The sequence below is a fragment of the Vanellus vanellus genome (assembly GCF_965231255.1).
Source record: "Vanellus vanellus genome assembly, chromosome: 3".
Taxonomy (NCBI): domain Eukaryota; kingdom Metazoa; phylum Chordata; class Aves; order Charadriiformes; family Charadriidae; genus Vanellus; species Vanellus vanellus.
This window is the reverse complement of record NC_138907.1, coordinates 128,317,066-128,442,424: the sequence shown is the minus strand read 5'-3', so window position 1 is coordinate 128,442,424 and position 125,359 is coordinate 128,317,066. Positions and strand designations below refer to the sequence as shown.

Sequence of the window (125,359 nt, the reverse complement as noted above, 5' to 3'; positions counted from 1 at the left end):
TTTACAGGTGGTTCTTTGAAAAGGGAGATCAGCCCCATAAAGAGCAAGAGTGGGAGAGGAAAACAGGGCAGGGCTGTGGAAACGGTGATGGAAGGGATGGAGAAAAACAAAAGGGAAAGAGGACCTGGGGGAGCCCAGGCTGGAGAGTCAGAGGTGGGATGGAGATACCTCTCTGGAGAACAGAAGACAATGGCCATAGGGAGCTCCTGGGGATGGTGATGGCACATCCTGGTGACAACAAGGCAGTTTGGGACCTCACCAACAACTCATCCCATGCTGTGACCATCCCAGAAGGTGCTTTGTGGGAGCTGCTGTGGCATCCCCTGGGTGATCTTTGCCTCCAGGGAGGGTGAGCGAAGCAGAAAGGTTGTAGTGAGACCCTTCCCGGTGGGAGAAGGTGGAAATTCTGCTTTCTACCAGGGGTCTGGGGATGTCCCATCCTCTGCCAGTTACCAGCAGGCAGTGGTCCCAGTGCCACGGTGCCCCGGCATCTCAGCAGCCTCCAACCCTGATGCTAACAGAGGGTTTGATCTCCACTATGGCAGGACGAGGCTTTCCAAGCGCTGATTTGGGTCTGGAGGGAATCGTGTCTCTTCTTGTGCCGTGAGATGCTCGCCTGGACCCCAGAGGCCCTGGGGGGGACCACCCTGGGGAGGGGAGCAGGGAAGAGGGTGGTGGGCGGCGGAGACGGAGGGGGCTGTTCTAGCTGTGGCACGAGCTGTCCTTTTTTTGTATACAACGGTTGTAAATAAACTGCCTTGGCATTTCTTTTGTTTTCTCATGATCTGTGCAGTGTCTTGTGTGTGGCTTTTTTTTGGGGGGGTGGGTGGGCGCATCCCAGTGTTGCTTACACTGGCAAGAGGAAAGGGGCTGGGGGGGAAATTAGGGTGGGAGGCAGCACGCGCATCCAGGGGATGGGTCTGTTTTATCCCCATGCCCCAAATAACCCCAGCCTGGTTGGGACAGCAGCAGATTTGGGCTCCTTTGGTCCTCCAGCACTGTCGGCCCCTTGCACCATGGGCTCACCCTGTTCACCCCTGGGGCGCGCAGAGGTGATGTTCTCCCACCCCAGACTCCGAGCAGGGAGCTGGAGCCAAATTTCAGCCATGTGCTGGGAAATGAGGAGTTGGCCGGCATGGTGAGGAAGCACGGAGGTAGCTGGACACGCACCAAGGTCTACACTGGGGCTGAATGACCCATTGGTCTATTCATGGAGTAGACAAACACAAAACGTCATGTTCTCAGTGCCAGGAGAGGAGCCGAGGGTGTGTGTTCTCCAACCCTAAGGAGAAAGTGGTACCAATTCCTTTGCTCACCCTGAGAGAGGTGATGGCACCAAAATTTAGGACCACCATCCCAGAGAGGGCAAACATCCATTCCTTCTGGACCATGGAGGTGCCTCCAACCTGATCCTCTCCGATCTGGGCCAAGGAGGTCCCCCCTGACCTGATCCTCTCTGATAGGGGCTAACGAGGTCCTCCCTGACCCTGAGAAGCCTTGAAAGATGGGTGTCCAACCAAGGAGCTAAGGTCCCCATGGGTGCGGGGTTCGGCGACAACATTAAGACAAATTCTGGGAGGGGATTCAGACCTCCCTGTGAACACAGCAGCCATGTTCCCATCACGCTCAGGTGCAACAGTGAAGGAGCCATATCAAAAGCGACCACGCAAAAAAGGACATGGAATCAGTGCTGAGGTGGCAGAGTCCACCACGGTCATACGAACTGGTGGGACGTGAGTTAGCAACCCCTAGAAGCCATGTGGGAGAGGACCTGGGGAGACCAGAGGAGCTTGTTACACCCAAGAAGGGAGGAGAAGCCATAGGCTCAAGAAGGCAAGATGCGTACATCTAGTATAGATGATGGCAAAAAGAGTCTTCAGGCTGACCAGCAGCAGATTTGTAGGAGCTGAGTAAACCTGCAGCAAATAAAATACTGGTCTGTCAGGTATACTGTATTTGAATAAACAAAGAATAATGAAATATGTTGTTCTGCATTAGGACTCTATGTCATTGCCCACAACAGTGTGTGCGTTGATGGGCACGAAGGGTTGCAGGAACCATGACACAATGGAAAGCCATCCAGAGGGACCTGGACAGGCTGGAGAGGTGGGCCCAAGCCAACCTCAGGCAGTTCAACAAGGCCAAGTGCAGCGTCCTACATCTGGGTCGGGGCAATCCCAAGCCCAGCTCCAGGCTGGGCGGGGAATGGCTGGAGAGCAGCCCTGAGGAGAAGGCCCCGGGGGTGCTGATTGACGAGAAGCTCCACATGAGCCAGAGTGTGCGATTGCAGCCCAGAAGGCCAACCGTACCCTGGGCTGCATCAGAAGTGTGGCCAGCAGGTCACAGGATGTGATTCTGGCCCTCTACTCCACTCTCGTGAGACCCCACCTGGAGTACTGCCTCCAGCTCGGGAGGCCCCAACAGAAGAAGGACATGGACCTGCTGGAGCGTGTCCAGAGGAGAGCCACGAGGATGATCCGAGGGCTGGAGCACCTCTCCTATGAGGAGAGGCTGAAGGAGTTGGGGCTGTTCAGCCTGGAGAAGAGAAGGCTCCGGGGATACCTTATTCCAGTCCCTAAAGGGGCCTACAGGAGAGCCGGGGAAGGACTTTTTACTGGGGCATGTAGCGATAGGAGGAGGGGGAATGGCTTTAAACTGGAAGAGGGCAGGTTCAGGCTGAACATTAGGAAGAAGTTTTTCCCTGTGAGGGTGGTGAGGCACTGGCACAGGTTGCCCAGAGAGGCTGTTGAGGCCCCATCCCTGGAGGTGTTCAAGGCCAGGCTGGACGTGGCTGTTGGCAACCTGGGCTGGGGCGAGGTGTCCCTGCCCATGGCAGGGGGGTTGGAACTCGCTGATCTTCGAAGTCCTTTCCAACCTAAACCACTCTATGATTCTATGATTCTATGAAACTGTGATGCAGATGGTGTCAGGATGCACATCCTAAAACCTTTCGACTCTCTCCAGGCACCTGGAGCAGAAACCCACTCCCCCTGTAACCACCTGCATCTCAGATCATCCTGCTCCATGGCCCGAATCCTAATGAGCAGGGTCAATGCTCCAGCAAGGCTTCAGAGGCTCATTTTTCTCCCCTTGCTGTCAAGGGGGACAGATGGTGATGGCTAAAGCAAGAGGTGAGCTGGATCTTCTTCTTGCATCCAGCTTTTTGCCCATCACAGAGGTCTACCTCGGATAATCCCCTCCCTAAACCGATCAAGTTTTAATCTCTTTTCCAGCGTTTCCAGCATTGTGATTTAGAAGAGCTAATGTTTAACTTGCCTGTTCTTCTCCCTCCCTGGCTCTTTCTCTCCGTCCCCAGGGTGTTTGATGATCCAGTCCTCTGGCCATGGGCATCTCACCAAGGGTTATTTGCTGACCATCACTCCAGGAACCCTTCCCTGCATTTCCTCCAGTCTTAGTTCAGTTGCCTTTCCCAGCCGTGGGACTGGAGACCCGTGGATCACAGGCTGGTGACCCTCATAAACCTTTTCCATCTCCAGTAGATACAGAGTCCTGATTATCACATAGACAGAAAGACTTGCATTGACCTAACATGTCAGACGGAAACTGTCCTCGGACCTCCCTCTTTCTTTGGTAGCTGTGAACCAAAAGAACACCAGGTCACGTAGCTGCTGCCCCAGCAGGATACACTGAGCCAGCCGCTGCTCCGTGGCAGGAATGTTGCCCGTCCATGTGCGCCGGGGTCTGCAGGGCTGTTTGGTGAGGACAGCAGTGCACGGGACCCGGCGGGGTGTCTGCCTCGTGGCTGCACTCAATGAGGCTCTGTCAATACAATTTCCTGCCCCATATCACTTCAGACAGCACCATAATGGGGTCAGCCAAGCTAACGAGGCAGGGGTTAGTTTGAGTGTGAAGGGGAAGGGTGGAAGAAGGGGTCAGGCTCACGGTTGGGAGCCCCATCCTGGGCAGAGCCAGACACACATTCCTCCCCCAGCGCAGGACTAAGTGTACGGGGTCATTTGATGGGGCGCACTTAGTTTCTTGCTTACCCACACTGCTGCAGCTCGCCCAAAGCCTGGTACCCAACAGACGTCTGGATGAGGACCATCACCTTCACCAGGGGAAGCCAGCAGGGTTGTCAGCCCCGTACAGGGGGAGAGGCAGAGGTGGTATCCCCGTGTCCCACCTGCTCTAAGCTATGGGACATGGGCACCCAGGAGTCCAGGCTTAACCTTCTCTTTCTGCAGCAGAGCTGCTTTTGCAGACACTGGTCCCACTTCCCTCCTCGCTGGGAGGAACTCAGGCACCTTCTGGCTGGATTTGAGACTTGCAGTGATGAGAGTCATGCTGTTCTTAGCCTTGCTGGGGTACCAAATACCTTCATCTCACCACACAGAGACAATTGAGATGCTGCCAAGGTTTCCCACCTGGTTCCCAAGGGCCCTGTGTCCTGTGGGTCCCATGTCACCCCTGCCCACCCAATGTGCCAGCCTCAGATAGCCTGCAGGACTCAAATGGCAGGAGACACCCACACCTGTGTGAGGGATTGGAGCTCAGACCCTCACACCTGGGCATCCCGCACCAAACACCAGAGAGCAGATGATGGAGACCAGGTCCTTGCCTACATGGTGGAGTCCTCTCCTGAAGCACCATCTCTCAAGCACAGCCAGGACATAGAAACATAGAATGGTTTAGGTTGGAAAGGACCTTGAAGATCAGCGAGTTCCAACCCCCCTGCCATGGGCAGGGACATCTCCCACCAGCCCAGGTTGCCCAAGGCCACATCCAGCCTGGCCTTGAACACCTCCAGGGATGGGGCCTCAACAACTTCTCTGGGCAACCTGTTCCAGTGAATGGTTTAGATTGGAAGAGACCTTAAAGATCATCTAGTTCCAACCTCCCTGCCCTGAGCAGGGACACCTCCCACCAGCCCAGGTTGCTCCAAGCCCCGTCCAGCCTGGCCTTGAACACTTCCAGGGACATACAAGTGGAAAGCACAAAACAGAGGTTTGGTGCCTTCAAGGAACCTTCCAAGGAGACATTTCATGGCTGAGATCTGGACAGACCTTCTGCACCTGATCCCACCTCTCCTGTTTGAAAAGCCAGGTACAATCCCATCCCTAAATCCCAAGCCAAGCAAGACCAGCACTACAAGTTGCACCTCCTGAACGTCACAGTATGCCTGGGTGTCCTTCAGAGCAGACATGACGGGTGCTGCTTAGTTGCTGACCTGCAGGTTGGGAAACAAGTTCCCATCACTGCAAAGTGAAACATAACAGATCAAAGCACCTACAGAAACAGCATCTTGAAATTGCCTTCAGGACGCCAGGCAAAGAGGTGGATCTTCCTGCCACCAACCCACTGCTGGGCTCTGGGAACTTTTCCTGGCTTGTGTGTCATTGACATTGTGCAGGGACAGTTCTGCTGTTTGATGTCCATCCTCCAGTCTGTAGCCTCATGCTGGTTTCTCAGACACACAAAGATGCTGCGAGGGCTGGAGGCCCTCTGCTGGGAGGACAGGCTGAGAGAGTTGGACTGGAGTCTCTTCTCCAGTTCAACCTGGAGAAGAGAAGGCTCCGGGGAGACCTTAATGCGGCTTTCCAGTCCCTAAAGGGGCTCCAGGAGAGCTGGGGAGGGACTTTTTACAAGACCATATAGTGACAGGACGAGGGGGAATGGCTTCAAACTGGAAGAGGGGAGATTTAGATGAGATAATAGGAATAAATCCTTCCCTGTGCGGGCGGTGAGCCCCTGGCGCAGGTTGCCCCGAGAAGCTGTGGCTGCCCCATCCCTGGAGGTGTTCAAGGCCGGGTTGGATGGGGCTGGGAGCAACCTGGGCTGGGGGGAGGTGGCCCTGCCCAGGGCAGGGGGGGGGGACTAGATGGCCTTTAAAGGTCCCTTCCAACCTAAACCATTCTATGACTCTATGATTATGATTTGCCCATGAAAAAGGAGGTTCCAGGCAAAATGTAAGTCCAGAACAGTGTAAATGCCACAGAAACCATCAGGGAGCCAGCAGAGCGTCAAGCAGGAGACAAGTAGTTGAGAGGAACTCTGTCTCTAACGCATCTGCCTTTCCCCTTCGCTGAACCCTCTTTGAACTCATCTGTACACATGGAACAAGAAAAAGGTAATCTAATTAAATATTCATCACCAAACACAATCAGGATTGAGGCCAAGTCCCAGCCTCCATCTCTTGATCCTGACAGGAGGCAAAGTCAGGACAAAAGGAGGGTCTCTCACTGCACTACAAATGGGAAATTAAAAGACAGCAACGATGAATTTTCTTTATCCAGAGTAAGGCAGTAAAAAAAGACTTAAAATCATGTGTGATCATTCCTGCAGACCACTTTTAGGGTGGATAGAAAATTCATCCAAAGTTCTTTGCCAGAGAAAGGACAGAAAGGTGAAAATGGAAAAACTTCCGCATTTTTTATTTTTAAATCTTTTCATTTGGAGCGTTATTATTGCAGCTCGCTAATGTCCACGTGTGTAACACAATCCCTGCCAGAGAAGGCGAGGGGCACTGCAGACCTTCCTCCTCGCTTGCCCATGACACCGTCACTCAGCATTGCATGCTGCCTCTCCTGGTTTTCCTCAGGGCCATCTCAGCACCTTGGAGCCACCCTAGCCCATCCCTGGGGTGGTGGACCTGCAGACGTGGTGATATGAACAGAGAAACTCTGCCAAGATGGGAGAGGTGCTCATCTTACGGCACAAGACTGGTCCATCCCATCCCATGTGAAAAACTCTTACAGGATTGCTGGTTCTTTGCGTCCCTCTGAAATACCGCTGGGTTGGTAGGCAGACCACCCAACATCTTCATTCAACGTAAGGTCCAGCCTCAACGTGTGGCTGACCCCCATCACCCAGTCAACCGGATGAAGTCTCAAGCCTTGGGGATGCCCAAGACCACCAAGGACGGCTGCTACCCAGTGAACCAGCAAGCCACACGCTTGTCTTTGCAAAGCCCCTCTCAGCAATCACCTCCATGTTTTTAGGAGAGCTTTCACCACCCAAACACTTGTTGAAGGTCTTGATACCTCTGCTGTTGGTTCAACTGTTGCAAAAGCAAACAGGAAACAGGAGGCATGGTGGCTCGGTCCCTCTGGGATCTCCAGCATCAGTTTTGCTGAAAGCAAACAATTTCCAGCCCTCTGTTCCCAACGTTCAATGTGAGGTGAAACGAAGAACATCCCAGGTTCCTTCATGGGGAGAGGTGGGGCCGGAAAGTGCGTGGTCGAATCATCATGACCACCTTCTTCAGAGAGTAGTAGTCTGTGTCCTTCCACGAGTACCACACGATACCATCCGGCCCCAGGATCTTGCGGTTTTTAATGGAGTATCGGCCTCCCTGTGATGCAGAGAAAGAAGGATGGTCAGGCACGGGAAACGCACAGAAGCCTCATCCAGATGGGAATATCAGAAAACCGATTGCTCTGAAACACCGGAGCAAAGAGCTTAAAGATGATGGGGTGAAAAGACCACGTAAAGCCCAACAATTTTCAAATGGTCCCAATGGAGCTGGCATCCATCCGGCTCAGGTTGCGTGAGTCTCCTGTACCACAGCTGTCCACCACGCAGTCCCAAACCCCAGGGTGCAGAGGTGTCTCAATACTCACCTCTGGCCCACAGCACTGAAAAGGTTGGACTGCCTTGGTGCTCAGCACCCATTTCGTTCCCTCCCTGGAGAGCAGAGGCTGGTCAAGACAGCAAGGACTCCTATGACGTGAGGACCAGTAGCCTCCTCCCATCCCTGCACCTTATGTGCTAACATCCGTGTCCTCATTCCTCCACCTTTCCTTGTAGTACACCCCATTGGGGTTGGAGAAAAAGCACTGGTTGGAGAACAACCACCTTGCACCCTCATCCCTCCACCTTACCTTGTAGTACACCCCGTTGAGGTTGGAGAAAAAGCACTGGTGGTACCACCAGCCTCCGTGGGAAATCTCAGCACAGATGTTCCCCGAGTCAGGTGTGCTGAAGCTCCTCTTGTTGTGGTACCAGGCAAAGGAATCCTCCACCGTCCCGCTGAACCCGTCCACGTGCAGGCGGTAATAGTTTGCCTCGTCCTCAATGCTGCAAGAAACAAAGGTGGGACTATTTAACGGGGAGTGTTTGAGTCTCTTTTCCGACCTGGATACTGCCTTCCTGGTGTGGACACCTAGCAATTGTCAAGCTGCTCTGGCCAGCCTCCCTGCTATGATTCATCACCTTTAGAAGGCAAAGATGTTGTATTTTTCCCTTCTGTGGGATGTGCATGATTTTGTCATGACTCAGGGCACTTGTTATAGGGCTGAACTGGGAAGACCGTGACTCTAAAACCACAATAAAGGACTGTGGCAGCTTTGGCAAGACAATCCCTCTAATTACACAGCACTGCCTTCTCTCCACGTCACAAGCATCCTGCTCTTCTCCTAGACTGAGCTAATTAGTAATCTGCCCCTGGGCTAGCAAAGGCTGAAGGTCACTGCCATTGCACGTGACGCCTGATGAGAAAAGTTGGGGTGACCACCCAGAGCACACATTTGCTGGTGGAGGATGCTCCATGGCACATTCAGGCAATGGGAATTCTTTTTTTTTTTTTATTTTCCCCAGCAGTTTCAGCAGTTTTAGGGTCTACTCAAAGCCCTCATGCTTCAAGTGTCCATAAGGTGCCATGCTCCCTCGGACATCTTCCCATGGCGGATTACTCCACAGTCACCCACAAGCATTTCCAGGAGAGACAGGGAAGGAGCTCATCTGGGACAGTCTAGACAGACCTGGTCACCCCTGATTAAGGAAGGATGTGGCTGACGTGGTATGGACAAATAAAACACCAGAGGAGGGGGAGGGCTACAGACACTGAAGGACATTACATCATGCCCAGCAAGTAAAAGCCATGAGTCGAGAGGGTAAAAATGATTCTATGAAGTCAAAATATGACTCTAAACCAGGGAGATGCTGGAGGACCCACCCAGCAAAACCACAGGATTCAAAACCCTCTATTTGACACCAAGCTCAATAATTTTGGCAGAAAAAATACCCCTGAGCCGCGGGGGACTGTCCATTGGGTCCTACAGCTCCCTTACCCTGGGGCTGTGGATGATGGCCATGGCTGAACGACACTGCACATTTGCTAGCTCACACTCAGGCTTCAACACGGAGCAAAAATTGGTGGTCAAATCCAGGTGGGGAAGAAAGGATAGACAGCCTGGGCCCAGTCTGAAGAGCTCTCTAGACAGAGTCACCCTGACCTCAATGGTGTTCCCATGCCTGAAGGTCTCCCAGCATTGAACCAGCTACATCTATGAGAACCAGGGAAGGCCATCCCACTTTCTACCTGAAGGTCTGGTAGAAGGCGTGCTTGTGCTTGTTGTTCCAGTCCTCCAGGTCAATGCGCAGAGAGTAGTCCCCTTGGCTCGTCATCTTGTGGATGTTCTCATTGCCCAGCCAGAATTCACCATTGAGGTCCCCAAAGCCCTCCCTGTACTCGTTCCAGGTCCGGTTGAAGTCAACTGAGCCATCCTGACGCCTCTGGATGACTGTCCAGCCCCCACCTGCCAGGAGAGAGGTAACATAAAATGGGAGTCTCCAGGGAGCGTCCAAGGGTCCCAGACAGACCCCTTACTGGTGTCACCTCTGAGGATCTATCTGCAGCTCAGCAAGGGGTCTCCTTATCATGTGTCCTCCCTCCAACTGGCAAAACACAAGTGTTGGTTGCTGCACGGGGTTGCTACCCATCATAGCTCACGGGAAGAGGGTCCCACCTCTCTCATGTTGGTTCACGATGGTGTTACCCTGTTGTCTGTCAGAGGGTCATTCCAGATCTTAAGGTGGTTTTAAATGTGGGAGAGATGGTAGTTGTTGGGAGGCAAATGTTTTGGGACTGGAACAAACTGGAGATCCTGGAGTTTGGAGATTATTATGTACTGTTCCTGCAGCACCACAGAGGCACACGAGCTCTCCCAGTATTGTCTCACTGTCTCCATCTGCTCTTCCATCTGTCCAAATCCCTCTCTCCTCTCTCATTTTATTCCAATACTGTACACTTGGGGCAGGGAGGGGAACGACGGATGGGACTGGGGCCATCTTTTTATTTGCTATTTGTACAGCCTGTCACTCTACAGGGTCCAAGACTGTTGATGGTCATGCCAATAATAGTAATGACATAACAGAGACCACATTGTCTGGACAGCCTGTTTCTTAACGAGCACGTGCATCCCAAAGCTGCAATCACCTGTAGATCCTCCAGTAGGCAAGATGCCTACATGTGGGGAGCTGAACCCCTTCCTCCAACACGGGATGTGCAGGTGTGACACGTCCGTCTAGGCTGGAGAAGATCCATGGGACAAGGAACTGACAATCCACCACCCCATCTCCCTGATGATTGCCATTATTCTTGCAAACCTCAAGTGCTGCAAACTAATTTTGTTAGTAAGTTTATGCCTTAGGGTGACACTAGTGTGGTCCATACGGATATTTAGACAGCAAGGGTGTGGGAGGTCGCCTGCTCCCTCATTTACACTCCAAAATATTTGTGGGATAGGATCTACCTCCCCTCTCTTCAATTCAGCACAGCTACAATTAGCGGTTGCCCACACATAGTCCTCGACTACTCAGAGATGCTCCACATACACCCCGCTGACCAGCAGCTACTCCAGAAGGGCTTCTTTTTCCCAAAGCCCTGTGTCGTATCCACTGGTCTGTTGCAAATATCTTGGATGCATGAGAACATCTCAAAGAGCATTAAACATCTGCATACAAAGATGATGAGGGGACTGGAGCATCTTTCTGATGAGGAAAGGCTGAGGGATTTGGGGCTGTTCAGTCTGGAGAAGAGAAGGCTGAGATGGAATCTTATCAATGCTTATCAATCCCCAAAGGGAGGGTGCCGGGGGATGGGAACGGTGTTTTTTCAGTGGTGCCCAGTGACAGGACAAGGGGGAACGGGCACAAACTTGAGCATAGGAAGTTCCATCTCAACCTGAGGAGGACCTTCTCTCCTATGTGGGTGGCGGAGCACTGGCACAGCTGCCCAGAGAGGGGGGGAGTGTCCCCCTCTGGAGCCATTCCAAACCCACCTGGAGGTGTCCTGTGCCACTGCTGGAGGTGCCCCTGCTCTGGCGGGGGGTGGCACTGGGGGAGCTCCAGAGGGCCCTTCCAACCCTGACCAGTCTGGGATGCTGGGATTTAGGTAACTGAATCCCAGCCATAATGTCTGGTTTGAACTGTTCTTCCAAACCCCTGTCCCTGGAGAAGAGTCCTGGAGGTGCTGCTCTCACTGACTGTAAAGTAACTCAGAAATAGCTCAGATGAGACACAACCCTCAAGCTAGACAAAGCCCACCCAAAGCTCTGCTGGAAGCTGATGTAGATGCCTCCTTGCAGTACCTTCGGTGTCCATCTCACACAGCACTTCAATAGGCATCCCTCCGACCGAGGGCATGATGCTGTAGACCCCAGACCGCCGCAGCCCGTTGTAGTACACGGAAGCACAATCAATGGGGCAGTTCCTGGCATGCTTCACCTCTGAGCGAGAGAGCAGAGAGAGACGGAGTTTAGCACACAACATAGAGGAAGGGGCACGCAACCAAAGCCAGCATGGTTTTTGTGCAGTTGTAATGCAGAATTGGGCAAATAACCCTAGATTCAGAGCTGCTTCTGAAGCTGAAAACCTCTGCAGCATGCTGGCTTCACGCCGTAGTGCAGTGGCTTATTAGTGATAAGGTTCGTTAGCACAGATCTGCACTTAAAGATGCTGTGGCTGAGGAAAGGTCTTCAGTTCAACTGTGGTTTTGTTTGTTTTTTTTTTTTTTTAATGGCAACCCAGAAATGATATGCAACTTGCCAGGCTCATCTTAGATTATATCTGACACCAAAAACGTCCTATACGTTGATAAAGAGTAGGCTGGTTCTCCAGCAATGGGTGGTGTAGGTAATAGTAGAAGGCTTTTCTTCTCCCAAACTGCTGCTGTGGGTTTTGTCTTACAAGGAAAGGGCATCAAAATCATTCTGGAGAACCTAAAGATGTTTTTAACTGGGAGACGTCAGGTGGGATTTATTTTGCCTGGCACCAGCCATCAGGCAGGTGTCTCAGTTAGTCCTCAGAGACTTCTGCAGACGGCAGTTCATCCTAGTTTCACCTGGGAGAGGAGAGAAGAGCCACTCTCCCCATCTCCCTCCATCACCTACCAAAGGGGGTCAGGAGAGTTGTCTGCATGGAGTTCCACATCTGAAGGCACCCTGGCTGGCTTTCAGGTGTCCCGTGTAAGTCCTCTCACGTATTTACCAGGCTTACGTGGATGTCTCGGGTGCTCTGGAGTGTTTTGGGTGACACTAGGCATGAGCTGAACTGAGACCCTAGTCTAGCAGTGGAAAGACCACGTTGAATTGCTCTTGGTCCATGCACTGTTTGCCTCGCTGTCTTAAATATCCAGCTGACGTGGGGACATGTGTATGCAGACACCCAACATGAAGCAACTTCATCTGTGAGCTGAGGTGGGATGAATCCCATCCTCAGAAAGAAAGGCACAAAGGCAACTCACACAGTTGGTCCCCCCTCATTTTAAACACACAGCTAGACCAGCCTGAAGCACAGCCTGACCTGAATACCAGACTGGGATCACTGGGAGAACCAGGAGCCTGAGGGAGAGCAGAAAGTATGCATGGGATATTGCCCTTCCATGAGGCACACAGAAAGGATGAGACTACAGGACTGGCAGATGATGAAAGCTCCTTGCGGATAGGCAAGTAAGTCTGGGGGGTGAATGATGGATGAAGAGTTGCAACATCCCAGCCCACCATCTGGAGTGCGTGGTGGCTGGGAGGTCCCATGCAGGCTTCAGGCTGGTAACAGTTTGGGGACATCCTTTGAGGTTGGCACCAACCGGCAGTGTTGCTGCAGGGGAGTGTGTGGGAGAAACCACTTGTGTGCAGCAAGCAGAGGTCAGGGAGAGGCAATCTAGACCAGTAAGAATCTGGGACAGCAGGCAGAGCCCGATCCCACCTAAAATTAATCAGCAAAAAGTGCTGCATCAACTGGCTGCACGTGGCCTTGCGTTCTCCAGGCCAGAGACGTCACCATCCCAGTCACGTCAAGTTATTGAGATGAATCCCAGCTCTGGCTTGCAGGTGGTGGTCATGGGTGTAGACATTACCTCTGATGTTAGAATATTTCTTGATCAGGGCTCAGAGGCACCTGGAAGCAGGTACCAGTGGAGCTGCTCATGCTAACCCCACCATGACACGGATGGCCAAAAGAGCTTTAAATAAATGCAATGGAAAAGACTTAGACTAGTTGGCTCAGGGGAGAAGTAACATGACTTTCCCCACCCCAGATATGACCACCTCAAATCAGATCAAGGTTGGCAGGTGAAAGCCATTAGTGGTTCAGCTGTTCACCCTGCCCGCCCCTCGATGGAGAAGACAGACACCGTCTCTACAAGTCCTTCAACCAGAGTTCCCCAAAGGCTGGAAGATTATTTGGGACAAGTATCTCTTTGTCCTTCTCCAATGCTCCTCCAGAATATCTTCTTTGGGAGATGGGATTTGGGACCCCAGAGATGCTGGGAGGGCTGGAGCCCCTCTGCTGGGAGGACAGGCTGGGAGAGGTGGGGGGGTCAGCCTGGAGAAGAGAAGGCTCCGCGCAGACCTTATTGTGGCCTTCCAGTGCCTAAAGGGACTCCAGGAGAGCTGGGGAGGGACTCTGGATCAGGGAGGGGAGCCATGGGATGAGAGGGAATGGCTTCAAACTGGAAGAGGGGAGATTTAGGTGAGATATTTGGAAGAAATTCTTTCCTGTGGGGGTGGTGAGCCCCCGGCGCAGGGTGCCCCGAGAAGCTGTGGCTGCCCCATCCCTGGAGGTGTTCAAGGCCGGGTTGGATGGGGCTTGGAGCAACCTGGGCTGGTGGGAGGTGGCCCTGCCCAGGGCAGGAGGGTGGAACTGGATGGTCTTTAAGACCCCTTCCAATTCTAACCATTCTGTGATTCTATAACCCTCCTCACGAGAGGCTGTAAAGGCGAAGCATCCACTCCCAGCCAGCCCCAGCAGCTCCCCATCACCTGGATGATGCATCTCCTCCTGCAGCCTCATCTCAGCGGGGCCGAGGCAGGTGGGATTGCGCCAGGCCCAGTCGGTCAGCACGGAGATGTTGTTTATCTGCGCCTGCATGTCGTAGAGCAGTGTGGCCTGGATGTGCTGCAGGGTGCTGGCCTCGCTGTACCGATGCTCCAGGTCCTGCACCCGTTGGGCCAGGCTGTGGTTCCGGCCAGCCGCCTCCTCGTGCTGTGGGCAGGGAGAAAGATGGGATGGAGAGGATGCCTGGGGACGGGCACGGAGCTGGGAGCATGGCGCCGGGACCCCCCACGGATGGGAGCAAGAGGCCAGAGGAGCACTTGCTGAGCGCACCAACAAAGACCAAGGACCCCAAGGATGGTGCCTGCACCCTCACCCTCACCCTGCAGCCCCATACCAGTCCCCTGCCCAGCGCGGGAGCCTCGGGCAGCTTGAAATTGCCAGGCTGTGGTGCAGACAGGGCACGCACTGGCGAGCCAAGAGCTGCAAGAGCAGGGCAAGAGTATGGGATTCCTCTCCAAACACCCACCAGGCTGCAACCCACTGCAACATGGATGTGGCCTCTACGTATTTAGCAGCCACAGTTGGAGTTTCCTTCCAAAAAGCTGTCTAGCCTCCCCTCGAACCACATAATGTTTTTATAAGGAGCTCCACAGCTCATCTACACATTGCAATGTGAGCCACCTCCTGCTCTTTGGGCAACGGCTGGTGTCCTGCAAACTGCAGCATCCAGGCTACGCGAGGAGCGGGTGTGATACAGGACGCCGGCTCCTTTCAGGACCCTTTTTCTGCGTGTTTTTAGGACAACCAGTCTCTGATCTGGTGTAAAACATACGTACAAGCTGGTTGGAGATGCCCACGGCTCGTCCCGGGAGAGGGGCACCCTGAGCCCCACCAGCGCGCACCGAACATGCCCCAGACACAGTCACTGCTGACACGCTTGCCTCTCTTGTTCGGTGCTCCCTGTCCATTAGATGGCAGAGCAAGCCTTGAACAGCACCTCCAAAATCCCACAGCAGCCTGGGAACACCTCCCTCCCTTTCCTGGGCAAAGCAACAGCTCTACGCTGAGCTCCCCAATCCCTCCCGAGGGTCCGGCAGTCCCAGGCCCCCTCTGCACTGGAGGGATGTTGGTTCTCCATCAGCACTGCCCTTCCTTGTCCCCAACGGGCATACGTCTTCCTCCATCACCCACTCGGCATCACGCCCTTGGGCCCACAAGCCACTCCAAGACCCTGAAAATGCCGTGTGGACCAGTCGACATGCTGTAGGGGAGGGATGGCATCCAGAGGGACCTGGACAGGCTGGAGAGATGGGCCTGTGCCAACCTCATGAAGTTCCACAAGGCCAAGTGAAAGGTCCTCCACGTCGGTCAGGACAACCCCAAGCACAACTCCGGGCTGGGCGGGGAATGGGTTGAGAGCAGCCCTGAGGAGAAGGACTTGGGGGTGTTGGTGGATGAGAAGCTCACCAGGAGCTGGCAGCGTGCGCTGGCAGCCCAGCGAGCCCCCGGCATCCCGGGCTGCATCCCCAGCAGCGTGGCCAGCAGGGCGAGGGGGGGTTGTGCCCCTCTGCTGCGCTCTGCTCTGCTCTGCTCTGGGGAGACCCCCCCGCAGTGCTGCCTCCAGCTCGGGGGCCTCAGCACAGGAGAGACATGGGGCTGGTGGAGCGGGGCCAGAGGGGGCCCCGGAGATGCTGGGAGGGCTGGAGCCCCTCTGCTGGGAGGACAGGTTGGGAGAGGTGGGGGGGTCAGCCTGGAGAAGAGAAGGCTCCACGGAGACCTCCGAGCCCCTTCCAGTGCCTAAAGGGGCTCCGGGAGAGCTGGGGAGGGACTCTGGGTCAGGGAGGGGAGCCATGGGATGAGGGGGAATGGCTTCAAACTGGAAGAGGGGAGATTTAGGTGAGATATTTGGAAGAAATTCTTTCCTGTGGGGGTGGTGAGCCCCTGGCGCAGGTTGCCCCGAGAAGCTGTGGCTGCCCCATCCCTGGAGGTGTTCAAGGCCGGGTTGGACGGGGCTGGGAGCAACCTGGGCTGGTGGGAGGTGGCCCTGCCCAGGGCAGGGGGGTGGGACTGGATGGTCTTTAAGACCCCGTCCAACTCTATCCATTCTGTGATTCTATGAAAGTAAATGAGTTTACTTTCTCATCTCCCTGTCCTCAGCATCAGGGGCAAATCTGGATTTTCAGGTGTCCACACAAGCTTGTGGCTTATTCAATATCCCCAGGGACACAAAGATCCAGCACTTGACTCATCACTGTCTGCAAAACTGCAGTGGTGCTGCTGAGGGTTGGGAATGTCCTTCAGCTTCAGGAAACCCCTTCAGGAAGGGGTTTGCATGCCCAGAGGATGTTTTCTTCCTTTCCAGCTGCTCCCAGGACCCGGCTCACACCTCCATCCCCACTCCTTCCAGGACACGTCTCGGCTTGCTGTTCCCAGGAGATGGCATCACCACTGCTGGGTTGTTGTAACAGTACCTGATGGCTTTATGATATCTTCCCAATGCTGCTTGCGCATTGCCCACCTGGCCCTGCCAAAAAAGCCTAGCAAGCCCTTATCCCAAAATCTAGAGCCACTAGATAGGCAGGGGCAGCAAGGTGGGAACGATGGCGTGCAACGACACGGCACTTTCCTTCTCAGGCTTCCAATGTCTCCAGCTCTACCATAAATCAGCCGTCCCCCTGCCTGCGCTGCGAGCTGTGACTGATACCGGCTTCTTCCAGCTCCCTTCACCCACGCATCAGCTCGCCAAGTAAACCCCATGATGCTTTCTCCCAGACAGTCCCCTCCTCCACAGTTGATACCTTTTTTTATTTTTTCCTGCTGCTGCTAAAAAATGGCACAGCCGGACCACCACAACGGTGTCCTGCATCCCTCTGCTCCGGTGGGACCGGGGCTGTATCTCTGCACCGCGAGGTCCTGCTCTGTGCATTCCCCTTCACTGTGCAGACGCAGTAGGACTGGAAATGGACTGGGAAGGCTCCTTTTGCTCCCTAAATTGTACTGGGTGGAGGGAAGGATGGCAGAGGTGGGGTCAACACGTCGGACCCAATTTGGGTGTCCCCCGTTAGCCGGAGAGGAGCTGTGACCTGGAAGAGCCTGCTGCTCTCACTCAGCTCCGAAAGGGATGCTGAGCTCGGAGAGACGTCTCTGCTTGGACAGACAAGCCCACGCTGAGCTCCCGGAGAAATAACTGGTGACAAACCCCGGGGAGGCCAACCCGCAGCAGCCGGAGGCTGATTTATGAAGGCGGATTAAGGGAGCAAATGCTCTTCGGTGGGAGGAACGGAGGCGGAGGAGACCTACCCAGGCTGACGCAGCAGGGAATTCGGCAGGGCGGATCCTGGGAGATGCGAGGGGATGCGGGAGGAAAGCAGCTTCCCAGGCTGGGCACAAGCGTTGGGATGTGGCCAGACCAACGCAGTGGGAAAACTCCTTATGGGAGAGTGCCAAAGCCGGCGGGGAGCGGAGGCGAGCGGCTCAGCAGCCGTTGCTGCCTCTGGTTTCCTCTGTCCAGCTGTAACTCCCCGCGCAGCAGTCAGCTTTGCTTCTCGCTTTTCCCCTCCTCCGGCGCTTAGAGGGTGACAGGACACACTCATCACCATCAGCTAAACTCTCAAGATTTTGTTTTCTTTCTCCTTTTTCCAGGCCTCCCATCCCATTATTTTTTAGACTTGTGGAAAAAAAAACCCAACCCTGATGTTGGAAGAAGTGGCTGGAGGTCTCCAGCCCACCCCCCTGCAGAAAGCAGGGCCAATTTCCAAGCTGGATCTGGTTGCTCAGGGTTTCAGATCAGTTGAGGTCTGAAACTCTCTACAAATGATCTCGAAAGATCTCAGAGGATGTCACCTTTCTGAGTGCGGTGGTATCTTTGTGGCACGGAGGTCACTGCCACTGTCCCTGAGGTTTGAATCACTTGGAGATGCCAAGGTAGGACCTGTGACCTGGCTGGTCCAGGACACCTGAGTGCTCTCCTTGGAGGGTGAGGAGCCCAGGAGCACCTGACAGCAGACAAAACTCCTTCAGAGCTGCTCACCTGGGCTCCCGTCAAGGAGAAACGAGCTCTACCAACTCATCCCATCCTCCAGGAGACATCTGAGGGGTCCTAACAGCATCTATGTCTGCATTCACTGCTCAGATCTCTACGAGATCAGCTGGAGCCCATAGAGACACTTGCATGGTAGATGTGGGAGGTGGGCAAGAGGAATCCCACCCTTAGGTGCTGCTCCAGAAGCATCCCTGTCCACCAGCTCCTCCCCAGCTGCCAGGCGTGGGCAGGAGAGCCAGGGTATGCTGTGAGAGCATCCAGGATCTGTCTAAGGACGATTCAGTACAAAAAAAAAGCACAGCAAATAGCAGGGAAAGGACTAATAAATTTTAAAAATGGCAGAAATTACCATCAGGTGGTAAGGGACAACTAGGAAGAGCAGAGGCTTCAGCCACTGCTACTGGGCCGGGAAGGGACCTGCTGGAGCATGGCCTTGAACAGGGTCCACCTGAGCCCTGCAGCAGCTCAGAAGGGGGAAACACATTTATCAGGAGTATTAGGGGCTTGTGGGGCTCTGCAAGACTTATTATGGGGTGTTCAGGGGAAAGGTGGGGAATGGAGGGAGGGTCAAGGTGGGTGGAGTGGGGGATGAGTGTCGGAAAATGGAGAGAGGGGGGAGTTAAAAAGGGCTGGACGTGCTTAAACCGGCTGCCAGTCAGTGCCCTTGTCCTGCTGAGACACTGCAGTCCGTCTTCTCTTCCTGTGCAGCCCTTTCCTTAGCGTATTTTTTTCAGCGTAACCTCACTCTCTCCTTGGTGTGGGCGCTGCGTGGTCTCAGCGCCTGCAACTGGAGGGACGTGGGCTGTAGGGCTCACAGGTCAGGGGTGTACATGCATGTCCATGTGTATGTGCACACACACATGATGTCTGCATGTCCAGAAGCTGGAAAGACCTGGGAGTGTTTGTATTTCCCCAGTGAATGTAATTGTGTGTGTGTAACTCGCTAGAGAAGCTCAAGCTGGACCAGCCGGCGGGCGGGAGGAGACCGGCATGCAGGGTGAGAAGGCGCAGGAGCTGGGCACGGATATTAGATGGACCGAGAGCCCGTGCTCCACATCTAATTCCCTCGCAGTGTCCTGTTCAAGGCCATCAGCTCAGCTCCCTCGACAGCCACCACCAGGGAACCCGTGTCTCCGGAGGGAGATTAGTTCTCCTCCCTCTTCCCTCTTACTCTGAAGACACCCTACACAAGCGCCATAGACCAAACACCTTGCCTTTAGATGGGTCATTTCAGAGCCTGGAAATGAAGAATGGACTGAAAGCATGAACATTTAGTGCTTTACCATCCATCTCCCTCCTTGGCTCTGAGCTGGAGAGCTCTGTGAAAGAGCTGCAGCTCCAGGTAGCACAGAAGTGAGTTATGGGGCCAGCACAGGGAGCTGGGACCGGGCCAGGACAGATTAAACAGTCTTAAGGGGCAAAATGTCACCAAGGGGATGGATGTGGGAAGTCAGGAGACCGAAGACCTATTGCACCAGCTTGTCCCAGTACAAGTGCAAGGAGAAAACGGGAGAGGTGCAGTGGAACATCTCGCTCCCATGGAGGTGCCCACCCAACAGCATGGCCATGGCAGGGCTCAAACAGCCCTGCAGCCTCTGGCACAGCCTTGCTGTCCCCACGGGGCTGCTCAAAGGAGGGTCTCCAGACTGGGAGCCCAAGGACGAGGATGAAAGGAAGCCTAATAGAGAATAAATCAGCCCCAGAGCCAGACTGTATCCAACCTCATCTCCTCCAAGAGCAAAGACAAGGGTGCTGTTCACCTGGCGGTCTCAGGGCTCTTCCAGCTGACACCAGTAGATGGGATGAGCACCAGAAAGGAGACTTCAGGAAGGGTGCCATGGGCTGGAGGTCAGGGCTTCTCCTGCTCAGCCGTGGCCATCAGAGGTGTGGTCCTTCACCAGCCACCCAAAACTCCCGGTCTAATCTAGGGTCCCACTATGGGCAACGGGATGGACCAGCAACCCCTCCTAGGCAGGCTTGGAGAGGGAGGAGATAGCACAGACAAAACACTGAAGGGTTTGTGGCAAATGTTAAGAAAGATCAGCCTTGGAAGGTTCCTGAGCCATCTCAGGAGGAGCAGCTGGGGTTTAATGGATATCCCAACCCGTGGTCAGAACAACACTATGTGCTTCACCGGGTGTCCTCCCCCTGCAACCGCTGGGAGCTGAAAGGGACCATGGGGAGGAACTGTGGGCACCCATGTGGAGGGGTTCTGTGAAGGGCAGCCCTTTACCTGGAGCTCGAGGACTTTGATGCGGTGCCGGTGGTTCCTCAGCTCCTCTTGCAGCTCCGAGATCAACTCCCGCAGCTCCAGGACCTGCTGCTTGCGCTCCTCATTCTCGTGGAGCCAGTAGGACACCTCATCGGTGCAACGAAACATGTCCGGGCACCGTTGCTCGTCCCCCTGCGGCAGAGTGGCCACGATCTTACAGCGGCCGTTGGGCAGCACCTGGTTGCTGTACTCCCCACACCGGATCAGGCCCGTGCCCTCCTGGGGACCCTCGTGGTCTCTGTACGCCGCGGGCAGGGACTTCTGCAGCGAGGGGCTGCTCAGCGCGGCCACGAGGATGAGGGATAGCAAACCTGCCCCGGCAGAGCCGGTTCTGGGGCAGACCTCCATCAGGCAGGTGAGGATGGTCCCTGGGGATGACCCAATGTGTCTCATCATCAAACACCGTCGGGGAGAAAGGTGGCAGTCCCCAGGGCATAACACCAGGTCTTCTCCCAAGAGCTAGTGGGTGAGGTTGCAGCTATGTGGGAACCGAGCATCCATAGGGACCCCAGAGCTCCTGCCAAAGGGGTCACTGCAAGCAACGGACCCGTGTGTCCTCATAGAGCATCGTCCCCAGTGTCACTCCGTGGCCACCGAGCTGGGACCAGCTCTGGTGGAAGATCCCCTACTCTCCTGGCCAGGCTCCACCGGCTTCCTGGGCTTTGTTTCCCCTCCTGCAGAGTTGCCGGTTGGCTTGGCAGGCGCTGAGGTCTGTCCAGGGGTGGTCAGCCCCTCCGTCTGTGCACACAGGACCACGCATGGGAAGGAGCTGTGTCCCCTGGATGGGGCATCCTGCTACGCCGTCGCTCCCTGAAATGGGAACCAGAGAAAGGAGACAGGTGATGGAGAGGAAGGATGAGCAACCAACCCTCTCCACCATGCTGCCCACCCGCAGCAAACCAACAGGTCCCCCCACCTTCCCCAGCATCCTCCAGTCATCACCATGGCCCAGGGACACTCTCCACGTCCCTGTCTATGACATTTTCTTGGCAGGTGTAACTATAAATGGAGTTCTCAAGATAAACGGTGTCCATCTAAGTGGGCAGCCTGGACCACCAACCTACCTTTGGCAGCATTAGACCACCAGCCCATCCCAGGGGCAGTCTGGATGGGTCCTGGCTGTGGGCTAGTTGCCCCACGTGGGCTCAAATCCAAGAGGGGATGGAGGGATGGCGGCCTGGTCATCATCCAGGCGAGACAAATACACAACTTGGTCGCTTTTATCCAGAGAAATCAGCCAGAGCTGCCCTCCGATCCCTGCCTGACACCAGGGCTGCCAGCCACGGCATCACACTCTGAGTCTGCTCCCAAGATTTCTCCTGACCAAAAGCCATCCCCGTCCCACTCCGGTGAGGATAGGGAACTGGGAGGAATGCCACAGCTCCCCAGCAGCACCCCGGCTCCCAACATACCTTCAAAGGTCCTGGCCAGGCTCTCCGGCAGCAAGAGCAGAGAGCAGCGAGCACCGACTGGCCATGGGGAGCAGGGTGTGATTTAGGGGACACTAAACGCTTATTCCCCCTGATCCTATCACCGCACTATAAATAGGGCCAAGAGAGCCGCCAGTCTCAGACGCCGCACGGGAGGGAGGAGTGTGGGTCCCGGCGTGACCTTATCAGCATACGGGGGATTAAGCCAATGCCTTGGCAGGAGGGCACGGCTCCCCCTTGCCTAGAAACCCGCTGTCCCACCCCGGGGATGTGTTTTGGGGAGAGGACAGGTTCATCCAGTGTGCAGTGACCTGCCCTATCCCAGCAGTTTTGGGGGGAGAGCTTCCCAACCTCGCCATGGATGGGGGCTCAGGGCGGGGAACAGCCATCATTCATTTTATTCACTAGCCCAGGGCTTCCTCTTTGCTTTTGCAAGGGAGTAATGTCAAAAGGCTTGCTTAATTAAATATGCTAATCATCCAGCTGTAGGAATGCAAGCTGAAACCAGATTTCTGTATTGGACAAAAGCTTTGGCTGTTGGGTTTTCTTCCCTTCACATAAAAAGTTTCCATATGATGTTCCCAGACCGATTCCTACAAAGGAGATACTCAAACCAGCTCAGATGGCTTCCAAAACCAGAGGAACAGCCTGGAGAAGAGGAGCTTCATTAGCAAACATCTGCTCAGGTGGATTGGAGAAGTGCTGAACCTCACCAGTCCTCCAGCATCTGGGAAGACGGTCATGTCCAGATGGTCCTTTGGAGGACTTGTCACCTCTATGGACAGGACCCTCCTGCACCACTGGTGGCCCCCAGCAAGGCTGTGGCTCTGCGTGAGATAAGGGGAGGACACAGCTTGCATGACACCCGAGCATCCCAACCCTACACGCCATGGTGGGGCCGTGTCCTGCCCTGACTTCCCCACAGCTGGATCACCAACCCTGTGGATCCAGCCTTTCTTCCCCTGGGAAAGACGAAATCCAAGTTTAGCTCTAGGGTTAGGCAGAAAAACTAAAAGCCCAGGTCGCTCACCAGCTCACCGGTTCCTGGCTTTGATTTAGGCCTGTAAAAAAATTAGGTGAAGGGGTTTTACTTGTTTCCTTTGTTTCTGCGGGGAGTTGGTCAGGGCAGAGCAGGGGGATGTGCTGCCTCTGAGTACTGCCAGCTCAGGCCACAGTGCTGCGCCCCTGGGCTGATTTCTTCATCTCCAGCACAGCAGGCATCTCTGGGTCCATATCCACCACCCAAAGTGGCTTGGAGAAGAAGCAAGTGCCAGCAGCGAGTCCCCCATGCGAGCAGAGGCTGTCCCAAACTCCTGCACGCTAACGAATGGAGAGCAACCAGCCCAGGCAAGGAGCAGATCACCCCAGCTCCCCCCAGCTGGGAGAACCTACCAAGGACACCTCGTCGTGCTGAGGCCGGGACCTGGATTGCTCCGAAAATCACACCTCTTCGCACATGCTGCTTCCAGTGAAGCAACCCTCTGCTCTTTCTCAAGCATGGCGTTTTGTTTCAACAGCCACTTGTGGAAGAGGAAAATAAAAGGCTGAAGCAGGAGCTGTGCCAGCCCAGCAGGCAGCCAGCCTGGAAAGCAGCGCTGGGTAAAGCAGGAGCACAGCGGGGAGAAGAACCCTGACATTGTCCCACAAAGCTCTGCCATGGGGGATGCCAAGAGAAGTGCTGTGTGAAGGAACACCAAGGGCAGAGGATGGGAAAAGGGGGCCGAAGGCAGGAGGAGCCAGAAAAAGGTCATTGAAGGGAAGGAAGGAGTGGTGGTCCATCTGGACATGATGGACGTGAAGACCTTTCTGTACTGATACTTCTCTTTGGGCTGGATCCCGCCACTGCACCAGCAAACCCCACTCCACCACCACAAGAATTGTTCCTCTGGCCAGATGCCCTCCAGGTTTGTCCTGAGCCACCCTGTGGCCAGCGGAGAGAAAAAGGATGTGATGGTAGACACCGACACAGCTATAAAATGGGTTGCACCCCATAGCTGGCTCTTTATGGGGTGGTATAGGGGGGAATTGAAGCAGGGGACCAAGGGGAACGTCTCACTCTCGAATCCCAGCCGAGAGCTCCTCCAGCGCGATTAGCTAAAGTCCATCTTTCCTTTATTGCACATGAGTGGATAGACATTTAACGTGCTTGTCTATAATGAAATCCATTATCCTCATCTTTCACGGAGGCCCTACAGTTCTGGTTCCTCCTTTTCATGGCTGGAGGCAGCGGGGGAGAGGAGGTGGAGGAGGGATGGAGCCAGGTACAGCCATGTCCTTTGTGCGGCCACTCAGGAGGCACTCTCCCCATAAATGTTTGGGCTCATGAATGGATCTGACCTCCCTTCCTCCAGCCACTTTCCCTTTCATTTTCTTTTCCCCATTATCCTCGGGGAAAAGAAAAAAAAAACAAAAACAAACAACAAACCCTCATCCGGATCATTAGCGTCAGAGGCGGAGACGGGCACCGAGTGCCACATGGAAGAGGCGAACGTACATTTCATTCAATGCCCCTCGAGTGGCGTTTCGCTCAAGGCTGCTCCTTCACAAAGGGAGATGTGAAAATGGTCCCTGCTGGCGGCTTGCTGCCGCCGGCCGCCCCGACAGGGCTCGATGCAAAGCTGCCTCTTCAAGGAGACAAAGCACGGCCATTTCTTCTGCTTTCGATTGATGTCTCGGTTGTTTGGGGAGCATTTAGTGAAGAGGGGAGTGGGGAGAACGGGGCGGGGGGGAGAAATTCAATGAGAGAGCCTGGGCGATGCTAATAGAGACAACAACGGCTCTGAAAGACCCAAGGTTGAGTGCTCGGTGTTTGGTCTGCCCATCTTCAGCATCCTTCCCCACTGTTTGGGGGCGATATCAGCTACAACCCCTACAGCAGTCCAGGATTAATTGAAGCCAACACCAAGAGATCCAGGTACCCCTTGGCCAACTCTTTCCTAAGTCTTAGATGCAGATTGCACCACCCTGCTGGTCCTCTAGCGTCCCAGTGAGTAGCTGTTGTTGAGCATCCGTCTCCCCAATGTGCTGTGCAGAACAGCACCGTGAAGCCTGTGGTACCTCCATCATCCACTGCCCCAAGCACATCTTCTTCTGCTTCCTCCCAGATGCAGGAATGCACATTTCCATGGGAATGCAACTTCTTGTCTTCCCACTCCATCCCAGATCCCACTCCATCTGCTCCCCACTGTAGTTTCTGGAGGAGACAAGGTCTCCACCGCCATTGCACAGGTGCTGTAGCTTCTCCTCTGCTCGATGAACCTGTGGCCAGCCTTCAACACCTCACATGCCCTTGGTGTGCAAACAACCCACCAGCTCGCCCGTGGTCTCTCTTTGAGGGAGAAAGGTCAAAAAAAGCAATACTTCTCCTTTTCTTGTTCCTGCCCAAATAAGTGAAGACACCCTCCAGGTATCCCTGGGTAATTCTCCACCCGTGACCCTGCCTTGGTCTCCTGGAGGAAAGGACAACATAACTCAACTCTACCCACCTCGACCTCTTAGGATTGCAATGACCCAAATTAGCTCCCACCACTAACACCAATAACCAGTGATTTGCTATGAAATAATCAGCAGCAGAGGCAGTTCAGGGGTTCCTGAAGACCAGGGAACCCCCAAATCAGAGTAAATATCAGTGCTGCTCCTCTACCTGTGGTCATGCTCCTCAAATATCAGCAAAAGCCATACCCTGAGGTAGAGGGACCGTGGGTTTCCAGGGCTCATGCTCTCCACCAGCCCCAAGCCCTGGATGCAGAAGCGCCCCGGGATGCCCTGCCCTGGGCGAGCCCTGCCCGGGGAGGGAGCATGGGATGGAGATTTAGGGTCCAGCTGGAGCTGGGGGGATGCCTGCGCTCAGGAAGGCACCGCAGGTCTTGGGGCCGCTTTGGCATCCTGCAGGGATCCGGCTCTGCCCGGGGGCTTTGCTAAGCGCCTTCGCCCTTAATCCTCCTCGGAGAGCACCAGCCCCGGGCAGGGGCAGCAGCTCGGAGGGGCGAGCGAGGCCGGTCGCACCGCCGGGGGCTGCTCCTCTCCCGGCTCCCTGCAGCCCCCAAAATCCACCCCCCGTCCCACTCCCTTTCTCCTCCTCCAATTTCAATGTGTCATTTAAAGAGAGCTGAAGTTGCCGAAAGGAGGAAAACGAGGACATGGCTGAGTGTCGCCGGGGCTGCGGGCAGTTCTCCTCCCGCGGGACCCCGAAACGCAGCGTGAGCTCCGGGTCGCAGGAATGAAGTCCCTGCTGGGCACCTAAACCCTGCTGAAAGCCGGCTCCCCCCACCTAAGAAGCTGTTAATCCCTCTTAGGGGCACGGGCAATAATCGGGGATTTGGCTCTGGGTGTGCAAATGGTGTGTGTGTGTGTGTAGAGCATGTGCGTGTGTTTGCCTGTCTATAACTGGCTCAAAAAGAAGAGAAAGGCAGCATGAATGAGGAAAGGAAATTCCAAAGTGGATAATTTGGGGGTTCCTAACCCCCCCTTCTCCTATTGCCCCTGGGGGTGGTCACCCCCCGGGGATGGAGAGCAGCCGTGCCGGGCAGGAGGGGATGATCCCGTCCCGGTCCCGGAGGGAGGGCAGGATTTATCCCCGGCACTTTTAGCCAGCTGAAAGTCAGGCGGTTCCTCCCAGCCCACGGTCACCAAAGACGGAGCCGCATCCCAAAGGGACCTCCGTGTCCTCACATGGGTGACAGGGACCCGAGGAGCTGCTCCGGGCAGGAGGGGTGTCCCTCTACGGGGACAGGACACCCTCTCCGGAGGGACACCGCTGTGCCCCTAACCCAGCTAGGAATTTGCTGACCCCATTCTTCCAGCCCGGAAAACAGGACGATTTCCAAATCCAGGAGCCAAAATGAGATTAATTCAATCTAAAACCAAGGTGAAATATTTACTTACTGGGTTTGGGTTTGTTTGTTTCTTTTTTTTTTTCTTACCAGCAGCTGGAATTGAGTGAGAGGTGCACCTCAGGGAGGGTTTCCCATACAACATGTTGCCTCACTCCCGATGGCCGCTTGCATTCCCGGCTGGAGAGGCAGCTACCTTCTTTCTGCCCCCCACAGCTGCTCTGAGGGGTTTCAACCCAGTCCACAACCAAGAGACCTGAGCCTTCGTAGAGAAAATTGACTTATTCCTCCCCAAACCATAATTCCCTGCTGGGGGTTACAGCCCCAAAGCCCCGTGACCATCTCGCTGCTCCTACAGCACACTCACTCCGGGACATCCGTGTCTTCCCTATACTGGGGATGCCCAGGTATATTTTTGATCCCCTGCATTTCCAAGAAAAACAAAAAAGTCAACTGTATTTCCCTCAAAAACTCTTAATGAGGGGGATATAAATCACAGTGAATTGGGGTCAGGACCATTAGTTTCTGCTTTGCAGCTCTGTGCTTGCAGGAGCGCTGAATGGGGACACGGAGGGGGTTGTGAGCCCTGGCGATGTCCTGGTGATACCTGGTGATGCCCTGGTGATACCTCGTGATACCTGGCGATGCCCTGGTGATGCCTGGTGATGTCCTGATGATGCTTGGTGGCGCTTGGTGATACCTGAGGATAGCTGGTGATGCCCCGGTGATGCTCTGGTGAGGCCTGGTGAAGCCTGGTCATGTCCTGATGATGTCCTGATGATGTCCTGATGATGTTTGATGGTGCCCTGCTGATAATTGATGACTCTTGGTGATGCCTTGGTGACGCCCTGATGTTGTGTTTCTGGTATCCCAGCAAGAAAAATCTGGCATACATGAGGAAATGAGGTGTGCTGGAGAAAGGTCATGGTGGTATTTGTCCATTCACTGCTGTCCAAGTGGATTGGTGTTGGGGAGCAAAACCAGGACAAAAAAAAAAACCCAACATAATGTGCGGGGCTCATCTGCCAGAAGATCAGCAACTATTTCTGCAGCCGAGAGCCTCCTCTGAGCCAGCTTGGTCCTCACTAGGGAATGCCATCAGCTTGATCCCTTGGAGGGCTCTGGGAGGAAAGACAGACGTAACGGAAATAAATCCTCAGCCCTTCAGACAACTCATGTCAGCTCAGTTGTGACAGGCAACTTTCCAAAGCCAAGGAAAATCAAGCTGCAGATGCTTTCATAATTCCTAAAGGGATCAAGATGGAGCTGTGGGACAGGGCTTCCCTGAAAGGGTTTGCCCAGTTGGGATGAAATTGCCGGCTGGAAAAATCAAGGCGAGAAAGATGAGGGAGGTGCCAGAACAGGTTGACATTTTCCAGCCTATCAACGTTTGGGGAAATTCAGCCACCACAGGGGATAAACATGCCAAGAGGTGCTCAAAGACTGACGTGCAAACCAACACCTTCCCTAGAGAGAAAACTCTGCACCGTGGACACTCAAAGCCCATTCACTCCAGCCAAGCTCCCCGAGGCTCCAGGTCCCCATTGCATTCTGCTTTGTGCAAATCCAGCGCCACGCACTTGGTCCTGGTGCAAAATTTGCGGCTGGTACCCACCAGAGCATCATTTCTGTGATCAGTTCTGGGCCCCTCACCACAAGAAAGACATTGAGGCGCTGGAGCGTGTCCAGAGAAGGGCAGCGGAGCTGTGAAGGGTCTGGAGCACACATCTGGTGAGGGGCGGCTGAGGGCCCTGGGGGTGTTCAGCCTGGAGAAGAGGAGGCTGAGGGGAGACCTTCTCGCTCCCTACAGCGCCCTGACAGGAGGGGGGAGCGAGGGGGGGGTGGTCTCTGCTCCCCAGGAACAGGTGATGGGACAGGGCGGAACGGCCTCAAGTTGCGCCAGAGGAGGTTTAGGATGGATCTTAGGAGAAATTTCTTCCCCAAAAGGGTTGTGAAGCACTGGCAGAGACTGCCCGGGGACGTGGTGGAGTCGCCATCCCTGGAGGGGTTTAATAGACGCGTAGACGTGGTGCTGAGGGACGTGGGTTAGTGGCGGTTTTGGCCGTGCTGGGTCGATGGTTGGCCTCCGTGATCTTCAAGGTCCCTTCTGACCTAGACAATTCTATGATTCTAAGGGAGATCAGGGTCATGAAGGGCAGTCGCGGCTGCTAAGCGTGGCAAGCATCCTCTCAAACACTTGTGCCACTGGAAATGTTACTCTGATAATTAAAAGCGAGGCGTTTCTTTCCAGAGCCGGGAGGTGGGCTGGGCAGCTCCCAGCCGAGGGATGCTGAACGTTGATTGCCTCGAAGGGCACACTGAAAAAGATCGTGAAAAAGAAATCCACGAAGGGCTACGAAACACCGTGACCCACACATTGCTCTGGGCACGCGCCGCTTGTCGGCCTCTCCTCCACCAAGCACCGGTTGCTGCAGTGAAGATGCGTCCTGCGCCATGAACTCAGAAGAGCAGCAGGAGGAAACCTGTTCGAGCTGTAAAGGCTCTCGTCCCTGCAGGAGCTTGCTCGGGTAAAGGGTTTGCTGCGGTCTTGCACGGATCCTGCAGTTACGGTCGGTGCATTGGCATCAGGAAGCTCAGGCAGAGCGGCAACGGGCGCCATTAGTTCGCATGCCACACAGCCATTATTTCTTCCCTTTTAGGTCTGATCCTACTTTTATTAAAGTCAGGAGGAACACCGGGTTACCCCAGTAGAAAGGAAAAGGACTCCTCTCTCTGCAATAAAACTCACGTGTGCCCCAGCCAAAAATAAAGGATTTTTTTTTTTTTTTTTCTGCTGGAGGCTGCCCCGAGCTGCTCTTGCTGTGGAGCTCAGGCACCTTCACGTGAACTTAAACCTGGTACCAGCTGTCCGCTGGGCCAAGGGACCGCTGGTGGGATTCCCAGCCCCCAACCTCAGAGCTGCTCTTGCTCCTGCAGAGAGGCTACAACCAAACCAGCACCAGCGGTTTCCTCCAAGAGCGAGACGCGTGGCTTGTATTTCACCGCCCACCGCGGACTCAAGGCAGGCATGGGTGGGTTCAGAAGGGACCTCCTTGACCAAACCCAGCTGAAAACCACCCCTCCGGATGTCCACAGACATGCTCGCCTCCATTTATGAGCCCAAAAAAGGCCTTAAACCTGTGGGTGGTCTGCCAGTCGCTGGCTCCGAAGCTCAGATTTACCATCAATAACTCTTTTCTGGATTTAAAATCTTCAAGCAACGGAGATACACAGTTTTATGGTGATGACCCCACCTTCTCCTCATCTGGATGTCTCCTGGGTCCCTGCTCCTCATACTCTGCACAAGCCCTTAATGCAACTGCCCTGGGGGTCCATTCGCACCCCATTTCCCCAAATACGAGATGATGATGATGGTCCGGATGGACCAGGGTCCTCAGCACCACTCTCCACCCCACCAGCTGCACCCGGGCAGGAGCAGAAGTGGGTGCTGAGCCCAGGAGACCTGCTCAAACAGAGGACAGGTCAACTGTCTGCAAAGTGCCGCGGGGAATCTGGCCTCAGATAGAGGGAAGGGGACTGTCTCGGCACCTGACAGCACGTGGCTGTGCCGGAGGGACGTGTGGGTCCTAGGACAGACCATCGTGGCCATCCCAAGGTTTTTGCAAGCCCCAGAGCACTTCTCGCCCCCGTGACGCTGGTGTTTACAGCCCGGTGGGATGGCTGCCCCGTGTCCCACGGGATTTGAGCACAGCCGTGACATTCACACCCGGCCCCGGAGCTCATTCACACCCAGGTGCGACCTGTTCTCCAAATTAAAATGGAAAGGCCAGAAATCACGCCGCTAACGAGCCCGTTCACCCATGGACATCTCACCCTGCCGGGAAAGGGCTGCACGTCCTCGTCCTGAGCGTGCGGCTCTTATGGGGACAAAGTCATGCTGAAGCCGCCAGATCTCATTCAAGGCACCCCTAAAGTGAGGTCTCCAGATCCGGGCGATTTGCTGGAGCAGAGCCCCAAAGGCTTGCCTCGCTGGTGGCCGCGGTCAGAGCGGGGACTGGAGCTCTTGCAGCGTGGAATTATATATGGTCCTGGATGGTCTTCAGCTCTCCCCTGCTCAGGGAGAGGAAAGAAGAGGTTCCTCCAAATGGGATTTTCTCCCCGCTGGAGGGTCCTTTTCTTGTTTTCTTGGCTTCCCACCACTCCCATTCATGTGCCTGGGAGCTGGCTGCACCCACTAATAATTTACACACTGGACTTTTTTTGGGAAATAAATAATAATTAAAAAAAAAAAAAGATAAATAAGCTCTGTAATAAAATACAATGAGCATCCCGCTGCTACACTGGGAACAGCCCTGTGCTGGGAGGGGGAGCCAGTCACTCCAGCACCCCAACTGCAGGGGTGCCTCTCCTGCATCCTCCAGAGATGCCGGGGGACCAACGTCCCTGGGAGATGCCATCCTCCCCGGCACCGGCAGCGGGGATGCTGAGCTCTGGCCGTGGTCGTCTCCGGGAGGGAGGTCTGAAAGCACCGGCTGCGAGGCCGGCGAGCACGGAGGCATCCAGCACGGGCTGCTGAAGCCGCGGCAGAAGATGCTTCATCTCAGCCCCTCACCTGCAGCCGTTCCGCTCAACGAGGTTTCCTAAACAGATTTTGCACCTCCCTTATAAACATAAACCACTCAGATTGGCCTAATGAAGATGAAAGAGCCTTTAAAGTGGGAATCATAGCTCCGGTTTGGGCCATAAAGTATCTCAGAATAGCTCTCCGTCATGGAAAAATATTGCGGATCGGGGGATCTGTCAGGGAGGACGGAGGCAGCTGACGCAGTTGTGGGCGCTGCAGCGCGATGTGGACGGTTTAGGGATGGATTTGGGAAGGACGGGGGTCCGGAGAAGGGGTGAACCAAACTGAAATGCTACGGAGGATGTTCCTTGAGCCTCCGGTGCTTTGCCTCTTCCGCAACATGCTGTGGAGGGTTTCATCCAGTCCTGGGGTACTCGGGTGAATCTGTTGCACCCCAGTATCCCTTGGCAAGGAGGTGCACACGTCTGCAGCCCGCTGAAGGACAACCCACCCCCTTTTTGTGTATTCTCAGCCTCTTCTCTGGCTGTTGGAAAGAGAGGAGGATCTCCAGAGGAGATCTCTCCAGGATTGAGCATCATGACCCTGAGGCAGATGTCCAGATGAAGTGGCTCCACCACGTTCTGGGTCCCTCCAGTCCCAGTGTCCTGCTTATGGGCTGCTCTCCCCGGGAAGTTGCCTTTGGGGTCGCTACTTTCCCTATAGAAGACAGTGTTGAGTAAAATAGGAGCAAATCCTTTGCCCACCCAAGGCGAGACCACATCTGCTCCCTGCTGGTGAGATCGTGGGCAAACCTCCATGTGTGGCTTCGCCGTGCCCTGCAGTTTGTCTTCTCCTAAGCACGCAAATCAACAACTCTGCTTCCTACGGGCTGGTGGGAGGGCTGCTCACAGCCCACGTCGAGCTCTTGCTTGAGCCCAGACCCAACAAAAATCACTGTTAGGTGCTCCGGGATGACGGTCCAGCCTCCAAGGGCCACCTTGGCATTTCACCCTGGGAATGGAAAATCCCCATGCAGATGCGTTTCTCCACCTGGCTAAGCCCACAGCTGGAAAAAAAAAAAAAAAGACCTTAAAATCTTAAAATCATCCCCTGATCCTGACACACAGCTGAGAATCGGTACCGTCACCTCAGGACGCTTGTGGAGAGCAGCCGGTGGAGGTGGTGGGCAACATCAGAGGCAAATCCATCTCAAACATGTGAGACACGGCGTGTAAGAGGCCCCGCAAATGTCGGTAAACCGGCTCTGAACACCACCCTGCTGCTGTTAAACCTCCTGCACGGGGCCTGGTGAGGTTTTGGGTATGTGGTTTTTACCCCAGGGCAGAGTCAGGAGTTAGCAAAGCCGCAGCCATCCACAGGGATTGTTTGCACGTCACCATCCTCTTTTGGGTGGATAAAGACAGTTGAGCCCTCCAGGGATGAGCCAGCGGTCCCAGAGGGGGATGGGAGGGCTGGAAACTCAGCACTGGATGAGTGTCCCCATCACTCTGAGCTCCTCATCACCCCCATCCTCCCCCAGGCTTGCCGCAAGGTGCTGTCCTGCACTGAACGCACTGTAGAGGATGGAGCATCCCTCTTGGTTGCCCATGCACAGTTGGCCAAGGTGCACGATGGAGCCTCCTGGAAGCCACCACGGCTCTTAGATATGGACTAGCCAAGGGCAACCCTATAGAAAACACGAGTCCTGCTGGGTTTTTGGGTGCTGCGTGACAGGGAAAGTGTCCGCAGGCCGAAGCTGGTCCAGCTCGAGCGGAGCGGAGAGGCTGGGGCTTGACGTGGGTGCGGAAAATGAGCGGTGAGCCAAGTCACAGCCCGCTTGGCCTCATTTCTCCCTGCACCACAAAAACCCTCCACCACCCTCCCCGGGCTGGAAAACGCTCTCCCGCTGGTTTTGCACCCACAGCCGGTGGCCGCAGGACTGTTTTTAACCAAATCCCCTTTTATCCCACGGAAAGACAATCCCAAATCCTCAGCACCCATCAGAGCACAAAGCCCTCCCACGCCTGAGCCCAAGAAGCGATGGACGCGCCGGTAATAATCAACCCGCCCCAAACCTCCCGCCGTGGGTACCGCCTGGTACCTGGCGAAAGATTTTCCATCCGACTCCCCCCCCCCACCCCCTCCGACCCCGACCACCTCCAAAGCTGCAAACGCAATTAGCAGCAGCGCTCGGAAAACTTTGCCGGCTGCGGTTCGTGGAGAGATGCTAATCCCTCCATCCGCCGCGGGGCCGGATCCGGCGAGCGCCCGTCGCTCGCTCATCTTTTGTTCGGTACCTGGAACGGCCCCTCTCTCCCCCCCCTCCCTTTTGGTCATGTTCCCCCCCCCTTCTTTCCCTCCGGCAGACGGCGGCGGATGCGATGGTCATGACAGGGTATAAAAAGCCACCGGGACCAGCGGCCGAGTGGCAGACGCTCTCCGGGAGCGTGCGGGGAGAGGGGGGACAGAGGGTGCGTGGCGGCCGTCGGGCTCCCACCCCGGCCACAGGTAAGCCCCCAAACCCAACCCCCCCTGACCCCGTGGGTCTCCCCGGTGTGTTTTGGGGTGCACGGGGAGGGGGGAGGGGGAAGAAACTTTGCAGAAAATATGGGTTTGATGGATGGCGGATGGACTGGTTGCTGCGGGGGGGGGGTGTGACACGCCGCGATGGATGACTGCCAGGCGGGGGTCTCCCAGCGAGGGATGGGCGATAAAGCCCCCCCTTCCCTCCCCGCCTCCGGCTTATTGCCCTCTCGCCGCCGTTTCTTGTGGGGTTTATCTGCGTTAGCGGGCGTTGATGTGTTACAGAAGTGCTGCCCACTGGCACCCCACACCCTCCGCACGGCTGCGCTGGGGGGTCCCGGGCAGCGTGTCGCACCAATTCGGGCAGAAGGCAGAAAGATAACCAAGATGTTTAAATTTGGGCTGTCTCGCTGTTTTATCCCCCTTTCCCGACTGCTATTTGCTGTCATAAATCCAGGGTCTTTTTTTCCCCTCTGCTGAAGAAAGCCCCCCACCGTCCAGGCTCGACCTGGCGGCTTTAGCACCGGAGGGGGGGGGGGGGTCAGCTCTCCCCTCCAGCCACGCATTTTGGGTCAAAATTCGAGTTTTTCTTCTGTTTTCTTTCAACGCGGGACGGGGTTTTCCTCCTGTAGAGCTCTCGCAGCCCGGGGGAAGGTGAGACACGTGAGTCCCCGCTGAGTTAAATAGAGCTGCTTGGGAAAGAGTTGGGCTTTGCAGAGGAAGAGCGACCGGGGTGTCCTCGGGGACCTGGAGGTGTCTGGGGACCGACCCCAACCTCATCCTTGATGGCAACGGCCGCTTCAGCCTCCGGGTTTCGGCTGGATCCGGGGTTAGTTTTGGCAGCCCCCGGGGGCACGCCGCATCCCAAACACCACCGATAGCCCTTCCCGAAAACGCACCGACCGACTTCAACGCTATTTGATGTAAAATATTCACATCTTTTACTCTTCGAATCCTAATTTAATATCATTTGCCGTTGTGTCTCCCGCCGCGCAGGAGTTTTGCAGCCACTCCAGGGCCACCGCAGGACAGGTTAGGAGGGAGCACGTAATTTTTTAGAGGAGTCAGCTCACAAGCCGCGAGCGGTTGGCAAGGGATGAAGCCTGAAGACGGCTCCCGACCGCTTTCCCCTTTCAGCATCACTCATCTTTATGGGGTTCTTAGGAGGCGGCAGCAATCCCTGCCGACAGCGGTTGTCACCTCCAGTAGCGGTGACAAAAGACCCGGGCTCCAGAGGGACGCCTTTCGGTTGGGAAGGCAAAAGGAAGAGGCGGAGGGAGGGGAACATTGGGCATTTTTTGGAGCGGCTGAGCCGGAGCAGAGCGATGCGGGTGCGGGTGGGGGAGGTGGCTTTGGCTTCCCTCTTCCGTGCCTCAGTTTCTCCTCCAGCAAAATCATCCTGGGGTGGAGGGAAGGGAGGAAAGCTTTGCAGAAGAAGAGGTTTGCAGCACTATCGCATCTCCCGGGGGGACGGGGACAGGCAGGGGAAGGGGCAGGTCGGTGCTGCGGGAGGGGGACCCCGAAAAGGGAAAGGGTAAGGTGGACGCATCAAAGAAAGCATTGAAGAAATTCCCGAAGGAAAAAAAAAAAAAGAGGTTTGGTTAGTTTGTTTGGTTTTTTTCTTTTTTTTTTAATTTGTTTCCCCCATAGTTCCTGAGCGGTTTCTGGACCCCGCAGCCCTTCACACCCCTCCCGCGAGCCCGACCTCACACCCCCGGCCAGGATGGCGAGCGCGCTGTGGAGCATCCTGCCCGTGGTGCTGGCGCTGCTGCTCTGGCACCCCGCTGGCGCCAGCGGCCCGTGCTGGGAGAGCAGCAAGTGCCAGGACCTCGCCAGCGAGGCCGGCGTTTTGGTAAGCTCGGGGATGGGGACCGCTTTGGTTTCTGACCGCCCCCTCACTGACCAGTGTGGTGGGCTGGGGGTGGCGGTGATGGAGATGCCATCACCATGGGGTGACCCGCGTCAAGGTGGGGTGATGCTTTAGGCCCCACAACCCGCAGGTTTTGGTGGGCTCGTGCCCCCTGGCTTCACGCTGGGGGAAGATGGTAAAATAAGTGTTTGAGCTCCTCCATGGGATGAACCAGCAATTTGGGTATCATCTTTACCCTGCGCCCACGGGGGCGTGCAGAGGGTGGTGGTGACAGGACGGTGCAGCGGGTCACCTTGCCGAGTTTGCTCCAGGGACCCCACAAAGGGGATGGGACCCCACAATGGGGACTGTCCCTGCCTCCCTGGCACAGTTTCCAGCCACCCAGGGCTGGCTTGGTGCTCCAGGCTCAGCCCTTGAAGGTCCCTGCCAAAAGGGTGGCACCGCCATGGGGACCTCAACAGGACACAAGCGTGAAACCAGATTGCGACACATCCCATGACGTGCAATCAGCCCCCTGCCAACCCCCACTGGGACACCCCTGGCTGTGTCCTCACCCTTCCCACGCATCTGGAGTGCATCTCCAGCATCCCCCAACATAGGAAAGACATGGAGCTGGTGGAGCGGGGCCAGAGGAGGCCCTGGAGATGCTGGGAGGGCTGGAGCCCCTCTGCTGGGAGGACAGGCTGGGAGAGGTGGGGGGGTCAGCCTGGAGAAGAGAAGGCTCCGCGCAGACCTCCGAGCCCCTTCCAGTGCCTAAAGGGGCTCCAGGAGAGCTGGGGAGGGACTCTGGGTCAGGGCGGGGAGCCATGGGACCAGGGGGAACGGTTTGACACTCAACGAGGGGAGATTTGGATGAGATATTAGGAAGAAATTCTCTCTTGTGGGGGCGGTGAGCCCCTGGCGCAGGGTGCCCCGAGAAGCTGTGGCTGCCCCATCCCTGGAGGGGTTCAAGGCCGGGTTGGACGGGGCTGGGAGCAACCTGGGCTGGGGGGAGGTGGCCCTGCCCAGGGCAGGGGGGTGGAACGGGATGATCTTCAAGGTGCTTCCAACCCAAACCATTCTGTGACTATGGTTCTACCTCACATCCCCGCGTCCCCCCGTGCAGGCGTGCACCACGGCATGCAGAGCCGACCTGTCGGCCGAGGCACCCGTCTACCCGGGGAACGGGCACCTCCAGCCCCTCTCCGAGAGCATCCGCAAGTACGTCATGAGCCACTTTCGCTGGAACAAGTTCGGCTGGAGGAACAGCAGCAGCAGTGGGAGTGGGGGGCACAAACGGGAGGAGGAGACGGGGGCCAACCCACCGCCGGCATCGCCGCCTGCTGCCCTGCCGGCCCGACACGAGGAAGAGGAGGGAATGGGGCTGGAACGGGAGGAAGGCAAACGCTCCTACTCCATGGAGCACTTTCGCTGGGGCAAGCCGGTGGGGCGCAAGAGGAGACCCATCAAGGTCTACCCCAACGGGGTGGAGGAAGAGTCAGCCGAGAGCTATCCACTGGAGTTCAGGAGGGAGCTGGCGCTCGGTGACACCGGGGCACTGCCCGAGATGGAGGAGGAGGAGGAGGAGGAAGGCCAGGAGGAGGAGAAGGCGGCCGGCGGCTCCTACCGCATGCGCCATTTCCGTTGGCACGCGCCCTTGAAGGACAAGCGCTACGGGGGCTTCATGACCTCGGAGCACAGCCAGACCCCTCTAGTGACTCTCTTCAAAAACGCCATCGTCAAAAGCGCCTACAAGAAGGGTCAGTGATGGGGGAGAGCCCGAGGGGCCGCCCGCCCCCGCCACCGCCCCCTCCACACCCCCGTAGTTTTAGGTCCCGCTGGCATGTGTTTCACTTAGAGATCACTCGTTATGTCGTTCTTAATCAGTACTCCGAAGGGGTCCGCTCCGGGTTTCACTGGGTGGGAACTGGTTAGGGGTTAAAGATGTCAACCGCTCCTATGCGCCCGCCAGACACGCACGGGGAGCGGGGATGATTCCCAGTTCGGAGCACGCCGGGTGATTTTCCTATATTTTCACTGAGCTGTACAATACTGTAAATGATGGATTAAAAGAATTCTAAAAAAAAAAAATATTAAAAAATAAAAAAAAATACTTTTTTTTTTTTTTTTTTTTTTTTTTGCAAGCTAACCAGGTGTGGGCAATGTCTCTGGGGCTGCCTGGTGTTTGTAAAGGGGCGGAAAAAATAATTCCAGAATAAAATCTTGTGGCTGGGGGTTAAAGGGGCACGGCTGGGAAAGTGCCGGGGAGCATCTTGCGGGTTGGTGGTGGAGGGGAGAAAGGACAATTCTGCACCCTGGGAGATTCACAGGAGCCGACCGTGGGGCTCCAGCATGGCTGGGCTCGCTGCAGCCAGCCCGGAGAGGGCACCGGGGGCCACGTTTTGGCAGGGACAGGCTCCTTCACATCCCAGCAGAGTGTGTTTTTGTCCCGGAGAGGAGCCCCACGCTGATGTGATATGCAATGACATGGTCATGACATGGTCCACAGGCAGCCTGGGGAAACACAGCATCCTCTGGGCGCTGCCCCAAGGACCCAGTCATAGAATCACAGAATGGTTTGGGTTGGAAGGGACCTTGAAGACCACCCAGTCCCACCCCCTGCCCTGGGCAGGGACACCTCCCCCCAGCCCAGGTTGCTCAAAGTCCTGTCCAGTCGGGCTCCACCAGCACCCACCTCCCCGGTAAACGCATTAATTCCCCATGAAATGATAATGCTGAAGAGCCCGGGTATGAGGGAAAGCGTTGTTATTTATAAAATAATGGTGCTACCTCACGCAGGGAAGCGGGGGGGCAGGCTGGGGTGTGGGCGCCCTGGGTTGGTGCACGGGGGAGGAGGCCAGGTTTGAAATTCTATGATTCTATGGATCGATGGGCCAAAGCCAATGGTGTGAGGTTCGACACGGCCAAGTGCCGGGTGCTGCCCTTGGGTCACACCAACCCCAGGGGCGCTGCAGGCCTGGGGCGGAGTGGCTGGAAACTGCCCAGCGGAGAAGGCCCTGGGGGTGTTGGTCAACAGCCGGCTGAAGATGAGCTCACAGTGTGCCCAGGTGGCCAAGAAGGCCAACAGCACCCTGGCCTGGGTCAGGAACAGTGTGGTCAGCAGGACTGGGGCAGTGATGGTCCTCGGCACTGGTGAGGCCCCACCACGAGTACTGTGTTCAGTTCTGGGCCCCTCATGACACGACAGACATTGAGGCGCTGGAGCGTGTCCAGAGAAGGGCAGCGGAGCTGTGAGGGGTCTGGAGCACACGTCTGGTGAGGGGCGGCTGAGGGCCCTGGGGGTGTTCAGCCTGGAGGAGAGGAGGCTGAGGGGAGACCTTCTCGCTCCCTACAGCGCCCTGACAGGAGGGGGGAGCGGGGGGGGGGGCGGTCTCTGCTCCCCAGGAACAGGCGATGGGACAGGAGGGAACGGCCTCAAGTTGCGCCAGGGGAGGTTTAGGATGGATCTTAGGAGAAATTTCTTCCCCAAAAGGGTTGTGAAGCACTGGCAGAGGCTGCCCAGGGCCGTGGTGGAGTCGCCATCCCTGGAGGGGTTTAACAGATCCATAGACGTGGTGCTGAGGGACGTGGGTTGGTGGGGGGCTTGCGAGTGTTAGATCAACGGTTGGCCTTGATGATTTTAAAGGTCTTTTCCAACTTAAACAATTCTATGATTCTAAAACCAGTTTCATGGGGAAGCAAACCTCGACCACCTCTGCCCAACTGACACCTTCTTGCCAAAGCGTAACCGTGCCCATTCCCCCTCTGACATGCTTCCCAGGCGGCAGAACACCGGCATTGATTATCGCCACGCCGATCTCACGTGCTGGCTCTGTGCTGCCCACCACCTTCCACCCCCCAAGGATGGAAAGCACATGCAGCTGCCCCAGTGGGATGGACCCACCACCATCCAGGAGGGATTTTCAGGACTGGGATTGCAATGCACGGGGTGGTGCATCCCCATTTATTTGGTACAGCATGGTGGAAGTATCGTTAAAGTAAACCAGGGCTCATATTAGTGGGTTTTGCCTCTCCTTAGCTAAGAGATGTCCTACATCAGTCCTTAACATGGTGAGGAGCAGAGGTGCCCTCTGGTGCAGCACATGCACGGCTGGAGCACCCACGGCATGTACTTTTTGGACCCTCAAATACCCTTTCAGGTGTTTTCTTTCCCATTTTGGCCTTGGCAGGTGGGTTTGTGCTCCTTCAAGCACACCGTGAGAAGCCCCGGACCTTTCCCCCCGGCCCTGATGGGCTGCAGGGACCTTCTGCAGGACGGGGTGGGGGGAAATGGAGGAAATCCTAAACTCTAAAGGATGATGAAGATGAAGCCCGGTTGGTGTTGGACCCTGGGCACAGAGCTGGGGGAAGGCAGCTTGTCCACAGCCGAGCCCATCCTCCTCCTCACCACATGCCTCCCCTTCTCCAGCCCAGCTGCAACCACCCCTTTTCCCTCTCCCAGGGCAGAGAGAGGGTGCCGCGAACACGCCGAGACTGCGGAGCCCCCAAGGTGGCAACATCGACATTTATTTGAAAAGGGCGTTAAGACGGTGCGTTTGAAAATATCGAGGGCTTCTTGGCCCTTTTTACCAACCCGCTCCCCCTCGGCTACACACGCAAACGCCACAGTGCTCCGAAATACAGAGATGGAAACGCACACATGCACCTAAACGGCCGACTTTATAGAAATATACTTTGTCATCTATACGTACACAAGTATCTACACTAAACGGGATGTACAAACAGGTCACTTACACCGTGTGTGTGTCTTGGGGGAGAGGACAGGGACATTTACAGGTGGAGTTTGGCTCCCAAAATGTGGAGGGGGCCGTGGTGGGCCGTGCTGGGGGATGCGGCCAGCGAGGAGGTGACAGCCCCGGCCCCGCTGCCGGGTCCCATGGAGCGGAGCACGGGGAAAGCACTGGGAGCGGAGGGACCGGGAGCAGAGGCCAGGGGTATTGCCTGCCCCAAAAGGGATGATGGGCACCCCAAGATGTGTCCCGGTGGCTCCCCTCCTTCAGCGCACGCAAACCTGCCCTCATCTTCCCACCTTCTCTGTGGTTTGGAAGAGTTTTGGATGCGTTTTCTCACGGACACACAAGCTGGGGGTTAATTGCTTTTCCTACTGTGCCGTGTTAAAAATTTTAGCGTTTTTCATCAGCCACGGGAGCAAACCCTCCTTCCCCGAGCAGCCCGCTTGGTATTCCCGCTGCCGACCCCAAAACCTGCCCAAACCCAGCCAAACCCTGGGCTCCAGGGGGACCAGGCATAACCTGGGGAGCAAAAAAGGGTTTGGGGAGAGGGGATGGAGACACACGGGGACCCCAAGGAGAGGCAGCAGCAAGGGGAGAGCCTCGGGCACCGGGCAGGGCTGGCACGGGCAGGGCAGGACAGTGCCCACGATCCAGCCCAGGGACCGAAATAAATAAACCCTTGTTTTTCCTGTCCTCTTAAGCCAGATCATTTCCTAAACCCGGATTAACGCACGGCCACGCAAACAAGCGGTGACCTCGGGGCAATCGCGAACCGTACCCGCCACCGAGGAGGGATGAAAAAAAAAAGAAAAAAAAAAAAAAAGGAAAAAAAAAAGGATGGTAATGTGTAATTACAGCTTAAAATAACTGCCTGAAGATCTGCAGCCAGAGGTGGCAGAGAAACGGGTGGCAGCTGGAAGAACCCAGCGGGCAGAGCCGGCGCGACGGCGAGCGGCTGCCCTTTACCCGCCGTCCCGCCGCAGTGTGCGGCGGCAGCTCCCACGTCTCCAGCTTTCGACCCTTCTGTGTCTCCTGGCGTGGCAAAGACAGAAGCAGCGTGTGCGGCCGGAGGGGAAGGGGCTGCCCGAGCCCGCAGGAGACACCCCCAGCCACCCCTGGGAGGGCGACGGCCGACTGCGAAGGGCGCCCAAGCTCGCCGTGCGAACAGCCTCGGCGCACTCGAAAGGCGTTTGGGAGCAAGAAAAGACCCTGTGAAGACGTGAACACCCCCAAGCGCCCTTTCTTCTCCATCCTTGCCATAGTCACCTGGCAGTTTCGGTTCGGTAGGACCCACAATTTTCTACCATGCGCGTCTAAAGTAAAACCCTCAGCAGCCTCATCCCCCCACCCCACCCCCACCCCCACCCAAATCCTGTTTTAGCCTATTGCAGAAGAAGAGGCGCGATCCCCCGCCTGCCAGACGCAGGGTCTGCAGGGTGGACCCACAGCATTGGGGTTTTCTTTGTGGTTACGGCTCAGCTCATTTAAGATTGGACTTTGCCAAAGTGATCCTGCTAAAAAATAAAAAAAAAATACATAGTTCTTTCTCTGAGGCGGGAACCCCCCAAAAACCTGTGAAAACCCAACCCAAAAATGTGAAAAGAGTGGGTTAATGTGTTGATATTTCCCAGTACGGTGGTTGCTCGTGCCTCGTGTCACTGCTCCGGGTGTCCCAGCGCGTGCCCGGACGCGCTGCCCGGGGGCTGTCACACCAGCCCGCTCATGACCCAGGCGAGACACGTGGCTCTTGTGGGTTCCCCCCCCCCCAAAAAAGCAGTTTTTCCCAAACAAACCGTGTTTTCAAGTGACCTGGAACCAGCCAGGCTGCTGTGTGCCCCCGTACTGGCATGGGACGATGGCCACTCTGGTGCTGCTCCGGACAAGCCCTCGGTCCGGGGCACGGGGACACCGCGAAGCGCCCGGGGGAACCGGCGAGGGGAGGAGGGGGCGATGGGAAGATGCGGGCTCACAGCCCAAGAGCTGGAATATGGGGACCGTACCCTCTCCAGCAACCTGCCTCAAGCACCAGCTCGGGCAGGCTCTGGTTTTGCGGCTGCCCCACACCCCAGACCCCCTCCTGCCTTTTACACGCACCAGCTTCAGCCCTGCCCCTGACCCGGGGCTCTTGAGGGGGCCGACAAGACGATTCCGGGGAAGGATTCCCCAGGGAACGGGTTTGCTTTACGCCGGGAAGACGTACAAGCCCAGAGCCAGAGCATCTCCTTTCCCCTCTCCAAAAAACCACCCCAGAAAACGGAGGGGGAGGTCACAGCAACTCCCCACCTCCCCGCGCCTCCCGCCCCACCAACCGCTGCGGAACGCGGGCTGCGGAGGCAGAAAGTCACAAAATAAAAGTACGGGAGACAAGTTCGCGGTGCCAACGGATCTTGGGGTGGCCTCGGTGTGTCCATGTCCCCCACCCGTCCCGCAGGAGGATGCGCGCGCTGCCCGCAGGGTCAGCAGTCTCTCCCCAAGAGGTCCTTTGGTGCGAGCTGCGCGGCGGCGGCTCTGCCCTACCAGCACGGCCACCTTCAGTACACGCACAGGTCTGGGAATTTCATCTCGTAGACTGGGATGGAGTGGTTTTGGGGCTGGCCGTAGGCGGCGGTGATGGTGCCGGAGGGGCTTGGCGGTGGCCTGAAAACACAAGAGATGGAAGGAGATAGAATCATAGAATCAGAATGGTTTAGGTTGGAAAGGACCGTGAAGACCATCGAGTTGCAACCCCCCGGCCATAGGCAGGGACACCTCCCCCCAGCCCAGGCTGCCCATGGCCACATGGTAATGGTGGTAATGAAGCAAAGCCTGGTGCAGAAAACACACATTCCTGCGCCGTTGCAGGTCTGCCGATGCCACCAGAGCAGAGGGGAACTGGGGCAAACAAACCAGAGGCTGCTGCTTGTGACGCTTGTCCCCTCTGTCACTGCAAAGACCCCATGCCTAGATGGAGTCTAGAGTCTAGAGTCTTATCAACAGCGTCTTTCTGATGAGGAAAGGCTGAGGGACTCGGGGCTGTTCAGTCTGGAGAGGGGAAGACTGAGGGGGGATCTTATCAACGCTTATCAATCCTTAAAGGGAGGGTGCTGGGGGGATGGGAACAGTCTTTTTCCAGTGGTGCTCAGTGACAGGACAAGAGGGAACGGGCACAAACTTGACCATAGGAAGTTCCATCTGAACCTGAGGAGGGACTTCTCTCCTGTGTAGGTGGCAGAGCACTGGCACAGCTGCCCAGAGAGGGGGGGGAGTCTCCCACTCTGGAGCCATTCCAAACCCGCCTGGACGTGTCCTGTGCCACTGCTGGAGGTGCCCCTGCTCTGGTGGGGGGTGGCACTGGGGGAGCTCCAGAGGGCCCTTCCAGCCCCCACCAGTCTGGGATGCTGTGATCCTGTGATCCCCAGCACACGAAACCTCCTCAATGGGGGATGCCTGTGGCTCCCGTTGCCCCATAGTCCGCGTTGGCCTCGTGGTGGGACACCCCACGCTGGGCACAGCGTCGCCCCGACTCACCGTATGGTGATCTCGAAGATCTGGTTGAGTTTGCTCTGCAGCAGCGTCGCCTGTAACACAGACACAGAGGTTGTCTCAGCGCGGCTGCACCCTGGGGACCACAGCAGTGCGAACGGGGCAAACACCCCAGTCACCGGTCACCGGTCACCAGCTGGCAAAATTCAGAGCGGCGCTGTCACCGTCCACCTCTCCCCCGCCACGGGGATTGAGCGCGGGCGGCCCCGACTCACCCGGGCGCCGCAGTGGGCGGCGATCTCCTCAAACGGGGCTTTCTGGAATTTCTCCACCACTTGCCGCCTCCGTTCCCGCTCCTGCTCCTCCACGGCGACGCTGTCTACTGAAGCAGAGGGGACATGGCTCTCACCCTGCAGAGACCACCCCGCCCCGCGTCCCCACCTCCCAGCAGCCAGCGTGGATTTGGGCATCACTAGAAAGGTGACCAGAAGACCTCCAGCCTCTGGTTTGGGGACCAACGCCACCTATGTGACCTGGGGGCGATGCTTCCATGGGTTGGGGACTTGTCCCTCCGCGGCGCACACAGGGGTGACAGCACCCGGGCACACACCGTGCCGGCCCCCAGCTCGCCCCGCCGCGGCCGGCTCCCTCACTTACCTATCGCCTTCTTCAGCGTCTCGTACGTGATCTCTTCCGCCGGTGCTCTCTGAAGGAAGTGGGGGGTGGAGGAAAAAACAAGATGAGGCTCAGCGCACGGCACAGGACACCGTGCTGGGATGACACCAGCCCAGAACCAGTGTCCCCGGCACCCAAACACAGTCTGTCCGTAAAGATGAGGGATACCCCTCCTGGCAAACAGCACTTTTTAAAAATGTTTTTTCAGGCTGGATTAGCCAGGCCTTACACCTCCCCAAAAATACAGATTTGCCACCCAAAGAGCAGTGGGAGACCCTTCCTGCCGCGTGGCTCCCTGTGCTGGGTTTGCACAGCGAGGTTTCGGTAGCAGGGGGCTCTACGGGGGGCTTCTGTGAGAAGATGCCAGAAGCTTCCCCCATGTCCGATGGAGCCAACGCCAGCCGGCTCCACGACGGACCCACCGCTGCCCAAGGCCGAGCCCACCAGCGATGGTGGTAGCACCTCTGGGGTAACATAGTTAAGAAGGGGAAAAAAACCTGTGGAACAGCAGCCGGTGGAGAGGATAGAGAAAATGTGAGAGCAACAACTCTGCAGACACCAAGGTCAGTGGAGAAGGAGGGGGAGGAGGTGCTCCAGGTGCTGGAGCAGAGGTTCCCCTACAGCCCGTGGTGAAGACCATGGTGAGGCGGGCTGTCTCCCTGCGGCCTGTGGAGGTCCACAGTGGTGCAGATATTCCCACCTGGAGTACTACATGCAGCTTTGGAGTCCTCAGCACAAGAAGGGCATGGAGCTGGTGGAGCGGGGCCAGAGGGGGCCCCGGAGATGCTGGGAGGGCTGGAGCCCCTCTGCTGGGAGGACAGGCTGGGAGAGGTGGGGGGGTCAGCCTGGAGAAGAGAAGGCTTCGCGCAGACCTCCGAGCCCCTTCCAGTGCCTAAAGGGGCTCCAGGAGAGCTGGGGAGGGACTCTGGGTCAGGGAGGGGAGCCGTGGGATGAGGGGGGATGGTTTAACACTGGAAGAGGGGAGATTTGGATGAGATATTGGGAAGAAATTCTTCCCTGTGGGGGCGGTGAGCCCCCAGCGCAGGGTGCCCCGAGAAGCTGTGGCTGCCCCATCCCTGGAGGTGTTCAAGGCCGGGTTGGACGGGGCTGGGAGCAACCTGGGCTGGGGGGAGGTGGCCCTGCCCAGGGCAGGGGGCTGGAACGAGATGATCCTTCCAACCCAAACCATTCTATGATTCCATATCCACCTGCAGCCCCTGGAGGACACTACGGGATGCAGGTGGATGCCCAAAGGAGGCAGTGACCCTGTGGGAAGCCCACACTGGAGCAGGTTTGTTGGCAGCACTTGTGACCGCGTGGGGGTCCCACACTGGAGTAGTCTGTCCCTGAAGGACTGCACCCATGGAGGGACCCGCACTGGGGCAGTTGGTGAAGAACTGCAGCCCATGGGAAGGACTCTTGTTGGAGAGGTCAGTGCAGGACTGTCTCCTGTGGGAGGGACCCCACGCTGGAGCCGGGAAGAGTGTGAGGAGTCCTCCCCTGAAGAGGAAGGAGCGGTAGAGAGGCCGTGTGATGGACTGACCACAACCCCCGTTCCCCGTCCCCCTGCGCCGCTCGGGGGGAGGAGGGGGAGAAATGGGGAGTGGAGTTGATCCCGGGAAGGAGGGAGGGGGGGGGGGAAGGTGTTTTAAGATTTTGTTTCTATTTCTCATTACCCCAGTCTGATTTGATGGGCAATAAATTAAATTAATTTCACCAATTTCAGTCTGTTTTGCCCGTGAGGGTAATGGGTGAGTGATCTCCCTGTCCTGATCTCACCCCGTGAGCCTCCTGTTGTATTTCGCTCCCCTGCCCGGCTGAGGAGGGCAGCGACAGAGCGGCTTTGGTGGGCACCGGGCGTCCAGCCAGGGTGAACCCACCACGCTCCCCTCGCAGGCTGGGACCTGTCGGCACCTGGAGGGGAGCATCAGAGAGAGCCCGGCTCTTCCTGACCCCCAGACACGCCAGGGCTGAGTTACGGGTCCCCGTGCTCACCGCCAGCGGGGGAATTACGCGTGCAGCCTAACGAAGAATTAGAGAGGGCTTAACCGCACGCTGTCATGCTGCTAAAAGCACGCGGTGCCGAAGGGATGCCACCGCCTCTACAGCTCTCGGCGTGACACAGTACCTGCTCTCGCTCGGGACTGTTTCTCGACTCCACCTCGACCTGCAGGGAAATGGTCTCGCCGATGCTCTTCCTCTTGGACAAGCGATCTTCATCTGGGGAGGAAGAAGAAGGGCAGAAGAGCTGACTGCGGCCACCTTGGGGACAGCAGGGTGAGCACAGGCAGCCCCTGGGGAAAACAGCCTCATGTCCCACCCCCAGGGCAGCAGTCCCTCAGCCATTCACCCAAATTCACCCAAACCAGCAGAACCGAGGACGGAGCCAAGCCCAGCAGGCTTCCTGGCTCCTTCCAGCCATCCATCTATGCATGTGGGAACCCCAGAAAGCTCCCGATTCACTGCTTTGTGCCTCAGTTTCCCCAAGGCTACACCTCTAAAGCAGGGCAGAGAAACAACAGGGCCACGTGTAGGACAAAGAACTTCACACCCCCCAGAACAAAGGACAAGAGGGAACGGGCACAAACGTGACCATAGGAGGTTCCATCTCAACCTGAGGAGGACCTTCTCTCCTGTGAGAGTGGTGGACCACTGGCACAGCTGCCCAGAGAGGGGGGGAGTCTCCCCCTCTGGAGCCATTCCAAACCCGCCTGGACGTGTCCTGTGCCACTGCTGGAGGTGCCCCTGCTCTGGCGGGGGGTGGCACTGGGGGAGCTCCAGAGGGCCCTTCTGACCCTCCCCAGTCTGGGATGCTGTGATAACCGTGCAGAGCAAGGAACCAGTTTCCTCCTCTCCCAGTTCCCCGGGACGCCCCAGGGTGCTGCGTACCCGTCAGCTGGGGGATGTAGGGTGTGCTGAGCCGGTCCGAGTTGTAGCCACTGCCACCTAGCACCTCGCTGATCTTGCTCTGCCAGAAGAAGACCTCTGGGCCAAGGCGGTCAAGGCTCTTGCTCAACCTATGGAAACAGAGAAAAACCAACGGAGACGGCCGCACCTCTCCTGCTAGGGGAACCGTGCTCCAGGATAGCTCTCGACCCACCACGGAGAATACGGATGCGGTCAGGAAGGACCACCCCAACGTAGGGAATGTCTCAAGAGAGCGGTGGCACTCAGTGGGGGGACCTCAGCACCAAACGTGACCCGTGCCAAGCGCGCCAAGGCTGGGCCAGCCAGGACAGGACAGCCCAGCTAGCCTTGGCCTGGGGACACTGGTCACGCAGCAGGCACCCTTGAGCCCACGGCATGGCAGAGAAGTGGGATGACATGTTGAGGCCCCATCCCTGGAGGTGTTCAAGGCCAGGTTGGATGGGGCTGGGAGCAACCTGGGCTGGTGGGAGGTGTCCCTGCCCAGGGCAGGGGGGGGACTGGATGATCTTCAAGGTCCCTTCCAACCCAAACCATTCTATGACTATATGACATACCAGATCTAGACCCATCCTGCTGCCAGGGAGGGGAAGGGATCGGCCAGCGGAGCTGATCCCGGCACGTGGCTGGCTGTGAGCGCAAGCCATGGTGTCACCCCCTTCCCTGGCTGCACCGGATCCCCCTCAAACCCTGAACAGGCTGAAAATCACTCAATGTCCTCCCCACCGCACCACCCCCCGATGGGAAAGGAGACAAACACAGGCAAGCGGAGGGCTGATAAACCCATTACTGCCCACGATCTTATGGATGCCAATCCCTTGGGAGCAGGTAGTGGGGGAGAAGGTATTTTCCGGGCTCTTACCTGGGTTTCTCCACAAACACGTCTTCAGGGAGCAGAAAGGGAGCTTCCTTCTGCCGCATCTGGATGACCTGTACAAGAGAAGAAAGGAGCCAAGCTCAAACCCCACGGGTGGCCAGGAGAGCCGACGCCGGAGCTGCCATGGACGAGGCTCCAGCCCCATCCCCAGACCCTCCCTCGCACCTCATGGATGTGCTGGCAGAAGGTGGGCACGGTGGTGAGCTGGCTGATGAGGTTCAGGTAAGCTGCACCGAGGGCGAAGAGCGCGCAGCGGTTGTACGCTGTCAAGTTATCCTCATTGATCTGAGCAATCTCCTGCAGCAGAGACACAGCCCCATGAGATGAGGACGCACGAGGCCCCTGAGTGGTCGCTGTCCACCTCATGGCATCACCTGCCCCGCAAACATCCCAACTTTTGGAGCTTGGGTTGGCAGCATTTCGGAGGTCGGCAAGGCGACGGAGGTCTGCTCCCAGATCCCACAGTGGTGGGAGAAGCTCAGAGCAGGGGAAGCACTTGCTCCCCGCTTCCTCAGGGACCCCAACTCCAAAACAAGCCCCCTCCCAGAGGTTCCTTCCCATCACATCCCAACCCGCCCGCCCCCCGGCGCTAAGCGCCAGCAGCGCACCCGCCTCCCCCCTGCCTACCTGGACTGCCAGCACCAGGCGGATGAGGTCCACCATGACCTCCTCGTTAGCCAGCTCGATGCTGATGAGCATCAGCATGCTGTAGAGAGCCTCGTAGTGAGCCTGCACGTTGCTCTCCTCCTTGCATATCAGGTAGATGTGCCGGTAGAGCTGTTGGCCATGCTGTGGGGACACCGGAGGGATGCGGTCACCTCCTGAGCATCCCCCTGCGAGCAACACTGCCGTCAACGCAGACAAAGCAAAGCAGCAAAGGGGCCTCCATCCATGCTGGGAGGGAGCAGAGCTCCTCTGGGCACCAAGCAAATGAAAAAAGCCCCGGGGAGAGGGAGGTGTGACTATGGGGTGGTGTTTCACCCTTTGACGCCGGACCCTGACAGGGAAGAGGCACCGGCAGGTCCAAGAGCAGAGCCCAGCGCCGGCAAACAGCACTCGCAGCACCGAGCCCAGGGAAAGGACATCTCTGACACAGAAGCGTTAGAGAAACCACGGCTCGCAAGCCCTGAGACCCGCCGCTTGAGAGCACGGCATGGGACACAGCGGGGCACCCGCTGGTGCAGGGGAAACTCCGCTCTGCGGCTGTTTTTGGTTCGGGGGCCGCATCGCTGCTCCCTGCTGGGCGCAAGGTAATAAACTGATCCCGTCTTGGCCTCAAGGGAGGTCCAGAGGAGTCTGTACCACCTTGGAAGTGTTCTAAGGAGGCAGCAGGGCGGGGGAAGGGGGATAAAAATAAATAAAATCAGGCAACTTCAAAAGCCAGTTGAAAAATAGCTTTTGGGACACCAGCACATCCTGGGGTACATTCCTTGGGGCAAACAGCAGATTTAGGCATCCAGCAAGGCTCACGCACGAAGCGCTGATGAAGACTGAATCCCACTGGCTTTTCCCAGGGCCATCCCCAGGTTTAGAGGCACCACGGTACTCCAGGACTCGGTGTGATTTGGGGAAACAGGGGCACAGTCCTCCCACTGGTGGGCACAAGGACAGCTTGACCCAGCCCCTGACACTACCTTCTTCATGAAGACGGTATCTTGGCGCGAGCATTTGTCCACTTTCAGCTTCAGGACCGAGATGTCGCTGATGGTGCTGCAGGGAAAGGCCAAGGGGAAGGGAAAACTCAGACACCGGAGGGAGGAGGCGCGATCCCCGCACACCCGCAGAGCTGTTGGCCGGGAATGAACCGAGGGGAAGAAACCAAAGGCGGCTTTTAAAACCCATCTGAGCAATTCAGATATTCAAGAGTACCGAGCCAAATTGCTACACGACTTCAAGGCAGCGGCGCTCAGGAAAGCAAAGGCAAGGTGAGAAAGCATCGTGCAAGCCAAGTGGACTCGCGGGAGCACCGCAAAAGCCAGGGAGATGTTTCCAGCTGGGATCAGAGTCACCTTCTTGCGAGGTAAGGCGGCACGGACAACACGAGCGCCCAGCAGGGCTATCCGTGGGGATGCAATGCAGTGGATGAACCCACTCGAGGAGGTTATTGCTCCTGCACACCCTCCTGGGACCACTGTCTAACCATGGTTACATTCAGCAGCACGGTCCCGTGTCCCTCTGGGCACAGCCTCTCAGAGAGACCTCCTGGCTCTTAGCAGACCACTGATGTGCCACGTTAAACCACCCCAGAACTGGATTTATTAACCATCCTGCCAGTGCTCCCAGCCCAGCAGATCTCCCTCCCAAACCTCCTCTGCGGGTGGATGGTGGAGTCCTGATGGTGGAGCCCTCAGGATGTACCTGATGGTGGAGAACTTCTGCCGGTTCCCGTGGCGATCGATGAAGCTGATGAGGATCTCAAGGACGAAGAGGCGGATCTCAGCGTCCTCCATGAGGGCTGCGGAGAGCAGTCTGTCCAGGAAGGCACTGGGAAGTGCTGTGAGCATGTTACTGCACTGGAAGCCCACGGAGACCTGCCAGCATCAAAGAAAAAGGGAGGCAATGTGACAGTGTCGCTTGAGGGGGGGGGGGGGGGGGGGGGGGCGTTAAAACACACCAAGAAAGAGGGGATGGAAGCAGAGGAGACTAAGTACAGCTTGAGCGCTTCCTAAACCACCCCAGGGGAGAAGGTCCCCAAGCTCAGCTCCCCCATGCCTGCACTGGGACCCCAGGGGTCTTGTGAGGGTTGGATGCTCCTGCGGGGACGGTGACACGTTCGTACCTGGAGGAGGGACTTCAGGAGCATTATCTGTGTCAGCCGATTCCGGTTCTCCCTGTCATGGAGAGAAGAAACAAATGGTAAAATCCAAGCAAAACCAAGACAACCCTCCTTCCATACCCAAAGGATGGAAAAGCCTCCGAAAGGGCAGGACCAGTTTCCCAAGAGTCACCACCACAAGCAGCCGGGCTTGTAAAGGTCTCCAGCAAAGGTCCTGCAGATGTAACAGCCAGCAAAAAGGGCTGCTAAAGGAATGACGAATATCGAAGTATACACCCTGCCACAGGCACCACAAACAAGGCAGCACTCGCACCTCCAGGCAGGCGCAAGCTGAGCTCAGGACCATGAACCGACCTCTGCACGTGCCCATCCCACAGTGACTCTGGAGGGACTCCAGGCACCAGCTCTGAGCACGTTCCTCATTATTAAGTGGCCGAAAATTGGCGAGACGAAGCCCCAGACCCTCCTGTCCAGGGAGGCACCCCCGCTCCTCGCTCCCGTCTCGCTTCTTGCAAAGCCACCTTGAACCATGCTTCCGTTTCAGCGATATGAGGGGGTTTTAATGCAAAAAGAAAGAGGGACATCTTGAATTCTCTACTGCCTGAACTCAGTCTTTCCTAGCCCTGCACTGGAAGGGGACACCGGGATTTGCAGGCTGTCCCATCACCCACGACGCACTGCCCGCGCCGCCCACCTCTGCCCAGGCACTGAGCTATATGGCAAACGGCAGCATCCCCGTAAGCTCCTCTGCGAACTCCCGGTTCACCTACACACCCAGAGCAAACGCCATCCTTCCCACAGCCTCAGGTGAGATTTAAAAACTCTCCCGGAGGAAGCTCGGGAGCTGCTAAAGGAGCAGGGACAAACACCACGGCACAGCCAGCCCAGCACCAAGAAGCCACTGCCATCCCGGGGCTACGAGCCCGATCCTGCTCCTGCAATGAGGAAAGGTGCCCCGGCCGAAGGGCACCCAGCGTGTCCTCCACGGCGTGAATCGGGCTGGAACGGCGGCGTCAGGAATCACCCCCGCGTGAGCGAGGAGCAGAGCGTGTCTCCCATCAGCCTGCAAAGCCTCTCTGCCATCGGAGACAAGTGGGAAGAGCCTGACCGTACTTTGGAGATAAATATAGCACGAAAATCTGTTTGCTCCTTACCTACACGTTTCAGCGCCGATACCCTCACTCCAAATAGCGCTGGTGGGCTGCTCCCACACTTCTTAAGCAATTCTGTTGTTTGGGTGTTTTCCCTTCTTCCTCATCCTCCACCGCCGGGTATAAATACCACCTCCCGCTCAGTGTTAATAAAAGCTCGGAGGCAGCTCGGAGGGGCCGGGCAGCGACGAGCAGCCGGTCCCACCGAGCCGTACGCGAGCTTCTCAAAAGCCACGGGCAGCCCTGGCTCACCAGCGGCCACCTCGCTGCCCCGAGACATCTAGGAGTCGCTCCCCTGGGTATTATTTTTAGTTCCCAACTAGTTTTGGATGACAGCCCAGGACTGAGCTGCTGACAGCTGAATCTTTCAGCAGGTACCTGAAGAGCAGTAGATGGTACCTGAAGAGCAGTAGATGTCATCTACCTTGACTTCAGCAAGGCGTTTGGCACCCTCTCCCATAACATCCTCATTAGGAAGCTGAGGAAGCGTGGGCTGGATGAGGGGACAGGTGGATTGAGAGTTGGCTGCGGGACAGAACTCAGAGGGTTGTGATTAATGGAGCAGTGTCAAGTTGGAGGCCTGTAATCAGCAGTGTCCCCCAGGGGTCAATACTCAGTCCAATCTTGGTCAATATATTCATCAATGACCTGGATGAGGGGACAGAGTGTATCCTCAGCAAGTTCGCTGATGATACCAAACTGGGAGGGGTGACTGACACCCCAGAGGGCCGCGCTGCCATCCAGCGTGACCTGGACAGGCTGGAGAGCTGGGCAGGGAAGAACCTGATGAGGTTCAACAAGAGCAAGTGTGGGGCCCTGCACCTGGGGAGGAAGAATGCTGGGCACCAGTATAGGTTAGGGGCGGACCTGCTGGGAAGCAGTTCTGAGGAGAAGGATCTGGGGGTCCTGGTAGACAGTAAATTATCCATGGCCCAGCAATGTGCCCTTGTTGCCAAAAAGGCCAATGGAATCCTGGGCTGCACAGGGAAGAGTGTGGCCAGTAGGTCGTTCTCCCCCTCTACTCTGCACTGGTGAGGCCACAACTGGAATACTGTGTCCAGTTCTGGGCTCCCCAGTTCAAGAGGGACAGGGAACTGCTGGAGCGAGTCCAGTGAAGGGCAACTAAGATGATGGAGGGATCGGAGCATGAGGAAAGGCTGAGAGCGCTGGGACTCTTTAGCCTGGAGAAGAGAAGGCTGAGGGGAGACCTTCTTATGGCGTACAAGTATCTAAAGGGGGGGCTGAAGGAGGATGGAGCCTCTTTTCAGTGGTTCCCAGTGACAGGACGAGGGGCAATGGGCACAAGTTGGAACATGGGAAGCTCTGTTCAAATACACGGGAACACTTCTTTCCGGTTCGGGTGGCAGAGCCCGGGCACAGCTGCCCAGGGAGGGGGGGAGTGCCCTTCTCTGGAGAGTTTCCAGACCCGCCGGGATGCAGTGCTGAGGGATGTGCTCTGGGCAGTCCTGCTGTGGCAGGGGAGTGGGGCTGGGTGATCTCTAGAGGTCCCTTCCAACTCTGAAAATTCCATGATTCCATACCCGAATAAATGCAGAGTTCAACCGCAGCACCGCTGCCTGCAAACACCTTCCGCCCTCGATGCTCCGGTGTTTCGAGGAGCTCTTGGCATCACTTTCGCAACAGGCAGCAGAGCATTTTAAACGAGCATCGCGCGTTGCTCAGCTTTCCCTTGCGCTGCGGTGGAAGCTCTCGATGCTCAGCCTTTCCCGTAACGTCCCCACTCTGCCCCAAAGCCCACCTCAAGGTGGGAACGGTTTCAGGAGCTCCCCAAAACTTCGAGCTCCGCGTTCAAAGCCTTACACAGGGGACAGCGGCAGGGAGAGGAGGGCAGGAGGGGAGGAAGAGGAGGGAGGAAGGCATCCATTCTCACCCGGCTTTGCCAGCCTCGATGGACTGCTGCGAGGACGGTAGCGGCACCTTGTTCATGATGAAGACCATCACCTCAGACTGCTGGTAGGTGGGCAGCGTGCTGGCAAAGGACCCTGCGGGGACAAGAGCGTGCTGGCAGTGTGGGAGGTGCAGCCCACCGCCCCCAGAAGTGCCCAGAGCTGTGGGGGTCTGTCCACCTGCTGGTCTGTCCACACCAAACAGGCTGCCCCCGTAGCCCACAGGCATCGTTACCTTCAGGGTGATTCAAGACCCATCAAAACCCCAGGTGAAAGGTTCTGCATGTGGGTCAGGGACATCCCAAGCCCAACTCCAGGCTGGGCGGGGAATGGGTTGAGAGCAGCCCTGAGGAGAAGGACCTGGGGGTGTTGGTGGATGAGAAGCTCACCAGGAGCCGGCAGCGTGCGCTGGCAGCCCAGCGAGCCCCCGGCATCCCGGGCTGCATCCCCAGCAGCGTGGCCAGCAGGGCCAGGGGGGGCTGTGCCCCTCTGCTGCGCTCTGCTCTGCTCTGCTCTGGGGAGACCCCCCCGCAGTGCTGCCTCCAGCTCGGGGGCCTCAGCACAGGAGAGACATGGAGCTGGTGGAGCGGGGCCAGAGGGGCCCCGGAGATGCTGGGAGGGCTGGAGCCCCTCTGCTGGGAGGACAGGCTGGGAGAGGTGGGGGGGTCAGCCTGGAGAAGAGAAGGCTCCGGGGAGACCTCCGAGCCCCTTCCAGTGCCTAAAGGGGCTCCGGGAGAGCTGGGGAGGGACTCTGGGTCAGGGAGGGGAGCCGTGGCACGAGGGGGAACGGTTTTAAACTGGAAGAGGGGAGATTTAGATGAGATCTGAGGAAGAAGCTTTTCCCTGTGAGTATGGTGAGCCCCTGGCGCAGGGTGCCCCGAGAAGCTGTGGCTGCCCCATCCCTGGAGGTGTTCAAGGCCGGGTTGGACGGGGCTGGGAGCAACCTGGGCTGGGGGGAGGGGGCCCTGCCCAGGGCAGGGGGTGGATTGGATGATCTTTAAGGCCCTTTTCCACCCATACCCTTCTGTGATCCTATGCAAACGCCTCCCAGGTGGGGCAGCCCCAGCCCCAGGCAGGCTGAGGCTGAGAGGTGCCAACCCCTGCCTCTACCCCGCCCTTTTTTGGGGGGGCTGGTGCAACCCCATCCTCAGCGGCTGCAGCAGGCTGACCCCCGCCCTCTTCCCCTCCTCTCCTTCCCTTCCTCGGGGTCTCCCACCCGGGAGGAACACGGCTCTGGCTGCGCACAGCAGCTCTGCCGAGGATGGCCGGGGTTGCAATGCCACCTGCCGATAACCCGCCGCCGCGCTGGCAAACAGATAAATCTCCTTTCCCACCACTGCGTTTAAGATGAGGACCGTTTTGTTTCACCCTGGATAATCCCGCAGACGCTCAAGGCCAAAACCCGCCGCGCAGGGGGTCACCCACCGGCGCAGCCCGCTGCCCGGGTTTGAGCGACACGGGATTAATTTGCCTTTCAGTAATTTTACTTTTCAGTAAGGTCTCTTCTATCGCTTGGGAAAATTGCATTTTTAGAAGACTCCAGTGTCTGAATTTGTGAAAATATTTGCTTTACAGCCGGCTACGGTGTGTGGGTTTCAAGGCTCAGTGTTTTTGAGCTCGCCCGGTGCGGGGATGAGGAGGAGCGAGATCTGAGCACTTGCCCCAAGCTGGGTAACAGGGTTAGTTCATACCACGAACATCACATTGAATATAAATCAGAAATTTTTCTGCAAAGTTCTCTCTCTCCCTTGATGGCTATGACCCTGAGAACTCCTCGCCCCGGTGCCGGAGCCCTGAGCCCTTAAATTCCTCCTGGAGCCGCAGTGCTCGCAGTGTCCCACATTGGCTGTCCCTGCTGGGAGTGCGCAGCTTCTACGGATAGAATGGGCTGAGGGTAATCCTTGTGCATTTTATATCAGTATCGGGATCAATATTGGCTCTTTAGTATTATTAATATTACTCAGCATTGTTCTATTAAACCTGTTTATATCTCAGCCCTCGGGTTTCCTTGTTTTTTTCCCCCGATTCCCCTACCCAGGTGGGGAAGGGGTCATCAGGTGGTAGAATAATTGTCTAAACGACCATAAATTGTCATCTGGAGGACAAGTCTTATGAGGAGCGGCTGAGGGACCAGGGGGTGTTCAGCCTGGAGAAGAGGAGGCTGAGGGGAGACCTTCTCGCTCTCTACAGCACCCTGAAAGGAGGGGGGAGCGAGGGGGGGCTGACCTCTTCTCCTTGGTGACAAGTGACAGGACGAGAGGAAATGGGTTCAAGTTATGTCAGGGAAGGTTTAGATTGGATATTAGCAAACACTTTTTCACTGAAAGGGTTATCAAACATTGGAAGGGGCTGCCCAGGGAGGGGGTGGAGTCGCCATCCCTGGAGGGGTTTAAAAAAAGGGTAGAGGTGGTACTTGGGGACGTGGTTTAGAAGTGGTTGTGTCAGGGCAGGTTAATGGTTGGACTGGATGATCTCAAAGGTCCCTTTCAACCTCAGCGATTCTATGATTCTATGTTGTGGCTTCTTCAAACCGCACCGCCCACGCCGGGCACCGCGGGACACCCCACCTATGGTTTTAATGACGGCCTCCTGGAACATCCTCTCCTCGTGCTCCTTGATGATCTTGGTGCTGACGCCGGCGCCGCAGTCATAGCTCCCCGTCAGCGCGTAGTCGATGCTGAGCCGCAGCTGCCGCAGCAGCGTGTTAAACACCTCCAGCACCGTGGGACCTGCGGGGGCACGAAAGAGGGAGAGATGGTGGAGCATCACCAGAGGAGAGTGGCATTTTTCCCCACGGAGACGGGAGGCCGTTGTTTCCCCCCAGGACAGTGCGGTTTATATCTCCCACCCCCCATAAACAGGTTGAAAAACAGTTTGGCCGCACGCGCAGTGACTTTTAATCCCCACCAGCTCCCCCGAGTCAAAAAACCAGGAGAGAAATTGCCTTCCAGGAGCACCGTCGGCTCAGCGTATTCACCGCAAGCCCCCGAAAATCCCTTTGCCCCCTGCCACGAAGGCGAAGGCAGGCATTGCATCCAGCCCTCCAGGTTTAGGTCACGGGTTTTGCGCCCTGGGGGCACCGAAATGGCACAGAAGAGATTCCCAGCACCTCCAGATGCTCCAGACTGGATCCCCCCCCATCGCCAGCCCATGCCTGAGCACACGCCAGCACTCAGCCCAATCCTCCGGCCCCTCTTCACCGCTCCCGCCCCAAAAAAAGGGGGAAGAGATGGAAGGGAGAGGATAAATCGATCCACTCACCAACAGATCCGGAGGCTGCGATCACCGCCGCCTCCGAGAGGACCTCCACGATGCCCGCGCGCACGGTGGCCGCGCTCTTGCTGTTGGCATCCAGGTGGCCCAGGAGCTGCTGGATCACGAGGTGGGAGTGCTGCGGCTGGAAGGAGAATGTCAGCGTCAGCACCAGCACGGGTGCTGCAGGATCATGAGGCGACGGCCCGTCGCTGTAACCCAGGCGGCTACCGGGGATGAATCCTGCACGCGCACCCCGCGGCACCGAGTCCCTGCCCGGCTGTTTCCAAGACAGCTCCGGATGCAAAAGGAGCAGGAGGCACCTGGAGGAAACCTATTTTACATGACTGAGCAAGAGCTTGGAGCAATCTGCACGGGAAAAAAACGATCTAAAGAGCTGTACACATCTAAGGAAATGGTGACAATTAATCCCGGGGATTTCGGGGAGAAGGGATTTGGTTTTTGCCAGAGTTTCCCAAACACTTCTATACTTCAAAAGGGTCCCGCTGAGTTAGTGCGACCTAACACCTCCAATATGCATTAACAAGATTTTATAAAACCTAGCAGCGCTGTAAAGGGTTTTAGGCAGTTTACAGGATTAAAAACGAGAAACGAGAGCAGGGGGCAGCAAGCTGCGGTTCACCGGGAGGCTTCTCCAAGCAGAGCCGTGGCTTGGCCGAGTCCGAGAGCGAAGCAAACTGCCAAGGGGGCGAAGTGGGGCAGCAGGTCCGGGGAAGGCAGCACGGTGCCCGACGGCACGCCGGGACCCAGGCAAACAGTTTCACTGAGGTCCACATGGAAATAAAAGAAAGGACGGGCCTTTTCCCGTCACTTTGGGGTTTACCTAAACTGCATTTCCATGGCCCCCAGGGAGAAGGGAAGAGCCCAGCAGGGTCTGTCTAAGCATCCCCATGTCTAAGGAGTGGGACGCTGGGCTGTCGCGATGCCCGGTTTGCCTGGGGCACGTTTCACCCCAAAGAGCCCCTCTTTTTTTTTTTTTTTCCTGCAGGGATGGGGTTGATTTCCAGGGCAGCGCTGTGGAAAGAGGCAGCTTGTCACAGGAGCCCCACCGCTTCCTTCGGAGCGTTTCACAGCGCGCCGCTAACCCCTGCGATTCAGCAGGGCTTCGCCTTGCGCTGAGAGCGCGGGAATCGCTCCCGGGGGCTGAGACAGCACCTCCACCGGCAGCAATTTTAAAAGACACGGGGCCGGCACACAGCCAGGCTCGCACCCGTCACCCACTTCCCCGCACCCCGTGCTCATCTCCAGCCCATTTCGGGGCACACTGGGGTGGCCGAGCTCATCGTGAGCGCTTGGACTCAACACCGCTGGGATGCGGCGATGTGATGGCGGCAGTGGCGGTGGCGGCTCTGCCTCAGCGCAGCCGTGGAGGCAGAGACGGGCGCTCCCGGGCACGCACGTGCGTCCCCAACCGGTGCCAGAGTCCCCCCAGCTCCCCACCTGGATCGAGTACATGATGATCCTGAAGCAGCAAGTGGCAAAGATCTTCGGCTCCCAGAGCGAGTGGTTATCCAGGTGGCTGGGAAAGAGATAGGAAAGGAGGGGAAAGTAACTGTCGGTGCCCCGAACCCTGCAGGGGCGCAACGCGGCACCGAGGACAGCCGGGAGCAGCAGGGAGCAAAGGCTCCAGGCGAGGGCAGGGACCCAACCTCCCCTCTTGGGGTGACTTTTCTCAGCGATGGGTATCTATCCCCGTGCCGCCTTCCTCGCTGCATCCAAAAATGAGAGGTCCTCACCTCCAGCACCGTGCCCAGAGGAGCCCGTGCCTTCACCCCAGCTCCGGCTGTTTCCCCGTGCCTCAGTTTCCCTTGTGCCAAAAACGAGGGACGCGTGACTTACATGAGGACAGGTTTGATGGCGTTCTTGATGTTGCCGTACGCCGCTCGGCCCAGCAGCTCCCGCAGACACCTCTCCGCCAGTTCGGTGGGACTCTCCTTCTCCTTCTCGGTGGCTTGCAGCGGGGAGGGGGAGCGGCTGCGAAAGCAGAGGAGGGCGGTGAGAGCGGCGCTGAGTGTGCGGCAGCGCTGGGGGAGAAGAGCCACACAACCCGGCCAGGGAGGGATGGAGGAAAACAGCGCAGCCCATGCCGCAGACGGCCGTGGGCCACCCCTCGCACAGCCCACTGCCACCCCGCAGCAGCCACATGTCACCCCGCCAGGCGGAGGGGGCAGGTCCGTCCCAGCAGAGCCCAGTGATGAAGCACTGCGGGATTTGAGCCAGAGGAGAGAGAAGCACGGTGGCACGGATTCCAGGGGAAGGGGACGTGCCAGGACGGCCTCCCTCGCAGTACCAGGCTGTGCCGGGCAGCAGGGACAGCCCCCGTGTCCCTGGGACGGGGAGGACCATCATGGACAGGGAGGACCATCACGGTGCTCAGTGCTGGAGGGGGAAGGACCTTATCGGTGAGGACGCAGGATGTCATGTCCTCCCAGGGTGGATGGAGCCTCTCGGGGGGAGGAAGAGCAAAGCAGTCACGGCCCAGGACAAGTCACTCTGAACACACACACCCCAGAGGAGATCCATCCCCTTTTTCCACACTCGGGGCAGTCTGGAATCCCACCAGCACCAGGAATGCTTTTATCACTCTGATGCTTCAGTTTACACGGAAAAGGGAAAAGGCAACTGCCCAGGGCTGACACATCCCATCTTCCTTTCTTTCAAAAGGAAAATCCCAGGAGGAGTTAGGGAGGGGATTCTGCCCCTCTACTCCGCTCTGGTGAGACCCCACCTGGAGCACTGTGTCCAGCACTGGAGCCCCCAGCACAGGAGACATGGAGCTGGTGGAGCAAGGCCAGAGGAGGCCCCGGAGATACTGGGAGGGCTGGAGCCCCTCTGCTGGGAGGACAGGCTGGGAGAGGTGGGGGGTCAGCCTGGAGAAGAGAAGGCTCCGGGGAGACCTCCGAGCCCCTTCCAGTGCCTAAAGGGGCTCCAGGAGAGCTGAGGAGGGACTTTTTACAAGGGCATGGGGTGACAGGACGAGGGGGAATGGCTTCAAAGTGGAAGAGGGGAGATTTAGATGAGATATCAGGAAAAAATTTTTCCCTGTGAGGGTGGTGAGCCCCTGGAACAAACTGCCCAGAGAAGCAGTGGCCTTTGCAAACAGCGTGCTTTGACTGCAGGGACAGCACCAAGAGCTCTTTCCTCCAGGGGAGCCACGGTGCCCTGCAGCGGCCGAGGTAGCAATAACCTTCATGGCAGTGGGTGACACAGAATCCCAGCATCCCAGACTGGTGGGGGCTGGAAGGGCCCTCTGGAGCTCCCCCAGTGCCACCCCCTGCCAGAGCAGGGGCACCTCCAGCAGTGGCACAGGACACGTCCAGGCGGGTTTGGAATGGCTCCAGAGGGGGAGACTCCCCCCTCTCTGGGCAGCTGTGCCAGTGCTCTGCCGCCCCCACAGGAGAGAAGGTCCTCCTCAGGTTCAGATGGAACTGCCCATGGTCACGTTTGTGCCCGTTCCCTCTTGTCCTGTCACTGGGCACCACTGAAAAAAGACTGTTCCCATCCCCCCGGCACCCTCCCTTTAAGGATTTATAAGCGTTGATAAGATCCCCCCTCAGTCTTCCCCTCTCCAGACTGAACAGCCCCGAGTCCCTCAGCCTTTCCTCATCAGAAAGACGCTCCGGTCCCCTCATCATCTCCGTAGCCCTTTGCTGGGCCCTCTCTGGCAGTTCCCGGTCCTTCTTAACCCGGGGAGCCCCGAACTGGACACAGTGCTCCAGATGTGGCCTCCCCGGGGCAGAGCAGAGCAGAGGGGGAGGATGACCTCCCTCGCCCTGCTGGCCACACTCTGCTTGATGCCCCCCAGGATGCCATTGGCCTTCTTGGCCACCGGGGCACATTGCTGGCTCGTGGGCATCCTGTTGGCCACCAGGACTCCCAGGTCCCTCTACGCAGAGCTGCTCTCCGGCAGGTCAGCCCCCAACCTGTACTGGTGCACGGGGTAAACACGCAGAGCTCCTGCCACCCATGGCATCCTTCACTGGGTTTCCCCTCCGGACACTTGCCGCATTTTTCACCATCTGCAGGCAAAAAGCAGCCCTGCAAAACCATGCCAAAAGCAGCCCCGGGGTGCAGAAACCGCTGGTGATGCAGGTGGGTCACAGCATCAGCGAGCGCTCACCTTTCGGCTTCCTCCACATGCTGTAAGTTGAAGAGCAGTGAGGGCACGATTTTGTCCATGTGCTGCGGGTCCCAGATGTTGGCTTGGAGCTCATCATTCACCGTCTTCCTCACCACCCCTTGCAGACCTTTAATGCCGGACATCCGGATCCTGGGGAACAAGTTGACACCAAAATGCTACGTATCTATCAAGCATAGCTTATTTTTACATTTATCACAGAATCTCCTAGATTGGAAAAGATCATCCAGTCCAATCATTAACCTCACACCGCCAAGCCCACCACTAAACCATGTCCCTCAGCACTGTATCTACACAACCCTTAAATACCTCCAGGGATGGGGACTCCACCACTATATATATATACACACACATATATATATACACACACATGGGCGATACTGTGCAAGAAGCTGGAGGGAAGGCACTGATTTCTGCAGTGGGTTTCTGGAGGGGTTCAGGCAGGCGATGCCCCAGTTCCCAGCTCCGGGTCTGGCACAGCCCAGGGCGATCCTCCTGCCTCGCATCCCCGAGAGACGTGGCTTCCCGCAGCCCAGCAGATGCCAGCGGGAAAGGCTCTGAACCAGCTAAAATCATGCTGGCAGCAGCAGCCGGCTCCCATCCCTCGCCTTTCCCGGGAGGCCCCCGGGCGAGCAGCAGCCACGCATCTCCACGGCACGCACTACCCCAGATGGAGAGGCGGCACCGGTGAGCCTGGGCTCTCCAAAGGATTTGGTTCGGCCCTGGGAAGTCTCCGTTCTCCGACCGTGGCGTGCATGGAGGGCTTTCCCTCCTATCTTCTGTTCCCAGCAGCTGCAGAGCCGAGCTGCACCCACGGGGATGCTGGATGCTGGGGAAACCCAGGGGATTTTTGACACCTGCGTCCTTTCTGGGTCCAAAGATTCTCATTTTGCTCTAAGTCGATAAAGTCATCAATACAAATTTCCCTACAGAGCAGGAATCCCGGGTCTGAAACCAGCCCCTCTCGTGCCCGAGAAAGACAGCGCGTGCTTATCTGCAGAAACAAACGCATTAAATAACCCGCTCGGAGGTCTCCCTAACACCTTTTGCAGATCTAATTAAGGCAATAATCAGCCCGAGACCCAACTCAGGAGGAAGGAGCTCTGAGCAGCACCAAGGGCCCAGGAAAGCAGAGCGCTCCTTTTTAATTACAGGAGCCGCAGAATTTCTCTCTTCCAGTCTCCGAGGCAATTTAACCAGTGTGACTGGTGCCCTGAAGGGCAAGTGAGAATAACGAGCCTTCTGCATTATTTCCTTCTTAAGGTCAAAGGAGGGGATTCTGCCCCTTTGCTCCGCTCTCATGAGACCCCACCTGGAGTACTGCATCCAGCTCGGGAGTCCCCAACACAAAGGACATGGACCTGCTGGAACGTGTCCAGAGGAGGGCCACAAGGATGATCCGAGGGCTGCAGCACCTCTCCTATGAGGAGAGGCTGAGAGAGTTGGGACTGTTCAGCCTGGAGAAGAGAAGGCTCCGGGGAGACCTTATTGCGGCCTTCCAGTCCCTAAAGGGGCTACAGGAGAACTGGGGAAGGACTTTTTACTGGGGCATGTAGCGATAGGAGGAGGGGGAATGGCTTTAAACTGGAAGAGGGCAGGTTCAGATTGAACATTAGGAAGAAGTTTTTCCCTGTGAGGGTGGTGAGGCACTGGGACAGGTTGCCCAGAGAGGTTGTTGAGGCCCATCCCTGGAGGTGTTCAAGGCCAGGCTGGAGGTGGCCTTGGGCAACCTGGGCTGGTGGGAGGTGTCCCTGCCCATGGCAGGGGGGTTGGAACTCCATGATCTTCAAGGTCCTTTCCAACCTAAATCATTCCATGATTCTATGAAAAAAAAAATACCCATAGGAGTCTGCAGTGTTAAAAGAAGGCCAACCTGGTCCTCGGGGGGGGACGAGCCCCCCACCAGGAAAGGAGACCCTCAGGGGTTGCCCCCCTCCGCAAGGCAACAGGGCCCCTGATACAGCAGCTGCGGGAACAGCACCAACGGGATGTGCCCAAACGCTGCCCAACATCTGCGCTGCCCTTCAAACTGGTCCCCGGTGGCGGTACCCTCCTGCCCAGAGCATCCCCGGGCGAGAGCCACGGGTGCTGTCGGTGCCTCACAGAGCCCCTCCAAGCGCCGGGTTCTTCTTAAATACACCACCGCCAGGCCCGGCCTTGGCAGCAGTAAACAACATTAATCTGTCTGGTTCAGTCGTAATTAATCCCCCCCGGGTACACTTCCCCTCACAACGAAGCACGGCAGTCCTCCGTGCTGTCTAGAGAGACGTAACCGCCTTTAAACGTGGAAAATAACAGAGCAGGCGGCTGCAGGAGGTGGTTTTTGAGTGAGCGTTCATTCTTAGAGCTCGGGGGCCTCTTCCCATCGTCATCATCCTTCCTTTAGGGCCGGGAACACTTCCTCGCCTCCTGCTCCGAGCTCCAGCCACCTGCGGGCCGTGGCCCTGGAGCAAAGCTGAGAAACGCTTAAAGATCACAGAATCATAGAATTGTTTTGGTCGGAAGAGACCTTTAAGATCATCAAATCCAACCATTAACCCAATGCTGCCCAGCCCACCACTAACCCACGTCCCTCAGCACCACGGCTGCCCCTCTGTTAAACCCCTCCAGGGACGGCGACTCCACCACGGCCCTGGGCAGCCTCTGCCAGTGCTTCACAACCCTTTTGGGGAAGAAATTTTTCCTAATCTCCATCCTGAACCTCCCCTGGTGCAACTTGAGGCCGTTCCCTCCTGTCCCATCACGTGTTCCTGGGGAGCAGAGACCACCCCCCCCTCGCTACCCCCTCCTGTCAGGGCGCTGTCGAGAGTGAGAAGGTCTCCCCTCAGCCTCCTCTTCTCCAGGCTAAAGCCTGGGACGGGCGCACTGCAGGTGTTACCTGCTCATATTTTGCCCAAAGAAAAGAAGTCGGAAACCCAAGGGCACGTTTGTCCCTTGTTCTGCCATCGGCCACGGTCAGAGCAAGCGGGGCTGCCCTGTGTATCTCCAACCCGTCCCCAGAAACAGGCGCTTCTGCAGGAAAGGTGGAGGCTGGAGGCACAGGGAAGTTCCCCCCTGGAGCCCTCGGGGCCAGGGACACCCCCCCGTCGCTCACAGCACTCACTTTGTCCGTATGTCCAGGTCGTCGTGGCTGGAGTGGCACATCTCGCTGAAGCGGGAGACGAAGAAGTCGTAGCTGCGGTGATAAGACGGGGTGTCCTCCTCGATGTTGGCGAACTTCACGAACTGGGAGAGGAGAAAGAGGGGGTGAGCCCAGAGGGCATGACAGCAAAATTATTCTTAAAATTCTCCCCCAAAGCGGCAAACTTTTGTGGGCTTCGGCCACGTAACACAGAGCTCTTCCCTACAGCTTCCCGGCTGCACCCAGGAAACGTGGGAACGCGCCATCATATTGTCCCACCAAGCTCCATCAGCACCCAGACCTGGCTGGGGAGGCCACAAACCTCACCGCACGCCCCCGTGGTCCCTGCAAAGGGCAGGTAGAGATGCAACGAGGCTTGGAATTACGCTGCACGCACTAGTAACAGCAGATCAATTTGCCCCCAGCTTCTTTCCATCCTCCCAGACGGCACAAAACCCGGCCAACGTTTCCCAAACGCTGCTGCAGGGGAGAAAACCGCCTTGGAAATACCGGTGGAGAAACCAACCACAAGTGGGTTCTTAACCACATCCCAGATCTCGCCTGCGGCAACCGGCAGCACGAGGTCCCATCGCTCCCGTCCAGCGCGGCCGCGCCAGCAGGCGCCGAGCTTGCCAGAAATGCCAGCTGACCGGCAGATCTGGCTTTTAAGATTTCAGGGAGAGAATTAAGGAGGAAGAAAGGATAAACATGTTTTCAAGCTTTCCTCTGAGTGCCAAAACTTATTCGCGACGAGACGGGAAGAAAGGGCTGGGCAGGAGGGGGGAACCTCAACTCGTCCAATCGTGCTGATAGGGGTAGCTTTAAAAAAAATGAAAAATAAATAAAACCTCAATAGCACAAGAGCTGCCATAAAATCCGAGGCATCGGCTCCCGGCTGGAACATACAGAGCATTCAGTCTGTATCCACCCGGCAGCACCCAGTGCTGCGAACGGACAAGATTTATCCTTGGCCTGGGACGAGCATCCTGCCACCGAGCCCCCGTGCTTCATCCTCCCACCCGGAGCAAGGGTGTAAGCAGCTGCTTGCCAAGATTTTCGGCAGAGAAATCTTTTGGGCTCCTGTGCTGCACCTGCTTCAGCAGGCTGGGGAAGCCGAGGCCATGGGATGAAGGGAGAGGATACTCCCAGTCCAAGCAAGCCCCCAAAACCACCCCAGCACCGCTGGGAAGAGCAACAACACAGTGCCGATGCCAGTGCAGCCCTGTTGCTTACGACACCGTGGCACAAAGCTCTGCAGTGGCACCGCGCAATCCTCCAAGCTTGTCCTGGGCCAAGGCATCAGCACTGCTGGGTTCCTGTTCCAGCTGGGAGGACCCAGCCTACCTCCAAGGGGTTAGCTGTCCACCCAGCATTTCTTAGGGTGCTCAGTACCCTCTGGAGATACCATAGAGTCGTAGAATGGTTTGGGTGGGAAGGGACCTTAAAGATCATCCAGTCTACCCCCCTGCCCTGGGCAGGGCCACCTCCCCCCAGCCGAGGTTGCTCCCAGCCGCGTCCAACCCGGCCTTGAACACCTCCAGGGATGGGGCAGCCACAGCTTCTCTGGGATATTTGTTCCAGTCCCTCACCTCCCTCAGAGTGAAAAATTTCTTCCTAATATTTCATCTAAATGTCCCCTCTTCCAGATTAAAGCCATCACCCCTCATGCTGAGTGGGAGCTCCTTCTTCACCCCAAGCCCGCCCACAGGCTTTTCGCTACTCCACTCTCGTGAGACCCCACTTGGAGTACTGCATCCGGCTCGGGAGTCCCCAACACAAGAAGGACATGGACCTGCTGGAGCGTATCCAGAGGAGAGTCACGAGGATGATCCGAGGGCTGGAGCACCTCTCCTATGAGGAGAGGCTGAAAGAGTTGGGGGGGTTCAGCCTGGAGAAGAGAAGGCTCCAGGGAGATCTTGCGGCCTTCAGGAGAGCTGGGGAAGGACTTTTTACTGGGGCATGTAGGGATAGGAGGATGGGGAATGGCTTTAAACTGGAAGAGGGCAGGTTCAGACTGAACATTAGGAAGAAGTTTTTCCCTGTGAGGGTGGTGAGGCACTGGCACAGGTTGCCCAGAGAGGCTGTTAAGGCCCCATCCCTGGAGGTGTTCAAGGCCAGGCTGGAGGTGGCCGTGGGCAACCTGGGCTGGTGGGAGGTGTCCCTGCCCATGACAGGGGGGGTTGGAACTCGATGATCTTCAAGGTCCTTTCCAACCTAAACCATTCCATGATTCTATGATTCTATGACTTCTTGCATTCTGCGTTTGCCACCATCCAGCCCCGCCAGGAGAGCAGCTGCCACTGGGGTGTGTGGTGTGTCTGTCCCCAAGGCCGGCAAAGCCAACACGGCGTCCCAGCACATCACGCAGGCGCTAATTAGCATGCACCCGCTGCGCCGGGCTATTAATAACATCAGCTGCAAAGACTGGCTCTGCGCAAGCGAAGGAGCCGGCTCAGCACCGCCAGGAGCTGTTAGGGACCGACTCCAACCCATAAACTCCTCTTACTCACCAAAAAAATGCAGGGCTCTTATATAAGGAACCTCTGTACCAGATAATGCACAAAGTGAGGTTTTTTTTAACCTCACGGCAACTCCATGTGCAACCGGAGGCGAGGGCAGGGCGCAGAGTGAGGAGCAGTAACGGGACTCCCGGCAGCAGCCGTCCCAAGCATCCCATGGCCAAGAATTGTCACGAGATAAAAGAGGGAAACGGCTTCTCTGCAGGCAGTGTCTGCACGTACGGACCCCACACCCACATGGAGGATGGCAGCTCGTTTCGTGCCCTCAGGCACCCAAGCAGGACCACTTCATCAGCACTCCTTAGCCTGAAGCTGTTGAGGCCCCGGGGACACCAGGGCCACCAATCCATGCCAGCAGCATGGCTCGATGTCCAGATGGAGACTGGTGACAAGTGATGTCCTTCAGGGGTCCCAGAACTGTTCAATATCTCCATCAATGACATGGACAGTGGCATCAAGGGCACCTGCAGCAGGTCTGCAGATGACATCAAGCTGAGTCGTGCAGTGGCACGCTGGAGGGGAGGGATGGCAACCAGAGGGACCTGGACAGGCTGCAGGTGGATCCCTGTGAACCTCATGCAGTTCAACAAGGCCAAGTGAAAGGTCCTCCACATGGGTCGGGGCAATCCCAAGCACAACTCCAGGCTGGGAGGGGAATGGCTGGAGAGCAGCCCTGAGGAGAAGGCCCTGGGTGTGTTGGTGGATGAGAAGACCAACATGAGCCAGCACGATGCGCTGGCAGCCCAGCGAGCCCCCGGCATCCCGGGCTGCATCCCCAGCAGCGTGGCCAGCAGGGCCAGGGGGGGCTGTGCCCCTCTGCTGCGCTCTGCTCTGCTCTGCTCTGGGGAGACCCCCCCGCAGTGCTGCCTCCAGCTCGGGGGCCTCAGCACAGGAGAGACATGGGGCTGGTGGAGCGGGGCCAGAGGGGGCCCCGGAGATGCTGGGAGGGCTGGAGCCCCTCTGCTGGGAGGACAGGCTGGGAGAGGTGGGGGGGTCAGCCTGGAGAAGAGAAGGCTCCGGGGAGACCTCCGAGCCCCTTCCAGTGCCTAAAGGGGCTCCAGGAGAGCTGGGGAGGGACTCTGGGTCAGGGAGGGGAGCCGTGGCACGAGGGGGAACGGTTTTAAACTGGAAGACGGGAGATTTAGATGAGATCTGAGGAAGAAACTTTTCCCTGTGAGGATGGTGAGCCCCTGGGGCAGGGTGCCCCGAGAAGCTGTGGCTGCCCCATCCCTGGAGGTGTTCAAGGCCGGGTTGGACGGGGCTGGGAGCAACCTGGGCTGGGGGGGGGTGTCCCTGCCCAGGGCAGGGGGGTGGACTGGATGGCCTTTAAAGTCCTTTCCAACCCAAACCGTTCTGTGATTTGGCTCCCTGCCCCGTGAGCAGCTTCCCCAGCTGCAGGGCACAGCGAGCCCTCTCTGCCTCTGTCCTGGGGGAACAGACTTCCCCGCGTGGTGCCGCTACGCCCGGTGACATTGGATATGGCACAGTGTTCACATCTGCCAACAGCTGGAGGCAGCCGCCCTCTCTGCATCCATTTCCAGCCTGCAGCCTCCAGCAGGGCCAGAACTTGTAAAAAGCAGCCAAGAATAGAGAAGAATCAGCCTCAAAGCCGCCTTGCTCTGTCAACGGGATGTTTTTAGGATTCTGTCCTAAAGGACTGTTCCAAGACTTGGCTGTCCCTACGATGGCACTGCATCGTGCAGCAATTACAGGAGAAAGACAAGGAAAGGAAGCATCAAACCTTCAGCGAAAGCGACTCCTTTTCATGAAGGGGCACCGCCTCCCAGCCGAAAAAAAAAAACCAAACCAAAAAACAAAACTGTTCCGCAGCTTCATGCCGTATTTCCAATGAGAAAACAGTTTAAACCATGGAAATGCACCGCTATTTCTGGTGTGGTTTGCAGGGATGCCGGGCTGGGGCAGCTCGGGGCTCCCGTGTTTGAAGCCAACAACCGAACCACGGCTGGGACGAGAAGGGAGAAGCGCGGGGGATACGCCAGGAGTGCAGCTGCCTCGGAGAAGGAAAACAACGGCTGGGGAGGGATAACGCCGCCGCCTATAAATACATCAGCCATAAATACATCAGCAGAGGAACATCAAGGCGGGGGAAGAGCTGCTTAAACAAAAGATCAATGCTGGGTCGAGGGAAAAATAAAATGGGAATGACATCAAGTTGGAAATTAGATGGTTTCTACCCAAAGCGAGGAGGTCGCCCAAGCAGCCTCCTAAGGAGGATGAGAAACCCAAATGGATTTAAGCAGCAGCTCCATATGTTCGCCCCGGGGGATTATAGGATGGGGTTATAGCGATCACGGGGGACGCTGGATTGTCGCTGCCACCTCCAGCGCTGCGGCCGTGGCAGCGGGTCCCCAGGATCAGCCCCTCCGCAGCGCGACACGACACCTCGGCTCCGCGCGAGGAGGGGGACGATGCGCTTCAGGCGAGATTTCACGATTTCACGCCGCGGAGAATGACTCACTTGGAGCAGGTTTCTATAAACAACCTCCTCCCGCCTTTGCCATCAGCTCCTTTATTGTGAAGATTGCTTGAGACAGCACCCTCTAATTAAGCACGAGCCTGAGGCACATTCCTCATTAGCAGATAGAGGAAGAAGTGTCTCATTATCATTACTCACTTTTATAGAAAAGCCCACCAGTTTTCTGGGCTATTTGCCCTCTGAATGCTGCCACGCTTGAGAAGGCAGAAAAAAGCATCACTAAACCTGATCATTCCTGATCCGGACTCCTCATTAAAACACCCGCTACTGATTCCTGAGCGCAGTGACAGCAGCGCTAAGGAAACACCTATGGCTGGTCCGGGACCACCTCACCTCTCCACGGGTGCCTGAACGTGGGAGGTTTGCAGAAAACCCACCGGAGGGCTCCGTCTTGCCTTGACCCAACCTCTGCGTCGAGGGGCAGTTTGCTGAAGTCTCTGCCATGGCACTACAGTGACACCTGTCCCCTCCTCCCCAGCTCCATGCTGGCAGCTCCCATTGAGGTTCAGCTCCATGCCATGTGCTGGTGGTGGCCCCTTCGATGCAGGGCTCTGCTCGGGCACCGAGGACCTCAGGAGTGTCCAAAGAGCAGCCATGGACAGGGAGATGCTGGCCAAGTTGAGCTTTAAAACTCTGCCTTCACCTCAGGTCCCTCTGGACCCTGGGACAACCCCTGTGGGGGGCGACCGGATGGGTGGATGAGGGGAGGGCACTGGATGCTGTCTACCTTTCGACAGGCTTTCAACACCGTCTCCCACATCATCCTCACAGGCAAGCGCAGGAAGTGTGGGTTAGATGAATGGACAGTGGGGTGGACTGAACAGTGGCTGGCAGACAGAGCTCAGAGGGTTGCAGTTACTGGTGGAGAGTCTTGTTGGAGATCAGCAACAAGTGGTGTCCCTCAGGGGTCAGTACTGGGTCCAGACCTGTTCAATATATTCATCAATGACCTGGATGAAGGGACAGAGTGTACCCTCAGCAAGTTTGCTGATGACACAAAACTGGGAGGAGTGGCTGACACGCCAGAAGGCTGTGCCGCCATCCAGCATGACCTGGACAGGCTGGAGAGTTGGGCAGGGAGGAACCTCATGAAATTCAACAAGGGCAAGTGTAGGGTCCTGCACCTGGGGAGGAATAACCCCTGCATCAGTACAGGCTGGGGGCTGACCTGCTGGAGAGCAGCTCTGTGGAAAGGGACCTGGGAGTCCTGGGGGACAACAGGATGACCATGAGGCAGCAATGTGCCCCGGTGGCCAAGAAGGCCAATGGCATCCTGGGGGGCATCAAGCAGAGTGTGGCCAGCAGGGCGAGGGAGGTCATCCCCCCCCTCTGTTCTGCCCCGGTGAGGCCACATCTGGAGCACTGTGTCCGGTTCGGGGCTCCCCAGGTCAAGAAGGACAGGGAACTGCTGGAGAGGGTCCAGCAAAGGGCTACGGAGATGATGAGGGGACTGGAGCGTCTTTCTGATGAGGAAAGGCTGAAGGACTCGGGGCTTTTAGTCTGGAGAAGAGAAGGCTGAGGGGGATCTTATCAACGCTTATCAATCCCCAAAGGGAGGGTGCCGGGGGGATGGGAACAGGCTTTGCTCAGCGGTGCCCAGTGACAGGACAAGAGGGAACGGGCACAAACTTGACCACGGGCAGTTCCATCTCAACCTGAGGAGGGACTTCTCTCCTGTGGGGGTGGCAGAGCACTGGCACAGCTGCCCAGAGAGGGGGGGGAGTCTCCCCCTCTGGAGCCATTCCAAACCCACCTGGACGTGTCCTGTGCCACTGCTGGAGGTGCCCCTGCTCTGGCGGGGGGTGGCACTGGGGGAGCTCCAGAGGGCCCTTCCAGCCCCCACCAGTCTGGGATTCTGCATTTCCCAACCAGCTCAGGGGCTGGGCAAGGGGACATTGCATGGGCTGCACCGCAACATGGGGTTGGTGTCTTAGCAAGAGACCCAGCTGCTCGCCACTGGGACGGATCCAGGCAGCTCCAGCACATCTCAAGGGGTTTGGATAGCAAGTGGCATCTCTACAGTCTCCCATGGAGCTCGGGCCACCTTTGGGCAGAGGGATGCGGGTGCTGCCCAGAGATGCTGCTCCCATCGCAAGGGACTCTCCCGGCAGCGCCTGCAGCACACCCGGGGCTTACGGCAGCATCCCCACACCGAAACACCACGGTAAGCTGCTGTCAGCAGCAGGTTTCAACCGCATCTCCAAGGGCAGTGGATTAATAAGTTTGCTGACGGGCAGCTCGCATCACTTTCCGCCGGGAGCAACCAGCTGTGAGGGAGAAGGTGGTGAGAAAGGTCCCCCTTCAGCCACCCATGTCTCAGCAGAGGCATTTACAACCCCGTGTTGGCTCCCGGTGGAGAAAAGCATCGCGGGACACAGTGCTGCCCCATCTGGGAGGCGTCAGCAGAAATATTCATACCCGACCCTCTCCCCGGCACACACGGCAGAGAATTAAAGCTTAGGGCTTTAATTAAAGCTTAGGCTGGCTGCGCGTTTCCCAGGCAGGCGAGAGAGCATCTACCCAGTCCTGCCTCCCGCCCGTAGGATGACCAGCTCCATCTAAACCCCCTCTTTAAAAAGCAGCAAGGACAGATGCTGCCTGTCCAAGCCAAGCTACGGGGCACTGGCACAGCCCTCGCGAGCCCGGGCGTCAGCTACACCCAGTGTTCCCAGTACAAACCAGCAGAAAGGCCGTGCAGGAGCGGCTTGCTGGCTGCCGGCCAGGATCAGCGGTTTGGATGCCGGGAGAACATCACCTCTGTTCATCCGCTCTTCTCCTTCCCCCTCACATTCTGTCTGTGACTGACACATCCCCAGTCCCACTAAGCCATTTATTGCAAGCGGTGGCTCTGTTTAAGCCAGCCCTTTTCGGAGCACAAAAGCACTCCCCAAATCCATGGGGATCACCTCCTAAGTTGGTCTATTGTCCGAAACTGCTGACAGCTCTCGTGTCCTCGGGCTCGTTTTGGCAAAGCTACACTGAAGAGAGGGAAGGCATGGCAGCAGAGACGGGTCGCAGACAGCCGGCAGCAGCGACGGCGCGTGAGCAGCACAGACTGGGGCTCGGAAACCTCACACATGGCAAGACATATGAGAGGGGCCACCATAAATCCTCCCCTGCAGCTGCTCCCCATCCTTTCCCAATGGGGTTCCCCGCCCTGGCGCTGTGCAGAGACAGGGGGGTGACAGGCAGGGTGGGAGGACAAGGACAGGGTCAGCGGGGTGCTGCCACCTCCCGCTGCGCTGCTACTCACCGAGTTGGTCCCCAGGATCTGCAGATTGGGCTTCTCCGACTCCAGCAGCTTCGCCACCATCTTGAGGAAGCTCTCCACGAAGAGGTTGATGCTCTGGCAGTGACAGGCCATGAGGAGCTGGTCCAGGGCCTCCATGGCAATGCAGACGTACCTGGGAGCAGGCAGAGGTCAGGGTCACTCCCCGGCGGCAGCGGCATGGGCCAGCCCTCCTCCTCCCCTCTCCCAAACCACCTGGGTGCCCACCAGCAAAACGCCAACCTCCTGCCCTGGCCAAGCCAAAGAGACAAAATTTGCACCCAAAATACCCTTAGGGTATTTTTTGATGGAGTTAGCTGCCCCCAGCATCCCTCCTTGGGGGGGTTCAGCCTGGAGAAGAGAAGGTTCTGGGGAGACCTTAGAGCAGCTTTCCAGTAACTGAAGGGGGCCTACAAGGAAGCTGGAGAGGGACATTTTCCAAGGGCATGGAGTGATGGGACGAGGGGGAATGGCTTCAAACTGGAAGAGGGGAGATTGAGATGAGATATTTGGAAGAAATTCTTGGTGGTGAGGCACTGGAACAAACTGCCCCAAGAAGCTGTGGCTGCCCCATCCCTGGAGGTGTTCAAGGCCAGGTTGGACGGGGCTGGGAGCAACCTGGGCTGGGGGGAGGTGTCCCTGCCCAGGGCAGGGGGGGGGACTGGATGATCTTCAAGGTCCCTTCCAACCTAAGCCATTCTGAGACTCTATGATTCTACAATTCAAATATAGCAGCAAGACAGGACACATCCATGACAGGTCCTCAGGCCATGCAGGGGCCTCCCTGAGCACAGCACATCCCTTCACCATCCCTCCCGACCAGGCTGAGCTCCCCAGGAGACCACCCTCTGGCAGTCGGCTTCGCTGCAAGCGCCCACAGCGCATCTTCCGGGCTATTTATTAACCCAGCCACGCGATGCTCCTGCCTCCGAGAGCTGGAAAACCTCACGCCCAGTGATGGATCCCGATTGGGTGCCCCTTATGGAGGTGCCCGGATGCTTATACCGCAATGGCAGCGTTTGCCAGGTGTTGCTTCGCATTCCCAAGATAAATTTGGACCCGTTGTTCGGAGTGGCTCTGGCAAAGCCTGCTCACAGGCTGGTCCTGTGATGCTTTCTGCACCAACAGTGTGTGGTTCCTCACCAACGCGGTGGCTGGAGCCCCTGGATGGGCAGCTCGCACAATGACCACACCGACCTCCAACTGATGGTGCACAAAGCGCAGCGGAGAAGCAAACCCTGACTGCTCTGAGCAGACATATATTCCAGCTGGAGTTGCCCAAAACACAGAAAAAAAACCCCAAATGGTGATTGCACCGGGTCTCACAGCTCCAGCTCTTCCTCCAGGACTTCTGAGGCACCCAAAGACATGACACAGACCCAGTAGCAGGTACTTTACCACCTCCCTTTGACTCCTGCTCTCTGTGCAGCTGTGAATCTTTGTACCATGGCAGCTCACATCAAGCCCAGATATACTCTGCCCCAGTGAGGCCACATCTGGAGCACTGTGTCCAGTTCAGGGCTCCCCGGGTCAAGAAGGACAGGGAACTGCTGGAGAGGGTCCAGCAAAGGGCTACGGAGATGATGAGGGGAATGTAGCGTTTTTCTGACTCAGGGCTTTTCAGTCTGGAGAAGAGAAGGCTGAGGGGGATCTCATAAATGCTTATCAATCCTTAAAGAGAGGGTGCCGGGGGGACGGGAAGAGTCTTTTTCCAGTGGTGCCCAGTGACAGGACAAGGGGGAACGGGCACAAACTTGACCATAGGAGGTTCCATCTCAACCTGAGGAGGACCTTCTCTCCCGTGGGGGCGGCAGAGCACTGGCACAGCTGCCCAGAGAGGGGGGGGGAGTCTCCCCCTCTGCAGCCATTCCAAACCCGCCTGGACGTGTCCTGGGCCACTGCTGGAGGTGTCCCTGCTCTGGCGGGGGGTGGGACTGGGGGAGCTCCAGAGGGCCTTTCCAGCCCTCACCAGTCTGGGATGCTGTGACCTCCTGCCACGGCCGAAAGCAGGAGGTGGCAAGCCCAGACCTCTTGAGATGGAGCACAATCCCTCCTTTAACCTCCATTTTTGGAGACAGCTCCTTGCACAGCCACATTCGCAGCCTGGGTGGCACGCAGCAGCCACCAGCTTGTGCCACAAGAGGGGCAGGGGACAGCCTTGAGCCGCTCATCCGCTTACCATGGGGACATCTGCCCTCTCAGGGAAAAGGAGGTGTCTGATAAACCCTGGTCTTCCAGGTTCTAGCCTGTAAAACACAGTAAGAACCATCTCTTCTCCTGAAGCCCCAGAGCTGTTGAAATCTAGCTCCAGTCTTGAGTAGATTCTCTGGTGTCTTGTAGCACGGTTGAGCTTGCACTGCAGTCTGTCCTTCAGGTACTGTTATGGTTCTTACGAGTCTTGTGAGGAGCGGCTGAGGGCCCTGGGGGTGTTCAGCGTGGAGAAGAGGAGGCTGAGGGGAGACCTTCTCGCTCCCTACAGCTCCCTGAAAGGAGGGGGTAGCGAGGGGGGGGCGGTCTCTGCTCCCCAGGAACAGGCGATGGGACAGGAGTAAATGGCCTCAAGCTGCACCAGGGGAGGTTTAGGATGGATCTTAGGAAAAATGTCTTCCCCGAAAGGGTCGTCAAGCACTGGCAGAGGCTGCCCAGGGCAGTGGTGGAGTCGCCATCCCTGGAGGGGTTTAAAAGACGCGTAGACGTGGTGCTGAGGGACGTGGGTTAGTGGGGGGCTGGGCAGTGCCAGTTAATGGTTGGACTCGAAGATCTTCAAGGTTCCTTCCAACGTAGATGATTCTATGATCCTTCTGTGAAAATACACAGCCAGCTATTCCCGGATCTGTGCGGCTCCCGCCCATCTGTCAAACTGGGTTAAAACTGGCCCAGAGGGAAAAAAGGGATGAAGAAGTGACTGACGACCAGGCTGAAGCATCAAGCTTCTTCCTCGTAGGAAACAAGGCTGAAAGCAACATTTTGTGCCCAATATTATTGCAAGAGCACAGCTGCTTTTCTGGGGACAACCGGACACAGGCCACCAAGAGGGAAAAGGGACACTCGTGGAGTTGTGGAGTTGTCCTACCCCGGCCATCCTCTTACAGATGGTGGGCTGCATCGCTGCGAACTCAAAGAAGAACACTTTCTCCTTTTAGCAATAAAGGTAACAAGAAGATGACAACCGCCGGGCCTGAAACGAAGGCTGCCTTCATCTCGCAGGCAGGAGAGGCAGCCACGCGCTCGGCCAACCCCGACCTACAAACAGAAGGTTGATGCAAACCTATTTCGGGCGTTTCAAAGTTAGACTTTGAAAACTAGCTAGCGCTCCAACCCAATTCTGTGCCTATACGCACAGGCGGTGGAGGGAGGAATATATTCCCCCCCTCCTCCGCCTGCCGCGGCTTGTCATTAGGTGTCAAAAAAAAAAATTTTTGAAAGCCTTTCTTTTCCCAACATAGCAAGTGGAGCCCGTTAACAGCCGCTTAAGCGCGGAACATCAGGCAGAGCTTTGAATGTCCTGTCACTCCCAATGACGGGTGATGCGGATGAGGCTTTGAAGGTTTTCCAACTTTAACACTTCTCAGGCGGGCTGCCGGCTTCTCTTCCCCCGGGGATAAAAGGCAGGCGGAGGTTCCCTCCACGAAGCCGAGACGTGTTTGTCTTTGTTCAGGAGACAACAAGAATCAATCCAGGAGCTATTTCAAAGGGAAGGAGCCCTCCCGTGCTCCCCCAGCGCCTCCAATCAGGGCAGTCAGCTATTCCCAGGCGGGCGCTGCTCCCCTCGCCAGAATCTCCCCTCGCCGAGAGAGTTGGGGCTGTTCAGCCTGGAGGAGAGAAGGCTCCGGGGAGATCTTCTTGCGGCCTTCCAGTCCCTAAAGGGGCCTACAGGAGAGCCGGGGAAGGACATTTTACTGGGGCATGTAGCGATAGGAGGAGGGGGAATGGCTTTAAACTGGAAGAGGGCAGGTTCAGATTGAACATTAGGAAGAAGTTTTTCCCTGTGAGGGTGGTGCGGCACTGGGACAGGTTGCCCAGAGAGGCTGTTGGGGCCCCATCCCTGGAGGTGTTCAAGGCCAGGCTGGAGGTGGCCATGGGCAACCTGGGCTGGTGGGAGGTGTCCCTGCCCATGGCAGGGGGGTTGGAACTCCATGATCTTCAAGTTCCTTTCCAACCTAAACCATTCCATGATTCCATGAAACCCGGCCGAGCCTGGCTGGGAGCCACGCGGGGAGGGGAAGACGAAGGGATGGAGCCCAGCCAGGATCACACAGGTGAGGCGGATGGAGCAAACACAGCAATCCCCATCCAGCCCAACACGTCCCCACCTCTGGGAAAGCGTCAGCGCTCTGCCCCTCATCCTTGTCCCCACTAACGCCACGTCACCGTAGCTCAATAGAGATGTGCACGGGGTGCACACATGGCTTGTCCTCCATAACTCCCAGCAAGCTGCAGCCAGAGCTGCCCTGTTCAGCTTGTTGCCCACACCTAGCCAAACTTCCAGCCGGCTCTGGAAGAGCCACCGTGGGCTTTTCAAGGCCAAGAGGGTGCTACCGGCTCCTGATGATGGCCGGGAGGGGTGATGGCAGTCCTGCTGCTGGGGACAGACACCACAGACACGCACACTCCTCAAGCACAGACAGCACGATGCCAGGGACACGCTACATGGCTCCCAGCTTGCCTGGTCCCTCGCAACTTTGCAAGGATTGCACATCCCCACATGCTCCCATGTCTCCCTTTCGGAGGCAGAATGCGATCAGGTCTCTCTGCAGTGTGCTCACAGGTTCAGGACAGCTTGGAGCATGCAGGAGCTGCGTATCCCACACATCCCACCCCTTGCCTGGGCTCTCTCTGCTGTCTAGTGTCCCATCATACTGGGACCAGTGCTGTTCAACATCTTTGTCGGCGACATGGACAGTGGAATGGAGTGCACCCTCAGCAAGTTTGCCGATGACACCAAGGTGTGTGGTGAGGTAGACACGCTGGAGGGGAGGGATGGCATCCAGAGGGACCTGGACAGGCTGCAGAGGTGGGCCCAAGCCAACCTCAGGCAGTTCAACGAGTCCAAGTGCAGGGTCCTACATCTGGGTCGGGGCAATCCCAAACCCAACTCCAGGCTGGGCGGGGAATGGCTGGAGAGCAGCCCTGAGGAGAAGGCCCTGGGGGTGCTGATTGACGAGAAGCTCAACATGAGCCAGAGTGTGTGATCGCAGCCCAGAAGGCCAACCGTACCCTGGGCTGCATCAGAAGTGTGCCCAGCAGGTCAAGGGAGGGGATTCTGCCCCTCTGCTCCACTCTCGGGAGACCCCACGTGCAGTACTGCATCCAGCTCGGGAGTCCCCAGCAGAAGAAAGACATGGAGCTGGTGGAGCGTGTCCAGAGGAGAGCCACGAGGATGATCCGAGGGCTGGAGCACCTCTCCTATGAGGAGAGGCTGAAAGAGCTGGGGGGTTCAGCCTGGAGAAGAGAAGGCTCTGGGGAGACCTTAGAGCCCCTTCCAGTGCCTAAAGGGGCTCCAGGAGAGCTGGGGAGGGACTTTTTACAAGGGCATGGAGTGATAGGATGAGGGGTGATGGCTTTAAACTGGAAGAGGGGACATTTAGATGAGATATTAGGAAGAATTTTTTTCCCTGTGAGGGTGGTGAGGCACTGGAACAAACTGCCCCAAAAAGCTGTGGCTGCCCCATCCCTGGAGGTGTTCAAGGCCGGGTTGGACGGGGCTGGGAGCAACCTGGGCTGGGGGGAGGTGGCCCTGCCCAGGGCAGGGGGGTGGGACTGGATGGTCTTCAAGGTCCTTTCCCACCCAAATCATTCTGTGATCGTTATGCCAATCACTGGGGTGGCTGAAACAGCCTCCCAGCCCTTACCCATATCGGTGCCGGCTCACGTCTCGGATGAGCCGCTCGGAGAGGTAGGCTCCAATGCGATCCAGCTTCTCCGGGGCAGACAGGGCGTAAAATGTCAGCTTCTCCATGTTGGTCTTCACCAGCCCATCCTGCAAGAGAGCAGCGCAGGTCGTCACCGCCTCGCACCCAGACCCTGCAAACATCTGGAGCATCTCTGCAGCAAACCTTGGCAGAGGTCTGGAGCCCACCAGTCCCGTCCCAGTGCTTCCCCACACCTTGTATACCAGGGAAGGCAAACGAGGACCACATTTAGCCTCAGCTGAGGGCTCTCTCTCAGCCATGGGCGACCCCAGGACAAGCTTCCATAGAGCACCCCACACTGTAAAAACGAGGAGAACCGTTTCCCAGCCCCTAGCAATGCCCCAGCAGCGAGGGGGACAGGGGCAGACAGGGACATCAACCTCTCCAGGCTGCTGAGGCCAAATGACACGAGCTGCTGCCAGCCCCAATCCCCCGCAGCCTGGAAAACTGGGGTGCTTCGCCCTCTCCGCATGGCTTGGCAGCAGCCTCCGCTCTTGTTCAGCCTCCCCGGGTAACCCCAGCCCCACTAACGCCAGCCACGAAGCCCCTCTTCCACGGCCTTCGCATCGCGGCTGTGGAAAGGAGACAAAGAGGCCGGATTCGGGATGCTCCCGGCGCAGCTGGCAGAGCATCCCCCATCACCAGTTTAGCGAGACAGCAAGGAGGGCACCAGCCTCCCCCACATCCTGCAAGCAGAAGCAGCTTTTAAGCTGGAAAGCCAGGCTGAGCCCCCAAGAGATCCCCACTCTTAGAAGCTGCTGTCCTTATCCTGCAAGCAGAAGGACGTTCGCCTTTGGGTATAGTCCTTCATCCTCCCATCCATCCATCCATCCATCCATCCATCCATCCATTCTCTCATCCATCCATCCTCGGCATCTGCCCGGCACCTTTGGGAAAGGAAGCCTGTCCCTCCAGGCCAATGTGGCTGGAGGAGATGCTTCTGCATTTCCGCTCACAATCGGGCTTTAAAGGGAAATCCAACCCTCCCGGCATGGTTTGATGGAGTCAAAGCATCGCCCGCCTCCCAGGAGCCATTTCTGGGCAGGTCACAGCGCATCCCTGCAACCGGAGCACCAGAGCTTCGGTGCAAGAAGCAGCGCCTCATTTACCTCCGGGTCCTCAGGGAAGATGTTGTCGACGAGTCTTTTGTAGCGAGGACGCAGGGCGCCGCAGCAGCCGCACACACCTGGAAGAGAGGAGACAGAGCCGGTCAGCAGGGACCATCCTGGGCAAACCCCCGCGGGGAAGTGCCTTTGGTGGAAAATATATCCTTGGATTCAGTGAGGAAGCCCAGGAAGAGGACAGGGCAGCAAGCTGATGACATCCCAGAGTTTAGCAGCCAAAAAAAAAAAAAAAAAACAAAAAACAAAACAAGGGAAGAAAACGGCAGCTGAGAGGCAGGGAACTGGCCGGAGACCAGCATCGTTTGACGTAGGACTGCAGGGTTATCCGCTTTTCTCACCCAAGAAAGCAGCCCCCAGAGATCAGGATGTCCAAAGTTCCCCTAAATCTCTGCCTTGTCTATCTTGCAGGATCTTCTTTTGCAGGTCCTCAGACCTCCGAGGGCTTTTTCCTCCAACCACTCGCCCGAGGACAGGCAATCCCACCCTGCCCCGCGCTCCCCACGGAGCCAGCCGCGGCAGGGTGCGCACAGGCTGCTGGGGACAGCAGGACACGAAAAGCGGAGAGAGCATCTTATGAAAGCCACGAAACAAAAATGCATTTTCCTGTTTTCCAAAGCTGAGCTGTTGAGAAACACCAAACGCCATCAGCTGCTGCCCTGCCGTCGGGCTGCCCCTCCAGCAGCAACGCCGAAGGGTGGGCACCAGCCTCATCTCAGCTCAGAGCCAAGCGATGAGCCCCAGCCACCAAATACCCGGGATATTTGTCCCGAGAAGCTGTGGCTGCCCCATCCCTGGAGGTGTTCAAGGCCAGGTTGGACGGGGCTTGGAGCAACCTGGGCTGGGGGGAGGTGGCCCTGCCCAGGGCAGGGGGGACTGGATGATCTTCTGCATCAAGCAGAGTGTGGCCAGCAGGGTGAGGGAGGTCATCCTCCCCCTCTGCTCTGCTCTGCCCCGGGGAGGCCACATCTGGAGCACTGTGCCCAATTCGGGGCTCCCCGGGTCAAGAAGGACAGGGAACTGCTGGAGAGGGTCCAGCAAAGGGCTACGGAGATGATGAGGGGACTGGAGCGTCTTTCTGATGAGGAAGGGCTGAGGGACTCGGGGCTGTTCAGTCTGGAGAAGAGAATGCTGAGGGGGATCTTATTGACGCTTATCAGTCCTTCAAGGGAGGGTGCCGGGGGATGGGAACAGGCTTTGTTCAGTGGTGCCCAGTGACAGGACAAGAGGGAACGGGCACGAACTTGACCATAGGAAGTTCCATCTGAACCTGAGGAGGACCTTCTCTCCCGTGCGGGCGGCAGAGCACTGGCACAGCTGCCCAGAGAGGGGGGGAGTCTCCCCCTCTGGAGCCATTCCAAACCCGCCTGGAGGTGTCCTGTGCCACTGCTGGAGGTGCCCCTGCTCTGGCGGGGGGTGGCACTGGGGGAGCTCCAGAGGGCCCTTCCAGCCCTCACCAGTCTGGGATGCTGGGATTCAAGGTCCCTTCCAACCCAAACCATTCTATGATCTATGGTATCTGGGCTGCCACCCCCTGCTCTGCTTTCAGGGATCTGCCAAGGGAGGACGGGATCATTTGTGACCTGGATATTTCTCCCTGTGCCATATCCTCTTCTTCAGGACCGCAGCACACCCTCCGCAGCAGCCAGGGATTCCCACCACCACCACCACCGTCTTTGGCTCAGGGACGGCCAGTGGTCCAGCCGGGCTCTCGAGCATCCTTTGTGCTCCCGCACCTACCAGCGAGTTCAGCATCCGTGGGGCACCTCCACCCCGCTACATCCCCCCGTGTAAAGCCGTACCAGCACTGCCCTGCCTGCAGCTAAAAAAAGGAGAGGGGGGGGGGGGGGGGGGGGAAGAAAAGAGATTTCTGGACATGCTACCCTCCAAGGGTTTTTCACGCCAGGATCCCCTTGCTCCAGCACAATGCATTTTTTCCCCCGGGGTCCGGCGTTACTGGGATGCTGCACCCCCCAGGGGAGACTGGAGCCAGGACCCCGAAGCACCGGTCTTTACGGGTTTGGGGAAGCGTGAGTAATTCGGGGCTGGTTTTTGGCAACCGCCGCCGGGAAGTAGAAGCCGGGGAGGGGTTGTGGGGGGACGGATGGGACACACACAAAGGCTGCGCCGGTGGGAGCCGGCGACCGCTCCCGCTGGAACGCATGAGCTCACGCCTGCTCGCGCCAACTCCCGGCGCTGGCACCGCTCGCTTCCTGCAACCTTCCCGCTCGCTTCCCAAGCCATGGGTGCCCGTGGTGGCGAGGAGAGGGAGGGAGAGGCAGCCCGTACCCCACCTGAAAGCCACCCTGTGCTTTGGGATCCCCCTTTGGGGTCACCTTTGGGGTCCCCCTTTGGGGTGACCCTTTGGGGTCTCCAGACCCAGCACTCCCAGCAACGAGGCGGTGGCAAAGGAGCTCCTTCCACCTCTCTCTGCAAAACCCCTCCGTGCCCTCCCGCTATCCCATATTTTACGTCTCCGTCTCGTACCCGCTGCTCTCCCTCCCCCCTTCTCAGCCGCCGGCCATTGATTTTGCTCTTTTCCCGAAGTACCTTTAATCCGGCCTCTTAATAAATTCTCGCTTGCCACTCACACGAACGAGCGTTTGATCACGTTCTGAAGCCTCTTAATAAATTGCCCTCGCCCAGGACGGCCGAGGCAGCATGATTTATCTCACTTTGCCGGGGACCACAAGCTCTCCCCGCAAAATAGCCAGAGAGTTTTCCCAGGAGCAATCCCATTAGCTGACACCCGGGTCCCCTCCACCTCCCGCAGCCTCCTCTGTGATTATCTCACCTCCAGAAATGCGACTTTAGAGTATTTTCAGGATTCAGGCACGTTCCCGGCCCTGGGAGAGGAGCGAAGGGACCCGGTCGCGTTCCCAGTCCACCACCCCTCACCCTGATGGATGAAGCCGCAGAGCAGACACAGCACGGATCCCATCAATAATAACTGCATAATTAAATCTAAATGCCTTCCCTCTCACCTAACACGACCTCTTCTTCCAGAAGGAGGAGGTTTTTAAGGCCTCACCTAAAGAACACAGCAGGGGGAGAGGGACGAGAAGACCCGGAGCACCGGCCCGGAGAGGGGACCCGGGTGACCCATCGGTCCCACCGTGTCGGGGGTGCAAACACGGTCCGGACAGGGACAGCAGGAACATTGCCCAACCCAAAACTACATCCCACTGTGGCCCAGCAGAAGGTCAGGGCTTCCTACAGAGCTGTGCCTCCAGACGAGACTCTCTGATGTCTAGTAAGAGGGCTGAGCTCCCTGCGGCAGGGCACTGAAAGGGTCTCGCTTACTCCGCTTGCATGAAACCAAGGGAAACTTTCTTTCCCCAAAACCCTGCTTTTTCTCCCTGCACAGACAGGGAGACCGTAAATGCTTAAAAAAAGAAGAGTAAAAATGACATGGACCTTAAGGAAAGAGGAAGATTTTTTCCCCCTTGTTTTATTTCACCGTAAAAATGACACAGACCTTGAGGAAAGAAGAAGATTTTCCCCTTGTTTTATTTCCCCCCGCCAAGAGCAACAAACCCAAGTCTGGTCCTGACTCCGGGGCTGAATTCAGCCCTGTGCTTGGTCTATACGGGACCCCCCCCCAGACCCTCATAGCCCCAAACCCTAATGCTGGGGCTAGAGCAACACCCCCCCCCCCCCAGCCAGGCTCCCCGACGAGGGTCTCAGACAAGACATTTCTTCTTCCAGACACCGGTTTCCTTTAGCACCCACCACGCTGCTCCCCGTGCCCCCCTTGTACCTTTGGCACCAGCCCTGAAGAAGGCACCGGGACCAGTGGCATCCCCCACGCCAGGAGGACAAAACCCCAGAGCCAAAACCCCGGAGCTGCAACGCATTCTGGCTGGCACAAGCTCTTTACCAAAAAAAAAAAAAAAAAAATAGAAAGACGACACTGAAGGTCACCGGCAGCCAGAGCGGCATCCCCATTCCCAGGAGATCCAACCCAACACCCCATGGGAAAAGCAAAACGGGGAGAAGGTACCTGCTCCGGCCACGTGCAGCATCTCCCAGGAGCAGGCAGGGCCGGCGGCACAGAGCCGCAACGCGGGGCCGATAGCCCAGGTAGTCAATGCCATCGCGTCCGGAGCAAACCGGGGGGTTGGGGGTACCGGGTATGGCTCCCCTCCCCTTCGCCGAGCGGCGGCCGGAGCCGGCCCAGCGGCAGCATCGCTGCAGGAGATGCTCAGCCGAGCGGGGAGCAGGCGTTTAAATAAATAAGGGAGCTCTCAGCGCGCGGCTGCTGAGTCACCGAGGCGGCTCCGATGGCAGCTGGGAACGGTGCTGGTTTTGCTCCGCCGGCGTCTGCACCGGTACGCGGGGGCGGACGGACGGGGAGCTGGGTATTTCGGAGGGACGCGGAGAGACGGGGAGGGGGGGTACAGGGGTGTTTTCGCAAGGTCCCTCAAGCCCAAAGCTCTCCCACTGGGTACCATCCAGCATCGCTCGCTGGCGGGCAGCGCTAAGGAGTGAGGAGGCTCAGCAGGTCGGAGCTGACCCCGAAACAGCATCCAGGGATGCGATGGACCCACACGGGCACGTCACGCTCTCCTCCTGCTGGCAGCCTGCCGCCCTGCGAACCAAGGACGTGGATTTTCTTAAAAATCGGGTAAATCGAGGCAGGGACAAACGTGACTCAACCCTCTCCCTACAGAGGGGATAAGGTGGGAAACCCACCAGCAGCATCGGCTCCCGCCGCTACCCCCCATACGCGTGTCACCTCCGTCTTGCGCCCGCCTGGGGCACTCTGGTGGCATTTATTGCCGCCACTCAGCCGCAGCAGGTCACATCTGCACTCTTGCCGGGGGGGGGTGGGGTGGGGGGGGCAAAGCGAGCTAAAAGGGCCTTTTGCTTCGATAGCTCGGCTCCGAGAAAGTCGATCTAATTGGGGATAATTACAGCCTTTCAGTCCCAGTGACCGCGGCTCGCTAGCGTAACCCCCACTTAGCCGCTCCAACGCCAGCGTGAGCCCCGGGGCTCTTGGATAAATTCGTTGCATGAGTTTCCAGGAGGGGGGGTTCACTGGTACCAGCTGTAACTGGGGTTTTTGGGGCAGCGTACGGCCAGCTGAGAAGGGGACACAGGCCCTGCTCACCCCCTGAAACGACCACGCACTCTCCCACCGGCGCTCTGACCGTAAGCCTTTCCTCGTTAATCCCCTTCCCTCTCCCCATTTTAATGGCATCCCGGCAATAAGCACGGCTGGAAAACCTTATGGCCATATTATTCGAGGCCTGGAATTTACTTAATAAGGGCACTCCGACTGATTGCAAATAAATCTTAATTAAATCACGCAAAATCCTTCATTAAACCTAATATCCCATGACGGTCGGTCTCTTAACCCCAAGCGAAAACGGCGGACTGAAGGTAGGGGGGTCGTCTTCCCTCGAGCCCCGCACCAAACCAGAGACCTTTCCCTAATCTGCTTAGCAAAATCGCATTTACGCAGCCGCCGTGAGAGTCTCCTTCCTACCCGTTCTCCGACTCCCTCAGCACTCCAGCACCCGGTGGGTGAGCCTGCCTGGGGAAAAAAGGACAAAAATCTCCCCACTACACGTTAAAAATGTCACCGAGCAATATTCAAGTCGGCCCAGAGACCCGTTAATCCTATTTGCCATCCACCCCGGGGCGGGCAGAGGGATGGAGCGAGGAGGGAAGGGGGAAATAAATACCAGGGAAGGCAAGAAACGAGCGATGCCGGCGGAGAGGAGGGACGGACTCGGTGCTGCAAGGGACGGCGGGGATGGAAAGAGATGTGGGGCGCCACTCGCAGATCCCCCTCCTCCCCGAAAGCCATTCCCAGGGGAAAGCCCGGAGCCACGAGCCAGCGTGGCTGGGAGCTCCCCCGAGGGAACGGCTCACTCCGATGCTCCACCGAGCTTCTGCCACCAATTTAAAAGGCAGGAAAAGCTCCCTTAAAAATCCAGCCAGCCTCTGTTTGCCTCCGCACCCCCCCCAAAGCAAGGGCAGATCCTGAAGTAAGTCAGCACGACCCCACAGGGCCGGCAGAGCTGTAAAACCGGCCAGTAAATCTCTCTCTAATCGTGTTTAAGAGAGCCAAACACACCAGGGCACCGATTAAAACCGTGGCCCAATGCCCTCCTCGTGGTGATGCCGTGCTGGGGACGGGGAGGGGACAGCAAGGTGCCGGGGAGGGGGAGGCAACGGCGGCCCCCGAGCCAGGAGAAGAGCCGGATCGAGCGGTTGGGATCAGCCCGGTGTGAAGAAGAGCTGTTGGAAAAGAGCAACCGTGAAAAGATGGGGGACCCCGGGAGGTTGCACTAAACCTCCACCACCTTTAACGGGGGAGGCAGAGGCGGGGAGGGGGTTGAATCCAGCGTGACCCCACAACTCTGTAATTTGGAGCAACGTCCTGGTGTTAATTAATAATTCCTGACCTTCCTGAATAGTTTGGGCTGCGTGGCCGCGGCTCGCTCCCTTCTCCGCTCATCATCCAAGCGCCCTTCGGTAAGAGTCAGCGCCTGCAAAGGGGCGTTATAAAAGCAGACGACAGCTCATCTGTACGCAGAGACATTTTTGAGGACATTGCAGAAGAGTCGGACCTCCGAGGGCAGCGCCGATCACGGGCAGCCGCGGCTCTTGACGCCGGCACGAAGGGACAGCGGAATATTTCGAAGCACCGACAGCAAAGGAAGAGCAGAGATAGCCGGGACTGGCGAGCCAAGGCTGCCGCTGCCAGGACATATTTCTCGTGTGGCTGAGCGGGACGGACAAGGAACATGCCGGAGAGGGAAACGCTCTCTCCCAGACGTCGCCCGCGGCCCACTCGGAGCCGTCGGCGCGAAGCCTTTTTAGCTCAGCAATTAAATTCGCAGCTTCCCCCTGGCACTCCTCCACGCGCCGCGTGCGCTTTGCTTCCACCGACGCAGCCGCGACACACAGCACGGACGGGGAGGTGGGGCGGGGGGACACACGATGAAGCATGCGGCTCCGTGCCGGGGTTTCCCCCCAAACCCATGTCAGGACCCCCCCAAAGCAGAGCTGCTCCAGAGGCGGCATCCCCGCTGGTGCCAGCGTGTCGGAATCCCGCCTGGATTCACCCAAACACGCTCCCTTCCCGTCTCCCCCCCTCCCTTCCAAACGCCAACAGCTCCAGGCACGCGGGCATCAAACCCAGCTTTAACAACTCCTTGGGGGGCGGTGGGACATAAATCAGCCCCCGCTGCCGCCCTACGCCAGCGACGGATTCGCCCCTCTGTTATTCACACTCCACCACCCGGTCCCTCCGCACCGCAGCGCGCCAGCGCAAAAGCTTCGATAGCGGTCAGATGAATTAATATTTCACGGCGGTGATTAGATTCGGGCATTAAGACCACACCAGCCCTTTTCGCACGTGGGAGGAAAACCCACCCATTAAGGGGCAGCGCTGCGTGCCGGCAGGTTTGGCGGTACGTACCTGGCACGCCAGCAGCGCCGATCCGAGGGGAGGAGAAGGGGAGTTAAGCGCCTTACTGGGTGCCTGGTTTCATTACACGGCACGCGGCAGAGGGAAAGCTGCGGGGAGGAAAGAGCTTAAATAGTAGGAAATTCACTTAAACTCCGGTCTTGATGCGAGATGTTCACCGGGTGTCGTGTGGACGTGGTTTGTCCAGTCCAGACCGAAGCTGCGACGGAGGCTGAGGGTCCACACAGCATCACGACCGGTGTCCGAAAACCACTTAATTAAGAGCCAGGTTCATTTTGCGAGCTCAGGGCCTTGCCTCACGCAGCGCAGAGCCGGATGCGACATGAATGGCCAAGGACACAGGAAGGGTGGCGAGTTTGAGAGGTTTTTAGAGAACAAAAAAACAAAACAAACCCCAAAACAAACCACGCACCACCACCACCCCCCCCATTTTGCATGTTCAACAAAAAACACAATAAGACACCGACCACACACGTTTCTGTGGTTTTCTATTTCCCAAGCTACTCTACATGGAAGCCCACAGCCAGTTGTAATTTTTGGCAGAAAATCTGACCGAACACCCTCATTTACAGAGATGGAAACGTGACGGGACAGGCCACGGCCAGCCTTTCTCTCCAGCCGTTGCCGGCGGTTTGCAGTCCCCGCGGAGGGGGAGCAAAGCCGGTCCCCAAGGCAGAGCGGCCTGCGACGGGCTCTGCCAGGAGCACAGCATCCCTGGAAGCATGTTTTCTTGTGCAATTACTGCCCGCCTGAGCAATTATCATGCAGTTCAACAAGGCCAAGTGCAGGGTCCTACATCTGGGTCGGGGCAATGCCAAGCCCAGCTCCAGGCTGGGCGGGGAATGGCTGGAGAGCAGCCCTGAGGAGAAGGCCCTGGGGGTGCTGATTGACGAGAAGCTCACCATGAGCCAGAGTGTGCGATCGCAGCCCAGAAGGCCAACCGTATCCTGGGCTGCATCAGAAGTGTGGCCAGCAGGTCAAGGGAGGGGATTCTGCCCCTCTGCTCCACTCTCGTGAGGCCCCACCTGGAGTACTGCATCCAGCTCGGGAGTCCCCAGCAGAAGAAAGACATGGAGCTGGTGGACCGTGTCCAGAGGAGGGTCACGAGGATGATCCGAGGGCTGGAGCACCTCTCCTATGAGGAGAGGCTGAAAGAGCTGGGGGGTTCAGCCTGGAGAAGAGAAGGCTCTGGGGAGACCTTATTGCGGCCTTCCAGTGCCTAAAGGGGCCTACAGGAGAGCTGGGGAAGGACTTTTTACTGGGGCATGTAGCGATAGGAGGAGGGGGAATGGCTTTAAACTGGAAGAGGGCAGGTTCAGATTGAACATTAGGAAGAAGTTTTTCCCTGTGAGGGTGGTGAGGCACTGGCACAGGTTGCCCAGAGAGGCTGTTGAGGGCCCATCCCTGGAGGTGTTCAAGGCCAGGCTGGAGGTGGCCGTGGGCAACCTGGGCTGGTGGAGGTGTCCCTGCCCATGTCAGGGGGGGTTGGAACTGGATGATCTTCAAGGTCCTTTCCAACCTAAACCATTCCATGATTCTATGATTCTATGATTATCAGAACCTTTAAGCAGCGGAGCTTGATGAGGTTGGAGGTGAGCAATGCCAGCTCCCGGCCTGGCACAATCCCCTCCAGCGTTCAGTCCAGGCAGAGGAGTCCCCATCTTCACTGCAGGGGACAAACCCTGCCCAGATACGGCAGTGCTGGCTGGAAACGCACCAGGAAAAGAGTCCTGGACTCGGCCACAGCCATCGAGGTTTAACGCCAACCCAGATGAGAGCCACGGCCGAGTGCCCGCAGTGCTTGCCGGCACCGCAAACAGCCCCTTTTCCTCCAAGAGCACCGAATTAATTTGCAGATCATTTAGTTAAAAAGCATCGAAGTAAAAAACAAAACAAAACAAAACAAAAACCCCGAAAATATATATATAAAAAAAGTAATAATAATAAAAAAAAGAGCTTAATTGCATTTCATATCCCCCTGCTGAGCCATCCAGGCCCACCAAGCGCTATTTATTTAGCTCAAAACCCATCCGCTTGCCGCGACTGCTGGCTGTGACTCAGTGGCACGCTGGCAGCCCCAGACGGCTCGCGGGGACCTTGCTCCTCCCCGGGTAGCCAGAAAAAAAAAACCAAAACCACCCTCATTTCCCCTGTTCCAGCTGCTGAAAAAGGGAACCTTCTCTATTTCCAGCTTTGCCGGCGTGGGAGGAGACAGCTCGACCAGAAAGCAAAGCGAGGGAGCGTGGAGGAAGCAACCCGCGGTGAGCCGGACGGTCGGGATACGGCTCCCCGAAGGTTCGCCGCCGCAGCTCCGGCACGCGCTGCCTTCCCAGCGGCTGCCAAAAAGTCTTGGAGACTGGGAACCCCCCATGGAAATGTTAACCCCATCCCGTCTCCGCAACTGCCTCGCTCCCCGCAGACGTGGCCCCGTTCCTGGACAAGCTCGCTCTGCCATCTGCACATATTTCCCAATTAAATCCTCGTCTCCCAGAGACAGCAGGGCAGCGGGAAGTTTGGCAGTGGCTCGGTACGGGGCCGCCGCGCAGGCCCCCAGGCGCAGGGCGACCGTGCCCTCTCGCCAGCCGAAGCACGTTCAGCAGCACCCCAAATCTCGCGGTGCGACTTCCATCATGGAGCGGCCGATCCCCGAGCCTGGCGCAGGACATCGAGGGCCCACCGGCGATGGGGGACACCGGCCTGATGGGTTCAGCTCACGAAACCACTGTTTGCACAACACGGGGCTGGGTCGAAGCTTGGCTCTCTCCCCTTTTCCCCCCACGATGAAAAAGGGGACCGAACCCTGGGCTGAAAACGGGCGGCAGGTCCCCAACAGCCCGGGCCACCACCACGGCCCCGCCACCGCGAGCTCACGGGTGCCGGGCACACCACTCTCGCCTCGCACGTGCAAAGCAAGGTGCCAGCACTGCAGGATGAGAGGGGACACCACGCGTGGCTCTGCCCCCACCCCGATGCTGCCCCTCTGACCACCTCCCAGGGAGGCAGCAGGTCCCCCCCGTAACGGAGCAAGTGTCCTGCACCGCTTCATCCCATCCCCGGAGAAAAAAAAACATCCCGAGACACCCCTTTAATCCTTCCCCCGGGCCGAGACAGTTAAAAGAGAGATTAAAAAGATACCGATAATCCTGTGCATTCCTAATGCACCTTTCATCCAAAGTATCCCACAGAGCTTTCCAGCTCCTGGATGCTTTCCAGGACGGCGAGCCACAGCAATGCTCGGCCCTGAGCGCTACCGGGGAAGGGACCGGGCTGGCTTTTGTCCTCAAAGTCACATTCAGGTCCCCAGAGACGCTCTGCCCTTGCCCACCCTAAGGAAACGCCGCATGTTTCGGAGCAGGGGCTCCCCAGGACACCAGCGGAGATGCCAACCTGTGGGTAAGCGGAGCCGTGACCCCACGTGGCATTGCCATCGCGGGCAGGACAGGCTGGCCACCGAGCCAGGACCCCAGGGGACAACCAGAGCATGTCACACCCCTCGGGCCAGATCAGTACAGTGACACCAGGAGGGCTGGAAGGGCTCTTGGGGCCCCGCGGCTCAGCCCCCCCCCAGGTTTGCAAGAGGGGTTGGGGGTCCCCTGCAGTTCCCTGGCAGAGAGGATTATTACCCGCTCCGGGCTGCTGCACATCGCTCCGATGATGCCAACAGCTCCCTGCAAATTCCCGCCTGCTGGCAGCACAAACCGCCAAAAGAACACACCCCCCCAGAAAATCAGCCCCACTGTGGACGCAAAAGCCCCGAGCGAGGCGGGGAGCTCCGATGGAACGGGCACCGGCAGGAGAGCATTTGGGCATCGGGGCCGGCTGTCCCGCAACGCGAGCATCGCTGTCACCCCACACCAGGCAGACGGGTCCTGCGGTCAGAGGGGGTGAAGGAACCCCGGGGGGGCGGGGGGGGTGCAGAGGGGCCACATCCCCCAGGGGCACGCAGCAGCCGTCACCGCAGGCTGCCACAGGCGAGGAAGGGAGGGAAACATCCCCCTCGTTTTGCGGGTGGAAAAATACCAGCTGGAAGACCTGAATGACTCAACGGAGGCCACGGAGGAGTCAGCGCCGTGACGAGGAACGGAACCCCCCCACATCCTGCCCCAGCTTCCCTCCCCCTGGACCCCGCTAGGGAGAAACCCGCTCCCCAAACCCACCGTCTCCCCTCCTTTTCCCCCCGCAGGAGGCAGGTGCTGCATCCCAACACGTCTCAGGACCTCCCACCCGTGTGCACCCCATTGAGCCCCACAACCAGCAGCCCATCACCCTTGGGGGGGGGGGGGGGGGGTAACAGCACCCTGCCCACCCATCTCCCTCCCGCCCCGTCCCACCATGCACTCACCCCCCAGCACCACAGCGCCCCGCAGAGCGGGGACTCGGCCGGCAGCACCAAAGCCACCCCACAGCCCCCCAGGGTGGGCTGGGAGCCCCTGAGGAAGGGCAGCGGTGAGGGCTTCCCTCTTCTGCGCTGCCAGCCCGGGGCAGGATGCTCGGGCAGAGGGTAGGGAGGATTTAAGAGCCACCCGGCCACCCCGCAGCCTGTCCCAAAAGCTCACAGCAGCTTAGCGCGCCCGCTGCCCCGGGAGAGGGGGGGCGGCCAGCTGCTCCGCCAGCTGCTCCCCATTACGAACACAGCATCATCCTGGGAGTGAGGGACCCCATATGCCCACCCTGCACAGGGGGGTGACAACAGTGACAGCCGGCGGGGGGGGGGGGGGGGGGGGAAGGCAATCCCTCCAAACACCCCGGGGTGCACAGGGCTATAGGGGTCTGCCCTATGGCAAGGATCAGGCAGGTCCCCACTATCGCACTAAGGGGGGGGGGAGGGGGGGGGCATATATACAACTAAGATCCATCTTGATCTTGGGGGGGGGTGGTGACACTTCACACACATACCCCAAGTAACCAGGTGGAGCTGAAGAGCCCTATATAGCCCCAAGGCTTCCCCACCTCAAGGACGGGGTGATACCCCGGCAGTATAGGGGTCATCGGTCCTATAGAGGAGCAAGGTCCTCCCGGCCCTGGGGAGCGGGTGGCCCCAGGAATGCTGGGGGGGACGGGACGGGACGATGACAACTGTGGTCCCACAGGAAGAGGGCAATGCCCCATTGATGGGGTGGGGGGCGTTTGCAGCCCTTTATGGGACCACAGTGTGTGTCCCAGCCCCAAAGAGGGGACGGTCTCCAGAAACTGGGGGGATGCACAGGTCTATATAGCACCAAGGTCCCCCCCAAACCCAAAGAGGGGTCACCACAGTAACGAGGAAGATGCTCAGCTCTATATAGGACCGAGGTCCCCCCCAAACCCAAAGAGGGGTCACCCCCAGTAGCGAGGGAGATGCACAGCTCTATATAGGACCAAGGGCTCCCCCAAACCCAAAGAGGGGACAAGCCCTCAATAACTTAGGGGGTGCACCGCCCTGTAAAAGACCAAGGTCCCCCCAAGCCCAAAGAGGGGTCACCCCCCAATACGCACAGCTCTATATAGGATCAAGGTCCCCCCCAAACCCAAAGAGGGGACGACCCCCCAATAACTTAGGGGGTGCACCGCTCTGCAAAACACCAAGGTCCCCCCAAGCCCAAAGAGGGGTCACCCCACAATAAACAGGGGGTTCACCGGCCTATATACGATAGAGGTCCCCCCCAACCCCAAAGAGGGGATACCCCTCAGTCACTGGGGGGGGGGGGGGGTGGTGGTGGTGCACAGCCCTACAAAGAACGAGGTCCCCCCAGGTCCCGTCCCCCCCCGGACCCTGGAAGGGGCGACCCCATCACCGGCCCCGGGGGATGCAGAGCCGGGCCCCGGGGCGGGGAGGAGCGCCGGGCCCCGGGAGGCAGGGGGGGACACGGCAGCGATACCGGCCCAGGCCCGTTCGCGTTCCCCCCCTCACCCCCCCGGCGGGCACTCACCGTACATGGCCGCTGCCGCCGCCCCGGCGTGGCTCGGCCCGGCCCGGCTGCAGGCGGCGGTGCCCGGCCCGGCTCTGCCCCACCGAGCGGCGCCGGCCGGGGGCGGCACCGGGGGAGAGAAGGGGGCGGAGGGGGGAGGGAGGGGGGGGAGTGGGGCGGCACCGCAGCGGCGGCTCCTCCCGCCGGTACGGCCGCAGCGCCCGCCCGCGGCACGGCCCGCTCCGCCCGGTACGGCGGGGACACTCACACCCCCCCCGGCTCCCCCGTACCACCGCTGCATCCCCCCTGTACCACCTCTGCATCCCCCCCATACCACCACTGCATCCCCCCTGTACCACCTCTGCATCCCCCCGTACCACCTCTGCATCCCCCCCATACCACCACTGCATCCCCCCCCGTACCACCTCTGCATCCCCCCGTACCACCACTGCATCCCCCCCCGTACCACCTCTGCATCCCCCCGTACCACCACTGCATCCCCCCCCGTACCACCACTGCATCCCCCCACGTACCACCACTGCATCCCCCCCATACTACCACTGCATCCCCCCACGTACTACCACTGCATCCCCCCCCATACCACCTCTGCATCCCCCCATACCACCACTGCATCCCCCTCCCCACTACCCCTGTACCACCACTGCATCCCCCCTGTACCACCACTGCATCCCCCCCACCCCGTACCGCCTCTGCATCTGCCCCACCCTGTACCATCTTTGCATCCCCTCCCACCCCCTCCACTGCACCCACCCCGCAGCACCCACCCCACAGGGCACCCTGCCCCACACCCGCATTTGGGGGTCTGCCAGCGAGCCGGGATTCCCTCGATCCCACCCCCCACCCCCCCATTACACCCAGGTGAGCCCCTGAGCATCCCTCCTCCACGGGTCGGACGTCCCCAAGCTCCATCTGAAGACCCCAAACCCCATCAAGGAAGTTTCCTCCAAGAGCTCGCAGTGCCCCGTGCTCACTATTCCCATCACTCCTCCTGGGAATCAGCACCCCCAGAGTGTTACACCCACTCTCCCCAGTGGGAAGGAGATACCACGTGTGCTCCCACCCCACCAACCCCACCGAACACGGGCCCTGGCCTCTGCAGCCACCTGAGTGGCAACCATGAACTCCGTGGCCTCTGCCTGCACCAGCCGCTGCCAGCCCAGCCAGGAGGGAGCTGCGCCAGGCTCCCAAAATATGGAGTTGCGCTGCTACCAGCAGCGAGGGGGGCAGGGGGACAACGCAGGGAGTGCAGACAGATCCAGGTCGCCTCGGCTGCTTCTAGAAAGTCCCGGAGAGCGAGACAGTGGGGGGGCTCAGACAGCACTGGGGAGACAGGGACGCAGGGGAGAGGGCTGGGAGCGCTTGGAGGTGTTGAGGAATAAGGAAAATACCTCCCTGAGGTGCCTTTGCTTTGCATTATTGCCGCAGTGCCCTTAGCAGCACTGAGGTGATGCAGCAACACCCGGCTGCCGAAGGGGAAACTGAGGCCCGGAGCCACCCCATTCAGGTCCCTGCAGTGGCGGTGGTCCTGGCTACACACGACGGGGATGCTGTGCTGGAGCTCCCAGTGCACTGATCGACTCCTGCACTTAGTCCTGCTGTGCAGCCGCTGTCGTCACCTCCCAAAACCCGCAACTCCTGCTCGACACCAAAAAGTGGAATGCGGGGTCCCGGCTTACCCGACACCCCAGGCAGGGAGGAGAGAGCGGGACCTGCAAGCCAGTGTGCGGAAGAGATGGCGTTCCCACCTCGGTCGCTGCCGCAGCCCCCAGTCTTTGGGGTCCACTCGCGGACGTGCCAGAGGAGGGTGGCACGAAAGGCTGCCGCGTCCCCAGGGTGCAGGAGCACCCGGCATGCCAGGCAGGGCTGGGACATGAGACAGTGTCAGGGCACAGGGATGCAGAAGGGCGTGAAGAAGGGTATGGCGTGGCACGGCACGGCACGGCACAACCTGGTACAGCACAGCACGGTGCGAAGCGCAGCACAGTATGGCACAACCTGGTTCAACACGGCGCAGCACCACGGCACAGCACATCACGGCGCAGCCCGGTTCGGCACAGCACAGCCTGGCACAGGGAAGTTTGGCGTGGTTTGGTGTGGGCAACACACCACGGCACTGCACGGCACACGTGGCACAGCGTGGCACCGCAGAGTACTACACAGCAAGACACGGCGCAGCACGGCATCGCAAGGGCATGGCACAGCACGGCGCCGCACAGCTCCACCTTTTCTCCTTTACATTTCCCTTTTTCCCACCATTTGGACCCACTCCACCTCTTTTCCCAGCTAGCCAGGCTGACACAGGGGACTTCGTGCCAGACCCCCTCGTGTCCTGGCGTCCCCCACACCTCCCCCAGCCACCCCGAAGCCACGGCACATCCCACGCACGGCCCGCGCCCTCCCTGTGCCAGACCCCGTCACAAGCACGAGCGACCCAGCAAAGCAAAGATGCTGCCCTGGGCCTTGGCTGGGGACAAGGACAGGGCTGTAGGTGACCGGGCACCTTGGGCAGGGAAGGACGGGGCACCAGGGAGGTGCTGGCACCACACATCCTCCCCCCCACCCTCCCGAGCTTTTTGCTGCGTCTCTTCCCGCACGGCAAAGCCCCCGGGTTGGATCATCTAATTAGGCAATAGCTGGTGCCTCACGATCCTCCTCACAGGGAAATTATGTTTTAATTAAAACATTTCGGGAGTTAATCTATGTCGCCGATTCCCCGGGTGATGGAGCAGCTGTGTTCCCGGGGGGCTGGGGGGGCTTTCGCAGGGGACATAGCAGTAGTCACAGGCCAAGGGACGGGGGGTCCTGAGCGCCCCAGGTCAGGCCCAGCCCCAGAAGCAGTCACGAAGTCCTTTTTGTTGTGAATTAAAAGCCTCAGAGTAAAACCTGACGATGAGGGCAGAGCCTGAAGCAGACATGGCAAATCCCCCCAGCCCAGGAACCATCGTCCCTTTGCTCACGGGGACTTGCCATGAAGGGACACGGTGGTCATTGGGATGGTACTGAGGGGTGGCCAAGGAAACGAGTCCTCCACAACCACTTTGGGGACCTGGGGACAGCCCTCACTGAGCCACCAGCGCCGACCCACACCACCATGGACAACCCTGGAGGCCCCCAGAGCCCACACCCAAAACACGTAGGGCTGGTTTGAACCCCAAAAGTTGTTGCCACTGGAAAAGCCCTGCACAATCTCTGCCTTCAAAGAGAAAGGATGGACAGAAGCATCCCTGCTCTGGGTCGGGACGGATCCATGGAGGCTGGGGCAGCGGTCCGGGCCACCTCCGGCATGTGGCTCCTCCTGATTCATAGTACATGACAAGAGCGGAGAAGAGTTAAACCCTGCCCGCGCCCAGCGCTGCCCCTCAGCCCCTACCTGTCATCGCCACAACGGGGACAACACGCTCCAGCCTTGCCCAGAGGGATCCTAAGCGCGTCTCTCCGGCACAGCACGGTCCCCCTCACCTCTGCAGCAGGCAAGCGGGGATGCCGAATCACTTGGGGGCCTGGGATGCTCTCGGGAAACACGGCTGCATCCTCACCTAGGGCTCAGAGCCGCCGTGCAGAGCTCAGCGGGGCGGGCAGGGCGGGCATATGGGACACTGAGACGGACCACTGCATCCCGAGCCCCGGCATCCCTCTCCGGGATGGCTCACAGGGAGTTAGTTGGCCAGTGGGTGCTGGGGGAAGGCAGCGACGCGGAGGCAGCTGGAACTGCGACAGTCATGTTGGGAGGGTGGCGAGGAGCTTCTCGCCCTGGGCACCTCCTTCGTCAGACACGTCCATCCCTGGTCTGTCTGCTCCCTCCTTCCTCACATCCCCCCCTGCTCTCCTGCAGCTGTTTCCATGGCCACGGAGCTGCTGTGGCAACTGCAGCGGGGTCTCCAGCACCGAGCCATGCATCCCTTCCCCGGCCACGCACCCGGCGCAGAGCCAGGTCCTGAGCCCACGGGGCAGCACACCGTGGCTGCTCCCGCACACTGGCACTCGGCCTCGGGGGGTTTGCAGCGGCTCTTGCACACCTGGGTCCACTCTGGCACCAACACTCGCCACGTCGCCTGCATGACACCCCAGGGACGGGCTCTTCCTGTGCCCTGTTGGTTCTCACGTGCAATGTGCCACCTCTCACACCTCTCCGTGTTACTTCATGGAGTCAGAATGGTTTGGGTTAAAAGGGACCTTGAAGATCATCCAGTGCCACCCCCCTGCCCTGGGCAGGGACACCTCCCCCCAGCCCAGGTTGCTCCCAGCCCCGTCCAACCCGGCCTTTAACACCTCCAGGGATGGGGCAGCCACAGTTTCTCGGGAAAAATTGTGCCGGGGGCTCATCGCCCGCACAGTGAAGAATTTCTTCCCAATATCTCACCTAAATCTCCCCTCTTCCAGTGTCAAACCGTTCCCCCTCGTCCCATGGCTCCCCTCCCTGACCCAGAGTCCCTCCCCAGCTCTCCCGGAGCCCCTTTAGGCACTGGAAGGGGCTCGGAGGTCTCCGTGGAGCCTTCTCTTCTCCAGACTGACGCCCCCACCTCTCCCAGCCTGTCCTCCCAGCAGAGGGGCTCCAGCCCTCCCAGCATCTCCGGGGCCCCCTCTGGCCCCCTCCACCAGCCCCATGTCTCTCCTGTGCTGAGGCCCCCGAGCTGGAGGCAGCGCTGCGGGGGGGTCTCCCCAGAGCAGAGCAGAGCAGAGCGCAGCAGAGGGGCACAGCCCCCCCTGGCCCTGCTGGCCACGCTGCTGGGGATGCAGCCCGGGATGCCGGGGGCTCGCTGGGCTGCCAGCGCACGCTGCCGGCTCATGTTGAGCTTCTCATCCACCAACACCTGCAAGTCCTTCTCCTCAGGGCTGCTCTCCAGCCATTCCCCGCCCAGCCTGGAGTTGTGCTTGGGATGTCCCCGACCCACGTGGAGGACTTTTCACTTGGCCTTGTTGAACTGCATGAGGTTTGCACAGGCCCACCTCTGCAGCCTGTCCAGGTCCCTTAGAATCATTGAATCATAGAACTGTCTAGATTGGAATGGACCTTTCAGATGACCAAGTCCAACCATTAACCCAGCACTGCCCAGCCCACCACTAACCCATGTCCCTCAGCACCACATCTAGACATCTTTTAAACACCTCCAGGGATGGCGACTCCACCACTGCCCTGGGCAGCCTGTGCCAATGTTTGATAACCCTTTCAGTGAAGAACTTCTTCCTATTATCCAATCTAAACCTCCCCTTGCACAACTTGAGGCCATTTCCTCTTGTCATATCGCCTGTTACTTAGGAGATGAGACCAACCACCACCTCTTGCGCAAGGATCCATTTCTTCCACGTGTGTGGCACAGGAGGGACAAGGTCCAGGGGAAGGGACGCTGTCACAGTGCAAGGCGATGCTGCCCACACGTGGATCGCTTGCAGCAGCAGATGGAGGAGGACCTGTGCCGAAAAGCCAGGCATCGCCCTCCCTCTGGCTGCAAGGTGTGCACCTGTGGGTGCCTCTACTGGGAGCACTGGTGTTTCCAGGGATATCAGCCTGAGATGCCCCACCTCCAGAAGACGCTGCAGGTAAATCAATAGGTCACCTTAGCCCAAGCCACCTCTCCCTGATGCTCCGGGCTTACCTGGGGCTTGCTCCTGCCGATGACCCCCTGCCCTGTCTCCCCAGCCCTTGAAGTGCCACAGAGAGTCACGGAATCATGGAATTGTCAGAGTTGGAAGGGACCTCTAGAGATCACCCAGCCCCACTCCCCTGCCAAAGCAGGACTGCCCGGAGCACATCCCTCAGCACTGCATCCAGGCGGGTCTGGAAACTCTCCAGAGAAGGGCACTCCCCCCCTCCCTGGGCAGCTGTGCCCGTGCTCTGCCACCCGAACCGGAAAGAAGTGTTTCTGTGTATTTGAATGGAACTTCCCATGTTCCAACTTGTGCCCATTGCCCCTCGTCCTGTCACTGGGAACCATTGAAAAGAGGCTCCATCCTCCTTCAGCCCCCCCTTTAGATACTTGTATGCCATAATAAGGTCTCCCCTCAGCCTTCTCTTCTCCAGGCTAAAGAGTCCCAGCGCTCTCAGCCTTTCCTCATACGGGAGATGCTCCAATCCCTTCATCACCTTAGTTGCCCTTCGCTGGACTCGCTCCAGCAGTTCCCTGTCCCTCTTGAACTGGGGAGCCCAGAACTGGACACAGTATTCCAGTTGTGGCCTCACCAGTGCAGAGCAGAGGGGGAGAATGACCTCCCTCGACCTACTGGCCACACTCTTCCCTGTGCAGCCCAGGATGCCATTGGCCTTTTTGGCAACAAGGGCACATTGGTGGCTCATGGATAATTTACTGTCTACCAGTACCCCCAGACCCTTCTCAGAACTGCTTCCCAGCAGGTCCACCCCTAGCCTATACTGGTGCCCAGCGTTCTTCCTCCCCAGGTGCAGGACCCCACACTTGCTCTTGTTGAACCTCATCAGGTTCTTCCCTGCCCAGCTCTCCAGCCTGTCCAGGGCACGCTGGATGGCAGCGTGGCCCTCTGGGGTGTCAGTCACCCCTCCCAGTTTGGTATCATCAGCGAACTTGCTGAGGATACACTCTGTCCCCTCATCCAGGTCATTGATGAATATATTGACCAAGATTGGACCGAGTATTGACCCCTGGGGGACACCACTGGTTACACGCCTCCAACTAGACTCTGTGCCGCTGAGAAGCTCCCTGCAGACCTTCAGGGACGCCCCGTGCTTGTGGGACAGGACCATCCCCCAACGCCTGCTGGGGCCCAAGACATCCACAGATGAGAACCGTTTCAACAACAGTTGGGTTCTTTCAACCCAACAGAAAGTCCGAGGACGGTGCTGTTGCCCTGCACCACCCCACCTCCCACTCCACCAATGCAGCACACCAATACCCTGGCTCAGGGATGGGGAAACTGAGTCACGCTCATGCCCAAACACCACTGGCTCTTTCCCCAAGCCCAGTGAAGCTGTGCAGGCCACCCCGTCCCAGGGACACTCAGGGGACCCATGCAAGGTTGTCACCACCACAGCATCACGTGCAGACCTCATGCACGGCTGCTCCAGGCCATCAAATACAGCAGGGTGACAGTGGCAGGGCCAGTTCAGCCACAGAAGCAAAAAATCCAGTCTCTGCCAGCCAGAAACGTTGGCTACACCCGCAGGAGCAAGCCAGGCTCAGCACAGACAGATGGGAACACCTAAATCATGGTGACCACATGTTGTCACCCAAAGCCTCAGCAGGGAACGAAAGGCTGGTGGTGATCAGGAGGCACTGCGGCTTGTGTCCCTGAGCAGGACCGGGGTTTGCGTGTGAAGGAAATCCCTTTAGAGCCTCCAATACGTGTCTTAATTCCCTTGGGGGAGGCTGCCGTTTCATAACGCGCCCGGTAAACACGCTGAGCCAACACTTGTGCGCAGCAGGAACGGCTGCGAACATTCACGATCTTCATATTCTTTCGTAGATATCGACACTACGTACAACCATACTTTATGTGCATTAGTTTATCTCCGTATCTGTACCTTTACTGCCCTCCCCGGGCGTGATTTTAACAATCCTGCCCCAATTATTGCTTGTCAAGTACTGTCAACTAACCATACCCCCTGCCCCTAATCTCTCACGGAAGAGTTTTTGCAGCACGCGGCCTTACGTCGACTAGCGAAGCAGAGGAGGGAGCAGGCACAACAAACATTCATACCTGTCCACCGTGACACCACGGATCACACGAATCCTGGAATGTGCTCGAAAAATAGCCGAACGTGGCTGGTAGGAATCCAGGGTGGGCTCCCCCCCTCCCGCCTCACTACGGGAATATTCAACTTCATCCTTCAGTTGTTATCCTTATTTTGAGCCATTTCTTACTTGGTTTGCTCACCTCATTACGTATTAGTACTAAGTTTTTGGGCTGCACTATTCTGATGGTTTCTCGACACACCACTGTGTTGACTCAGAGTAACCCTTCATCGCTCCATGACCAAACTCCCCTCCATGCCTGACACCCCCAGGGATGGAGGCGGGAGGCATCGACACTGGTCTTGCCCTTACGCCCCCACAACAAGATGACCACCTCTTCCCCCACCAAAGAAGGGGCGAAACGCAAGGCTAGCGTTGTGTCACGCAGCATTTCCAGGGGAAAGGACAGAACCGGCACGGGAAGGGAGCAGAGGCGGCGTGTGACGATGGGTTAACATGCCCAAATGGTGCTTCTGCAACACAACAATTAAAAAGGACAGTCGCATCGGGGAATCTGGGATTCCCCAAGCTTGGTCAGCTGTTCCAAGTGACTTGTCCAGAGAAGAAGCCGTGCCCTGCTCCCTGCCCGCCCGATATCCACAGTCGTGTAAGTCTTTGCACACCCAGATATTAAGCCTGGCCCCGTATTAGTGAATTACTGGATTTGCTGTCATTATGACCTGGATAATTGCATTACTGCTCTGTATTTATTACTGTACCGTTATTGAGAGATAAATTGTTTATCCCTAAAGCTGCTGTTACCATATCCTGGACCTATAAGTTGGGAGGGCTGCTGTAAGCCCTTACGCTGCCCAAACTCAGTGAAGAAGCCGGCACGGTGCTAAGCTATCCCCCTCGTCCTCCTGTCCTGGCACGGAAGGGCTCTGTTCCTCCCAATCCAGAGAAAACCCCACAGGGGTCTTTATATCTGGTAGCAAAACAAGGAGAAAAAAAAATACCCTTCTTTCTTTTTCTCCTTTTCCAGACAAACTAAAGGACATGCTTGAACCAGGATGAAACACCCAAAGAAAACCCCAAGCTCATCTCTGTCATGCCGCTGGGATCGGGGCAGGGCAGCGCCTGCCTCCTGCATGGCAGTGGGAATTACAAACCCATTGCTACGCTGCTACTGAGCAGGTGGGATCCCTCACGGCTCGGGAAGGGGGAGAGTGCCCCGGGCCAAGGCAAGGAGCTGCCCGGAGATGTCCCCACCGGCATCTCAAGGAGAAAGGGCTGAATGAATCAAATCAGCTGCCAGATGGATTTGTGAGAAACAGTAACACTCCTATGACCAGAAAGCTCTGCACATAGATGCACAGGACCAGCGAAGGAAGGGTTAAAGGAATCAGCTTAAATTGGCAGAGAGACATGTGCCTGGTTTCATCAAACTGCCAGACAGCGGGAAGATGAAGAACAAACCGAAGATAACAAAGAAGAACAAAGCTAAAGATAAGGTGACGTGAAGATGAAGAACAGAGCTGGAGCCATAAAACACCCAGAGATGGATAATGGCAGGACTATTTTGGCAAAGATTTATGAGACCAGATAATGAGGCAGAAGATCCCAAACAGCCCATAAAAGACCTGTCAAAAAGCAGCTTCTCGTTGCCAGCCAGGAGGAAGCCAGAAGACATAGGGGACGAGTCGACAGGACAAGGGGTAATGGTTTTAAACTGAAAGAGGGGAAGTTCAGACTAGATAGAAGGAAGAAATTTTTCCCAATGAGGGTGGTGAGCCCCTGGCGCAGGTTGCCCAGAGAGGTGGTGGCTGCCCCTTCCCTGGGAACATTCCGGGCCAGGTTGGACGTGGCTCTGAGCGACCTGATCTAGTTGAAGATGTCCCTGGTCATGGCAGGGGGTTGGACTAGATGGCCTTTAGTGGTCCCTTCCCACCCAAACCATTCTGTGATGCTATGACACGTTGAGAACTTGACAGCCAGTGTCCCCATAGTCCATAGCACACACTAGTGACCCCCCCCACACACAGCACCCCACTTCCAGACCGAACCTCTCACCAGCCAGACGTGCTCCCAGCAGAGCATGGCGGGTCACAGTATCCCTAAGTTCAGGGCATGTCAGCTGAGGAAACCCCCTCCCACGTCCATCTCAACCCTGATGGTGAAGTCAGGCAGGGCAGCGCAGCCAGTGAGGGCAGTGGAGGCAGGGCAGCGCAGTGTGGGCAGTGAGGGCAGTGCAGGCAGGGCAGGGCAGGGCAGGGCAGGCAGCACAGTGTAGGCAGTGAGGGCAGGGCAGGACAGTGCAGCCAAATGCAGTGTAGGCAGGGCAGTGCAGGCAGTGAGGTCAGTGAGGGCACTGCAGTGCAGGAAGGGCAGTGCAGGCAGGGCAGGGCAGGCAGTGAGGGCAGTGAGAGCAGTGCAGTATAGGCAGAGCAGGGCAGGCAGTGCAGGCAGTGAGGGCAGTGCAGGCAGGGCGGGCAGTGAGGGCAGTGCAGTGCGGGCAGTGCAGAACCCCGCCCCCTGCCCCGCCCCCCGCTGCCGCCCCCTGGCGGTCGGTACGGGCTCCCGTCAGAGTGGCGCGCGCCACCGCTCTCGCCACATATCGCGAGAGCTTCGGGCTGGGCAGCGGAAATCTCGCGCGAGCGGAGGAGCAGGGCGGTGAGGCGGCCCCGGGCCCGCCGCGCTGCCTCCCTCCCTCCTTCCTTCCGCCGCCTCAACCGGCCCGGGCTCGGGCCCGGCCCGCCATGGAGGCGAATCCGCCGAAGCGGAAGGAGACGCGCAAGTCGCTGCGGATTAAAGTCATCTCCATGGGCAACGCGGAGGTGGGCAAGGTGAGGCGCTGCGATTGGCGAGCGAGCGGTGGCGGGCAGGCCAGTTAGCCAATGGGGGAGCCAGGTGCAGGCCGCCGCGCGGCTAGAGAGGCCGCCGATTGGTGGCTATGCCGGGCGGCGGGAGCCAATCAGGGGCAGACCGCGCCGTGCGGTGCGAGGCGGGAGGTTGTGGTTGGGGCGCGTGGAGGATTGACAGTCTCGGGGGCGGGACCGCGCGCCGTAATGCCGGGGTTTATTGGCTGCAAGGCAAGGGGCGGGGCCTAGGGCGGTTGGCAGCGGGTGTCATGGCGGCGCCCGCGGCCTGTGCCCGGCCTCTTCCGTACCCGCTGCCTGTTCCATGGGCCCACCGGGCCCCAGAGCGTTCCCCTGTCTGTGGGCCGGGTCCCTCCGTGATCCGGCTGCTCGGGAACACCCTTTCCCGTGTCCGCTTCCTTCAGAGGGAGCCCGCACGGCCGTGCTCCAGCCACGGGTACCGCCTTGCAGCGCCTGAGGGCGCCAAGTGTGGGTCCAGCCCTGGGTGCCTTCCTCGGGGCTTGCTGGGGGAATCGCGCCCCTCCCCGGTTTGGCTTTAATTAGGGTTTCCTCAGGAGCCCCTCTGCTCCTCCTGCTGTGGGGAAGGACCCAGCTCTTCTCCAGGGAGTTATTTCTTCTCCCAGCCAGGTTCTCTTGTGAAGTGCTGCCTTTTTTTTTGTTTGCTAAATAAATGTAGACCTGTTAAATTGCTGACAGCACGAGGACTCCCGTGGGGCAGACAAATGAGTGGCCAAACAGGTGGCAGAGTGAGTGGGCAAAGAGGTGGCAGGTGACATTTATCCTTATGGCATTTATCTCTTGATGGCCAAGAGCAGCCACATTCTCTGCTAAACAGTATCTCTGCCAGTCAGGGGCAGAAACAGGGGTGGAGGGATTTGGTGTGACCCTGAACGCACTTCTAACGCTGCCTGCTTGGGCTGCCGAAATGTTCCTTGTGGCTTTTGGGGAGCTGACTGCCCCCAGGCCCCTGAACGCACAGGTCCCGTAGGCTGGATGTTTTCTGTAAGGGAATAAATCAATTTTTTAACACTCCTATCTCCAAACAGTTAAAGAATAACTGATACCCAGGGGCTGGGATCCAGGGCTTTCCTTCCTTTGTAGAAAGAAAACTGCTCCTGGTAACGTTTGGTGCTTTGGTTGTGGGTTAATTAGTTAGTTTAGGGACTTAGGGCAGAGTTGATGCCTTTGCAGCCATCCAGCTGGCTGGGGGCTGTCAGTGGATTCCCTAGTAATGTGAATATTATGGTGTGAAGTGCCCTTGTGCTGAGATTCGCTTTTCCTTTCTCCCAGAGCTGCATTATAAAGCGTTACTGCGAGAAGAGGTTCGTTCCCAAATACTTGGCGACTATTGGTATTGACTACGGTGTCACAAAGTAAGTACCTTCGCAGAGAGGAGGCTCAAGTGCCAGGAGAGTGGGATGAGCTGCGCAGTGGCAGATGGCAGGTATGGGTCTGCCAGGGCCTGGGCAAGGTGTCTGCTGTGGGAAGCACTGGTCTCCACAGGGGCAGAGGGAAGATGTGCGGTGGGGCTGTCCCACCTCCGGCTGCTCCTGAGTAACCACACTGCCCTGAGCCAGGTATGCTTGGGTCTGTCAAGGCTGCTTATTTTCTGTGGCATAATCTGCATTTCTGCCTTAATAATAAGATAATCAGCCTTCCGGTGGTAGCATAGCCCCCCATTACCATGTTACATCCAGAGCTGGTGCTGTCCTCCTTTCCTGACTGGCTCTAGGGGCAGTTTTCTGGCCATTAAACCCTGGCACTCAGAACTTCTTACTGATTTTTCTGTCCCCATCACCCAGCTCTTTCTCTGCAGAGGCCTGGCAGAGATAAGGGGTGTTCCTGCGCAAGCGCTGAGGGAGAACCTTCTCAGGCATTTCCCACTTCTCTTTCAGAGTGCAAGTCAGAGACCGAGAGATCAAGGTGAACATCTTTGATATGGCAGGGCACCCCTTCTTCTACGAGGTAAGGCAGACCCAGCTCCGGGCAGCATGCTGCCAGGCTGCCCTCAGCCAGCCCATCTCAGAAGCGTTTGACACCCGTCAGCTTTTCTCAGCTCTGCCTGAAATTGGGTTTGGGGGTCGGAAACTTGAAAATGCATTACTTACAAGCTTTCTCCACTACCATACACGACCATCTCTCCTGCCACGGTCACCCAATGCAGGCCAGCACTGGAAACTGTCTCTGCCTCTCTGTGAGCAGTGATTCCCTGCTGCTAGAGGCTGCCAAATCCAGGAGCCTGGTGGGGGCTAAATTTAGTCAGATTGGGAGATCTTTGGAGCATAGCTTGGGCTAAATCCCAGATAGAACTAAATCTGGCCAGGGGCATTAAGACAAACAAAAAGTCCTTCTTTAAGTATGTCATCGGGCAAAGAAAGACTAGGGAAACTGTGGGCCCTCTCCGGAAGGAAACGCAAGAACTGGTTACCCAGGACAGAGACAGAACTGAGGTACTCAATGACTTTTTTGCCTCAGTCTTCACTGGCAAGGACTGCAGCCACACTGCCCTTGATGCAGAATGCAAAGGCGAGGATTGGGAAAATGGAGAACTGCCCACTGTAGGTGAAGACCAAGTGCAAGACCACCTGAAGAATCTGAAGGTGCACAAGTCCATGGGACCTGATGACATCCATCTGCGGGTCCTGAGGGAGCTAGCAGATGAGGTCACTAAGCCACTAGCCATCATATTTGAGAAGTAGTGGCGGTCTGGCGAGGTTCCTGCCAACTGGAAAAGGGGAAACATAACTCCTATTTTCAAAAAGGGAAATAAGGAAGACCCAGGGAACTACAGGCCAGTCAGTCTCACCTCTGTGCCTGGCAAGATCATGGAGCAGATCCTCCTGGAAACTCTGCTGAGGCACATAGAAAACAAAGAGGTGATTGGTGATAGCCAGCATGGCTTCACCAAGGGAAAGTCATTTCTGACAAATTTGGTGGCCTTCTATGAAGGGGTTACAGTGGCAGTGGACAAGGGAAGACCAACTGATGTCATCTACCTGGAGTTGTGCAAAGCGTTTGACACCGTCCCACATGATATCCTGGTCTCTAAATTGAAGAGACATGGACTCAACAAAAGGACCGCTCAGTGGATAAAGAACTGGCTGGACGGTCGCACTCAAAGAGTTGCGGTCAACGGCTCAATGGCCAAGCGGAGAGCAGTGACGAGTGGCGTTCCTCAGGGGTCAGTACTGTGGACTGTACTGTTCAACATCTTTGTCGGCGACATGGACAGTGGGGTCGAGTGCACCCTCAGCAAGTTTGCCGATGACACCAAGGTGTGTGGCGAGGTAGACACGCTGGAGGGTAGGGATGGCATCCAGAGGGACCTGGACAGGCTGCAGAGGTGGGCTCAAGCCAACCTCAGGCAGTTCAACAAGGCCAAGTGCAGGGTCCTACATCTGGGTCGGGGCAATCCCAAGCCCAACTCCAGGCTGGGTGGGGAATGGCTGGAGAGCAGCCCTGAGGAGAAGGCCCTGGGGGTGCTGATTGACGAGAAGCTCAACATGAGCCAGAGTGTGCGATCGCAGCCCAAAAGGCCAACCACATCCTGGGCTGCATCACAAGAAGTGTGGCCAGCAGGTCACAGGATGTGATTCTGGCCCTCTACTCCACTCTCGTGAGACCCCACGTGCAGTACTGCATCCAGCTCGGGAGTCCCCAACAGAAGAAGGACATGGACCTGCTGGAGCGTGTCCAGAGGAGAGCCACGAGGACGATCTGAGGGCTGGAGCACCTCTCCTATGAGAAGAGGCTGAGAGAGTTGGGGCTGTTCAGCCTGGAGAAGAGAAGGCTCCAGGGAGATCTTATTGCGGCCTTCCAGTCCCTAACGGGGGCCTACAGGAGAGCTGGGGAAGGACTTTTTACTGGGGCATGTAGCGATAGGAGGAGGGGGAATGGCTTTAAACTGGAAGAGGGCAGGTTCAGATTGAACATTAGGAAGAAGTTTTTCCCTGTGAGGGTGGTGAGGCACTGGCACAGGTTGCCCAGAGAGGCTGTTGAGGCCCATCCCTGGAGGTGTTCAAGGCCAGGCTGGAGGTGGCCTTGGGCAACCTGAGCTGGTGGGAGGTGTCCCTGCCCATGGCAGGGGGGTTGGAACTCCATGATCTTCAAGTCCCTTTCCAACCTAAACCATTCTATGATTCTATGATCTGTAGCATACTGGCATCCTAATCCATCATCAAAGTGCTGTAAAACACTTGCACTTGGACTAGATGATTGTTGTAGGTTCCTTCCAAGTGAAATATTCCATTCCATTCTAAAATTACTTGCTGTACAAATAATAAACAGTGCTATTTACAAAAAGGAGCTTGCAGGTTAAAACTTTAGGGTTTGAACACATAGACAACAAGATCCATTTTGGAGAGCTGCCACAAAGGGGTGATTGTGCTCACTGCTGATAATGTTTATTTAAAATTATAAACAAAGTGATGAAGTGGGCTCACAAGTGGAAGAAAGGAACATTAAATGTTTATCCAGTATAATCCTATTGTTTTAACAGTGTAATGCATACTAATCCTTAATTATAAATATACTGTTGATGCTTGGCAAAGCATCATCCTGTGACTAGTAAAAATGTATAGAATGTTAGGAAAGAGCAGATTGCAACATGGTAAATACTAACATGACAAAAAAGTGAAAATGAGGGAGGACAGAAGAGTGAGACGATAATGAGGAACGTAATGGTTTGTAGTGGCCAGGTGACTGCCTGGCTCTTGACTATTATTTATCTGGTCACTCATAAGCCTCCCATTCCTCCCTTGTGTTCTCAGCATTTGCTTATTGCGTGCTCTAAAGTTTTGGGCACAACAAGGTTTTCTATGTTGTTTGTGTGTAGAACTACAATTCTCAACTTGCGTTTGTAAGTCCTGATGTAGTACAAGTAACTAGTGAAATGTAATTAATTAAGAATAGCCTGGAGTACAGCAGGAAGCAGGGAGACTGTGGGACAGAGCTGACAGCATAAAGAAGTTACGGGACAGACTGTAACGACCCTCATTTGATGCAGATGTGGTCAGTAGCGGTCTTTCTCTGCTTTATTGCTTGCTGCTCATGTGTATTGAGTTTCTGGCTATGCCGTAGCCAATCCATACGAGATAATGGAGAAGGGAAAGACTCCGCGTCCTTGGAAAGTGTAACGGGCTTAAATTGTCGGTTTGGTGAACAAGTGCATAGCAAATATTTATTGAAGAGCGACAAGACAGAGAACTGGTGCTGCTTCACTGCTTTGTTTGGTTTTGTATTTTCAGCATTTAACACTTGTTACTGTGTAGTATGTCTCTGATGTATAATTGGTTTTATACTAAAATATAAGTAAGCGGAGGGCAGGGGGGAAAGGAAAGCAAGCCGGGCACACGTAAAAATGGGGAGAGGAGTGGCTGGAGAGCAGCCCTGTAGAAAGGGATCTGCAGGTGCTGGTCTGCAGCAGGCTCAATGTGAGTCGGCAGTGAATGTCCTTAAATCTGTCCAGAGGAGGGCAACAATGCTGGTGGAGGGGCTGGGAGGCATGTCCTGTGAGGAGCAGCTAAGGACTCGGGGTTTGTCAGGTTTGGAGGGAGGCTGAGGACAACTTCGTTGCTCTCTACAGCTTCCTGAGGAGGGGATGTGGAGAGGGAGGTGCTGATCTCTTCTCCCTGGGATGCAGGGACAGGATGCGTGGGAATGGTTCAAAGCTGCACCAGGAGAGGTTTAGACGGGACATGAGGAAGCATTCCTTTACCGAGAGAGTGGTCAACCCCTGGCACAGGCTTCCTGGAGAGGTGGTCAATGCCCCAAGCCTGGCAGTTCTTAAGAGGCAGTTGGACAGTGCCCTTAATAACATGCTTTAACTTATGGTCAGCCCTGAAATGGTCAGGCAGTTGGGCTAGGTGATCGTTGTAGGTGCCTTCCAACTGAAATAGTCTATTCTATTCCAATATCTGCCCTGTAGTTGACCAACTTAGACACTAATCCAGCAGCTGTCCTGGGAATCCTCAGTCTCCCTGGTTGCTGGCAGTGGGCACACAAGCCTGAGGCTGCAGCCCCGCTCCAGCTGCTGGTACAGACCCCCTTACGCACATGCACAGACAGACATCCTGCAGATCCCTCCAGTAGCTAGGCTTGGACATGCGGTCTGTGCAGTGGCTGGCCCTGGATCCTCGCTCTCCCCTGCTGCCTCACGCACAGGAACATACACGGGTGTCTCAATTGCCTCCCAGTCCCCCCAGGGGTTGGTCTGACACCTTGTCTGCCATTGTGCATCTGTGCTTTTTTGTGTGGAGGTGAGTACTTTATGGGCTGATCGCTCTCCTCCAGCAGCACAGCGAGGGTATTATTTGGGCTCCCTCATCTGTCCTTTTTCTGTGATCTTCTGTTTGTGTGGAGATGAGATTTTTATCACAGAACCAAATAGGTGCCAGGTAAATGGCGATCACCCAAATCCGCCGGGCCGTGTGCTCTCCGCCTGGCTGTCACTGGTGCCAGCACTCTGCCTTTGTCCCTGCAGGTGAGGAACGAGTTTTACAAGGACACGCAGGGGGTCATCCTGGTCTACGACGTTGGACAAAAGGAATCTTTCGATGCCCTGGACGCGTGGCTGGCTGAGATGAAGCAGGAGCTGGGCCCCCATGGGAACATGGAGAACATTGTCTTCGTCGTCTGTGCGAACAAGGTGGGCTGTGGCAGGGAGCCAGGCTGTGGTGCGGTCCTGATCTCCGGCCCTCGGGGTTCGTTGTGTTCCCAGCCTGAGCCCATGCTCTTGAGCTCCAGCTGTAGTAAGGGAAATATTGTTAGGTTGTAGGGAAGACTTTCTAAGAGCCAGATCTGTGTGTGAGGAGCACTGGAGACTGCATTTCTGTGGGGTTTTGAGAATGTGGTGGCTGCACATCAGTCGGGATCACGTAGAGGGTGACGTTATCTTTGGGCTAGAAAAACTCTCAAAGGGCTTTTCACTTAAATTTTCTGTGCTGTCTTTCCACACTGCCTTGATGCCTTCGGGATAAGCAAACAGCCTCCCCAACGAGACAGGCCCCTTATCCGCTCTTAGACGATCAGCCTTGGAGCTGTGTTGGTCCAGCTGTCGCTGCAGACCCCGGCTGAGCTCTGATCTCTGTGTTTTCTCCTGGTCTAGATCGACTGCACCAAGCACCGCAGCGTGGATGAAAGCGAGGGGCGGCTCTGGGCAGAGAGCCGGGGCTTTCTTTACTTTGAGACATCGGCGCAAACAGGAGAAGGAATTAGTGAGATGTTTCAGGTGAGGTGTAATGAAGGCAGTGAGGGCACAGACACCACACTGAGCCAGGATTTGATGGCAGAACGTCTCATGAACTGCCCGAATCCCACAAAACCTGGTGGCCCTCTGCCCCAGAGGTGTCTTCCCAGTGAAACGGCACCCTGAGGAAGCCATAGCTGTTTGACTCAGGGCTTGTATCAGTTCTCCCAGTCCTGAGCCAGCCTTAGCATTACGTTGCTCAGAGCTTATGATCCCTCATGCTGCCCTGGGAACACGATGCAGAGATGCCTGTGTCACCTATTCAGGTCTAGCACTGAGCTGAAGTGGGTTTGAGATGAATGTGGGGCCTGGCCTCCTCCTCAGTCTGTCTATGGTCCTTCCAGGGACCGGATCCCCCTGACCTGGGGTATCCCAGCCCTCACGGCCCAGGCTGTGGGGAATGAACATTCAGCAGTTGTCCAAATGCTCCCCCGTGCTTCAGAGGATGAGCCCGCAGCCAGTGAGGGCAGTGGGGTCTCCTATGCGCTGCTACCACCTTTGGGGACCATTCCTTCCCTCTAACTCCTCCCTGTGTCCACAGACTTTTTACTCCGCCATCATTGACCTGTGTGACAACGGCGGGAAGCGTCCCCCCTCCAGCATGGGGGTCGGCTTCACCAAAGAGCAGGCAGATGCCATTCGCAGGATCCGCAACAGCAAGGACAGCTGGGACATGCTGGGGGTGAAACCTGGAGCCACGAGGTAAGGGAGACTTCAGCATTTGCCTGGTTGTCCCTAATCTTTCTGACCCAGCAGGCGGGGTGCATCTGTGATCTGTGACCTGCCTGCTGATAAGCTCACCTTGGTTTATATAGTAGCCAGGCACAAGCAGTTTGTATCTACCCACAAAATTGAGGCAATGATGTGAAAGAAACCCTCTGGCCTGAGCACCAAATTGCCCCTTTTAACAGACAAGCCAAGCTGGAGGGAAGAGGGGAATGATGAATGTGAGAACTTGAGCCCTACCAGCTGCCTGGCCCCGCATCCTGCCTCCAGGCTGAGCCATCTCTGGTTGCTCACTTGCCAGATGTGTTTGGAGCAGCTCTAGCTTTACCTTCCTTGCTCTCCACGCCTGGAGAAGCTTTTAGGCTGCTGCCCACATTATCAAAAAGGGATTGATGTTACAGCTCTTTCACCTGGAAGCGGGCCTCCCACAAGACAAGCTTTCTCTTGTCTGCCTTGGAGGACCTCTAGTCAGGTGGAATTGGTCATTGCCTGTGTAAGAGGTTGGATATTGAATCTCCCAGTTCTGCTGTATGACTTGGGCAGCTAAAACAAGCTCCTGGAGCTATGCTTTGCTTTCTTCTCTCTGAACCATGAGGACTGCCCTTGTGTACTCCTTATGAAGGGGCTGGCAAGTGGATTTTTGGATAAAATATATATTATTTGGGACTCATACATCCTCCCCTGTTGGCTCTCTGAAGTGTAGGTGTTGAGCCTAACCCCTCCTCCAGCCCCCTCTGATCCATGGGGAGAGATCAGCAGCTCTGCAGGGCAGTTTGTGCTGTGATCGCCAGCACGGATGGACTCACCTCCCTCAAGACGTGGCCCTCTCTCTCCACAGCCTGCAACTGGAGCCGATATGTCTGCTTTGGACCAGACACCCAAGGCTTAAAGGGCTGAAGTTATGTGCAGTGCCTTTGCCCGGAGTGCGTAGGCGGTTTGATGTGAAGCTGAGTCAGGGTGCGTGTGCCCCCACGCTGTCTCCCAGCTTTCTGCTCTCGTTGGTGCCAGAGACTCGGCACACCACGCACGTGTCGCGCGCATGTGCCTGGCATGATGGGATCATTCATGCTGGCACAGTCCTGTGGTGGAACAGGTGTATGTGCCCCCTCTTCTGCTCATGCCGCACCGAGAAGTGCCCTGTGTACTTTGCTGCAGCTCTTTCTCCATAGCATCACCTCCAAAGCCTGGAGATCCTTGGTGCCAGTGAGGGAAGGGTTCAAAAGGGCTGTTGGGCACAGGAGGAGCTCCTGGCCCTACTGTGCTCTGCCAGCTGGGGCAAGGATGAGCCGGGCTGTGTGTCATGTGGGTCCCCTCACTCTTATTGTATCTTCTAGGGATGAAGTGAACAAAGCCTATCGGAAGCTGGCTGTGCTGCTCCACCCCGATAAGTGTGTGGCTCCCGGCAGCGAAGATGCCTTCAAAGCGGTGGTGAATGCCCGGACCGCGCTTCTCAAAAATATCAAGTAGGGAACAGAGCCACTCAGAACTGGAAACCTTCCCCTCCTCCCAGCTAGCTCCCAGGCAGACGTGCGGCCGTGGGGCACCCCTCTCCTCCTTACGCTTACCACTGGCATGGACACACACTCCCATCACGGGCTGTGGGAGCAGGACTGCATCTGACAGGAGTGCTCTTGCAATGTGCTGGAAAAGGGGCGGAGTGCTGAGGAGGGGAGAGGGACCCCAGAACCCTCCCTGCATCCGTGGCCTCAGGTTGTGGTTGGCTGAAAGTGCTGAAAGCAGTGAGGTGCCCACCTTCCCGCCTGTGTTACACCTCCCGGGAGTTACCAGCCATGGAGGGGCTTGGATGCGTGGCTCTAACCTGCGGATGCAGCGAGGGCAGAGCGAGATCTGACCCAAAAGCTGCTGCACCTGAATGCATTGGTGTCATGGGTGGAGGATGCCCAGGAGGGGTAGTGGGTTGTCAGTCCTTTTGGGTTACGCTGGAGCCGCCTCTGCAAGGCTGCCCGTGCTGAAAGCCACACGGGCACTGCCAAGCACTGGGGCGGTTGAGCTCCTTGGTCAAAGCTGGCTCCTTCCAACCGCCACTGAGTGATGCTGCTTTTGGCAGTGAGGAAGAGGGCGGGTTGCTCGAGGAAACCTCTCTGGTACTGCAAGGAGAAACTGGCTCTGAGAGCATCCCAATCTTCCCTGGCCCGTCTGTCCCCTTCCTCCCCAAGCTGTCATGGTGCCAAGGACAATCCCTTTGGCAGGACTAGGGCTGTCCCCCAGGCACACATCTCATCACAGCATGGAGTCTCCTACCACCATCTCTTTCCATCTCCCTGAGCTCAACTCATCAGGAAGAGCCCCTAAGGCTGTAGGCCCTCAAGCCACTTGCTCGCTTTCCTCACACCACGCCAGCAAGCTCTGGGTAGGTGCCACTGTCCTCCATGGGGCACTGTCCACGGGTGTGGGTAGCCCGGGCTATTTGCAGGCAGGAGGAAGGTGTTGACCCGCAGAGGAGACAATTCAGCCCCCGACACAGCTGCCTGTCGGCTCTGCCCTTCCTCCCTCGGCCAGCCCTGTCTCCCGAGCTTTGCCTGCACCGTGGAGCTGCGTGGGTGCCTGCGATCTGCCCGCTCGCTTCGCCCCGCGGCGCTCTCGGGTTAGGTGAGCAGCAGAGGGGACGTGTTCTCCCCCAACCCTCTTTTCTCACAGCAGCAACGCGTCGCCCTGCTTTGCTGGTTGTGTATGGGGTGCTGATGGGCAGGTGGGGGCAGGTTGCTCCCCCCTAGTCACAGCTGCTGTTTTCTTTGAATAGTCTTGCTGATTTAGAGGGGAGAGTTGCTGGTCACCCCAAAAAGTGCTTGTAGAGGCTTAAGGTCTGGCCGTTGTCTTCTTGAGGGAGGTCGGAGCCATGATGGCTGCCAGGCTCTTAGGGGGACCAAACAGGGGATCCCTTGGGGTGCCGTGGTTTTGTCAGGACCCAGTTTTATTTCGTTGCTGTGGTGTGAGCTTGGCAGGGAAGGACAGGACACTAAGCTGTGAAATGAACGCTGCTGAGCGTGTGCGTATGGACTCTTACCCCACAGGTATCCTCTTCGAAAGTGTTTTCTCCTGTGGTCAGTGCAATATTTATTTATTTATTATTTCACTTCAAGGCAGCTTTTCTGGGTTTCCCCTTCAAAATAGATGATAAATCAACAGGAGATTGCAACACCAACACCCCCCTTTTTGGCAGCAAGCATTAAGGGACTTTAAAGCCAGTATCATTTTGCTCTTGCTCTGGTTTCTGGTGCTGGGTTGTTGGGAAGAAGAAATCCTGCAGGGGAGGACCTTTTACTCCTCCGGTGTAGAAATAACCAAGGAGAGATGCTGCTACAGGAGGTTAGTGTTTAAAGTAGCTCAGTTTTTCCTCTCCCAGATGTATAAAAAGCTGGGCTGGGGGAGATCAGCCGGGCAGGCATTGGAGCTGCGGCAAGTTGCACTGATGGGGTCTTGTTCCCCACATCTTCTAACACTATGGAGTTCACTGGAAACCTCCCCGCTTGTTTGAGTGGAAGAAACCACTTAATTCTGACTTCAAACCTATTGCTCTGTATTTCTTTTCCATTGAGGAGGGTAAATAACCCTGTTGCTGAATGGTGCACTTCACTTTGAGGGTGAGATCTCAGTGCCCAGAGTAGTTTAAAGTCTTCCTCGGTTCCTGCTGCTCAGGGGCTCTCCAGGTCTGTTGTGCCATGCACGGTCCCTTCTCTTTGCTCCTCAGGTGACTCTGGCCACCGGTCCCAGGGTTTCTCCTGTGTGTTTACAGCGCTGACCGGATGTTTGGAGATGATTACACACGCATGTCACGTCTACCCATGCCGGTGACCTTCTAAGTTGTGTTATTTTTATAAATTAAACCCCCCTTTGGAACAAAGGAAGCCCTGTGAGCTGTCCTCCCGCGGCGACCGCCTGCTGTTAATGTTTAATTGCCCTTTGACTCATTTCTCTCCTCCCCAGCTGGGTCTGGCCAAGGCTGGTGGTGAAGAGCTGCCCTCCAGGGTGATGATGGAGGTTGTGAATCAGCTCTGCAGGAGCGGGAGCTGGGTAGGGGATGGAGGGAACAGTGCAGCGCGGATGCGATGTGGGATACACCCAGCTGCCGTGGAGCCTGGATCTGGTCAGGGGACCCAGAAGGGTAGCTCTGTCCTTGTTGCGTGCACTCACACCCCCACACCACCAGCCCCGGCAGCGTGTTTCCTCCATCCCATCTCCATCGGGACCCCAAGCTCCAGATCCCTCCAGCAAGGCTGCCACCGTCCAGGCTGCATCTCTGGCCTGCGAGTCCCATGTCCTCCTGCCTCGTGTGAAGAGTGAGTCGTGCTGCACTCTCTCCTGCAACAAAGTCTCCGGGATCTGAATCCCAAAAGAAGGGACTCTCCTTTCTGCAGCCAGAAAGCCAGGAGCCACCTCTGAAGATCTCTGGGAAGGGAAAGCCTCCCTCAACATGCCCTAGGGCGCTGCCCTGCCTCCATGCGCTCTGCCTGCGCTCTGCCTGCCTTCCAGCACACCATGGAACCAGCAGACGGGGCGGAGATGTGGATTTCTGGTCTGGCCTTGTGCTGGACATGCCCAGGCAGGGCCCAGGGAATGAACGCTCTCCTGAGAGGAGGCTGCACCCGTCCTGCTTCAGGAACCAGCGCTAGGTCCCCTTGCTGGCCTTCAGACCAGTTTTGCTGGCCTTCAGACCGGTTAACCTTCCCAACCAGGGCGCATCCAGCGTGTCCTGCCTGTGGCCAACCTGGAATGGGTTGGCATGGGCTCCCCGTATCAGGCCATGTCCCGGGGCAGGTGGCCAGGGCTCAGTGTCCCTGTCCCATGCTGGCCAAGGCACGGACAAGGCTTGCTTGCGCTCCTTTTCACCTGTGGCAGGACAGGAATAACCCGAGCACAGCCAAAACCTCTGGAGAGCTGTGGTTTTGATGCTCTCATTTTGATATTAATTACTTTTCAGAAGCAATTCCTCCCTCTGGCAAAGCAGCCGAGATGGCCTCTTGTTAGAGCTCCTGGGGTGGGGACGCGGGAGGACATGGTGCCTCTGGCCGTGGAGAGGCTTCGCAGCGTGGTCCGGGGCTGATCCGGGGTATCTCCCCCAGCTCTGAACGGCAGCCGGTTTTCCAGATCCAGGGCTGCAAGAGGGGGGGCAGGCAGTGGCTGAAACAGGGGGAAGAGGAAGGGGAACTCTGTGAAGCGTTTTCAGTGGGGTAATGGTCAGTTTTGGGGGTGATTTGGGCAGTGTAGGTGAAGGGGCATGTGCTGGGGGGGGGGGGGCTTGGGTTTCTCTGCCCCCCTCTGGGGCTGTTGGGGGGGGGCTGTGACCTCAGAGGGGGCCGTGGGGCAAGTGGAGCTGGGTGAAGGGGTGGGCTGGCGGGTTATATCGGTGCTCGTCCCCCCGGGGTTGGGAGTCCCCGGCACCCAGCGAGGCCGTGGGCACTTGGTTCAAGATATGTGGGTCCCTATGGGGTGCAGCCCCGGGCACTGTGGGGTCTGCGAGCTGCCGGGGGGGGGGGTGATGAGGAGGATGTGGTGGGCAACAGGAGCCGAGGGATGGACACGAGTGGGGGTGAACCCCCTCCCCGGGAATGGGTTCCCCATCCCCGCAGCCGGCACCGAGAGGGTTACGGAAGGCGGAGACGTACCGGGGCGCACCGGTACCGGCACGGCCGGCGGTGGCTGCCCGCCCCCAGCCCCGGGGAAGCCCTCCCCTCTCCCCCTTCATCCCTTTCCCCCCTTTTTCCCCAACCCTCTACCATGCCTCCGCGGCCGGAGCCGCCGCCGCCTCCCGCCCGGCCCCGCGGAGCCGGAGGGGGCGGCGGGGCGTAGGGAGCCGGGGGGGGAGGCGGGCGGCGGGGGCCGCCGGAGGATGCTGGAGGCGACCGGGAGAAACGAAGCTCTCCCCGGGGCGGTCCCCAACCTCCCCCTCCCCGGCCCTTCTCCATCCATCCATCCATCCATCCGTCCGTCCGTCCACCCATCCATCCCGGTGGAAGGAAGCATCTGGGAAAGGGGCAAAGGCAGGAGGAGCGGAGGGGATCGCCCCCCACAACCGGCTGCCCTCGAAGGAGGAGCAGGGAGGCATCGCGACATCTTTCTGCTCCGCGTCGCTTCGGTTGCAACCTGGCAGTGCGCAAGGGCTGGGGAGAGAGCTTGGCAGGGAGCTGGGGAGGCAGCCTGGCTCGGCTCCCGGCCTCCCCGCGCCACGCCGGCCGTTATATTTATAATTATCCCCCTTTCCCTCCTTCGGCCACTCCTCAGCACGCAGCGGGATTCGGGGTTACGGCTGCAGGAGAAGGGGAAAGGCCTCGCGGCTCGGCGGCCAGCGAGACTGGGATGCTGTGAGTGATGCCCCGGTGAGCATCAGGGTGCGGAGGACCGCGGCGTTTCTGCGGGGCCGGAGCAGGGGAAGGTGCCACCATGCCCAGGAACAGGGCTTTTTCGGAGCCCGAGTGCTCGGCTGAGTACTCCGCCGACTACTCGGTGAGCCTGCCGTCGGACCCCGAGCATGGCGTGGGTCGGACCCATGAGGTGACGGTGCGCAGCTCAGGACCCTGCCTCTGCCTACCCCGCTTCATGCGCCTCACCTTCGCTCCCGAGTCCTTGGAGAACCTCTACCAGACCTATTTCCGCCGCCAACGCCACGAGACCCTCCTGGTGCTGGTGGTCTTCGCTGCCCTCTTCGACTGCTACGTCCTCGTCATGTGCGCTGTGGTCTACGCCGCCGACAAGCTGGCCCCGGTGCTGGCAGCAGCGGCTGGGCTGGTGGCCCATGTGCTGCTCTTCATCCTCTGCAAGTACAGGCTGCTCCCCGAGCGGGTGGCCCGCAGGTTCCTGCCCTACGTCCTCTGGGTCCTCATCTTGGCCCAGATCTTCTGCTACCTGGGTCTCAACTTCTCCCGCTCGCCCGAGGCCAGCGACACGGTGGGCTGGCAGGCTTTCTTCGTCTTCTCCTTCTTCATCACGCTGCCGCTGCGCTTGGCCCCCATTGTGCTCATCACTGCCGTCTCCTGTGGCATTCACACGCTGGTGCTCGGTGTCACCGTCGCCCAGCAGCGGCAGGACGCCCTGGATGAGGGCACACTGCTGAGACAGGTACGGGGCTGGCGGGGGGACGGGGAGTCCCCCGGGGTGGTGGGGAGTGATGGGCAACACATCCCCATTTGGTGTTTCCATGAATTACTGTGGGGTCCGTCCCCATCCCTGTGCCCTGACCCTAAAGTCGGCTTTGTTCCGGACCCTGTAAGCTGATTGTGGGCTTTGCTGGGAGCAGAGGGCTCCCCAAAACATATCTGGGGATGGACCCGCGTGGGAAGTGAGGTGCTGGGGAATGCAGGAGCACCCACCCGTGCTGGGACATGTGGCCGCAGACCTGGTTCTGCAAGCATGGACCCGTCCCCAGGAGCCACCCAGGGTGCGTGGACACATGGGCTGCGCTTGGGCTGTGGGGGAAACCGAGGCACAGTGGACTCTGGGCTCCCCTGTCCACCCTTTCTGGTGGCCTTGCTTGTGTTGATTTCCCTTGGAATTGAAAAAATTGGCTAAAAATGGCTATTTTTAGCAGAAACATGGCAGGAGCCCAGCTTCCAGGCTCGCAAACAGCTTTCCCGGGAGGAAGGAGCCGGGCGGCTGCTCAGCCCCAGCTTGGTCCATGGGTGATGCCCATCACCCAGTGCCCCCCTCCCCAGCCTGGGGACGCTTTGGGGTGTTTTTCTGCACCAGCAAAGCTGGAGAAACAGCGTCCCCGGGCCCAAATGTGGCCTTAAGGATGGGCCACCAATTCACGCACGCAGCAGAGGAGGGGACGTGGGGGTCAGGTGTGGGGGGCGAGTGGTCCCTGACCCCTCGGGTTCTTAATATTTCCTGGGGAATACCCGCCTGGAGCAGCTAGAGACTGGTTTTATTCCCTAAATCGGTGGGTTTCATGGCTTGGCCGAGTCCCTTTCCTCCCACCGATGTCCCCACCGGCTGGCCACGCTCCCGGCGGTCTGGGGAGCCTTTCCATGGCCGGAGTTGGTGAGGGGGAAATAAAAAGCCAGAGCTGAAAACTGGTGTGCCCCCGGTGGCTGCTGACGGCAGCAGGGAAATTCCCACTGGAAGCATCCGCTCTGCCCCACGGTGGTGTGGGCTCCCTGGGAGGAGGCTATGGGAATTTGGGATGCTCTGGATCAGGTCCCGGGAGACCTCCAGCTGCTCCCAGCCTAAACGGGAAGGGAAAGGGTGGGCGGGGGGGGGGGATTTCTTCACTTTTTGGGGAGGTTTTGGGAGCGTTGAGCCTGTGGTCACACCAGGAGTTGGAAAATGGAGCCTGTTCTCCAAAAAGCCCAAAGATACTGGTTCTTCCCTGTCTGTGGGGTGTGCGGTGTGGGGCTGGTCCCTCAGCCTGGGACATCTCCCGGTGTCGCACAGGGATTTGCAATGAAAAGCACTTTTTGGGGCACAGTTTCTGGAGCATGGCGGGGTGGCAGCATGGGTGCCCTCCCAGCCGTGCCCGGCCAGAGGCACCGCGCCGGCGGGAGAAATCCCGGTGCAGCAGCGGCTTTCCCAGGTTTATGCTCCTTCTCTGGGATGCAAACGCTGCACGTGGCCGATCCAAAGCCAGGGAAATCTCTCGCTGCCACCAGCCCCGGGATGCGGGAGGCGAAGGGGGCATGCAGGCATCCCCCCCCGCCCCCAACCCCGGCCAGCAGCGGGCATGCGCTGCCACCACCGCGTTAATCATTGCCGTGGCATGGAGAGTCCGGGGCCGGTAAAACCTTGGCAACGCAACATGCCTCAGCCTCTGCCTGCTGCAAAAGGAGGAACATTATGTCCAGAAATAAACATCATATGCTTTATTATTATAGCCGGTGGTGCGGCTCCCGGAGGGCACTGCTATTAATAGGATGAACCGGAGGATGTCGCTTGAGCGGGGCCGGCACAGCCCCGGGGAGGGTTTCACGAGAGATGTCGACAGCTTCTGCCCCGCTGCCGGACATCGAGGAGGAGCCCGAAGGCTCAATCGTGGCAGGGAGGATCAGGGTCTGGTGGTGTTTGAGGCCGAATCCGCCGCGGTTGTGTGTGAACCACCCGTGAAGCATCCTCGTGCTTTGCCCGTGACCCGGTGCCAGTTCGCATGGCCTCAGCGCATCCCACTGCAACCTTTCCTGCAGGATATGGCTCGGGAAGGAGGGATAAGGCTCGGTCCACCGGCCCTGCATGCTCCTGCACGTCTTGCTCTCACTGCCCCCAAATTAATGAGTGCAAATGATAACCGGTGACCGTGCCGGGAGCGGGGTCTTGACCGTGCCGGGAGCAGGGTCTCCTCCGTGCCGGGGTTTTCCCTGCGGTGTTTGGGATGCCGGGAGGTGTTTTGCAACTCAGGGCCTGTGGGCACACGCTGGGGGAGGTTTTTGGGGCTGAGCATCCGCTGCACGGCTGCAGGATGCAGATGGAAGATGCTCGGCGTGGGATGCGGCTGTGCCATGCGAGCGGGTCCCCGGGGTTTCCAGCGGCCCCACTGTGCCGAGCTGTGCCGAGCTGTGCCGAGCTGTGCCGAGCTGCCCCGTGCCCATCCAGCCCCAGCAGAGTTGCCCGTTGTTATGACAACCGAAGAGGCAGGTTAAAAATAGCAAGCGGCTGCTTAGTTTGGGGGTTTCTTCTCCGTGCCCACCTCCAGACAGCTCCTCGCTCGCCGTCTGCCGTGCCGCGGGTGCAGGGGCTTCCCGGGGATCCCCTGGCTGCAGCGGTGGCACCTGGGGTGGGATCCGGCTCTGGGGCACCAGTTGGGGGTCCCACATACTCTCCCCTGCTCCTCGTGCTCTTTCCCTCCCCCCCCAAAAAAAACCCATATGTTTCCCTGCTGTAAATAAGTTTTTCAGCCCCGGGGTGATGCCACGGCAGCACCTGAACCCCCCGTGCCAGGGCCGTGCGTTTATTGGGGCACATGACCTCTTTCATCCGTGCCTCAGTTTCCCCCTGCGAGGAAGGGGTTGGCAGCTCCTCCCTGTCGCCACTGGGCTGCTCCGGGCTCGATGCTGTCGGGTGGTAAAACCGCTGAGGACAGGGACAGCCAGGGACCGGTGTCACATTAGGGCTTTCCTCGACCTGAGCTGGGCTACGGGGTGCGGGGACCAGGGATGGGACATGGTCGGTACCGGGGAGTTGGGGATCAGGAGAAGCACGCTTCATCCCTGATGGAGACGAGCCTGGGAATGGCTCTGTGCTCTTCCCGCTGCCTCCTCCGCACTGGCTGTGACACGGCCCATGGCTCGCGGGGTGGGAGGACGTCTCCACATCCCCATCAGCCCTTCGGCATAGCTGGAGTCTGTTATCACATCCTCCCCGGCGCTCTTCCCCTTTCTAGACTAAACAAACTGAATTCTTTCAACTTTCCCTCGTCGGTCATATTTTCCACGAAGGGCCCTTCGTTCCCATCTGCAAACCTGCTCTGTCCCCTCCTGGGCTGCAGGGACACACAGGGACCAACCGGTGGGGTGGGATGGGATGGGATGGGATGGGATGGGTCCAGCCCATGGGGACGGGATCCATCCTGGAGGATGGGATCCAGCCCATGGAACTGGAGTCCAGCCCTGTGGGATGGGACAGGGTCCAGCTCATGGAAGCAGGGTCCTGCCCATGGGGATGAGGTCCAGGCCATGGGGACGGGGTCCAGTCCAGGGATGGGACTGGTCCAGCCTTTGGGACGAGGCAGCGAGCCTCTGTGCCGTGCTCGCTTGAAACCCCAAAGAAACCAGGGTGGGTTGTCACAGCCAGCAACACCCAGGAGCACCCACCCCTGGTGCTGCAGGCTCGCACCCGTATTTTTTGCTCTTTAGAGGGATGTAGTTGGGCAGAAGCTTGAGTAAATACGTGCTTTTAGGGTTTGGCTGTGTTTTTATTAACTTTTTCTGCGCAAAGGGGTGCAATTCCCGTGGCGGGGATGTGGGGAGCGGACGGCACGTGAGCCACCGAGAGCCGCTCGCCTTCAGCAGCGCCTTCCCGCGGGGCTGCGCCCGGCCCCTGCCAGCCTGCTGCCTTGTTCCAAAACACCTCTGTGAGGTTTAACGAAGCAGAGTCGGCCCCGCGGGGACCACGAGGGCTCCTGGGATGCTCAGGGTGTGATCCCCGGCTGGACCCACCCCTCTGTCAGAGCCACCGTGACGGTCCCCAGTGTGTCCCCCCAGCCGCTAACGGTGGCCGTGACTCGGTCATTCAGCCCCAGGGTGTATTTTATATCCTCCTCCAGCATTTGAATATTTTTTTCTGCTCTCGCCGATCGGGCTCTGCTGCGCAAACAGGGACTCGCAGTGACACCAGTGCTGTCCCCAGGGCACCCACAGGCTTCCCCAGGGCTCCGCTCACCCCCATCTCCTTTTCTCTGTCCCCCAAAGATCCTGTCCAACGTTGCCATCTACCTTTGTGCCATCACGGTGGGCACCATGTCCTACTACATGGCCGACCGCAAACACCGCAAAGCCTTCCTCGAAGCGCGCCAGTCCCTCGAGGTCAAGCTCAACCTGGAGGAGCAGAGCCAGCAGCAGGTAGGAGCCACGGCTGGGCAAGGGGACAGCGTGGGGACAGGGCAGGGGATGGCTATGGGACACCGGCACAGCTTTGGGACATGGCTGAGGCACCCACAACCCACACCCTGCCTGGCGCGGAGGGCCCGTGGCAGGTGGCGATGGGGACAGGAGGCCATGCATCTACAGTTTTGTGCCCAGGCTGGGGACTCTCCGTGTGACCGTCCTCTTCCAGGACGTCCCAGTTTCTGCCACGGCCACCACTAAGCTGTCCCCATCCCTGAGCACAGCCATGCAGCAGGTCCCTGGGTATTGCCACGCGGCAGGTCCTTGTCCCCATGCATGGCCATGTGACAGGTCCGCAGGTGCAGCCGCGTGACAGGTCCCCATCCCCATGCATGGTCACATGGCAGGTCCCCAGCCCTGTGCACAGCCGCATGGCAGGTCCCCACCCCTGAGCATGGCCACCAGCAGGTCCCCATCCCCGAGCATGGCCACCAGCAGGTCCCCATCCCTGAGCATGGCCATGCAGCATGTCCTCACCCCCAGGGACAACCACATGGCTGGTCCCCATCCCCAGGCATGGCCACCACCAAGTCCCCATCCCTGAGCATGGCCACCACCAGGTCCCTATCCCCGAGCATGGCCATGCAGCATGTCCCCACCCCCAGGGACAACCACATGGTAGGTCCCCATCCCTGAGCATGGCCACCAGCAGGTCCCCATCCCCAGGCATGGCCACCAGCAGGTCCCCATCCCCGAGCATGGCCATGCAGCATGTCCCCACCCCCAGGGACAACCACATGGTAGGTCTCCATCCCCAGGCATGGCCACCAGCAGGTCCCCATGAGGACCCCAGCCATCTCATGGGCTGGTCCCACAGCAGACCGTGACGGGGAAGGGAGAGCTGGCAGCCAGCTCAGCCAGCCGCTCTCCGCTCATCCCTCGAGCCATGCCCGTCCCAGCAGAGCCCCACACGCACGGCTGTGCCGGCACCATGCCGTGGTGGCACGGCAAGAGGAGCGGTCGGAGGGGAGTGGGCGTCGCGGTGGCAGCCGGCTGTTTCAAAGCCCCGTTGTCTCCAGCCACCGTCCGGTGACGAGCTGGGCTAATTTTAGCACCTTATCTGGGGCCTCTCTCCCCGTCTCCCATCGCTTATCTGGTTGATCCGCTGCCAGCAATTTGCTCCCAATGGCAACAAGAGACACGTGGCGGGGCCGGGCCAGCGCCACTGGTGTCCTCTTTGCTGCAAAACCTGGGTGGATGCTCTGATGGCTAATAAGGGGTTAGGGCCGGGGAGGGATTTGGGTGATGGAGGCAAATGGGGGGCTGAGGGAGATGCTCCGAGTGAGAGCGCCTTCGAGGCCCCAGCCCGTGGGTTCAGAGGGATACAGGAAGGGACACGGGGTTTATTATCACATGAGCTCCATTTCCTTAGGGAATTGAGCTAAAAAAAGCCCGTGATCTTGCAGGAAAGGCTGCTGGCATGCGGCTGAGTGGCTCAGGGCAGGGGGGCCATGGGGCAGGGAGTGATGCTGGTGGCTGGATCTATCCCTCCTCCCTCCAGGCCACCAGTGGTGGCTGCACCCACCGGTGGCCCCGCGGGCAGAGCTGAGGTTAACGGGAGCCGAGAGAAGCTGAGGCGCTCCCATCCCACACGCCTCCCTGCTGGCAGCCCCCGGGGACAGGGACGGGGACACGGTGCTGTTCCTCCAGCAACAGCCCCACCACGGCTGCGCACAGAGACACCCCCGTCCCGGGGGAAAAAAACACTTCATTAACGGAGTTACTTACATTTAGTGCAAATCCCCACGCGTAGCCGGGAAGATGTATCCCTTCTCCAGCTCCGGGGCTGCAGGAACAGCAGGGACAGCAATGGGTACGATGTCCCCAGGTGGGCTTGATCCTCCTGAGGGACCTTGGTCGAGTCCTACGCGTGGATGTGGGGTACCCTTTTAAATTGATAAAATGCTTTTAAATTGATAAATCCTCCCTGGCGTGGTCTATACACCCACCCCCAGGGCAGGACAGCCCGGGGCAGCTCGCAGGGACCTTGGGGGACATCGGTGCAGACCCTGAGGTCACTCCCAGCACCGTGTCCCAGGTTTATCTGGGCGGATAAAACCTTGGCCAACCCAATGCCTTTTAATTCTGAAGCTCCCAGCAA

General features: G+C 57.8%; 5 protein-coding genes across 6 annotated transcripts in view; 3 read left to right on the top strand and 2 right to left on the bottom strand.

Annotated features, from left to right (window-relative positions):
- Positions 1–7,165: 7,165 nt before the first annotated feature.
- Positions 7,166–20,678, bottom strand: LOC309669616 (techylectin-5B-like; the record flags this gene model as incomplete). Its single annotated transcript, XM_082480339.1, has 6 exons — positions 7,166–7,312; positions 7,842–8,037; positions 9,281–9,497; positions 11,331–11,468; positions 14,001–14,223; positions 20,292–20,678. The coding sequence occupies 6 exons, from the start codon at positions 20,676–20,678 to the stop codon at positions 7,166–7,168; spliced, it is 1,308 nt and encodes a 435-aa protein (XP_082336465.1).
- Positions 20,679–33,157: 12,479 nt separating this feature from the next.
- POMC (proopiomelanocortin) lies at positions 33,158–37,257 on the top strand (the record flags this gene model as incomplete). Its single annotated transcript, XM_082480779.1, has 5 exons — positions 33,158–33,214; positions 33,484–33,625; positions 34,273–34,294; positions 35,318–35,492; positions 36,616–37,257. 5 exons carry the CDS (start codon positions 33,158–33,160, stop codon positions 37,255–37,257), a joined length of 1,038 nt encoding a protein of 345 aa, XP_082336905.1.
- A 5,332-nt stretch (positions 37,258–42,589) lies between these two features.
- EFR3B (EFR3 homolog B) lies at positions 42,590–78,806 on the bottom strand. The gene is made up of 21 exons (XM_082481004.1): positions 78,685–78,806; positions 72,818–72,968; positions 64,531–64,652; positions 61,410–61,559; positions 59,129–59,263; positions 58,730–58,808; positions 57,278–57,413; positions 56,584–56,745; positions 54,001–54,112; positions 50,962–51,013; positions 50,541–50,713; positions 49,817–49,892; positions 48,810–48,971; positions 48,348–48,479; positions 48,168–48,235; positions 47,270–47,397; positions 46,509–46,600; positions 44,363–44,411; positions 43,981–44,087; positions 43,751–43,800; positions 42,590–42,880 (listed from the first exon to the last, which is right to left on the bottom strand). Exons 1-21 carry the CDS (start codon positions 78,789–78,791, stop codon positions 42,775–42,777), a joined length of 2,349 nt encoding a protein of 782 aa, XP_082337130.1. The 5' UTR covers positions 78,792–78,806; the 3' UTR covers positions 42,590–42,774.
- A 24,814-nt stretch (positions 78,807–103,620) lies between these two features.
- DNAJC27 (DnaJ heat shock protein family (Hsp40) member C27) lies at positions 103,621–115,558 on the top strand (the record flags this gene model as incomplete). The annotated part of the gene is made up of 7 exons (XM_082481030.1): positions 103,621–103,707; positions 105,031–105,113; positions 105,636–105,705; positions 110,222–110,386; positions 110,846–110,968; positions 111,528–111,688; positions 113,047–115,558. The coding sequence occupies 7 exons, from the start codon at positions 103,621–103,623 to the stop codon at positions 113,177–113,179; spliced, it is 822 nt and encodes a 273-aa protein (XP_082337156.1). The 3' UTR covers positions 113,180–115,558.
- Positions 115,559–118,111: 2,553 nt separating this feature from the next.
- Positions 118,112–125,359, top strand: part of ADCY3 (adenylate cyclase 3) — a gene marked incomplete at its 5' end in the record, with an annotated part of 14,832 nt that continues 7,584 nt past the window's right edge. For both annotated transcript variants that reach the window (XM_082481417.1, XM_082481416.1), the window contains 2 exons: positions 118,112–118,786; positions 123,064–123,213. In XM_082481417.1, coding sequence (XP_082337543.1) covers positions 118,112–118,786; positions 123,064–123,213 — 825 coding nt within the window. The remainder of the gene's footprint in view (positions 118,787–123,063; positions 123,214–125,359) is intronic.

What these genes read in the sequence shown, in the direction of transcription:
- EFR3B (XM_082481004.1), bottom strand. Translation starts at nt 78,791, where the DNA reads ATGGAGAAGCTGACATTTTACGCCCTGTCTGCCCCGGAGAAGCTGGAT. An exon ending in CATGTGGAGGAAGCCGAAAG is followed by an intron (nt 59,264 to 61,409) that starts GTGAGCGCTCGC and finishes CTGCTTTCGCAG; the next exon opens with CCGCTCCCCCTCCCCGCTGC. An exon ending in ATCTTCGAGATCACCATACG is followed by an intron (nt 42,881 to 43,750) that starts GTGAGTCGGGGC and finishes TTGTGTTTTCAG; the next exon opens with GCCACCGCCAAGCCCCTCCG.